At 39.0% G+C, this 144,179-nt stretch overlaps 5 protein-coding genes across 7 annotated transcripts; 3 read left to right on the forward strand and 2 right to left on the reverse strand.

Annotated features, from left to right (window-relative positions):
* The first annotated feature begins 27,179 nt into the window (after positions 1 to 27,179).
* tor1 (torsin family 1) lies at positions 27,180 to 33,381 on the forward strand. Of its 2 annotated transcripts, none has more exons than XM_074691205.1 (5): positions 27,180 to 27,493; positions 30,537 to 30,802; positions 30,890 to 31,065; positions 31,543 to 31,670; positions 31,745 to 33,381. In XM_074691205.1, exons 1-5 carry the CDS (start codon positions 27,295 to 27,297, stop codon positions 31,987 to 31,989), a joined length of 1,014 nt encoding a protein of 337 aa, XP_074547306.1. In that variant the 5' UTR covers positions 27,180 to 27,294; the 3' UTR covers positions 31,990 to 33,381. The 2 variants fall into 2 exon arrangements, with proteins under 2 accessions (XP_074547306.1, XP_074547307.1); XM_074691206.1 differs by lacking the exon at positions 27,180 to 27,493 and adding an exon at positions 29,545 to 29,860.
* A 1,892-nt stretch (positions 33,382 to 35,273) lies between these two features.
* Positions 35,274 to 37,940, reverse strand: nsa2 (NSA2 ribosome biogenesis homolog (S. cerevisiae)). Its single transcript, XM_074690413.1, has 6 exons — positions 37,781 to 37,940; positions 36,555 to 36,742; positions 36,299 to 36,449; positions 36,035 to 36,214; positions 35,736 to 35,928; positions 35,274 to 35,570 (listed from the first exon to the last, which is right to left on the reverse strand). The coding sequence occupies exons 1-6, from the start codon at positions 37,781 to 37,783 to the stop codon at positions 35,503 to 35,505; spliced, it is 783 nt and encodes a 260-aa protein (XP_074546514.1). The 5' UTR covers positions 37,784 to 37,940; the 3' UTR covers positions 35,274 to 35,502.
* Positions 37,941 to 38,131: 191 nt separating this feature from the next.
* Positions 38,132 to 44,891, forward strand: gfm2 (GTP dependent ribosome recycling factor mitochondrial 2). Its single transcript, XM_074690104.1, has 20 exons — positions 38,132 to 38,440; positions 38,515 to 38,599; positions 38,704 to 38,749; positions 38,845 to 38,942; positions 39,027 to 39,152; positions 39,243 to 39,331; positions 39,450 to 39,538; positions 39,627 to 39,687; positions 40,870 to 41,055; positions 41,138 to 41,218; positions 41,284 to 41,432; positions 42,423 to 42,567; positions 42,657 to 42,752; positions 42,832 to 43,018; positions 43,097 to 43,173; positions 43,271 to 43,409; positions 43,490 to 43,669; positions 44,141 to 44,256; positions 44,343 to 44,525; positions 44,611 to 44,891. Exons 1-20 carry the CDS (start codon positions 38,399 to 38,401, stop codon positions 44,737 to 44,739), a joined length of 2,304 nt encoding a protein of 767 aa, XP_074546205.1. The 5' UTR covers positions 38,132 to 38,398; the 3' UTR covers positions 44,740 to 44,891.
* Positions 44,892 to 45,083: 192 nt separating this feature from the next.
* On the reverse strand, positions 45,084 to 53,685 carry hexb (hexosaminidase B (beta polypeptide)). Of its 2 annotated transcripts, none has more exons than XM_074690102.1 (14): positions 53,360 to 53,685; positions 53,078 to 53,229; positions 50,438 to 50,503; positions 50,252 to 50,298; positions 49,985 to 50,095; positions 49,792 to 49,893; positions 49,575 to 49,707; positions 49,297 to 49,477; positions 49,124 to 49,210; positions 48,953 to 49,025; positions 45,968 to 46,148; positions 45,521 to 45,611; positions 45,303 to 45,407; positions 45,084 to 45,224 (listed from the first exon to the last, which is right to left on the reverse strand). In XM_074690102.1, exons 1-14 carry the CDS (start codon positions 53,620 to 53,622, stop codon positions 45,161 to 45,163), a joined length of 1,656 nt encoding a protein of 551 aa, XP_074546203.1. In that variant the 5' UTR covers positions 53,623 to 53,685; the 3' UTR covers positions 45,084 to 45,160. The 2 variants fall into 2 exon arrangements, with proteins under 2 accessions (XP_074546203.1, XP_074546204.1); XM_074690103.1 differs by lacking the exon at positions 45,968 to 46,148 and adding an exon at positions 47,695 to 47,869.
* A 7,039-nt stretch (positions 53,686 to 60,724) lies between these two features.
* On the forward strand, positions 60,725 to 85,602 carry enc1 (ectodermal-neural cortex 1). The gene is made up of 3 exons (XM_074690403.1): positions 60,725 to 60,858; positions 74,255 to 76,067; positions 81,983 to 85,602. Exon 2 carries the CDS (start codon positions 74,261 to 74,263, stop codon positions 76,034 to 76,036), a length of 1,776 nt encoding a protein of 591 aa, XP_074546504.1. The 5' UTR covers positions 60,725 to 60,858; positions 74,255 to 74,260; the 3' UTR covers positions 76,037 to 76,067; positions 81,983 to 85,602.
* The last annotated feature ends 58,577 nt before the right edge of the window (positions 85,603 to 144,179 follow it).

Consider the following 144,179-nt stretch of genomic DNA (forward strand, 5'->3'; position numbering starts at 1 on the left):
GTCAGTTGCAAAATTTTGTCCATTTGCATTTGCTCAAAGTTTCTTGAATTTGTTAAATTGGTGCATGTGTGAATAGAGCTTCTCTCTTGTGTCTGAATCATCTAGATAAAAATAGATGATCAGTTAACTGTTACATTTCTATTGAAGCACTTAATTACTTCTTGATTGTTGCACATATCAGATAACTAGACAAGGGTTTGCACCAAAAATTTAACTGCAAAATGAAAGTTTTGAACGTTGCAGTGGGATTTTAAGTTGCACATAATCTTTCTTTTTTGGCTAAATGGGCTGTGTGGGCTATCCGGAAAAGCTAGGGCTGGGTATTACAAAGAACCTCTCGATTCGATTTTGATTCTTTAGGTCGTGGTTCAATATCGATTTGATTAGTTATTGATTTAAATGCTTGGATTATCGATTTTCATGCCCCATAGGAACACATGCTGTGTGTCACCTCACCTTTTGAAGCAATAAACCAGCCCCAAACGTCAGACTTTAAAGCTAAAGGATCTGGCTTTATGCTTCTGCTGCTTCTTTGGCTGCCATTTTTTTGTTGTTGGTCTCTCGTGGCCCTAACGGGAATAACATGCACACTCCCCCCTTTTGCCAGGAGATGAATCGATTCAGGGGATTTGCTGAATTGATATTGAACTGGGCAAGGCAATATTGCGATTTGTGATGCATCGATTCATCGATATTCGTACCCACCCCTAGGAATAGCTAATGTTTTTTTGGGGGACAAAGACTCCTTTTCCCTTGAGCACTAGCACCCACACTCTCGCCAAGGTGTGCATTTGTGTAGAGGCAGATGAATGGAGAGCAAATCTTTTTCACACCACTTTTTACTTTGCTCCAGACAACATTTTAGAGTGTTCAAAGTAACCAAACAACATATAATGTAATAGCTGTGTAGCAATATTGTTTCAATCATGACAAAAAGCAAGTTTTAGCCTTTATATCGTGCTGTATCGCTCTCCTGTATATCTTTCTTCGGCTCTTCTGTCCTTTTTCGGTCTGACAGTTAGGCTCCAGTGTCCACCATCACTACAAAATTAATCACAGAAATTGTTTTCAAAAAAGAAAAAGAGAGACCTCTCCTCTTCAACAGGCAACATCTGGTTTGGAAAAATGAAGCCTGTGTGGAAGTGCTGAAAGTTGCTGTTCATCAAGGATCTGCTTGACCAGAAGTCACATAGACATCAAAACCAAAATATAGACTTTCACGGCATTAAAAAGAAATGTATAACCTGGTTTAAAAAAAGGCTTGTGTCTGAAACAATAATTTCGCTATCGGCAGCGGTTTAGAAGATATTAGGATCGTTTGATTGTCCAATCAGAGACACAGCTCAGGTCACGTGGCTGACAGGGGGGCTGTAGCTGTTAGAAAGGAAGCTGAAAGCTGGTGTCAAATCAAATGTGGCTGTGTCACAGATGAGTGACATTGTGGAGAGTACATCCATGTTTTTTACAGTCTATGTAGAGAGAGGTGAGACTTTTTCCTCACAGGGACTTAAAGTAACCTACATTTTGCTTTGGCTTCAAGAATAAAAAAAAGAAAGGAAAAAACCTAAAAAATCTGAAATAATTCCATCGAGTAATCCCCCCTCCTGCTTGGCGATTTCATCTTCTTCTCAGATGTTCATGTGCTTGAATAAAAAAGGAGAAAATATTGACTGTAACTTGCAGAATTGAGTCAACAGTGAACTTCCATCAGAGGATCAGCGTGACTGCTCATGATGGTGAGAGTTTTACAAAAATCAATGTCTGTGTTTGAATAAACGACTCACCTCTCGTTCTGTCGGGTTATAACTCGACTCTTATTGATGTTTTTCTCCTCAGCGTCTTTGAAGTCTTACATTTCATCTCAGTATGAAGCTCTCTGCTCCTTGAGTTGTGTTTTCCTGAGAGGGAATACCAGCCTGATGCCTCCTCTTTCCCCTCCAGCCTTAATGACGGCTTCATTAAAGACGTATCCACAGTAGCTCCTAACTACGCACAGATGGCGGAGAAGCCGTTTGCTGTATCAGACAGCGACTCCAGTGGGGACTTGAGCCAAACCACAGCTGAACCCCAGGATCCTTGTGCAACAGTCTCAGCATTTCAGCTATATCTGATCCTCTCTGTCTCTGGTTTTTCTGGGGTTTCAAAGCTTCACTGTCCTTGACGTCCATTTCCTATAAATGTGATTATTTGGTGCAGAGTAAATCGAGGCAAATGAAAAGTGACAGTTTGTGCAGATTTTCTTTAAATATGCTCGTCTGATACTTTTCCTCCAAAGACTGGAAACACTCAGAGTTTATACCTGTGGTTTTTGCTTTTCTCCCAACAGTGTCAGTCATTCTGATGAGGGAGTATGAAAACAGAAATCCTGACCTCTTGACCTGCATCAGACGCCCCACCAAACATGTCAGTCAAGCCGGCCTCTCTCTGACCGAGGCGAACAGCTTCAGCACACAGGCTTTATGAGGCGCTCTCAGAGCTACAGCAGCGTTGCACCATCAGCTGAGTGTCCACACATCAACAGAGATGGAGGAAACGTTAGAGAACAGCACGACGTGTACAAATAAACAGAGGTAGAGGAGGGTGATAAAACAAAGGGAGGCAGGCCGGGCTTGATTGTGAGATAAACAAACCATCAGCGAAACAATTGTTAGTTTGAATGTGTTTATTTCAAAGCGTACTTCTTTGTTATGAAATTATTTTCAGTTCAAGCCCGTCATCGATCTTATGGTGTCATCTCAAAGTAGGTGAGTGAGTTGTTTCCATGCCTGTTTGTATGGCGTCATTTCAGCGTAGATTGATTGATGCTTCTTTCAGAGCTGTAGGTTGAAAATGAAACTTAAGGCTGGCCACACACTGTGTGACGGATAATAAAACCACAGACCACACACATGAAGACGGTTCAGACTGGTTTTTAGATTCATAATCCTCTGAATCCACACGAGACGATTCCTCAAGACTGCAACACCAGACTCTCGAAGTTTGTTGCAGAAAGTGAACAAAAAAATCCAGATATACACTTACTGGCCACTTTATTAGGCACACCTGTTCAACTGCTCGTTAACACAAATCTCTGATCAGCCAATCACATGGCAGCAACTCAACACATTTAGGTATGTAGACATGGTCAAGACGATCTACTGCAGTTCAAAGCGAGCATCAGAATGGGGAAGAAAGGTGATTTAAGGGACTTTGACAGGCTGGTCTGAGTATTTCAGAAACTGCTGATCTACTGGGATTTTAACCCACAACCATCTCTAGGGTTTACAGAGAATGGTCCCAAAAAGAGAAAATATCCAGTGAGCATTTTAAAAGACTTCAAAATGGAGGATCTTAAAGTAAAACAAAAACATATCAACAATAAGTGGTAGAAAAAAATTAAGAAATTTAATAACTTTTTTTTTTCCAGCCTACTCTTTGTTCTGCTTCTATAGTTCCAGCACTGGGTAGTATTACAATTTCAGGTTTTTAAAAATATGAAAGACAAATTGTTCACATCCAAGAATCTTCACTGGGAAAATCCCCTCATTGAGCTCAAACTGAATCGCTTAGATTTCATACATTCATCCCTGAGAGGACGTCAGACTGGTTTCCAAAAACTTTTTTGCCTCCTTTCAATTCAAATCCCTCTGCTGCTGCTGCTGACTGCTTTTTCCTAGAGAGTCATTAGTGCGACTGAAGTCTCTGTTGGAAAAAAGTGCTGGATTTCCGGATGTCTGCGAGTGAAGAAGTGGGCATTATGGAGACGTCCCGGGAGAGATGTACCAGCTTACTAATAAAAGCCCGTAGACGCAGCGTGGGGAAACGCGGCGTGGCTGACATCCTGTCCTCACAGAGGCAGCACAATGGACGCGCCAGGTGTTTGGAGCTGTGGAAACATTTGTTACCGCTGGAAGAGGTTTAGTAAACAAATTGATTGCTTGTGATGTGACGGGGGAAAGGACAATAGTGCATGTTCATTTAGTTAACACACAAGTGAAACCAGCAACAATGTTAAAATCTGGGACATTATGGAAAATGAAAGAATCGTCAAGAACTTACTGTTAAAATCTGTGATTAGATCTGTTCAAATATTAACTTTTTAACTGACTGCTCCACCGTTTGGTAGAGTATTTTGTGAGTCACTTTATCTCAATTTAAATGTGTTCAACTGAGTAAAACCTGACTCTATCGTCTCTTCAGTTTGAAATAATTTTTCTAATTTTTGTGGTTTCTGAGCTTAGTGCTTCAACAACATGAAAAAATACAAAATATAATTTTTGCTTTTCATTTTTTAAAATTTTCTTGGATGGAACATTAAAGAGTTAAAAATGTAATCCTTAGATACACATCATATACACACCTGTTGCTTCTGTAATTCTGTAAATTTTCCTTTTGGTGGACTTAGTTGCGATCAACTGGTATTTTTCTGTCATTTTCTCCAGTTTTTTATGTTTTGTAATTTATCAATGTTAAGTAGTTACGCTGTTGAGAAACTTGCAAACATTTGATAATGTCAAAAAGTGCTAAGGTAGCATTTAAAGCAAAGTAAAACACATGACATGACAACATTTCACCTAAAACATAAAAAACCGCAGAGAAAAAAATCTGTGTTTACAACACTGAGGGACTGAAAACACTGTAGTTATTATGCCGGGCCTGTAGTTGGCGCTATAACTGTCTTTTCCAGAAGCAGCTTTTGGTAGAAGAGTTGGGACGATTGTCTGGTGTGTTGGTGAATACTAAGTGGCTTGCTGTGGTACAGAAAAAATCTGCTTTGGAGCCTGTTTTTAAAAGTTTCCATTGTAGGTCGGCTAACATGCTGTTCACACTATTTCGAAGAAGTGATGCACTGTATGTTGAAAACTGTTTTTATTTTAAAAAATCTGTCTTGAACAGTTTCTAGGTCCAAAAACGGTTGCGAAATCTCACATATCAGTAGATGAGGCCTGTGGTGGGCTTACCGTTTTTTCCGTACTACAAGGCGCTTCCTAGTATAAGGCGCACCTTCAATGAATGGCCTATTTGAAAACTGTTTTCATATATAGGACGCACCGCATTATAAGGTGCATAGAGTAGAAGCTACAGTAGTGGCTGGGGTTGCGTTATGCATCCACTAGATGGAGCTGCGCTAAAGGGAATGTCAGCAAAACAGTCAGATAAGTTAGTCAAACTCAGGCTACATCCACACAGAGCCGCACATTTTCCTATCCAACTATTTTCTGTGCCGTTTTCAAAAAAAGTGCGCTGTAAAGACGCTGTTTCTGCTGTCCACAAAAGCCGTTTCCAGAGATCAGTTCAAATACCAGACCTTTGGGGGGCGCTGTATTACTCTAACAATAAACAAGAGAAGAAGCCCGGGCCAGCCTGTGAGCTAATGTTAGCACTTAGCAAAATTCCTCTTTACAGGTTCTTACCACTCACTTACTTAGACGAAGCCCCCTGACTACGGTAGCCATGATTAATCGATATTGGAAAATACGGTAGTGTGTTTTCAGCACGTCACACCATAAAACAGAAAAGTACGAAACCTTTGGGAAGTGCTAAAAAATTGAAGTTCCCTAAGAATCTCCAGTGGCTAGCTGCAGAAATACCAGAAACCAAAGACACACCAAGGAAAAAAGCTCATTGCACTGAAAGAAAGGTTTAAGACCTGCCTCTTGCCTTTATCTTAACATGAATAAAGCTGGGTTGAGTTTGGCGTTATGTCCCTGTTGGTGATTAGCTTTAGAGCTTCCTGTAAGAAACAAATGAAACAACATTGTATTTTTTCTTTCTTTAATGGCCAGTTACCAACATTTTTGATCCAGTGTGTAACTCTCAGTCAAGAGCTACTGAACTTTCTATGACTAAGCATCAAACTGACATGATGCTGTTCACTTAGTGGCGCGCCATCAATATTAAGGGCCAATCCCAATTATCATTCTTACCCCTTCCTCTTGGCCCTCTGTTTAACAGCCAAGGGGTAAGAAAAACGTCTCTAAGAAACGATCCCTTCTCACTCGATCCCCACTATGTCGTCACTTCTAGATGCTCGCTGGCTGTCGTATGCAGCGCAGCTGTTAATTCACTTCCAAACAAAAGACATTTTTACAAACTAACTAAACTAACGTCACGTTAGTCAGACTCAGAACAAACATGCACCACCAAGATACACCAAGTCACATGACAAACGAGACAGTTAAGCCATGAAAAGCAAATGTTATGGATGCCGCTTCTGTAACCGTAAACGTATAGCTGCTAGATTGGTGCTGTATTGCGACAGAAGAGCCAATATCTCAAAAATGCACTTGGCTTTAGGTTGGCCTGTATTTGCTTTGTTTTTGTAGGAATATGTCAATGTCCAAAATGCCAAATATTTTGTTTAATCAATTGTTTCTTTAGCAGAAGCATTAATGTTTTTAAAACTCTGCTCTTAGACCTTCCACCATTAACTCGAGACAACTTAGTATTTCGTATCGAGGAATGAGGATGTGAATGGATCTCCCACTAGACATTACATTCTTTTTTGGACTGTTCTTTATTAAACTGACATTTATATGAGTGGACCCCAGAAAGAGTAGAAGCAACTCAAGTCGTGACTAATGGGTCCCCAAATAAACAATAAACAATATTAAACACTAAGCCTTTGCCTTTCATAGCTTATGTCACTGATGCAGCTCCTGAATGCAGCTTATCTGTCCAATCACTCATTAAACACAGCCCACCACAGTGAAGTCTGTCTGCTGTGAACCCATCACCCCAGTCTGCCCATCGTTGTAGCTATTGTTAGCTATAGCTGTGTTTGGTAGATTGTTATAACAATCGACTTCAAAATAAAACCAACAGTTCAAAACATGGATAATATTAGCGTGAAGTAGCAAAGGATTGGATATCTAAAAAATATTGATATCATAGGAAATTTGTGACAACCCTTGGTTTCACGTGAGGTCTGGGTTTGTAGTTCTTCCCCTTGATCTACCAAGAAATGGGACAGCCCTTCATTACACGTGCATGCACAAAACCAAGGGCTAAGGAGAAGAATTGGGATTGGCCCTCAAGTTCTGAAAGTCTTAACCAGCGGGATATGTCAGAGCTGGTGGTGGAGGTATTCTGTTTGGAGGACGTAGAGACCTGTCATCCATCTTTAAAGTCGATGATTTGTCGCTATGATTGGAAAAGGATGCACACTCCTTATCTTCTCTTTTTGTAAACATGTGTGAAGCATGTAGAGAAGTTTATGGACTTTATTTGTCTTTGAAGAAACATCTTCCTTTACTGATTTCGCTTCTCTGTTTTCCTCTGAGCAGTTTGCAGCGCTACAAATACGCACATCAACACACAATCACACACGGACTTCCTCTTCTGGCTCAGTGTTTATGTCAGTGCGCTGGGACTGCAGGGCTTTGGTATGCCTCTGGACCCCGGTCTGAGACACACAAGGACAGGCCTGCCACAGGATGTGAGGAGGGTGTGGTGCTCGAGTTTTCTCATTCTCCCACAGACGTAGAGACTCACACACACAGGACGCACAACAAACACTCGCTGAGAAGCTCTTTGTTGGTTTCTCTGCTCTTAAAAAAGATAAAGAAGTCAAGAAGATAGTTGAATCACTTTTTAATGATTACTTTTAACACACACACATGCACACACACCCTTTCCCACCTCTGTGCTCCCCTACGCAGAGGTTAATGAACTTGTTTTGAATTCCTTCACCTCCTGACAGGATCTGCATTCCGAGCCTTGAAAATAGCGGCCGAAACAAAGACAGGAAGTGATGTGAGAGCACTTCCTCTCGACTCCCCTCTGAATTTATCTCAGTCCTGCAGACCTGCTTGCCTCCCGCCCAGCCCCACCCTGACCATCGCTTCGAACAGCGCTCAGATTTGCTGCCGCGGCCTTTAATCCACGCGCTTCAGCTCAGTTAACCAACTGTTGCCTGGTTGTGATTATCCTCTTCCCTTGACGTAAATGTGGACGTATCGGTGCTGAGAAGTGGAGGATACATCTGTAACATGTGTCAGGGTGTGTTTGCGGCTTGATTCAATGCAAACCTGCTGTGACCTCCGACCCCTGAGTCATACAGTATGGCCGTCTGCTGCAGGGACAGCGGTGGGCAACGGCAGTGAGAGAAAATGTCTTTGGCAGAGCTGAACGGGGTTTGCTGTTCTTGAAGACTGTACTTTCCCCTCAGCTGTTTACTTTGTCACGATTCATTTGAATGTGCAAACTTCGGCCGGTCCCAAAGTGGAAAATATCAACATTTCTACCACCAGAGCCATTCTACATGTACAGTTAGTCCCCTACATGATGTGTTTGCTCAAAAAAAAAATGACATTTCTGCAAATTCAGTGTTTATTTGGTACAGTACTGAAGCCAGACTGACGAAGTAACTGTGACGGCATACGCAGGTTTCCCCTCTCTAAGGAGTCAGTTACTTTGGTTTTTAAAAAATCATCAAACTTGTGATAAAAAAACCCTTTCCCTTGTTTTCAAGTTTCCCTGTGCTCCAGAGTTTGAAAGTTTTATTTAGCAGACGCTTTTGTCCAAAGCGACATAGAACACAAGCAAGAATTTAGACAAAAGGAAAAACCTAAGTGGGTTTTTTTTTAAATAATGTAGAATAATGTAGCCAACTAACCACAATTAACTGCTGCAACAATATACTTCAACCTTCAACAACATTCAGTAATAAATGCTGGAAATTCACTAAGAGCTGGGTCTGAGACCTTCTGACTCATTCTACCCTTGAGGACAAAGAGGAGATGGCTCAGATTAAGGGCCTGAGTGTTCCCTGAACAGATGAGTCTTCAGTCATCTCTTAAAGTAGAAAGAGACTCTGTGGATCGTATAGAGTTAGGTAATTCATTCCACCATTTGGGAACAACAGAGGAGAAGAGTCTGGCTAGTGATTTGGAGCCGTGCTGGGCTGGGAGCACCAGGCGTCTTTCACAAGCAGATAGTAGTGGGCCAGAAGGAGTGTAGACCTGGATGAGGGACCCCAGGTAGGCAGGAGCTGTTCTTGTCAATGTTTTGTGAGTGGTAAAGTCTAACCTGAAAAAACAGACCCTTTTAGAATCTTATAGGTCGTCAATAGTCGAAAATATTTACCCCAATCAAACACGATATTATCTTGCTAGCAAGTTATACCGTTGACGTGTTTTTTTGTTTGGTTTTTTAAAAATTATCCGGTAATGGTCTTTGTTTTTAACATGCTGCTGCTCATCTCGGCCAGGACACAGATTTCATCTCAGTGAAATTTTCTTGATTGAATAAAACTTACAGAATATGACAAATATGAGAATAACTAATATTTTTATTTAATTTCTGTTTTTAGGAAAAAAAAGAACTGAAACAACATTGTCAAAGACTTAACAAAACAAATTAGAAAAAAAAAAAAAAAAAATCTGTGCCTTTTTTACATCACTTGAAAAGCAACCTTGATTAAGACATTTCTCCCAATACTCCATATGGAGAATATCATGGAGAATGTAGGGTGGTGGCTTAGTGGTGGGGGTACAGCGCGATAGAGCTCAAGTCCGATAATCTCAGGCCTTGTACACACGTAGGCTGGAAATTTTAAAAATAAATTCCTGCTAATAAGTGCGGCTCGAAGCATTTCAAACCCATATTTGTCAGTGTTTTTCAGACTTAAAATCCATGCCAGCCAATCAGAATGAGCCCCAGTCATTCAGCTGTGACGTTTGAGAACCAAAAACTCAATTTCTTGGCATCTACACAAAAAATCAAACTAGAGTTTTCCAAAATCTTCTCTTTGGCCATAGTTTTTAGAAAAAAGGAAAATCATTTTTAGTGATGTTAAACAGCTATTTTGTGTTGACGACAGGCCTCAACTTAAAAAAAATATATGTGGTTTCCCAGTTACCCGGTTTTGTGTGGACATGGTCTTAAAGATGGTTAAACCACAAGGTCAGATTGACCCCATCCAGCACTTGATAATCCAGTTTATCTGCTGGTTCCTTAAATGGGCCAAGATGATCCCCTGTCAGTAACGAACTTGCCATTCAGAAGAACTCATATTGAGAAAACAACAACAACAAAAACCTTCATTAAGTATGATAAAATGTGCAAAATTCTCATGTAACGCAGTTTTACACTAAATTAGCATGTAGTAACTTCATCATAAACTTGTGACTAAACAATGTGACTGATAACAATAACTGTGGGGCAGGAGAATAAAGGATAGGGCTCCTAAAAGGATTCAAGCAGAAACTTCTTGTGTGGAAGAATGAAACAATTACACAACTGCACAAAACCGTAATTCCCTGAGTGTCCACTCGAGGCTGGCGCTAAAAGCCAAGGAAGTCTTGTAAACACCCAGGTTGGAATCAATATTGTTTAAATATTTTGCAGCCTAGATCCAAAAATTGTTTGCAGCTGTATGGCTAACTTTTTCACATTTAAAAGTTTTGTATAATCATGCTAGTTAGGTTAGGTTGAGTCAGCGCCTCCAACATGGCCGCCACCATGGCTGGACTTAAGAGGTGCTTTAGAAACAGCCTGTGGTTCAATCACATTTGGAAGCATTGACGAAAAAAAATAGGTAAGCGCTGGTTGGATGATTGCATGTGAAAATTGAAAAAGCAGTATTTAAATACACAATATTTTCTGTTAAAAAAGTAAAATTTGTGAGTTAGAAATGTATTTTAATGGTTACAATCATGCACAATCTGAAGCATGACTGAAAAATAATAAAACACAAAATCTTCTTAGTTTTCAAGAAATGTAGTTTTGTCAACATACAGTTCACTTTCTCTAAAACAAAATTAAAGTGAGCACAGATCCCTAATCTGATGTTTTAATGAGCATAAATTGTTAAAAGAGCTGTAGATGAACGCGTCTGTGGATGAACGTGTCTGTGGGCCACGTTAGAGAGGGGGAATCAGGGGTGGGAGACAGGAAGCGTCTTTTAGCTTCTGGCTCAATCTCCAGGAGCAGATCTTCCGGGTCGACGGGTGCTTCCCTACGTTAACACTACAATAATATATGAGTCACCGCGCAGGCTGATAGATGAGGTGGTAAACAGGAGGGAAGGGCGAGCTGAGACGAGGATAACAGTCGTACAAAAGCTGGACAGCGGCAGCGGTGGAGGGAGAAATCTGTGATTTAGCGGCACAGATATCGGCAGAGAGGGTGGTCTGTTTTGGCAGCAGTGAGCTGCACTGAGAGTAAAATAGACTCTTTCTGTTCTGCAGAGGAAACTGTTGCATCAAGGGTTGTGTAGCACAAAAGCCGTACAGAGAGTGAAAAAGAGATTTAATGTTAACAAACACTCTGGATATGTCACCACAGGAGGTACGCGGACATGCTGTTGGGTTATTTTCAAAAACAACTCAAAAATAGATCCAACTCTCCCCAGACCACACTGCGCCTGGATTAGGTTGCATTCAAGGACACAAAACAGGCCTGATGACTTGGTTTCCTGCTTCATGGATGCAGTTATTCGTGTTTCTGTCCTTCCACCTCTTAATCATCCTCTCGGGTCCTTGTCATTGGCACCATCTGCACCGTTTCCCAGCATGTAATGTATACACTGAAAAACACGTCTCCCGAGCAGCAAAAGCAGAAAATGAAAAGCGTAATGAAGTGCTGACATCCCACACAGGGAAAACTTCCTCACATGTGAACACACATGAATTTGAGTTCAGGTTTCCCTCAGAGAAACTCGATGAATGCATGTTGCGTTGTGGATTAAAAAGTGGGACGCTGACCTCCAGCGTGACCCCACCACCCCTCCTGCTCCCGGCCGAAGGAGCGCGCTGAGGGTCCCCCTCTTAACAAGTCTCTGCAGGCCCATCCGTCTTCCCAGGGAGCCTGTCAGTCTGCGCTCAGGGATTTATCGGGTTGAGAAATGAACTGGTCTCCAAATGAAAAGGCGCCATGAGGGACTACTGGTCACAAAGGGCTACTGGTCACAAAGAGGCCTAACATGGTTTTGGGATGTGCCGTCACAGAGTTGCCTCTTGGCGATGTATCAATTAACTTTTTCCAGTAAGCTCCAGTATAACCTGGTGATATAGAATTAGCTGCACTTTGACACCCAGCTAAAGCTGAAATAAACTGGCCCTGCAGCAGTAACCTGCTTAGTCTGGTTGTAACGTCTGCATTGAAACAGCACTAAGGAAGGATTTTTTCTTCTTCTCACATTTAAATGCTTTGTTTAAGTCTTTGTTTAACTACTGTCAGGTGATGAAAAATTGATCCAATTAATCACAGACATTATCAAACAATTAATCTAATTAATCATTTTTTTTTGTAATTTTCTGTTTTTTTGTAATTTTCTGTTGTAGACATTTTTTGTTTACGAATTTTTAAATCTAAACTTTTTTTAAATTTTTTTTTTCTTCTTTTTTTTCACATTTAAATGCTTTATTTTAGTCTTTGTTTAACTGCTGTCAGGTGATGAAAAATTGATCCAATAAAATACAGGATTTTTTATCAATCAAGTAATCTAATTAACCATTTTTTTTTTGTAATTTTCTGGGGTTTTTTTTCTTTTTTGTAATTTTCCGTTTTTTTTTTTTGTTTGTTTTTTTTTTTTTTTTGTAATTTATGTGTTTTAGAAATTATTTGTTTAACAATTTTTAATTTAAAAAAAAAATCACAATTTTTTCTTCTGTTTTTTGCACTTTTAAGTGCTTTATTTTGGTCTTTGTTTAACTGCTGTAAGGCGATTAAAAAATTGATCTAATTAATTACAGGATTTTTAATTAATTAATCTACTTAATCACACTTTAATCCCATATCTCCTTTAGGTGCGGAAATAAATGATTTGAATTCTAGGACAGTACAAAATTGTAGTGCATTACTAATCAAATGAATACACAAAGAAGAGAAGATTTGTAAATCCATATTTTTTTCAACTGGCCAATATTAAAATGTCCGTATTTCCTGCCACTGAAGTTCATAGAGGCGCGGTCTGGTGGAGCTTGTCACTCAAAATCATGCTCATGAACTACTGTGGGTGAGAGCAGTGTGCTCTTTGAACGAGAGCTCAGCATAGATATGAGGAGAAGATGTGAAATGACAGAGGCATAGCGAGACGACATAACAAGAAGTCCGAAAAGTTCAGGCAGCTCACGCTCCAACTGAGGATGTGTCGTGGTAGTTCAGAGAGAAAGAGCGGCACCATCGTGAGAGAAGACGACGGAGATCATGGAGAGGATCAAAGGATGGAGTGGGTGAGATGAACGCGATCAAAAAAAGAACTTTTAGTCTGTTTTTTTGGTTTAAAAACAGGAAGAGCGACATAAAAGAAGAAAGTCCACTCTTCTTGGGTTTTATTGGTCTTTACTTAGTCATGGAAAACAATATTATTATCTATAACAGCTGAAATACACCAGATATGATATATATAATGAGCGAAGCCAGAGCAGGAGTCACAGGTTTGAGGTTTTACAGCCCAACACAAATGAAGAGAGACTTATCAATGGAGTGGGAAGCACAGGAACTCCTCGATCTGTGACTGTCGGCTTGCCGTATGACTGACGGAGAGCTGAGTTGACTGATACTTCTTAGTGAGACGGCTAAAGGCACGCCTCTTTACCTCATGCTGGATTTACGGAAAGTTAGGCTGAGTCAGCTTTTCCAATATAGCAACAATCGACTACAGGCTCGAAAACTCCACTTCAGAAACAAAAGAGTGATGTCACAGAGACTACGTCCATGTTTTATACAGTCTGTGAATACAGTGCTGTCTAAGACTGATAACAGCAGAAATATTTGATGAAGTGGTGAAATAGTCTGCTTTAATGACACACTGACTACACATACGACCTGAAGTCCCTCCCTTTGCCGTACGTGGGTGGTGGTGACTAGTTGACGCTGAGTTTGAACAGAGGCACAAACATCCAGACACACTTGTGCACACTCCGTTCCTCCATTGATCACCAGCCTCTTATCAGCGTTTCGCTCTATTGGCTGTCTGCGCTGGGTCACTTTCACAGTTCAATCACCACTCAGAGACCGTACCCCCCCTCTCGCCTCTATCCCAGCTCTTACTATCACTGTCTGTGTTTGTATGCGTGCTTGAAAGGCTGGGGGGGGTCAAAGAGCGGAGAAGGGAGAGTAAATGAAAAGGATTCCCAGAGTTGCAAGGTATAAAGTTTACAGATGGCCTCAGAGACCTCTCGCTCTCTGTCTTCGACTGAAAACTCAGAGCAATTAACTCTTATCTCTCAGTTGAGCCTTTGGTAGCCTCCATTGATTCCCTCAGTGTTCCTTCACTGATTTTAAAGGGGGACTTGAGCATTGGGTGTGCGCTGAGAGGATTTATCTGTTGAGACAGTTCTTTAACCTGAGCAGACGGCCTGAAAGTCCTGTTTGGTTCAGGGGAGGGATAAACACCATCATTAGCATCTTTGCTTAAACATGAAAAACCAATAGATTGAAGCTTTTTTCTTGACAAAGTTCTCATGTTAAAACTATTTTGATTTTATCTGACTCAGTTTGAGCTCATTCAACTGTTATAAAATCCCCATATTGTTGAAATAAGGCCAAAGTATCTGTTTAATTAAGTTATGCAACCAGAATCTTCAAAGCTGCACATTCATCATAAATGTTAGTATTCAGACAGGGGGCTGGAGAAATGAAAACATTGCAACTAAAGCCCCGTCCACACATACTGTACATGTGAACAGAGTTTTAGGTCACAGGAAATGGAGGTTTTCAATTAAGCCTTCCAGTATGGCGATTTTTTGTAACTTTGGTTGTTCAAAGAAAATGCTGGTGTATTTGTTCATGCCAGTTGTTGTTTAAATGTATTGCACATGCACCGAGATCACTTGCTGCTAGTTTGTCTAAATCTGCTTGATACGGTTAGGTTTAGGCCAGGGGCCTGCAACCTTTACTTACATAGGAGCTGTTTTGCCTCAGCTCAATTGGGATTAAGTAATTCTGGAGCCCCAAAATCTACTTTATCTTCACAGTAAAGACTATAAAGTGAAAAAAATTCTATAAATAGTCAAAATCTAGTTAATAATTATTTAAACAAGAATTTTTTGGAATTTATGAAATTGTAAATGTGACATCTTAGATTTTTTATTTGTAATAAATTTGCAAAAATCTAAAAAAAAATTACAATATTAAAGATTTTTTTTAATTAAAAAAATAAATTTCAAAAATTTGCAATTTTCCCCCCCAAAAATTAAACTAAGTTTGCAAAAATCTCAAAACAAATTTGGAATTTCAAAAATGTGCAAAATTTCAGAAACTGAAATTGAACAAATCTAAACAAAAGAATCTTTAAAAAATTCAAATTTAAATGCAAAAAAAAAATCTCTACGTTTGAAATCCAAAAATTTGCAAGTTTTCAAAAAGTTTTGAAACCTAAACAATGCAAAAATTTCAGAAAATTTTAAAGTGCAAAAAATTGTAAAATTCAAAAATTTACAGAAGTTTGCAAAAAAATTTTGAGATTTACAAAAATGCAAAATTTAAAAATGAGGGAAATCTAATAAATTGCAAAATATATATATATATTTTTAAAGAATACTTGAATTTGAAAATATATATTCATAATATCTCTTAACTCATCGTTTTTTAGTTGTTTGCTAATGTCTTGTCCCATGTCAAACCCATACAGTAGGCTGGCATTTTGGCATTTAAATGACTCCATCCACTCAGAATTAAATTTTGTATTTTCCTCCAGATTAGTCTTTTTGTAGATGTAGTTATCTTCCCAGGGCTGTAAAATTTGAGGTTAGCCACAGGTGCATGGAAAGTTGGTGGGCTGTTGATGTTGTAGGAGGTGAAGTAGAGCGGTGGCAGGCTTTATTGACAGATGGGATGAAGATTTAGTTCAACAAAATGTTAACACGTGCTTTGATTTAGTCAATGTCTTGAATCATCAATACCCTATGTAAGAAATATTAAAATTCTTTATTTCAATATTTTTCAAAGCTACAAGGATGCAGGTTGTAGGCCTTTGGTTCAGGTCATGTCTACATGTAGCTGAGCATCTGGGAAACCACATGTTTTGTTGTAAATAGCATTTTATCTTTTTCTTCTCTGCTCTTGGGATCAGTTTCTGTTTTAACACTTCCTTTTCAGTGGTAAATTGGTGGTCTGCCCTGTCAGTAGCTGATAAAGGACAGCCAGCGGAGCAGGTGGGTGTAAAACAAGCCCTGCGTTTGTTTGTTTCTCGACCCCACCTGCTGCTGCTGCTTCCTCCTTTCATTTATTTTGGGCTCACTCATTTCATCCGTCACTTTTTAGTCTGTGTCAGGTTCTTCCCAAGACCTTCTCACAGCAGGGGGTCACATATGGTCAATAGATAGTTCACTCATCCAGTTGGTGCTTCAGTGGGGCTCTGGTTTGAGTATAAAACATTCACATCGCTTCAAAACGACAACTTAGAGTGTATCTCTGTTTGTTCTGTGGCTCCAGTCCAGTGTGTGTTTGGGACACACTCACTCATACACACATCTGAGCAAACAAGACTAACTTTATCTTGAGGTCAGAACAGGTGTGTTTGGCTCCGTTTTTCTCTTTACTGCACCTGAAAACAGCCTTTTTTTGTCTACACTGTCACCTTGAAACACTCCGCAGTCTTTGTTTGGTCATGTGACCTTCTGCCCCCTTCACTGACTCACAGGTCGGAGTCATTAAAAGAAATAAACCATCTTTGTTTTTGTCTGTGCAAACTTGTTGTAAATCATGTTTCTAATGAAGAAACTGAGAAAAGCGTGTGCTTGATTGAAAAGTTGAAGTAACTTATTATGTTACTTAAATCCGTCTATCATCTTTCTTTCCCTCCTTCTTTCTCAACCCACCGTCTGCCTCGTTGATTTTTGGGAAAGAATGTTGAAATACATTTCGCTGAAGGAATTCTGGCCAGAGTTCAGCTTTAACCTTAAAGTACCCTCATAAGGTTTTATGACTCCCAGCCAAGCGTGTCAGTCCTTTTCGTTAGCTTGTCAGCTCCCCGCGGTTCCTCGGCTCGACTTCATACTTGTTCTGTTGTAATCAGTGAAGCTGAATGTGTTTGCCAAAGGGACAGGTCCACAGTGGGTTTTATATATGATCTGGATGTGAGGCCAAGAGAAATCATTTATATTGAAAAGAACTGAGACGACAGGAAATGAGACTTTAAGAAAGAGTTTGAATCCTGGCTCAGTTGTGGAAAACGCAAACAAATATTTTCTTGAAGGTTTTAAAAGGGTAAGAAATATTTATCTGTCAGCCATCCCCCTTTTTTTTCTTCCTGTTTGTTCTTCCAATGAGGCTGTTGGGTTTGCAAGTTTTTCTTTGTTCTTTGTAATTTAACTTCTTCCTGTTAGTATTTAAAAAAAAAAGTTATTGAAATCATGAAAGGAAATCTATCTATAAGCTGCCATAGGCTGGATTCATACAAAAGCTTCACACTTCATAGCTAAGTTCATGGGGCATGCAATAGGGATGGGAGAAAAAATTGCTCTACGATATATACAATTTTTTTGTTTGAAAATATGAAAAATGAGATTCTTGTGTTTTTAATTTTTCAAAATTAAATTCTCCTTTTCATGCTCTGCTGGAAAAAGTTACCACATTTTTCCAGCAGAGTGTGAAATGTTTTCTCTCTGACTCACGTGATGTGTAAAAATCGCAAAAATCTTAAATATCAAAGAATCACAATTGAAATTGGATCTGCACCCCAAAAACCGTTATAGAATTGAATCGTGAGAATAGCATATCAGCTAGCCTTAGCGTGCAACCTGGTTGACTACCACCACCACCACCATCATCGCTACCACCAGTCTATAGTTCCAGTTGCTAAGTCAGGAAAACTCGCCATAACAGCAAAATTTATTCATAAAAACATCAAATAATACTATGTTTATGGCTAATTTATTGCAAAAAACGCTTGTCAGAAATTCTAAAACAAACAGAATATAACAGGAGCTTAATTACTGTATACACCAGGGGCAGCCATCTTTGATCGTTAACTCAGGGGTGGTATAGATCCCTTGACTTACCAGTAGGAAATTCTGACCTCAGGGGGCGTACCAGTTGAAATTTCCTTCTTTTAATTCATAAATTTCGACTTCTAACTACAAATGGATCGCACCAATATTTTAAGATATAACAGCAGATTTGCTAGCTTAAGATTTTAGCTCATGTTGGCATCACACCCCATTTAATTCAGCCATATGTTGTAAGGACAGGCTTGTACACTCGAACCAGATGGGGACGATAACTAGCTAACTGTAATGTAAGCTTGGAGTATGATTATGAATGCTTTATATTGTAAAGATTTTTTTTAGCTACCAGTAGCTAAAAGGTAAGGTAGTCTTCAAAGAACCAAATCCAGTTGAAGATAAAGTTTCTGCTATTGGTTGTTTTAATGAAAAAACTCTATCAAAGGATGCATGAATTACATCCTAAGCAAACATGCCACTGACTGTCCAAAATTAGCATCCAAAAAATTGCAGCTACCTTAGATTTTCATATTTTCCAGGCAAAGCTATACGGTGGTCAGAAAGTGTCAACTGATTTGCAAAAGTAATAACTTGAATGCAAAAGCCACAACTCAATGGAAATGCAGTCACAAGTTAAAAGGTCAGTTATCCTAACAGAAGCAGAAAAATTGTGAAAGTAAATAAATGATTGTTTTATGTTTACCTTCAGCTATGATAAATATAGCTTTAATGCTAATATCATTGATTCATAAAGCTAAATATAAGAGGATGTATTTTTCCAGTACATTAAAATATATAATTGCTATGGACGAAATTACAAGGTGAGACCCCTACAAAGCTTTATTTATCATAGATCAAGTCAAAAAAATTCTCATTTGCTTACTTTTGCAACTTTTCTGTGTTCGTTTGGATAACTAACCTTTTTAACTTCGATTGTGGCTGTACTTCCATTGTGTTGTGGCTTTTGCAACTCGTCTGACACCCACCAGCCACTGTGAAGCTAGCCTTAGTATTAGCTGGGGACTCGGCACTAGCTAGCCTCTCTGACTTCCCTCCAAGCAGCAACTTCTGGTCTAAAAATATGAAGCAATGTGGAAGTGCTCAAATCTGCAGTTCACTGAGTTTTCCGCTTGAGGCTGGCTCAGGAAGTACTGGAAATCAAATACACACTTAGCCAAAAAAAACCCAAAACATTTCCTCAGCAGGAATAAACATATTTACAGCCTGGTATAAAAAAAAAAAAATCCCGTCTGAATCGCCAATTTCCTAATAACTTGGCAGTTTAGGGGATAGTGAGAATGCGAGTTTGCCCAATCAGAGGCAGAGCCCAGCTTCTTGTACAGTTGTCAGAATAAGGGGAATTGATAAGAAAGGGGTAAAAATGGGAAACAGAAAAACAACACCGCCCCTCATTAGCTGAAAGACTTCAGCACAAAGGTCCAGGCCCATCCCTTTTCCATCACCCCCACACTCAGAGTGGGAAGGGCGGCTGCCGAGAATGTTGACCACCTGAGAGAGGAAGTCTGAGGAGGATGTTGGATATGAAATCACTTCCTGCTCAGGGTCTGAATATAGTCATTATGGGATACAGAGGGGATGTTTATGTACTACAGGGGCTCCTGACACAATAGGGCCAGCGCTGAGCGTGTTTGTAAGATGACGTCAAGCATTGTTTTTAAGAAATGTATTCTCTCCTCCCTCTGTGTCTTAAGGTAGAGCCCTGGTTAGCCCTTTGATGTTTACGTTGCCTTATTGCATGCTGGGATATCTATTCCCCTCCCTTGCAGAGAGACATTCAGCTTTCTGCAGGAGACTACATAAAAACAAACGTAGTCTTCTTGACATGTATTTGGCAGCCAGGTGAAAACACGACTCACTCCCGCAGAGGAGAGACGGTGATGTGGATTCTCATGCCATTGAGCGAATTATGGTTAATGACTTTCCAGGATGGTACAGTGGAACAGACATGAGAGCAGGTGTTTCAGGTTATCTGTGACGAACAGACTCTTCCTTCCTTTCAGTCAGTGTCTTGGCGTGTTTGATGGACTCATTTGCTCTCCTTCGCCCTTTCCTTTGTCCATTTTGTGATGTAAATCTGAGGGTAAAGCACGTGTAGTGGTTTGGCTTCTCTGGGTGAAGACTGGTCCAGTGTTTTAGTGACCCCCATCTGTTTAAGATGACAGACATGATGTGTAAAAACACTTTTATGACAAGAAGTAATACAACTGAAACTATGCAGTACGTCCCCTTTCTGTCAACATCTGTTGTTATGGTATTAGAGTTGTAGTCAGTTCATTTTCATTCCCAAGTCTATGAAAAAAAAACATCAGTATTTTATGACCTTGAAGTTAAAAAAAAAAAAAGGTGGTTGGACCGCCATTTTTCCTGTTGCCTTTTTGATTGAAGCTGTTTTTTTCTGTTTAATTGCCAGAAATAGCCGTCGTTTATAAAGAGAGCAGAAACACTTAGGTATCCCGGTTACACTTAACAATAAGGGTCCAAAAAGCATTCAAAATACTTGTGAATAGCATGATGCTACTCTGCCTTCTGGTATTCCCTCTGTTGCTGGGTTAGCACGGCTAGCTCGTCCATCTTATTGGAGATAGATCTTACGTTCACAATAACGATGGACAGACGAACAGGTCGATGTCACCACTTCTTAGCTCACACCTGAGAACCAGCACGTCATCCTCACCTCCTTCTCCTTACCTTGTGGGGAAACATCAGGCCTAGCACCAGTTAGCATTGACATTCTACAGGCTGCAAACAGCTGATTTTGCATGTAAACAATGCAGCCATAGTTACATGTAGGATCTCCAGACAAACACAGGAGCAAAAATAGTAAAAATTTCACTGAAGACAAAACCAGTTTGGTGTTTACGACCAACAAATGAGCCATACGAAGTAATGATCCACTTTATTTGACTTGGGTAAAAATCAAAGGAGATAGAGGGTCATTTTTGCAACCATCTAACTGCCTTTTGCCAGAAATAAACACAGGAAAGCTACAAGCATGAGCCCCAGCTGGATTCATGTAAAATGCAGGATGGACCCTGCACAGGTTTCCAGTCAATCACAGGAAGTCGCACAACCAATAAATCATTCATCTCTTTCTCCTTTTTGGGGTTGCGGGAGCTGCACAGGTCCCTAGTCTATCACAGGGCTGAATAAATCATTAAAATAATAAAATTAGAACATATGGAGCAAAACAAATAAGTCATTTATTTAATGAGCAGCAGTGTCATAGGCGGTATATAGACTGAGTTACTTTCTCATTATAGTTATTATTCCATTTTTCTTTAAATATTCCCATTGTTTAATTTTTTTATTTAATTATTTTATTTAATTATTATTATTATTATTATTATTATTATTATTATTATTATTATTATTATTATTATTATTATTATTATTGTTATTACACTTTTATATTTTTGTATATTTGTTTATTTTAAATATTAAATTTTTCCATATTTTGTCTGCATTTTCATTGTTTTCTTGTTAATTGTTTGCACCAACACAACAAGAAAAATTTCTTGTATGTGCAAATGTACTTGGCAATAAATTTAGATTCTGATTCTATCACAAAGAGGCAAAACTAATCTGACAAAAGGAGCACTGACAGAAAAACATTTTTTTAACACAACTCACTAGGTGATACTGTTTTTTCAGTGACCTTCTCACCATGATTTGGCATCGTTTGTCATTTTTCATCATTTAGTTACTTGTGTTCTCTGTCCTCCCCCCCCCCCCCCAAAAAAAAAAGAAAAAAAAAACCAAAACAAAAACAAAAAGCAGCTTTTAGGAGAAGGAGTGAGCCCCTCCTGGTGGTTATGGTGGGCATAACTTTAGAAAGAAAAAAAAAACATTTCATTCTGTGATTTACAGAAATGTCTTTATGTATAGCTTAGAAAAATATCTTCTCCATGCAGCTTTTTGTTGACTTCAGGAATGTGCTTTGGTCCCTTGGTTTGGTTCTTTAAGAGGCCACCCACTCAAGATAACAGAGTGGGGGGTCAAGACAAGAGTTAAGAGAGGGGAAAGGGGGTGGGGGGTCTAAGTTTGGGGTATTCCCCTCTGTTTATACTGAGATTAGAGGCTGACCTGTTTCCTTTGTTCCCCTGCAGAGGTCCAACTCCTCCACAAGTGCCCTCATCGTTTCTGCAGTCACTGAATGAAGCAGCACCGGAAAAACCAGTGGGGTTAAACAGGAATCAACCACGTTAGGCCCTGGTTGATGGTTTTTCTTACTAATAACTGTATACTACAGTAAACCCTACGTCAATTGTTTCCCAACACCACAGTGAATTGACTTTTTTAATCTCTAAAGAAAAGTTATTCTTTCCTCCTTGATGACCGTTGAGAGCTTGCCCAGACTCAGGGTTAGTGGTGAGGAAAATCCTGTTGCATAACGCTACAATTACAACACAGAAAGCTGAAACTACTCTGGCAACTCTGAGATGGCGAGAAGAAATCTCTGACTTTCTCGATCAAGCATTTTCACATTTAACTCCCAGGAGTTTCATACAGCTCTCGAATGAGCCTCGGTCATTTTTATCTTAATTGGAATGAGTTGAATGTTTGTTTTATTGTATCTTTGCAACACTTCAATAGATACTTACAAGTTTGGGTACACATGGTTCCCAGAAGCAACGAATGGGATGGGAACATTGATGGGGGACCATGTTTTCTCATTTAGCCTATTATTAAGTATGCTGTCAGACAGTTTTGAATTCTTGGCCCGCAGAGGATCAACCCCACAGCCTTTGGAGATCTTCAGGCATCTGTTCTATTCTATTCTATTCTATTCTATTCTATTCTATTCTATAAAGATCATACTTATATGTGGTAATTTTTGGTTTGTCAATGGTCTTCAGACATAGACACCACTACTGTCTTTAAAGTATTTCTGATTTCTTGACTTCTGTCAAATGTAAGTGAACATTCTCATAGTTTAAACTTCTGGTTCCCTGAAGATAACTCTTGATTAGGGATGGGTACCTTTCACAATTGAAACGATACGGTTCTGATGCCCAGTAACTGTCAATCGGTATAGGTGCTCATCGGTACCAATTTTCTGTACTTTTTTGTACGTTAATGTGGTAATAATTATTGATTTATAAGTTTCCAATTTAACATATTTATACCTATTTATATAAATTTGCAATGCAGTGTTCATGTCCAGTACGGAAAATCGCCTACTCTGTTTAGGTACCTAATCATTGTACCGTTTCATTTTACGCAAATCGGTACTGGGTACTACACATGGAATTCAGTCAGTACCCATAAAAGCACCTAAAACAGTACCCATCCCTACTCTTGATGTCTTTCATAATTCTGTGATTTTTTTTCTCCTTGTTCCAACATCAGATAGACTTTTTAGGTTTCAGCAAGTTCTATCGTGTTTGATTGGGTAAATATTTTCGACAACCTATCAGAGTCTTTAAGGGTCAGTTTTTTTGGGGTTAGACTTTACCACCCCAAGCTCTTCTCCTGGTTAACAAAACATTGACAAGAACAGCTCCTGCCTACCTGGGATCCCTCCTCCAGGTCTACACCCCTTCTGGTCCACTACGCTCTGCTTGTGAAAGACGCCTGGTGCTCCCAGCTCCAAATCTCTAGCCAGACTCTTCTCCTCTGTTGTTCCCAAATGGTGGAATGAATTACCTAACTCTATACGATCCACAGAGTCCCTTTCTATTTTAAGAGATGTCTGAAGACTCATCTGTTCAGGGAACACTTAGACCCTTAATCTGAGCCTTCTCCTCTTTGTCCTCAGAGGTAGAAGCACTAATTACTGAATGTTGTTGAAGGTTAAAGCATATTGTTGCAGCAATTGATCCTGCACTTGATGGCAACACTTGCAGCCAAATAACTTGTTGAACTGTTGTCGCACCAACTAGGTTTTCCTTCTGTCTAAATTCTTGCTGGTGTTGTACATCCCTTTGGACAAAAGCGTCTGCTGTATGAAACTGAAGATCAGTAGACTGTACTCATCATATGAAATTGTCCAGTAACTGGATGCATTAGTTTGGCCACAAAATTCATGATTCTCAGAGGATGGACCTTAAAGGTTTTGTCGTTCGTTGACGTTTGTCTGCATTGATGTAAGTTACTTACCTTTCTTTCCTTGTGGTGAAATATTAACTATTTGATGGTTTAAAACTCATGCTCCTCTGAGAAGAAACTCCACTGTCTTTGGTGATCTCTGACTCTTTGACATGCATTTGAAGGTTTTTTGAGCAGCTTTCACAGCACTGTCACAGCAAGCTCAAATCCATCCTATTCTCTCGCTGTTATCTGTGTTCACAAGGGAGTCTGGGCTTCATCAGGAGTCACGGCCCCCTTTGCTGTACTTTCCTTTCCTCCTCCTCTCCCTGAAGAGCAAACACAGGGAAGGAGCTGATCCTGGAACATAGAAACACCATCTGACTGACCCCGTCTACCACAGGAAGGACATGTCGCGACAGTGACAGGCCGGAAGAGAGGAAGGAGAATCACAAGCTACGGCTTTTGTTTGTTTTGAGCCTCTTGAGACGGTCTGTATTGGCTGATTTATGGCTTACCATCCTGAGCAGGGGTCAGTGTCGTGACTGGTTGGTTTGTGTTGATCACTTAATAAACTTAACTTTAACAACTTGCTCTGCGTCCAGGATGATTAGCAAATGTCTAGTGAGCTGTAAAAACCCAAAGATGGTGGCCAATCTACTACAGTCAGACAACAGTTAATACTAGCAATCCAGTCACTTTGTGGCTAGTGCTATTGTTAGCTGGGGACAACGTAAGTGGGAACTTTCAAAAGAAAAAAAGAAACTTGTTTATATCCTGGTAGAAAAAATGACAAAAGTCTAAATAGCTTAATTCTCAAACAACACACTTTTCAGAATGGATCTTATTATTATTATTATTATTATTATTATTATTATTATTATTATTATTATTTGAGATACACAGCAGTTTTGAAGATATTAAGATTATTAGTTTGCCCAATTTGAGGCACAGCTCACCTGACTGACAGGTGGGCTCCCTACAGCTGTTAATGCGGAGGCCTTTTCACCAAACGCTACCTGGACCTAAAGTATTTCGTCACAAAGTCTATGTCAGTGAATAACTAAGTCTTTGCTATAACCTAATGCTACTGTTAGCGCAACTAAATAAAAGAAAATTACATTTTTAAACAACAAAATTTGCAATAAACGTAACTTTAGCAAGGAACAAGTAACTAGCTTAATTTTTTAACAACAGAAAGTTAGCAAAAAACAAAACAACAACAAAAACAAACCACAAAGTTAGCTAAGAACAAACAAATAGCTAACCTCCTAGCTACCATAAAGTTAGCTAACATTTTGTAAGCTAGGAAATGGTTAGCATTAGTTGTTGAAAACTTAGGGAACGTGAAAGATCAAAACCAGTTGAAACCAAATTCCCAGAGGCCTTAAAAAAACATGAATGATCAATTTAAAGTGGTGCCTGCTATAACTTTTGAAACTTTTCTTATTATTCTGCCATATTTAACCATTACATCACTTTTAATAAATCTATCTTTATCATTAGCTCTAACCTGGCCAAACTTACACTGTGTCACATGTAGGGTGAGGTAAGACAGGAAACATTTGGTATCCATAAACCATGCTAATGCTGAGAGGGAATATGTAAATACTCAAAGAGGTAAAGAGAGTTCACTCAGGGTACGACCTTAAGACACAAAGGAAAGCGTGCCTCGTCTTGTGTTGTCATAATATTTCCAGAACACGTTAAATCTGCCATTTCAAATGCATCAAGTTAAGTCGTGTCAGGTTTGCAGTATTTATAGCCCAGTATGTTATACATCATCTTAAAGGGCTTTAACAGCCAAAGCAGGAAGGCAGGGGTTCCAGCCTCTGCCAAAGCTTTCTTAGAAGAAAAATCTGGAAAATGTGACTTTTCTTCTTCTTCTTTTTTATTTTTTAGAGCCATTTAAAGCATTTAAAGTAGTAATTAATGTTGACCACTCACTCACGTTAAGCGTTATTACTTCTTTGCATATTATTTGCTTGAAAATCCACGACACCTGTGAATCTTAACAATCCGAGAAGTAGTGCAAAGATTCCACATTTTTTCTCCATATCTGTTTTTTTTCTTTGTTTCTTTCTTTTTTTTGTCATTTCATATTTTGTTGAGTTTTTCAGAAATTTAAAGGAAAAGTTTGTGCATAAGAAAAGTGCAAACATAATTAATATCAACAAACATTTCAAGAGCTTAGCCAACGCAATGTTTATGGGAACATTACAGAATACATATTCATGCTGTGCAACATTTAACAAGTCTGTGATCCTGATTATCATGTTTATTGAGCTGGTAAAAAAAAACTTAGTTCAAGAATTCTTCCTGTGAAAACAACTTTATAAATTTATTGGCGAATAAACACAAAATCAATTATTTTTATTTTCCTTTTTGATGATTACTGTTCTTTTAATAGTTGTATGAATACTTTAAAAAAAAAAAAAAAAAAAAAAACATGACCTGATGAATAAGCATCAATTCCAATGTGTCATATCTGTTGAAATATGTCTGTGACACTGCAACAAACAAAAAAAACTTTTATCGTTTTTCTCTGGGACATTTCTTTTCTTGTTCTATGATTATATCCTGATGTATTTGAAAGTTCACAACTTGTATTAAGTTTACTTTGTTTTCTTTAAATGAATAGATTTGAATTATAGTGTCCTTGTGAAAAGAGAAAGCCTACACGCACTCAAAAGCCAATCTGCGTTGCAGTGCTGCCCTCTAGTGGCAGGTTTGATATATTGCTACTTTTAACAAAAACTATCTGAAAAATTAACAAAAACTTCTAACAACGCTTTTTATCTACCTGCTGGAGATATTTTCGACAGTATTTCAATAACAAATTCCTTTTGAATGTCACTATTTTTTGGTAGTCATATCAGAAAAAAATGAGTAACGGTTTGTTCAAACCACACGTGAATCGCAGGTTGGCGACGTGTCATCTCAGGTCTTCAGAGCCTTCTGTTTCCTGTTTTACAAATTGCTGTATCAGGTTGCATTAAGTTTTATGATAGGAAATAAATATTTTTAGTATCACACTGAGAATGTAGAGGCCTTCAAAAATACTTGTAATTATACGTTAAATCACCTCTTTAATAATATACCATACATTTAATTTATTTTAATTAATTAATTAATTAATTAATTTGTTAAAGGAAAAAGAAAAAAAAAACAATGCTTATGTCTCGGGTTAAAACCCTGCGCAGTTTAAAGTTTTGATTACTTTTCTTAATTTCACCTTTGGACTCTGACGTCATCACGGCTCCATAAGGGGTTGGCATCCACGCAGTACTCCCCTCCAGCTGGTTAACTCCACTTTCGCTAATAGTTCAGCGTTGCCAGTGGCACCAAGTTTTGGTAATTCACATTGAGGGAGATGAAACTAAGGAAGAAACACGTCCTGCTCCTCTGGATGCTCATCTGCTCCGGGATGACGGAAGCCATCGAGCCCATCAGCACCAGCATAGCGGTGGGCATGGCAGCGGCTCTGACTGGGTTTCTAGCCAGCTACCAGAACATTTTCTACTACTTCCATGAGTGCTGCCGACCCGAGTGGATCACACTCAACAAAACAGGTAACTCAGGGCAAACCCAGTCAGCTTCAGATGTGTTCAGTGATTTCCTCATCCTCTCACCTGTTACTTTAAGGTGCTTGTAACGGTTATTAACTAAATGTCTGTCGCGTCGATGCCTCGGTTACATTGTATGTTAGTTACGAGGGTTCTCAGGTTATGTTTTATTGTGTTTTTGTAACTGTAGCCCCTCACAAAGTTGTTTGGATAACGTTTTCTATTTCAATGAAGTTGGCATATTATTCGTCGGCACCCCTGATTCGGTTAGGAACCAGTTCCTGATCCAAAACCTCTTACTTAGAGACCACGTGACTGGGTTAGAATATCTCTACAGACATGTTGGAAAATTGTGTCAAATTCATAAGCACTTCATTTCATTTTTGACAATGCAAGAAGAGTCTTCAGCGCCTTAGTCCTTAAAATGTTATATGATGCAATGTCAACAGACTTTTATTTTACCATGGGGACCAAAGGTGTAAAAAAAGTCTGAAAATATGTTTTGATAAATCTGCAGCGTCACTGAAGATAGTCCTTATCTGACAAGTCTAGGGCTGCGTGCTATACTTACACACCCTAATGCTTTGTCAGTGTGTAATTTAGGGCAATTAAGTTTGCAATAAACCAGTCGACCTTACACACTGTTCCCCACAATGCAAAACACTAATGTTTGTGGGCTTTTTTTTGTCTATCTATTGCTTGTGACACCCTTTTGTCGGCTGATTGTTGCGACATTGGCATGATTAATCTTTACAGCTACAGTACAACACTAATTTGACGGTCTGTTGAATAGGAGTGAGTGTTGTGAAAAACATACTGGTAAATATTGCCACTTCAAATTGTAGAAGAAGTGATACATATCTTACGTGTAACTGTTAGCCTCTAAACCACTTCCTTTTTTTTCAAACTATAGATGGACTTAAAGAGGATATATCATGCTGATCCCTGATTTAATACTTACATATAATATAATAAATTTGAAAACAAGACTTTTCGCCCCCTGAATTTTCAAAAAATGGGATATTGTATTTTTTCTGATATCCTAGAACGAGATTTGATGCCTCTAAAAAAAATAGGTCATTGCCAGATGGCCGCGAGATTTCGACCATCATGACAACACGAGGATCCTTCCTTTTTTTTTTGAGTAATCTGATAAAGCAGCTCCTCCTCTGTGATGTCAGTTAGTCACACAACCACCACCGAGGTATACACCCACCAAGAGCCGAGTTTAAATGTATAAACTATACATGTTACAGTACCGGTTTGACTCACCACACTGAAGCGTCTTGAGATGATCTGTGTCCAGGTGGATTTTCTTCCTCCTGAGCTGCTAAACCGTGCGGGTCTGACTCAGGGTCCAATACAAAAGGACGTATCCTACACTCTGCCATTTTATTAGTGCTATCAATGCCTTACGGGGAAGTTTTGGCAAACAGCAAACTCGCTCGGTCTGCTCCACTCAATGTGGCGATTTTGTAAATACTGCCATGCTGCAAAAACCGCCCCCTGGCTCTACCCCCTCCGCCCCTGTGATAGAACTGACCAATCAGAGCACAAAGGGCTGTGACATTACGAGGTTACTGGAGGTCATTCTGGAAACTGAGCGTTTCAACGAGATCTTCAGAATGGCCTAAAATGAGGATATTGAGAATGCTATTGTGGGGCAATGAAGGAACTAAATGACTTGTACTGAGGGCAGAAATGCTTTACAGGCATCCTAGTCTGGCATAGTGAAAAGGAGAAACAAGCATGATATGTCCCTTAGGTGGTTTCTCCATCAGCTGTACTTTTGTTTTTCAAGACTGAAACAACAATCAAAAGCAGTATGCAGTATGCAGTACCTACTGCATACTAGATAATACATACTCATGTGTATTAAGTGTAGGTTGTTTGGGGAAACCTGGTCTAATGTAGTTTAACCAGAAAAAAAGTGCACAATCTGTCTTTTCGTGTATTTTCTTGTAAATCTGTAGATACTCTTGAGCTGAATGAGGAGCTACGAATAAGATACTAACTTCAGCGTGTAACTGGAGCATAGAAGCTCGATGAACGTTGTCGCGTTTTTATTACGTATGAGGAAGTTCCTCGTTGTACGGATGCTAGCAAGTTAGCTCCTGGTGCAGCTCGGTGTTTTCCGTTTCATTTTAACGGTTTTTAAAACGACTAATGTCGTCAATGAAGTGTTTTCGACAATGAAAGCAAAACATTTGTCTTTGTTGCTGCACGTCTTTCTGATATCCGGTGTACTGGTTAACGCGTTTGATCCGATCACAACAACGGTCGTGATAGGTTGTGGTGCCACTTTGGGTCGGTTTCTCTACACTTATTTACACGAAAGTTGTGATCCAAAATGGATAGCCTTCAATGCAACAGGTGAGTATGTGCAAAATGGATAAATGTGAGTTCGGGTGTGGTGTGAAAATGTAATCTTATAGTGACTAGGTGGGCCAACGGAAAAATGAAAGTGGCCCGGCGTCCCCCGCAAAACAATAAGTCCTGTCTGTTATATGAAAATGTGCACATTTATTCCTAAAATCATAATATTTAGATGTATAATGCAGTCTATGCTGTCGATGTAGATGTAGGAAATAAACTGTTAACATTACGCTGTTGTGGAGTTGCCCCCTTCTCTGTCGGAGTCCAATTTTATTATTATCATTATTACCCATTTATTTTGCTTAGTGTCCTGCTCGGTGTTTGTAATAAGTTATTCACATGAATTGTGGCTTAAAAACCAAAACCAAAACAGAACAAAAAAAAAAGACACTAAAAGGTTTAAAGTTAAAATATTATTACATAATGCCATGCTAAGACACAGGAAAACAAACAGAAAAAAATAGTTTTTTTTAGCGTATTCATTGTCCAAGTCATCTACCAAAATCTATTTGAATTGAAAAATGTTGCCTCTCTTGTCAAATATTTACATGTGATTATTTAATTACAAAACTTAAAATGTAGGATTATTTTTTTAATCAAGTCCCTTATTTGTTTACTCACTTAACCCATAACTATAACCACTCATGTTTTAATGTTGTCGTCCCCTCTATAGGACTCAAAACCGATCTGGAGAGTAAACTCATCGGCCAGCACGTGGCGTCCCGCATCATCCTTAAAGCTGTGACTGGATTCATGAGCAACAGCAACCCGAAGAAGCCCCTTGTGCTCTCTCTGCACGGCTGGACCGGCACAGGGAAGAACTTTGTCAGTCAGCTGATTGCTGAAAACATCTACAAAGAGGGGATGGACAGTAGCTTTGTTCATGTTTTCACATCCGAGCTTCACTTTCCACATGCAAGTCAACTGGAAACCTATAAGGTATGAACTCAAAATCAGATCGTTTTAGATCTGTGAATAGTGATTCCTCCTCAGCTTGGATATGAATGTGTTGTTACTTCTCTCCAGTCTCAGCTCCAGCAGTGGATCAAAGGAAATGTCACCAACTGTGCACAATCCATGTTCATCTTTGATGAGATGGATCAGATGCACCCTGGGCTGATCGACAGCATCAAGCCATACCTGGACTACTACGACAAGTTGGATGGGGTGTCCTACCGGAGGGCTATTTTTATCTTCCTTAGGTAAGAAAGGCTGACCTGCGACGTGTCCCTGCCCCAACTCCTTTCTCTTCAGTTTCCTCCTCTGTCACTGTCTCATTCTCTGGATAAATGTCAGAATAACTTCTTTACTTATCTTTATCTTACTGAATATAATTGATTGATATTAAACATTACTCTCACAATAAATCTGTAAGATGTAAATTTGTTTTAATGTAAAGAGAGTTGACATGTGTGAATATTGATATCAGCACCAGGCCCATATCATACCACATGGGAACACCATACAGTCAGAGTTAAATAGAATAGAATAGAAAATACTTTATTTATCTAAAATAAAATTCAGTAAAAATAATTAGTAAAATTAAAAAAGTTAAGAAAAAGTGAAATAATAATAAATAAATAAATAAATTAATTAATCAATTAATTATTATTTATTAATTAATTAAAAAAAATTAAATTCAGTAAACCTTCATACTTTCACTGTTTTTATCTTCTTAGCAACGCCGGAGGTGACAGTATTGTACAAAAGGCTTTGGATTTCTGGAGAGGAGGACAAAACCGAGAGGAGATCGAGCTCAGAGATCTGGAAACAGATCTTTCTCTCTCGGTGTTCAACAACAAGAAAAGTGAGTATAGATGAAGAGAAAGTTTGTTATCATTCGTTAGACCAGCTCTGACTCTTTTGTTTCTCCTCATGAAGGTGGCTTGTGGCATACAAGTCTGATCGACAAGAACCTGGTGGACTTCTTCGTCCCGTTCCTCCCTCTGGAGTACAGACACGTCGTGCAGTGCGCCATGGCCGAGATGCAAGCCGCTGGAATGCAGCCGGACAAGAGAACAGCTGAACAGTTGGCCGGAGATTTAGTCTACTTCCCCAAAGCAGATCGGGTGTTCTCCGTGAAAGGCTGCAAGACAATAGCAAGCAAGCTGGACTACTACACATAATACCGGCATCTGATGGACGCTACATTTGAACACTATGTGCACTTTTTTTATACGAGGACTTGTGATGAAGTCCAGCCTGTGTGCCCCTGAGGTCAGGTGGAGGATTTCAGGCCGTCTGCGACACTGCTTCTCGCTTACACTGAATGAAGAGGCTGATGAAGAGCGCCGTGCCAGTCCGATGAAAAATTAACAAGACTGGAAAGGCTACCCTGTCCTGATTAAGGAGCTTTTATGTTCCAGGACAAAGAGCCTGAGATGGTTTTGTGCTCCTGAGGTGTCTTTCCATCAGAAAAACTGTGAATTTCGCTGTCCATGTGCATTTGTTTTTAAATGTTTACTCCACGGATGTGGATTACTGGAAACACCCTGCCTTAACTTTTATCAAACTTTCTTTTTTTCTTCATTTTTATAGCTCTGAGGTCTTAAAATCTGTCCTTTGTACATACACAGTCACAGTTACACAATGCTAAGGTGCAGAATTGCTGGTAACAGAAAAAAAGAGCAGTGCACAAATTGAATCTTATGCCAACACATTTTTAAAAGAGTTGATGTTTCGACGAAAAAAGAAATGATTTAAAAATATGTAGTGATTAAAAAAACTCCCTGTATTGTACTTTTAATTTCTTATTTGGATAATATGTCACATTAAAGCTCCTCAGAGGAACATGAGTGTGGTGCCGACTTTGGCGCCTCCTCTGGACAAAGTAGGAACATGATGCTAATTGCTGTCCTTGACCAGTACATGTGTGCATAATGTTTTCTGGGCAGTATTTCTTAATGTTTCTGATTTAAAGAAGGATTTTCTGCAGCATATTGGTAATTTAGGTGTCTGACATACCCCTGGTAGACTTTCAGGCACTTAAACTTCATAGAAATCATCAGTCTTCTCTCTGGTCGCATGCTCGCTTTTAGGTCATAAAGAGACAGACGTATTACTTTTGCTTTTTTGCATTATTTGCTAAAAAAAAAACTCACAGGAGCTTTAAAAATAGATTTGTAAACACTGTTATTTCCATGAATTTCAGTGTACCTACCTATGTTGTAAATTTGCCTTACGGTTGTTCACACCGTCATAATAACTTGACTGTAGCTACATTGAGACACTGTGTATATACTCAGGATGGTAAACTCTCAACACTCTGAAACAAATTTTCAGCCTTTTTTTTTTTAAATTCCAACACGACATTTTCAGAATACACTAAAAACAAACAGTAAAGAAATGTTTTGCTTGATGGTCAGTATGTGGTTATTTGTGCCATGGTCATGAACCTTGTACCTTAAGAGTGTGAGAGAAAGCTGCTGACCAGGATGGAAAACAGAAACTGTGGCGAGCGTCTTTTCAGCTGTACAAACACCAGAACAAAAATCACAAAATAAAATTTTTAAATTTTCTTTTCTTGTCACTGATGCTTGTGCAATCTCCCATATGTTTCTTGCTTCTTTAGATGGAGCATCTGCCCAACCAAATGTTAGCCCTCGAAGCATCATTCTGACATTTAATTACAGAAGTTATTTATATTTTACACATGGATACAAAAGACTGGATGTTCATGCTGAGCATTAGCAAATTTTCAAACTGCTACATATTCATACATGGTAGACATCCCAGAATCTGTGGGCCTCAAACACCAATGTCTACCTGTAGCTCTGCCCTTCACAGGCCTAGCCAATCAGAGGGAGGAGAGTTTCAGAAAATGGTGTTTTTTTCTGTAAATCATTTAAAGCTACTACAGTAAAACAACAAAAGAGACAGGGTATGTTAATTTTCAGGTGTCATGTTGTCCTCCTGATGGCTTTGCATCATTTTAAGCTGAAAAGTTCTTTATTTATATCAGACCAGTGTCTCGGAAAAACTCTTATGTCAGCCTCTGTCTAAAATATTTAATTTAAGCCATTTCTTTAGAGTCTGTTAGAGCCCAAAACGTTACAATGACCTGAAATGAAATAAAATAAAATAATTTTATAAAACCTGAAATTTCATAACTGACCAAAATTTAACAAAAGCGCTGAGCCGGAAATATAATAAAATGTTAGAAAACCACAAATTTATTTATTTTTTTTGCCTAAAATGTTACAATTTGTAACATTTTTGGTCATTTGTTACACTTTGGGTTTTATAACTTTCTTTAAAATTACATTTCGGGCTCAGTGCTTTTGTTACAGTATCAACCAGATGTTACATTTCAGGTTTTTTCACATTCTACAACCCAGCACTCTGGAAGCCTCACCCACTGTTGCCAAACTACACCGTTGTCTTACACCATCTAAAACAAAAAGTTAGGAAATACAGCCCCCTTTTGTGAAATATATGAAGAAAAAAAGAAACAAAATGCTATTAAAAGTGGGTGTTAATAGGCTCTTGATTTTTCAAATAGAGTTTTAACCACCCACTGTCAATTAAATTTATCTGCACCCAAGGATAAACCAAAACACAAACTGCATACTGGATCACTAGTAGTCAAAACCTTATTGAACAGACTGTTAGAACAATCTCTGCAAACCTTTTTAATGTGTGATTTTGAGGATGTAGTCAGACCTAGAAGCTGCATTTGCAATATTTAAAGTGGCTTTTGAAATTTGATGAAATAGAAGTTACACAACAATCAAATAGCTTACAACACACTACTGTGCAAAGGGCAGTTTGACGTTCAAGGCTAAACTAAGAAAGGGAAGAGCGGTGAAGTCTGGTGTGTTGAGATTTTCCTGCAAGGTTTTATTTTTCTGCCATAGAAGTGAAACATTAAACATTAAGCTGGAGTGAGGTTCAGACATGTGAAACGTATGAACAACTACAGGATAAAAAAAAAGGGTCGAGGCTCATGAGCAAAAATCTGCAGACTGTCAGTTTTAGAAGTCAGTGAATTATGAAAACACACTGTTCTGATTAAACACAACATAAAATCAATTTAGCTAATTATGAAGGAGCCAGTTCTCTACTGAGTAAAACCAGACCACCACCTGAAGGAACTTTAAGAAATACCCCCCACAACTCAAGGGATTTGTGAGAAAGATATCTATGGTAACTTGTAACAGCCTGTTTATTTCTTAAAAACATATTCAAAGGCAGACTGGATTTATTTATTCAAATATGGAAAAGGCTGGAGTAACATTTATCTTGCAGGGTCATTGAGTTTAAATACTAATTCATTATGTAATTTTTGACCAAAATAGAACAGCATAGTTTCTACGTGTCTAAAACATGAGGAAGCAACAAGGATCTGTGTTGCTGTCCTATTGTTAGAATAGTTTTATAAAAACATGAGAAGAAAATGACAAACATCTGGTGTAGTATCAAGTTTATTTATATCACATTTTACAGTCATTACCATGTTTTCTTTCCTTAGATCCTCCCGTTACAAAAAGATTTTTCCAGGTGCAACATTGGTGATCTTTTTGTTGTTCCGTTGTTGTAAAGGCCGTTGCAAGCTGCGTCTTTGTGGTGTTTGTTGTTCTCAAGACGCCTCGTGTACAAATAAGAGTCACCAGGCACAGTCTATAGAAAGGTCAAGAGTCTTATACGAGCAGAACTGCGTTTATACAGCCGTCGTTTTCTGGGTTATTTGTCACCTGGGCATATTTACCTACGGAGAGAAAGAAATGGTTTGATTGATTCATTTCCTTGTCCACAAACTTTCTGTTTAATGTTGTGTAGTAACATTTCAGTTTGATATGTTGTTGATGAAAATGTTTGTGAATTAGCTACAGAAATGTGGATGACACTGAATGATAAACAGAAGAGGACTCACCCCAGATAACTTTTCCTCCTTGTGTTACTAAGCCCAGCTCACTGACGTTGACCTCTACAACTGTTCCTTTTGTGATCACTCCCAGAGACGTGTAGAGTGGTGAGGATGGATTCTTCTTCACACCGAGGATGGGAAGGCAGAACGTGGCTTTAAGCTCTGGATGTGTGACGTGAGCCTTCTTAAAACGCAAACCCTGAGGTGAAAAAAAAAGAAAAACGTCACATATTTAATAGAACTGCACAATTCTTGGACAGAAATCTTAGGTGCATGTAAGGATGTTGCTGACATAGTTATCCTACCATGGGTCTGATGAAACGCTCGTATTTGGGAGGTTTACGGGTGAAGCCGTCGCCAACAAAGCAAACTTTGGTGACCATTCTCTTCCAGGCCTTCTTCTGCCTCTTTCCGGTCTTGATGACTTTAAGCACTTCAGTTTCTCCCTGTGCCCGCACCTTTGGCAGCGGTACCTCCCATTTGCCCTACACAAACATTTTCCAAAAACATTATTTCTAATAGTTTAGGTCCAAAAGGTGCTGAAAGACTGCAGATTTCGAGGTACTTACAGCTTTTTCTTTCCTCTTCTGTTTGATCATGTTGGACAGAACCTTAGCACGGGACTGTCCTTCTCTGTCCAACAGGTAGGCTGGCACTGCTCCCTCAGGGGTCTTATCATCGTTCTTCTGTTTGGTCTTCCTCTGTTCGTGCATTTTGATCCTAAGAAGGAACATGTCAGAATTTTTTTTAACAGTTCTTTAGTTTTTGATTTGCTTTCACCCATGAAGATAAGCTACGTTTTTTTGCTGCTGTATCATCACTCACGTCTTCTTCATCTGGATCTTCTCAGCATGTCTCTGTTTGTGGTACAGTTTGGCCTTCAAACCGATCAGCTTCCTGGCTTTCTGGGAGCGCTCGTGGGCCTCACGGCTTTCCTTCTTCCTTTTCTTTTCATGGTGGTCCAGGCGGTAGCCATGCCGCTTGCGATGTAACTCAATGTGCTCGTTCTGAGGCTACAAAGGAAAAAGAGAAAAAATGTTTCAACTCAGAAAATCAGATTTAAGCTGATAGAAATTTTATTTCTTTCTTCAGATTTTAATGTAAAAATTTTCAGTTAACTAACTCGAGAGAAAAATATGGACACAGTGCATTTCTCTCAGTAAAAAATGGCTACATCAGTAGACAATTGTGGCTTTTATATAGCAAATACTTTATTTTCCCATCAACTACTACCAGCAACTACTGTTCTACTATTTCTAATTAAAACTTAAACAGTTACATCATTGACAACCCGAGGCATAATTAAAGAAAAAAAACTCATATTCCAAATTACACAACAAAGAAAATATTAAACCAAGAACAAAATTAACCTGTTAAAAATATGGTGATCTTTCTTTCTTTACTGAAATACATTTCTACAATCAATAAAATATGTAATATGACAAAGCCTCTACCTACAATGAAATGAAAATAAAAATGACAAAAATTCAAAACGTGAAAGTTTGGTGCTTCCTCAGTTTGAAATAATAGATAATAAATACACCTTGGTTACAAACAGGGGTGTTAACTGGCAGATGCTGATATGATGAACAATAAATGATTTAATTTCCTAAGTTTTAAATCTTTATAGTTTATAAGTAATCAAAAGTCAGTGAAAGTAGGTTTTAAACTGTGTAGATGGCTTCCCATTCCAGGTGAAAAAGGCATATTTAAGCGACCTACGGTTCTCACAATAATCTAATGCCACACACTGGACATGTTACAACATGTTACTGCAACACAGATGTGCGAATACGCTACACTTGACGGCCTTCAAACCATCTAAATCGAATTCAAGGACTGTTAATACGAGCATTAACATAATAAAACGAAATCAAATTTCCACTGAGCTCTATTCTGACTGTATCAATGCCATTTAAAAACAGTAAACAAAACTACGACGGAGCAGCACGGCCACATGTCAGCCAAAGCTAATGCTAACACAGTATGCTACGCTGCTAAACTGTCTTTAAAAGCTCATAGAATAAAATCAAACTCGATTTTTCTCTTACCATTTTGTGTTGTGATGGTTGTGTATCTCACTCAATACGTCGAAGGTGGTTTCAGTTGGTAAAACTGGAAGTATTTTGGTGTTATACTTAAGGCTGGGGTAGCTTTTGATGTTATTTTCCCCGTAGCCGTTACTCAAAGGAAGTACGTCAGTGTGACGTACTCGGTTGTACGTTAGCTTAACAAGAACGGCTTCAGGTTACAAAAACAAAACCGTGATATGTACATTAAATAATGAAATAAACGTAATTTTATGTACTTATATATTATTATTTAATAGTATTGAAATTAAATTGTGACATTTAAGTTTTTTCTATTTTTTTTGTTCATGCCAAGAACGTTAGCTTCACGCACTCGTTTCTGGGGACTTATTTTGGAGCCGTGCCTTATGAAAGTGTGACATTTGAAGGATTTGGTTGTTTTGAGGGATATTTCAACCCTGTAATATTAAATGAAACAAGCACTTATTCATAATTTCGAGCTACCCGTCTCCCTGAATGTATTATTTTATGTAAAGAGGTGACGATACAAAAACTGGAGCGACTGACTGTTTAGTAGTTCCACTATGTTTCGTAAAGGAAAATACTTGTGAAGGAGAGGAGAGAAAGATTTATTAAAACATGTCTGCTGGTGCTTCTTGGACATTGAACAGAATGATTTGGGTAAGACATAATTTTACAAAGTATCACTGTCATCATTCTGCACTACCTTCATAACGTGTTATTGTCATTAACAGGGAAGGCACCTGTTAACTGCTGGACTCCAGTGCTACAGATGCAGAGTGAGCTGGCATGTTAAAAGACATTACAGCTTCCTTCCAGGTAAGCTGTTTTACAACCAAATCCTAATAATTACACACACTTTAATGCAATTCAATTTGATTCCCTGAGATTATCCTGATCACACTTCATGTTCTCTGTCCTAGATGATGTAAAATCTTTGAGATCTGTGGTCAATCCTGATATATCAAAGTAAGTAATGAAAATATGCATGCATTCACTACTTGTAAATGTTATTAAGTTGCAGCAATACTTTGTGTCAACATGAGTTGTATATTTTCCTCCAGGATCAGAAATATCGGCATCATGGCACACATTGATGCAGGAAAGACAACAACCACAGAGAGAATGCTTTACTACTCTGGTTATACCAGAGCACTAGGAGGTGAGTAATGTGCTAAAAACATCATTACTGACACACTACCAGTAATTTTCTGGTCTTTTTGATTTATTTCTCTGTTTCTTTCAGATGTGGATGATGGGGATACGGTCACAGATTTCATGGCTCAAGAAAGGGAGCGTGGCATCACCATACAGTCGGCAGCTGTCACATTTGACTGGAAGAAACACAGAATAAATCTTATAGACACCCCAGGTAGGAACAGGGTTTTTGTGAGGACGAAAAATTACCAGGGAATTAAGTAATGAGTTAGATTTTACAGCCTGCGTATGTGTGTGATTACAGGACACGTCGACTTCACACTTGAGGTTGAGCGAGCCCTTCGTGTTCTCGATGGGGCTGTTGCAGTGTTTGATGCTTCAGCTGGTGTCGAGGTGAATGCAGAGCCTTTAAACTGCAACCTCCTGTTTGCATAAAAGCCGTGCAGGTGATCGTATTTTCTCATCAAAAATCTGGATCAGTGTCATCCTGAAAAATCCTGCTTTCCAACAGGCTCAGACTCTGACTGTGTGGAGACAAGCAGAGAAGCACCATGTCCCGTGTGTGTGTTTCCTGAACAAGATGGATAAGCCCACAGCAAAGTGAGTGAAGGAAAGTCTGCCAATATAACATAATCTTTCTAAAAAAAAAAAAAAAAAAACATTTTTTTTTTCTCCCTCTTCTCTCCAGCCTCAGTTTCTCTATAGAGAGCATAAAGCAGAAGTTGAAAGCCAATCCGATCCTGCTGCAGGTGAGCCTTTTAATGCTAAAAAGTAGACAAAAATGATGATTATTAAAAATGTATGACTGTGACTGGTTTAGCAGGAGCATTTTATAAGCGGTTTAAAAATGTAAGTTAATGAAGTTGTTCCTGTTAATTAACTGAGTGGTTTTCAGGATAATGGCTCATTTAATTCAATTTAATTTGATAATTTAATTTAACTTTATTAATTGAATTGAATTGAATTGAATTGAATTGAATTATTTAATTTGATAGATTAATCTTATAATTTGCTTTAATTTTACTTTATTTTATTAATTTAATTTAATCAAAATAATTGTTTTAATTTCATAATTTTATTTAAGTGTTTTTAAATATTTAAGTTTATTTAATTATTTAATTGTATTTAAATATGTTCAATTTGATTTGATTTAATTAATTGAATTGAATTGCATTTATTTATTTTTTGAATTTGATTTAATTTTATTTTATTTGATAATTTTATTTTATTTCATTTTATTATTTAATTTACAGGGACAATGCATATTTATCGACATTTTAGAAAATATGTCAGAGTTAGCCAAAAGGCCAGTTTTTTTTATCTCTAGTCCTCTGCCAGATGTTAAAGTAGGCAACCTAAAAAGCACAATATAAAATAAAACAGAGCAGAATTAAATTAATGCAGAGTCAGTTACTAGAAAAAAATCACATCCTAATGTTAAACATTACTAGGATCTGAGAGAGAAAAAAAAGGAAGAAAAAAAATACAGAAGGGTAAATAACCATAGATATGAGACACATGCAAGACAAAAAAGAAACTGCATTATGTTTTCAAATCATGCATATAAAGAAACAACAGAAAAACACAAAGGACAAAGCCATGCAAATTAGACACAAGGCACACCAAGGTTTTGTTTATTGAGGACACTAAACAGATCTATACCAAAGCATGTGATTAATAAAGTAAAGCAGGCATAAGCAGGTTGAGCGGCATTAGATAGGACATAATACAATCATGTAGTGCACATGCAACTTATATAGTAAAGGAAACAAAAAAAAGGGAATGTAACACAGCACAGGAGCAGAATATACAGTCAGCTCTAGCATGCACCAGTTGTTTATGCAACACAAGGTAAATTCACAGAAAGGAATATGATACAGGACTGTAATATACACACATACAAACCCTGAAGTGTGTCTCTCATTTTCTAGATTCCTGTTGGCAGTGGTAAAACCTTCTCCGGTGTGGTTGACCTGTTAACCAGCCAGAAGTTAATCTGGAAGCAAAGATCCATGGACGAGGATGGACGGCTATTTGAAAGCAAACCTTTTAACCCCTCAGTGGAGCCTGAGCTCTTGCAGGAAGTCACCGAGGCCAGGACGGCTTTAATTGAGCAGGTACCCTTCATCACATTAACAGATCATTTAAATGTAGAAATAAAAGAAATTCCTGGTTTTACCTTCAGCTTTTCATTCCTAGGTTGCCGATTTGGACGATGAGTTTGCCGAGCTGCTCCTAACTGACTTTGGAGACAATTTTGATGCCGTTCCTGCTGTCAGAGTAAGCCGTTATTTTCCTAGAAGAATAGCTTTGAAGCAAAATAAACTGTGCTGATGTTTCTCCAGCTGCAGGAGGCTGTGCGGCGGGTGACTCTGGCGCGTAAAGGTGTGCCAGTCCTCTGTGGGAGCTCTTTGAAAAACAAAGGTGTTCAGCCTCTTCTGGACGCCATCAACTCGTACCTGCCTGCACCAGATGAACGACACCATGACCTGGTGTGAGTGACAAACAATCATATCTAACTTCAGCTTTTATAGCACTCAGTTACAGCTGAATCTTAAGTATGACAGGGTTGAGGTTCTGGTTGGGGGGGACTTTAGGATCTTTCTTATTTCTCTGCTTAAGGCCAATAAAATCCATCAAGGCTTGTTGAGTAGCCCTCTTAGAGACAGGAACAAAATATACACTTACATAAACACTAATCAGTTCACTGGCCATTTCATTAGACACACCTGTCCAACTGCTCATTAAAAAAAAAGAAAAAAAGAAAATAGAAAGAAAAAAAAGGAAAAAAAGGAGATAAAAAAGAAAAACAAGGGGGGACAAAATAAAAAAAGAAAGAAAAAAGAAAAAGAAAGAAAAAAAGGGAAAAAAGAAGAAAAAGAAAAAAAGAGAAAAAGGAAAAAGAAAAAAAGAAAGGAAAAAAGAAAAACAAGGGGGGACAAAAGAAAAAAAAGGAAAAGAAATAAGAGAAAAAAGGGGAAAAAAAAACAGAAAAAAGGGAAAAAGGGAAAAAAAGAAAAAGAAGAAAAAAGAAAAAAAAACACAGCCTACCTGAGTATTGTTGCTGACCATGTCCATCCCTTTATGAGCACAGTGTACCCATCTTCTGATGGCTACTTCCAGCAGGATAACGCTCCATGTCATAAAGCTGGAATCATCTCAGACTGCTTTCTTCAACATGACAATGAGTTCCCTGTACTCAAATGTCCTCCACAGTCCCCAGATCTCAATCCAATAGAGCACCTTTGGGATGTGGTGGAACGGGAGATTCTCATCATGGATGTTCAGCCCACAAATCTGTAGCAACTGTGTGATGCTATCATGTCAATATGGAGGAAACTCTGAGGAATATTTCTAGTATCTTGTCGAATCTATGCCACCAAGGATTAAGGCAGTTCTAAAGGCTAGTCCTTCATAGCCTCTGTTTCATGTTCATTGCTTTTCAGGCCGTAATCTGTGTCTTTGCTTCATCATTCACTTCCAGACGCTGGTATAAGGATGACTTGTGTGCTCTGGCCTTTAAAGTCCTCCATGACAAGCAGCGTGGCCCCTTGGTGTTTCTGAGGATTTACTCTGGCACCTTGAAGCCTCAGAGTGCAGTCCACAACATAAACAGGAATAGCGTGCAAGTATTAACAGGACGGACCTTTCACACCAAGAAGTATCCTCCAGAATTATGAGTATGAGGTTTGTTTTCCTCATGTTTTTCTGTAGTGAGCGAATAAGCAGGCTGCTGGTGCCATTTGCAGATCAACATGTAGAAATCCCTTCAATGACGGCCGGAAACATTGCTCTGACTGTCGGACTGAAGCAGGTAAAACATCATTTCCCCAGGTTGTCGTTTTAAGATTTTCCCCTTGGAGAGTTTTGATTTCCTCCCATTTTGACTCCAGACTGTCACAGGAGACACCATAGTTTCATCAAAATCATCTGCAGCAGCTGCAGCACGTCGAGCCCAGAATGACGGAAAGGCAGGGAAGAAACACAAAGACCAAGTCAGTGTGATCCTCTCAGGGGTGGAGGTCCCTGATCCTGTCTTCTTCTGCACCATAGAGCCTCCAACCATGGCCAAACAGGCTGGTCAGTCACAGTGATTACTTTATTTCACATGCATCTGCAACTTTTTTAACACTCCTGCTGTTTTTCTCTTCCTAAAAGATCTCGACAATGCCCTCAACTGCCTCCAGAGAGAAGACCCCAGCCTCAAAGTGAGAGTCGACCCTGATTCTGGTCAGGTAATCCCATCATTGGATTAGTCGGGACTTTCTTCAGTCAGGTCACCTTCCTCAGTGACTCAGCTTTATTTGTGTCGCTCTGTCCTTTCCTGTCTAGACTGTTTTATGTGGGATGGGGGAGCTGCACATCGAGATCATTCACGATCGGATCAGAAGAGAATACGGCATCGAGACTTACCTTGGACCGCTGCAGGTGGCCTACAGGGAAACCATCCTCCAGGAAGTCTCAACAACAGGTTCGTTGGCGTCAGCTACACATGAAGGCAGATTAATTTCTAATCACCCACTCTCTCGAATTGTTTCCCTTTTGATACAGATACGCTGGATCGTACTGTCGGGGACAGAAGACACGTCGTTACCGTGGGGCTGACTGTCCAACCTGTGGACACTTTTTCTGGGTCGCGTAAGATCGCTTTCACGGAGGAACTGGGGGAACAGCTGTCTCCAGAAGTTAAAGAGGCGGCAGAGAATGGAGTAAACAGCTCATATCTACAAGGTAACATCATGCAAGACACATCAATATGACATAATTAAGGGTTACAAACACTTAGCTCCAAGCTAACACTAGTGTCAGCTGAGCTAGCATGGTGCATTAGCAATTCACTGTCACAGTTATTAGAACTAAAAAGTATTGGGATGATTTGGCTGCTAATTCCATGTTTCCTGCTATATCCTCTGCCCTGTCTTCTCTGAAAGTAGCATAAAAAAAGTCCCATAAATTAAGCTTAAAATGTGTGGATGCTAATTTTGGCTAGCAAAAAAAAGGGCATATCATGGGCATTTTTCAGGATACTTTGTTGGCAAGGATACCCTACTTTATGATCTTTTTTTACAACAGGCTCTCTTGCTATAGCTACGACTTATAACAAGCTTTCACGGTTAAGAAGACGAAATGTTTACTTTGCGTCAAGAAGGACCTGAACCCAATGAAGTGCTAACTGTTCTTCATACATCCTTCTCCCTTCAGGTCCATTGTTGGGTTATCCTCTGTTGGGTGTATCTACACTCATCCAGAGCGTCACCATGGAGCCAGGAACGTCTCACGCCATGGTGTCTGCTTGTGTCTCGCGCTGCATGCTCAAGGTAGCAGCTTCCTGTGTCTCGACACCAAACTGCAGGTTTGTAAGTTATCAACAAATCAACCAACACTTCTGTTTCTGTGGACACAGGCCCTGAAACTCGCAGGAGGTCAGGTCCTGGAGCCTGTGATGTCCCTGGAGGTGACTGTCGGAGAAGAGCAGTTAAGCTCCGTGCTGGGGGACTTGGCCCAAAGGCGAGGAACCGTCAGAGACATCCAGAGTCGCCATGACAACAAGGTGCTGCTGGCGACTGTGCCACTGGCGGAAATGATGGTGAGACGGCGTTCACTCTAAAAATGTGTGCAGCTTTGTTTAGCACTTACTACTCCTTGGTGTTAATGTCTGTTTCTCTTTAAAGGGTTATTCCACTGATTTACGAACACTGACATCTGGTAATGCTACTTTCTCTTTGGAGCTGGACACGTATGAGGCCATGAACCCCCAGGACCAGAGAACCCTCATTAAACGGATGTCTGGTCTGCTTTGATCTTCCAGTCCAACACTGGGAAAACTGGGCCAATGGACTTCTAAAACTGCTCTTTATAGTATGGACACAAAAGGAAGTAATGTATCGAATTCAGAGCAAGCTACAAAATAAATTTCTGGAGGATTATTTCTCTGCTTTGTTTTAAAAGGAAGGAACAACAGATATTTAAAATTGTACAATTTTATTCACAATCATACCAACATTGATAAAAAACAAAGAGTGCATGTAAAACGACAACTTCAGATGTGATCAGGAGTTATGGAGATCTGCAGGTTTGATACGGTTTATGGGACTCAGATTACCAGCACAGCACAGTGACACAGTGAAGGCAGCTTAGCGTTGGATTTCCTTGTATTCTAAGAGTTGATTGCGTCTGGATTCGCTCCCATTTCCCTTTTTGTGTGCTCGTAGTGAGCTGTTTTCAGATGCCTTTGTACTCGTGGGGGCAGTAGCTGGAAAACAGCGGCTCAGCTGGGATCCCACGCCTAGGATTGAGTTTAGAAAGTGAATATCTATGCCTGTTTGATGATAAAAAGGTGGGATAAGAGAGGTGGGATACTCACTCCACCATGCGACAGCGGTGCAGAGACAGTCTGTTGAAAGCGTCATTGATGTCCGTCACCTCCTTGGCGCTCCACAGCCGCTCTGCCACAGCGCTCGCACGAGGCCTGAGAGCAATGAAACAAGCAAATCATGCATTTCAGCAGCAGTCACATGGGTGTCAAGGTTCAAAACATCATTTTTATATGAGTTTATTGATGGGGAATAACACGAGTCGTACCAGAGTCTGGGCGTCAGGTTGGTGCCGTCTACATACTCTCCCCACAAACAGGCTTCTCCACCAACCACAAGCTTCTTTTGTGCTTCAGTTCCTGTTTCAAGATGTGATATTAAATGAAATCCAGAGAGTATTGAGAAACTTAAACTCAAGATAGATGGAGAAATAAATGAAAAACAATTATATCATTATTTTTTTCCCTCTTAAAGCCACAAATTAAGATAAATTCCTTCATTTATTCAACAGGCTTAAACAAATTTGCACAGCAGTGACATCTTGGCATTCAAGTCTGCGTCCAAAGTTGAAAAACAAACAATAAAATCTGCTAGACAAGCAACCGAAATGAAATCATGTGATGAAGGCAAAGCAAATGTTAGACTAAAGAAGAAAAAAATTGCGCAAACTGAAAATGGCTGGCAGAAAAAAGGGCAGACACATGCAGACACAAACCATCGAAATCCTGTGGGTCGGCCTTGTAATGGCCCTGCCAGTCCTGGCCGTAGGAGATACGGTTCAGGTACCAGGGAGTGGACAGCAGGGTCTGGTACCCTACTGCTGTAACATTTGCCATCTCACTCTTGTATTGCTGCTGGTTTCCTTTCCAAACGTGGATTATTGTGTCTGGCTTGAGCTACACAGCACACACACATAAACATATTAATTTCAGCAGAGCGAACATGGAAGTCCAGAAGATTCACAGTGATGTTTTCTACGACCCCTGGTTGTTTTTCTTCTTACAACCAGCGACAGGACAGAGATTCTGCAGCACAATGTGTCAAGGAGATATTCAGAAATGAAAGAAAAGTCACACAAACTTTTCTCCAAACAGGTCTAGGAAGTTCAACTGCTGATCTAAGATAGCAGCTAGGAAATACTGAGCAAGGACGAGCAAGAAAAACTATTGTTAGTAAAACTGCAAATAATTGGCCAGGTGCAGATTACGTCATAATTCAGGGGAACCTCCTGGAAAACCCCATCAAACAAAGTCAAACTGTGCATGTCTACCCCTCATAAACAGCTATAAACCTGGCGAGTGGTAACAGTGTGACTGAGTGAAGATCAAGAAAACATTTTTTAGCAGAAGAAATGGAGATTTTGTTACAAGAATAAACAAACAGCTGTTATCAGTGAGTCCATCAGGCGGACAAAGAGAAAGAGAAAGTTTGGTGATCTTAAACAGCATAAATGGTAGGTGCCACCCTGTTGGCTATGGCTGCCTTTTGCAGCAGCTCTCTCTTCTTTGTCCGTTTCTTGTAATTTTTTTCGTCATCTTTGTATTTGGAGTGGATCATTACTTAGTAAGGTTCATTTGTTGGTCATGGACACCAAACTGGTTTTGTCTTCAGTGATATTTTTACTCCTTTTGCTCCTGTGTTTGTCTGGAGATCCTACATGTAACCATAGCTGCATTGTTTACATGTGAACTCAGCTGTTAGCAGCCTGTAGCATGTCAATGCTAACTGGTGCAAGGCCGGATGTTTCCCCACAAGGTGAGGAGAAGGAGGGGAGGGCGACGTGCTGGTTCTCAGGTGTGAGCTAAGAAGTGATGACATGGACCTGTCCTTCTAACCATCGTATTTGGGAACATTAGCTCTATCTCCAATAAGGTGGACAAGCTAGCCGTGCTAACCCAGCAACAGAGGGAATACCAGAAGGCAGAGTAGCATCATGCTATTCACAGACATGGCTAACAGAGCAAACACCAGACACCAACGCCACATTGGAAGAGCTTCATCTGCTGTGAGCAGACAGGATCCAGGAGACAGAGACTGAACAGACTGCTGAAGAAGCTCAGTCCTGGACCCTGTGGAGGTGGAGGCTGGCTGACTGGACAATGATGAACAAGCTGTCAGCATTTATTTTCTTATGGACCTTTTTGGACTTTCTCTCTCTTTCAGCATTTGGGCCTAGGTCTGTAAAAATGACCATCAACATAGTTTAAACCCTGTTCAGAAAAAAACAGACCCTCACTCATGGAACATCATGTAAAATCCATCAACAGCACTGCCCACATTTTCTACCTCTAACTCGCTTCTCGTCGCAACTGTGCAGTTTTCTAAGCCTGTTGAACAAAATCTAGAATTTTCTTTATCAGCCAGATCAACAAATCCCAAATCAAAGTTTCCCTCCACAAAACTAAATGATTGATTCAGACTCCATTTTTTGTGACAACTGACCGTTGAAGCTGAGAGGCTCAACCTTGTAGTACTTCTGCCAGTCCTGTGCGTAGCTAATGTAATCTAGGTACCATGGGGCGTTGAGGATGGTGGTGTACCCTTGTGCCGTCACCCTGCTCAGCTCTTCATTAACTCCGTTTTCCATCCACACATGCACTACTGTGTCTGGATTTAGCTGGAATAGTTACAGACCATGCTAGTGGGCTAAAGTTTCATACTTCACAAGTTGTTTGTTTTGGTTAAGATAGTTTGACATTTTGGAAAGAATGTTGATCAAGTTTGGAGCTTACACTTTGATAAGTAAGTAAAACAATTGTGTTTTTATGCTTGCATCATGCTACAACAGCAGCTGCTAGCTTTGCATGGCTTAGTCTACGGACTAGAAACAGCTAGTGCTAGCTATAGCACGACCCTACATAAATCCATTCTGCATTGTATATCTTTTCTTGTTTTTTTTTTTAATTTATATAAAAATCTTTATTCAAATTCATCATTTCAAAAAACTTTAAGCTGAGTTTTGCCAGTATTGAAAATACACAGCTAGGCCCCAGTTACACGACAATGTTTCAACTGAGAATGCTAAAACGCAGTGAAAAAAATCTGCGTTTACACAGAAACACTGAGTGACTGAAAACGCTGTAGTAAGCATGCCAGGCCTGTAGGAGGTGCTATAACTGTCTTATCCAGAAGCCGCTTTTGGGCTGAAATGCAACAAAGCTTTTGCGTTTCACCCTAAAACTGTTGTCGTGTAAACAGCCCCCTAGTTAGCCAAAATAGCTAACTGAGCCGGTTAGCTAACTTGCAGCTGTGACTACCCTATATTGCTTGGATAAAAACAAGACTATTCTTTTTCCTTCAAGACTGTTTGGAGGTTGGTAGGCACATTTTTGTCACTTTTAAAAGGAGCTAGGCTATCCATTTTCCTGATTACAAAACTTAGGCAGGCTAAGCTAACTGGCTGCATGTGTTCTAACTTAATTTCTAGCACTCAAACATGGTACCTATGTCAATTTTTTCCTTAAAGATCAAGAGGAACAGAAATATGTATGCTTTCCAAAATGTCAAAGCTATTCTTTTAAAAACACAAAATTAAGAAAAACACAAGCAATCAAAACAATGATAGAATTTAGGTTAAGCTAACGCTGGCTTTACACATTAGCGTCTGGGTAGTAGTTAACAAACAAAAGCTCTACAGTCTTTGCTTTAAAATGTAAATTACTTCAGTATTAGAAAGAAAAACATGCTTTCTCTTATTTACCTTAACGCCGTTGTCAAAGACCTCCTGCCAGATCATGTAGCCTTTCTTTGTCGAGGTGACAATATTTAAGAGTCTGTAAAAAGGAAAAATCATGCATGTCTCAAAAAGAACTTTTAATTGTTAAATTTATTACTGATAAGGGCCTGTCGTTGTGAAACAGAAGTATCATACCTCTGGATGTAGAAAGACTCCAGTTTTCTGTAGTCTTGTCCAAATCCTTGCTGAGCCATGAACTTCTGAATGTCCGGGTTGGACTTCCTGTAGAGCAGAAACCACAGCTAACGTCAACTTCTGTCTGATTTTTAATGCCTAAAATACATTCGATATGGTGGACTCAGTCTCACCAACAACTGAAGTCCACCTCGTCTCCTCCCAGGTGAACGTAGGCATCAGGGAAGACTGTACTGATCTCCTTGAAGAACTGGCTCATGAACTCATAGGTGGTGTTCAGGATGGGGTTGACTGGTCCAAAGCTGCCAGAGGGTGTGGAGCCGGAGTAACAGGGCGTGAGCAAATCCTTCTGTCCTGAGAAAGGGGATCAGGGGAGAAGTCTCAGACCTTGTTTTTCATGTTTTATCACCTTTAGTTGAGACAGAAACGGTGGCTACTCGAAAAGTTTCACCTTTTCCCCAAGACTGAGTATGTCCCGGAGTGTCGAACTCTGGAATAACACGAATGCCTCTCAGACGGGCAAACTCGATCACCATCTTCACGTCAGCAGGTGTATAAACATGAGTGTATGGGTGATACGCTCCCTGTTGACAGAAAGGAAAAACATGCACGCTCTGTTGTTAGCTTTTGACAAATACAAAATGTTAAACTTTAAACTGTTAACCGACCTGCTGGCTGAGCTGTGGAAACGTCCGGCTCAGGTACGGGAAGGACTGGTCGTCCACGATGTGCCAGTGGAAAACATTTATTTTGTTCATCGCCATTGTTTCCTGAAAGAATCAACAACAAAACTGTAACAGATGAACGTAAATGGAATAATAAGGAAACAAATAAAGTTGTAAGAAGGAGTAATAAACGCACCAGGTTGGCCAGGATGACTTTGATGGGGAGGTAGTGCCGAGAGGTGTCCAGTAAGATGCCTCTGTGGGCGAACCTGGGAAAGTCACTGATCTGAGTTGCGTTGATGCTTTTCTGTAAAGATGGAAAAAATCAAAATGAATGAGAACATGTAATTACAAATGAAATGAAGAAATCAAATTATTATTTCTAACAAAACAAGAAAAGTCTTTTAAATATTCATTTTTTAAACTCATTGTACATTAAATCACTTAATTGCTCTTCACTTACAGCTCCATATTCATCTTCGTACACCAACTGACTGAACGTTTCCAGACCTGAAATAAATTTAGATTATCAGCAAAACTTGGCAACTTGCACTCAAAGAGACATCCCCCCCTGGCTCAGAGGGTTGATATCTTCTGACTCATTGCTTGACTCATTGTTCATTTGCTTTTGGAGCCAAAAATATCTTACCATGCAGGGCCCCCCACACTTTAGGCGCCTTCAGGACGGCGATGGGCTGATCCACGGACAGTTCATCTGTGGACACAGACGGTTGTTTATCACATGTGAACTGTTACGTACTGTTAGGCGTTAAAGCTCAGCAGGCGGTGATTACGGTGTTAAAGTAAAAGTCTTAAGCACTCAGGGGGGCTCTTTGGACTCTTAGTCCGGCCGTGACCGTGTTAATCCTGGTAGCTACAGTATCATCCTGTTAAACTCTTATTCCAGTGGAAAATCATTTCGTGGAAAGTCTGCTTCTAGCTTTTTGTAGAGTTTAAATGGGTTGATGCTCCATATTATTCAGCTATTTAAAGTCTTAAATTAAAGTAAAAGTTTAAAAAAAAAAAAAAAACTTGCTGGTATAACCAAAGACAAATTAAACCAATGGAGGCCTGAATACAAGAGGTCTCAAGTTCTACGTATAGTTAAGTCATTAGAAAGACTATTCAGATCATTATTTTGAAAATTATAGAAAATGTAAATAATGTTATGCAAGAATTATGAGCATGATGTAGCTTTCTTTTTAAATATGTCTTTTTGGGTGGATTTTGTCTAACTGATAAGATGTAACGTGCTGCAGACAGTGCTGTGAGTGAGAGCAAAGGCAGCAGACATCTACAAGAATAAACATCTAGCTGAGACAGGAATGTTAATATTTTGGGAATAAGGCAAGTAAAAAAAAAACAAAAATTGAGTTTTGACTTTCCTTCTTTCAGTATTCTGACTTTGACCTGGAAATTCTGAGATTTCAGACACTTAAAAAAAAAAAAAAAAATTTAAGAACTTTCATTTTTGAATCAGACGTCAAAAAAAAAAAGGGAAACATTTCTCCTGACTTTACTCTCAGACTTTAAAGAAACACAATAAGAAGTCTGACCTAATGTTCAGAGTTAGAACTTTTTTCTTTTGAATTTTGACTTAAATCTGAGAATTGTGTGGAAAAAGTCGTAATCCTCACTTTAAAGTCAGAATTCAGACTTTGTTTCTCAGAAATTATCACCAGTAAACTCAGCGTTATGAGCAAAAAAAGGACAGGTTTCTGACTTAACGTGAGAGTTAGCAAAAAAAAAAAAAAAAAAAGTCATTCAGAATTGTTAAAAAACTCAGTAACCCAAATCTTCTTCAGTAGTCTGTTTCCTTAAGTAAGCAACAACGTGATTCACTTGTGCATATAAACTTTCATAAACCTGTGTTGGCCTGAATATCTTCACTGAGTGTTATGTCTGGTGTGGCCTAATACTTAATAACAGTCATAACAAAAAGTCATTAACCACGAGGCTGAGTGCTTAATCACGTTCCCGGAACAGACTCAAAGTGGTTAAATGTCAAACAGAATGAGCACTTCTGCAAATAAAAGGTAGTTGTTAAAAATAATTAGCAACCAGTGCATTATCCTGGTTTTGATCTTATTCAGGATATTTATTTAATTTTTTATTGAACCAGATTACAAAAAAAACATTGAGATCAAAACCTCTTTTAAAAGGGTGATCTCACTAAGAGGTCAGCCCACATCATGAAAAGACAAAAAACATATGAGGTGGAGGAAGTATATGATAAAGATATGATGTTATAGAATGGAAGGACCTCGTAAATTAAATTTATGAAATAGAAAACATTACAATGAAAATCAGAAACCAGCTCTATGTTTTTGAGAAAAGATGGCAGAAATAGGAGCGATACACAATTAGCAAAGCTCCAAAAAATTCACTGGTTCAAAGTAACACATATGGTCTAATTATTTAATTTCTTCTATTTTAAGAAATGTTCAATTTGCCTAGGATCTTTGGTTATTTTCACAATTTTTAAGAACGTTTCTCCTCAAAAACATGAATTAAGGCCCTTGGACTCTGTTAGCAATAGTCATTATTAATTGACATAAGAAGTATATGCAGCACACCAAAGAATATATTTACGAATTTAATTAAATACATTGTCATATATTATTAATATTATCTTAGTCAATTTTATTATTATAATTTTCATGCTTTATTATTTTGTTTTTATTTTCTATTAGGTTTTGATATATTATGTTTTTCTTTTATTTTTCTCTATTACTTATCAGTTTATTTATTTTCTCTGCTTTGACTTACCTTATCTTTAAATCTTGAAAAATGCAAAAAAAAAAAAAAAATGCAAAAAAAAAAAAAAAAAAAAAATTAAGATATGAAAAAAAAAAAAAATTCAACTCATTTGACTGTAAATGTGATTATAATAATACTTTGATTTCCAGACACCTTCATAAGGTCTAATGCACCAGTATCCTGGTTTGTTTTGGAGTGATTCAGGTCGCTAATCCAAGTTGCTGAAAACCAGGTTAGGGCTTATCTTGGCATATCTTTACACAACCAAAACAACCCCATCATAAACAGAATTATACCCAGGAAATCAGCGTGCAAACTCAGGGTAATTGACACAGTTATGATGTGCTGTTAAGAAATAACAGACTGTTGCTATGGAGTATGCCTATTTAATGCATACTACTTAACTTTTAAGCACAACTACTTCACAGAAAGTAATTTCCAGTAATGTCAATTACATAAGAGTGTGTAGCTTTCTTCTATCAAATAAAAAAATCTCCCTAAAATATGACAGGAAGAGAAGAGGACTCACATGACTCGTCAGAAGTCACACTGGGGTATTCATCACATTCAGAATCAGGTGATGTGATCCACACCTGCAGCTCTGACACCTCAGATGAGCCTGTTCTCCTGCTTTTGCGAAGCATTTGTCTTTTCGCTCCTCCAAACATGTACTCATAATACCTGTAAAACAACATACAGAGGAGGGCAATAGTTACCATGCAATGCCAGGTCCCTGAATGCAGCACGGGGCACATTTCCCCCATCATGCCTAACTCAGGAGAAACTCAGAATAATGAGTAAAGCTGGTTACCTTCTGTACGCATCCTTCAAGAGGCTGCAGCTCGGACCGGCTGATGACTCTTTGGCGTCCACTATTTTGAAGGTGGCGCTCGTTAACTTGAATGAAACCTCTGATGTCTGCACTTTTTGCGGCAGAGGCCACAGAGAGCCGTATCTTGAGACCTGGGAAACGGTCTCGGACTCCTCCTCATAATCATCGATGAAGTTAAACTGCAGCCCCCGACAAGAAACGAGGGTCAGCAGGAGGACGGTGAACTTCAGAGAGCTGGTCATGCTGATTGAAGTCAGAACAGTCACAAGACCTGAAGCGAGCACAGTGTTATGTTCAGGGGAAGTGGGCGGGGCTTCGAATGCGGAAGTCAGCTTCGTGAAAAGATTTAAAGGGAAAGTAACAAGCCACTGTACTGTCTATGCGGAAAAAAAACATTTTAAAATATAAAGTTTTAAAAATATAAATGATTAACATATAATTTAACATAAATAATCAAATATGAAATCAATCATACAGTCTATGATGCGGAAGCGCTAAAAACTGCAGTTCTTTGAGGGTCTGCTTGAAGGTAACAACAGAAACAGCTGAAACTACATAAAAATATTAAACGAAAAAATGTAAAAAAAATAAATAAATAAATAAAAATAAAATAAAATAAATAATAATAATAATAAAAATAATGATAATAATGATGATGATGATAATAATAATAATAATAATAATAATAATAATAATAATAATAATAATAAACAATAATAAATAAATAAATAAAAAAACAGTAAAAATAAACATGTAACTGACTGGTTAAAAAAGTATAGTCTGACTTGTCTAAGATGTGCAGTAAGGGGAAGCATCATGAAAAGTGAGGAAAAAGGGTAAATATGAAGTAACAATAAATATTTGTCTACAGGGTGTGCAACAAAATTAAATATATAATTCCAATAATTTCTATCAGTTTTAATATCCTGACTTGTTATGTATTTTCCTACAAGGTAGAAAGGCAAGATATGGCAGGTATATAAGTTGGGCCGTGGCCAGTACAATAAATGGACATAGTCTCTGTGACATCATCCATCTGTTTCTGATTCAGAGTTTTGAAGCAAACTGTAGGCCAAAGCCATATTAGAAATGGGGGTCAGTAGTTGAGAGGATATTAAGATAACAAGTTTTGCATAATTAGACATCTGACTGAAAGATGGTTGGGGTTTGTATCAGACATATCTTAAAACAGAAGCAGATTTTTTTTACATTTAAAAAGTCAAAGATTCTTAACAAGGGACACAGTTGCTAAAATACAGAAGACAGATTCTTTTTTCTACATACTTCACATGTACAAACAAAAAGGTAAAGCGTCAGAGGTACTGCTTCGTCCACAGGGGGGAACCAAATCCCCACAAACAAAAAGTTCCTCAACTTCTGCAGTACCACCTTCTTTTCACAATATGCATCAACACATAAACCAATATACTACCAAGAAAATCATGCAATCAGACACACTCTTTGAGAATAAACTCTTAGGAATAGGGAATTGCATTTTCGGCCCATGACAGTGAAATGAACATGCAACTTCCACTTTTTGACTGTGTGGGCGGCTCACCACTTGTAGAGGTCAGGCTGGGTCAGTGTATGACCCGGTATAATTTCTTGTCTGTTTTCATAGTTTTAGCATTTTGTATAGATTTACCCAGTATACCTTTAACAAAGTTCACCATTCTTTTCTAGCAGTGCAGATATGAGTAAATTGTTTATTTAAGCCTCACTGGGATCAACAGTCTTAAGTTGACCTTTTTTATATTTACATATATTTTTTTGCCTTCTTACTTTTAGTGTATTTTAGTTTGTTGTATTCTGTTTTTCTTTTTAGCTGACTTTTGATTGTTTTCTTTCAATATGTTTTGCTGATTTGTATCTCTGTAGAGCACTTTGATTTGCCTTGCTGCAGAAATGTGCTTCATAAATTTACTTGCCTCATTTGAGAACTAGAGGTTGTTTTGCATCACATGATCATAACCACTCTCTTTAAAATGAGGAAGAATGCAATAGTCAAACAAACAGGATCATAAAAAAAAATGAACACAATGTGGAACTGTCTAAGATGACCAAATGCCTTTAAGATATGTGTCTCAGTTCACACACCATGATGAATTCAGTTGTGCCCCTTTCACACTCTTTTACACAGTCCATTGTGCGATTAAATTTCATTTTATTTGATTATATTTCGATCTATTAATTGATACTGACTTACTTATACTTATCGAGCTTGAAGTATGTTTAAGGAACACAAAAAGGAAGGAACATGCAGAACAGTTGCAGCAATATCAAAATAAAACCAGATGGTCAGTTAAAGATCCATATATCTTGTTATATCTTGTATATCTTGCCCTTTATTTTGTTTTAGTTAGCTGCATGTCCAGTGTTTAAGGGTCTTTATTTAATTTATTCCAACTATTTTACCATAAACTTTGTGGACTGTATCTCTCTAGAATAGAGACAAAACTTTGATTCAAGAATTGACAACTAAAAAACACTCTGATGTATAATAATTTGCCCCATAATAATTGCAATGAGGATAAAATCTAAAGTATGATACTTGATGAGCTGGATGAAGAGTCTTATTTTTATTTTATTTTATTTTATTTTTATTTTTTTTACATTTCAGTTAACTTTTAATATTTTAAGATGAGAAAAATCTGAATTATAGACTTTAAAATTCTCTCCAAACTGAAAAATATAAATATTATGGCTCATATGTTTTTGATTTCAGGTTGTTGTTACTTAAAAAGCTGTCGCATTAACAGCCAGTGTAGTTGTTTTAAGAAGTACCTTCAGGGCCACAATAATAATAATAATAATAATAATAATAATAATAATAATAATAATAATTATTATTATTATTATTATTATTATTATTATTATTATTATTTTTTTTTCTATAATCAAATAATAATAATAATTATTATTATTTTCTTGTTATTTATTTTGTTTTATTTTATCATTTTTACAAATACACTTACTGAATTTACTATAGGATCAGTGCAACTTTTTATGTTGATACCAAAGAAGAGCTTTTGTCCACTAGATGTCTCTCTTATCATATCTATGAAACCACACGCTACCTTAATGAACTGCTTTTCTTTTTTGTTTCATTTTTTTATTTATTTTTTTTAAGTAAACACTCTCTCAGGAACAGTGTGCTCTGTTGTTTTTAATATGCTGTAATCATAGTTATAGTGCAATTTCCTCCTCAGTACAAACAGTTGATGGGAAAAGAAACTGGATGTTGATGTGTCACCGCTCAAACCACCACAACACGAGTACAGTGCACATAAAAACAAACAAAATAATGAAATGATGTCCTCCAGGGTCCATTAAAGACTTTAGTCACAGCCTGAAAACCAGAAAACAAGCTGCTCTGATGTGACTCACTCACAGTGACCCTGGTTAAAATTGGACTTCCCGTTCCAGCTACCCCGACCAAAAACCACAGTGTCTGTATAACCCTATAGGGCTGACATTGTGTCCGTGTTTACTATGACTCAGGCAGACGGTATGGCCGATCATATATGGAGTTGTTTTGTGTATGTTTTTTATAAGTATGACTCATTAGAGCTGGGTACAAAGGATACATTTTCTTTTCTTCAGGCTCTGGAGGTTTACATGAAACAATGGCAGTGACGGAGCAGCTCCTGTGGTACATTATGTCTTAATCTAAAAACCATACCAGACATACCAGACATGTTAACTGGATACAATAAGTAAGGCCTAATAGCCTGCTTACTTTAATATTTGGACATGCTGTAATAGCTTTAACCGCTGACATAGGTAGGAACACTGACTCATTGTTCCTGTCCTTCTTTCACTGATTATTTTAATTGCATGAGATAATAAGCAGACGTTTTACCAAGCTAAGCCTGAAGTGTTTTTTTTTCTTCTTTATTTTTCAGTAGTGGGTGATGTCTTACATTTAACCACAGAACAAGACGATCATTGCAGTCATGATGATCTGTGATTACTCACCAAACTGAGATCAGCCATAAACATTGATTTAGTCCTTGTGGCCTCATCCTTTGGTCTCTAGAGGGACACTTTGAAGCCAGATGATGGCGGATAACATCTTGGAAATGCTGACTCAGCCTAACTTTTGATCAACCAAGACACAGGCGAAGAGGTGGAGCCGAGGCGGGCTTTTAACTTCTGATTCCCTTGCAGAGACGGAAAGTGCTGGATAAACATGGAAGCACACTCAGAGCAGGATTAATCTCCAAGATGCTCCAGACAACGACACAGGAAGATATTCCTGCCTGGGGCACAATTTATATACTCATTATTTGTTGTTATGTTTATTTATTTAGTCTTATTTCTTTTTAAATCAATATCCCAACATTCCTAGGTTATTATACAGAAGAGTAGATGTAGTGACTGGATTTCCCCCTTGGATAATTAAAGCATTTCTGATTCAGATTCAGATTTTAGGCCCCAGGCAAACATCTGCAATACACCCACCTATAAGCTGTTTCTCTGAATATGCAAATCAATGTACAACTCTTACCTTCATAATATCTCAATGGATGCATTTGGTACAAATAAAAGCACAAATGTCTGGAAAGGTCTGTTCTGATTTTTGTCTCAAGTAAAATTGCATCACCACAATTTTGTACCACTCAACGTCGCCCCCTGTGGACAAAATGAGGCTGTGCTTTTATCTCTCTACAGACCCTGTTCTGTGAAATAGTCACAGTGGGAAATATAATAAGAGCCTGTTCTTCCACTGTGCTTGTCTGACTAGCTCGCGGCTATGGTTACAGGCAATAAAAAAAACAATATGATAGAAATAGTGAGGCTCATTGTTTCTCATAAGGAGGCATCAATATTGAATTCATTCTGTTTCATAAATTCATAACATTTCCTGTCACATAGGAGCTGAAAGTGTCAGTACAATCAAAGATTATTGTACTCATAACACTCATAATACCAGTATACAATGACAAGCCACTTTCAGTGAGAATTTGACCCCCCCATCCCTATTTCTTAAAAAACACATTTATTTATTGTGCAACAATACAAGACAGTGACATAGATAGATGAAAGGGTTGTGAAGTGATGGTGGCAGTGATAGTTGTGGCAATAATGTAAACAATATGGTAGAGATAACAAGAGAAAGCAAATAGACAAGTAAATAACAAGAAAAATAACAATACCAGTGAAAACAGAATTTTTGTAATGCTTTTGATAATAATAATATTGATAGTGGTACTGATATAAGTGATATTATTGTTAATAGCAATAGAAATAACAGCAATAACAATAATGATGGCTAGTAAACAAATGATATAGAATATTACTCCTACCACTACAACTCATATCAACAAACAGCAACAGTTACAATAACAATAACAATCATCATCATTATCATCATTTTGTCAGTACAAAAAAGTACATTACTAATAGAACTTATATCACTTAAAAAGCAAATAATTTATTTGATAAATAATAATAATAATGATAATAATAATAACAAAAATAAAATAAATAATAATAATGATAACGATAGTAATAATAATAACAATAACAATAATAAAAATATTTTTATTATGTCATACTATATTATATTATAAAATATTATATTATATTATATTATATTATACTATATTATATTATATTATATTATATTATATTATATTATATTATATTATATTATAAAATATTATATTATATTATATTATATTATATTATATTATATTATATTATATTATAAAATATTATATTATATTATAAAATATTATATTATATTATGGACCCATGTTTTGCCTTCAGAGCTGCTTTAATTCTTTGTGGCGAAAAATCAACAAGGCACCAACAACCACCATGGCAGGTTTAAAGTCACAGAGACCCTTTGTTTTGAACTTCTTGACCATGTCTTCATACCTCAAGTCATTGAGTTGCTGCCATGTGATTGGCTGATTAGATATTTTTGTGAATGAGCAGTTAAACATGTGTTCCTTATAGAGTGGCCAGTTATGGATATGTCTAAAAACTAATATAAACTTGTGTGGCAGAGCTTGAAAGGTGTTTATACGTCATTTATCATTCCACAGTGCTTGTATTGTACACAGTGTTCCTTGGTGAGTATTGGCAAGAATCTCACGATACAGTACTTGTTACAATACTTAGATCAGGATACAACAATATCACAATACTTGTGATAGTCTACACAGTTAACAATTTGATTAAAAACAACTCTTTATTTTATTGTGTTTGAAATAATGAATAAATAAAACATAAAGCGTGTCAAGTTTGTCACTAAGACTACTGTGACATTAAACTAATGTTGCAAAAAATATTGGGTGAAAGACATGGTGAGTTGGTGAAACTGATGAATGTCACTTGGTGTTGCCAATGTTACTCATAAAAAATCTAATATTGCGCAAAACATGACGATGATTATTATTTTATCGGTCTAATACACTGTAAAAAATTAAACTTAAAATGATTGTAAACTAATCGACCCAAGAACAGAGACACAACTGGTGTTTAGTTTAGGAATAAAATATTTTGAGTATGCTTTTAAAGTATTACTTATATATTATTAAACAGTTTAGGGAGAAACATACAGCGGAGTAGCTCTTTGGGCGCCATCTACTGCAGTGGAGGTGCAGAAGAAGAAATGTACTTCCAAATCACCTAACATTTGAATTTTTTTATTTTAACAAAAATATTGATACAAAGAGCTAAAATATCGATATTTTATCACAGGTAAAAGTGTCAAGATATATTGCTTTATTAGTATTTTGGGGCCCTCAGAAAAGCATCTGATAACACTGAATCTCAGATAGTTTTATAAAACTATCACCATTTATAATCTATTCATTTTTTTTGTGCTTGAACTTTTACTGGAGTTTGAGATATGAAATCTTCTTGCTTTAATTCTCCAGTGAAATAAAGCTTCAGTTTAGCCTGTTATTCCTTATTTGTCTTCGCCCTGATCGATGACCCTAAAGGTCAAAAATTGCATAATTTGACCGGATGTTTGCACTCAGAGTGGAATTTTAAATTTAACCATTAAAAAAAAAAAAAAATCTAAACCAGCGAGGTTGTGTGGGAAGATTCTCTCTCTATTTCCTGCACGGTGACGGTCCGCCCCCTCCCTGTAAACACACCCACGGCCTCCACTGAGAGGAGTACTGGAGGCGCAGGAGGAGGGCTGTCACTGAGGAGCAGAGCCGCGGCGCACGAGCAACATCACAGCGCACATCCTTCTCTTTTTACGCCCCGTCTATCCTCTCAGATATCCACCAACTTCCGGAGATTTCTGCAGAGAAACTGAGTGTAGCTTCGTTACCGGGGTGCGTGCAACACGTCCCCTGCTTTTCCCTACCCGAGTCTCAACCGGCTTTTTCAGGAATACGCGCGGAGTTGTTCGCACTCCCCGGGCACAGGCTTGCATCGTGGCTCTTCCAGAAGTGGCATGTTCGAGGGATACTGCGGGCGCTATTGAATTCCTGCTTTCACCCAAAGAGGTGAGTTCAGCTCTGAAATACACGTGGAAAACCTCTCACTGAAACATGTTTGCTGGAGACAACTGCTGATAGCTTTTCTCAACACCTGATGATGGGAAACTCAACCATTGAAAGCACATTTGGATGATTCCCTACAGCTATAAGCTCAATTCTTTAAAATCTCCATTCAGTTTGTCTTGTTTCCTCCTTCCTTTCACCACTACCAGATCTCCTCTGTCCTTTGTGCGCTGTTTCCTGTATCCTCCTGCATACTGGAGATGTTGAACATATTTGAATGGCTACATCAGGTGTGCCATGCTCCTCTAGGTGATGTTAATTGGCTGGCAGTAGCTTTTTAGTGTCTTGTAACACAGATGTGTGTGTGGAAAGCTGAGTTGAGAGCATAAATTAGAGATTCAAACACATTCACACACACACACAGATCAATACCCTCCTCTTTCTGGCTCCTCTCCTCGTTTGCATCTTGCTGAATATTTCTCTCTCCGAGCAGCAGATGTACAGAAGAGGCTCACAGAAATGTTGGTGGTGTTTACTTTTGAAGTCGCTCCCTCCCATCCCTCTTCCTGCATGAGTCTCCGAACACCTGGCAATGATTTTAAACAGACTGAGAGGCAGCCCAGGCCCTCAGATAAAGAGCAGAGTGAGTGAGTGTGTGTGCTTTCTAGTCTGTTTTCAGTAAAGGGACAAAGTTGACAACTCTTTTTTTGGAGTACAGCTCTTGTTTTCACCCTTGGGATTGATTGAAAAACGATTTAATCTGTAAAATCTTTAACAGACATTTCTCATCGCATGTTCCTGGGGACAGATGTGTCAGATGTTTTTGCTTCATAAAATAAAAAGGAAGTTCTGTCAGATGCAGACTCCCCGTTCCCGCGTTTCCCCTCCCTCATTCCTGATATGTAAATAATATACAAATCACTGTGACAGAGTTTATTTACTCAAATACATCTGGCAAAATCATTTCTGTTGTTGTCTTTGAGAGCAGTAATGAGACAGTGAGTCAGCACCAACTGGTTGAGTGTTTGTGGCTGAAGTTCTCAAACTTGTCTCAACTTTTTAATCAGGCTGGGAGATATGGCTCAGGAAAAAAAAAAAAAAGTTTTTATGATGATAATGATAAATGATAAAGAAAAGACTCAAAACAAGTTTAGTTTCTGGATGAGGAGCTAACCTTTGTAGTCATCAGGGGAGGAAGCAGTTTGGAGGCAGACACGTAGCAGAGTCTAATCGTTGATCAAACGTGGATGTAAAGCTTCATGGTCTGACTGCGCCATGTGTGAGTTGTTGTGCAGTGGTTCCCAAAGCGGGGGTTGGGACCCCCTGGGGGGGTCATGAAACACTAGTACATGTGTCCTGAAATGCCTTCCAAGCTCAAAAACTATTTATAATCACATATTTTACCCATTATTGTAAAAAACACAAACAAAATAAGTGGAGATGCAATGATCCAACTTTTTTGGCTCTGATACCTGTGTTAAATAATAACCTGTATGTTTTACTATGGGATCAGACTGGTGATGTTTTGGGTAAAAGGCAAAAAGTGAATATATAGAATTACTGAAGCTAATATTTTTTTAAACTATGAAATATCTGAATGTTTAACAGCAAAACTGAGCTTTAGAATGTACAGATATTAATATTTAATTGTAAACTTTTATACCCTATAGACTGGAAATGCAGCAACAAACAGAGAAAGTGCATCACATTATGCCAAGAGCACCAGTAAAAACGAATGTCATAGAGCTGGTTGCCTGGATCGGAAGCTTTGAGGGGTACCGACACCAGAATCGGTATTGGTGTATCCTTAAAAAAGTGGATAATTCAATTTCTGACCATGCTTACCAAAATACTGTGTTGCTGTGAGCCCCTTGAAAGTGACTAAGGCCCTGTTTACATGACAATGTTTCATCCGAAAAGTCTGCGTTTACACCACTGAAGTAGAGTTGAGCCAATCATCTGGTGTATTGGGGAATGTTAAGTGTAGGAGTGGAGCAACAGATGCACATTTTGTTGAAAAACAGTCAACAGATTCAGCAGATTGAGCAGCACAAGCACAACACGGTAGTTCCTGACGATCGTAACAACGGTACTGTTGTCCTGTTGTATGCAAGAAGCGCTAAGCGGAGTGTGACGTCAGTGTTTCCACTGAAAACGCCGGTTCACTGTTTACACGGCAACGGTGTCGGCAGCGTTTCAGAAAAATCCCACTCTGGAGGCCGTTTTCAAAAGTTTGCATTGTAGGTTGGCTGAAAACCGTTGTTGTGTAAACGGCCTCTAAACCAGGAAAACAACAGTATCAGTGGCATGATTAATTCAGAAATACAGCAATTTGTGCTTTTAGGGAGTCTGATTGTCTACTGATGAGCTAACTTGAATTTCTTGAGCCTTTTTTTCATTTTTTTTTGTTTGTTTTTGTCTGTCTTTTGGGGGTCAAAAGGCTGAGAAAAACAGGAACCCCTGTTGTAGTGAAATAAATCCGACAACATTTGTAGGGACGGGAGAAAAAATCGATATATTGGGATTTGTTGTGTGACAATATCAAAATTGGAAGCTCTTGTCTAAAGGTCTTTTTTATTTTTTCAAATTCAAATTCTTCATTTCAGGCTTTTTTGTAAACTGGATTGGGAAAAATACCACTTTTCTCCAACAGAGGGCGAAATGTTTCTCTCGTACTCACGTGATGTGCATTTTATGGAAAATATGGCTCCTGATATAGTCTGTAGACATTATCATCATTATCATTTAACTTTTTCACATTGTCTGGTGTTAAAAAAGCAAACTAAAAATCGTTAATATTGAAGAATCGCAATTTGAATCCAATCAGCACCCAAAAAATTGTTACAGAATCAAATCGCAAGAATAGCATATCGTCCCAGCCCCAACTGATACAATGGATTCATCTTTCAGGTTTTTTTCCCTTTTTATTGCTTTACAAATGAATTCCCTGTCTTCATCAGTTTTACTTAGTTTGGATTAATTGGCTCATCCTGGATCAATTGTGTTGGTATTTCGTTCATATAGTACCAGTACATGTCAGGTTAGCATCTTAAAACCGCTTGTTCTGTCTCTTCAACAGTCCAGAATCCAAAGAAACCAAACTTCCAGGAACAGGCTGATAAAATCGTCGTAGCCGTACGTCAGATAAGCCTAACATCCGTACATATCACACATCAACAAATTGATTGTTCCAGCTCTAAGCAGTTCTCTCTCGAGTAAGGAAAGTTTTGAAATACGAGACGTTATGTCTGCCAGACAGTTGTCAGGAATTTCACGGCAACTTGTTCCCCTCAGGATGTTTACTGCGAACAACCAGGCTGGAGTAATAATGTGATTTGGAGTGGTCCTACAGGTTGTTTTAATCAGATTTCTTCACTTAAAGATGTTTACATGTGGTTAGAGATACATGTTTCTAACACTGTCTGAAGTACTTCTCAAACTAGAAGAAAGGAAAACATTTACTGAAACCAATGTCTGAACAAACATCCTCCTACCTCCACCGCTCAGATGCTGGGTTCAGGCTCATTAGTAACAATAAACGTGCTCTCATTTAAATTACAAATATATGAAGGCAGGGATTTCAGGACCTGCAGGCCAGGTGGGTAATCCAGTCTAAATCCTTTAGAATGCAAATTATGTAAGTATCCAGTTCACTTCTCTTCTCTGCTGAGCTCTGCTGCATTCACTGCGAGTGTGTGTGTGTTTTTGTCTGAGTACAACCATCTAAGGAAGTAGTTGTTTCATTAAATAAATAAATAATCTTGATTCAGACTGTTAGAATGAGCTAATTAAATCTTTACTTATTCCCGTACAGATGATTTGATGGTAAATTTGCCATCCACATACCAACTCAAATGTCCATACTTGAGTGTTAGCTTTTAAAAAACGTCTCCTCTTTTCCAGAGCAATAAAAATGATTAATATTAATGAGACTCTAATTATGAAATGCATTGAACCAACAGCTGCCTGCATTACAAATTACTGCAAAGAATTCCCAATCACCAACACACTTAATTATACATGAACAGGCATATTAAATGTTCAGCTCAGCTCACAGCCTCTCGTGATGCTCTGCTCCTGACAAATAGCATCAAAGAAAAAGAGGATAAAATAACTAGAGCTGCAACTATCGAGTATTTTTGGAATCGAGTACTCTGTAGATTATTTCTTCGAGTACTCGAGTACTCTAACGAGTTATACTATTTTGTTTTTTAAACAAATTAATCAATTATATAGAATAAAACATGTTAAGGCTTTTAAAATGAGCAACCAAATACTGTTTTTTCCTCAGAAAAGTTTTTTTTAATGAACAACTTTAAAAGTTTTAACCAGTTCTGGCCTAAAATCAAAGCCAATTCAATACTGCTTTACAAAACAGTAATATAATTCTGCAATCCAAAGCAGCCTAAAACACAAGGCATAAGAATGTAGTGTATTAGTATGAATTTTTCCAACATGTTTAAGGAAGGCTAGGAAGAGAGAGAGATTAACTCTCAAGTCCCTGTAGAAAAAGAAAAAATCACAACACTACATCAAAACATAGTTAAGATATGTGATATGAGAGAGGGGGGCTGCAAAGTGCTGCTCCTCCCCTACAAAAGCGCACCCTGTAAGGCAGGGGTGTCAAACTCAATTGCACATGGGTCCAAAACTCAAAACACACACTTTAGGTCAAGGGCAGAAAAAGAAAAGTAGATTGAACACATTAAATCTAAAATGTTTTGTTAATAAATATGAATAAATGGACACAAATACTATCATTATAGAAAAAAAGAAAAATATGAATAACTATGGATAACTTAAAAAGCTTTTGCTCTCCCTAAAAATGTCTCCTGTCAAAATAAAAAGTTGAAAATATGAACATGAAAAAAAAAACAAAAAAAAACTGAAAATATTATATAAAATTGTGCTTTTGTTTTCCATTTGTCTCTTGTTCAGAAAGGCAGCTGTTCCACTGCATTGTGGGATCTGTATTTTGTGTGTTATCAGCACTTCATAGGGCTAGACCATTAGTAAAAACAAACAACAAAACCAAAACAAAAAAACAATATAAAACTATCGCGTGGGCCAGATATAATTGTCCCTCGTGCCCCCTGGTCTTGAGTTTAACACATAAACTGTGAGAAGTGGTTACAGCTGTATTTACGTGAGTGAGTAAAACTTGTCATGCTTCGTACTATACAACAGACTCCTGCGCGGGTCCAATTTTCAAGATCCGACCCGCCCGCCCCGACCCGGGGACGTACAAACCCGCACCGCAAACTCGCGCATCAGCCTGATTAGTACCGCAACCCGACCGATCCGTGGAAACACGACCCGCAGCCCGACCCTTAACATTATTTTAAGTATTCATTTTGGGTCATATTGTCTGAAAATTGAACGGTATATCGCCATAGTTTAGATGCCAGTGAGTAAACAACGCACCTGAATGAAGCAACTCTTCCAATAAAAGCCTGACTTCAGCTCCATCATCAACCGTCTGTGATCTTCTCACATATAACTGTAAAATCACTCGTTTTTTAACGTTTAATGCTTTTAAACTTTTAATCTCTTAAAAGGACCTTTACATGTGTAATAGTAGACTTACTTTCTGTCCAGACTTAAGCGACGCTCAGCAGGTACGAGCCGTGATCATGTCTCAACCATGGATGTATTATAAGAACTGGATCGCGTGGCTATATGGTCACAGCCCTACAACCAGCTTACACCTTACGTTTTTATTTTATTGTATTTATTATTATTTTATATTAATTTTGATGTGTCAACGAAAATAAAACCCGCGACCCGACCCGCATGTTATTTTTTCCACCCAGATCCGAACCCCGAAAAATAAAAGTTTTTAAAAAACCACCCGCAAATCAGCTGTTTCAGCGGGTACCCGACCCAGCGCAGGACTCTGCTATATAATGTGCAGGCGCTAGGGTTAGCAATTTTAGGTAAGTTACCCGGTAGAACCTCCTCCACTTGGAGTGGTGTAGTGAGGGTGTTTGCGTTTAAGGTGCTGCAGTATCGCCGACGTGGTGTGATGGTATGCAAGTTCGGCTTTGCAGTATACACACTGAACGATATTTTCGGCACTTCGAAGTGTGAAGTGGTCCCACACACCAGACGTTTTCGGTCTTTTTCGTCCACCTTCCGCCATTGTTTAAGTCCGGCATCGCTGTGATATGTCCGTCAATTAAGACAGTCCGGGTGACACACGTACACATACACACACACACCTCCTCTCTCTCTTTCCCTCTCTGTCCGTCAATCACAACAGTCCGGTGACACACACACACCTCATCTCTCTTTCTCTCTCTCCTTTTCTCACACCATCTCTCTCTCACGCACACATACATACACAAACGCGCGCGCACCTGATAGCTCTCATCGCCATGTGATGTTAATTAAACGAAGCCTCGAGGTAAAGAATTTGCCTCGATCATTTTTTGTACTCGAGGTACTCGAGTTACTCGAGTAATAGTTGCAGCCCTAAAAATAACTTTATATATTTTTAACATTTTTGCCTGAAATACTCAAAGGAATCACTGCTAACTGTAAGTTTGACTTTTTTTTTCTACAGTTAGCATTGCACTTTTATTGTTCGCTATTAGGGCTGAACCATTAATCGAATTGAAACTGACATCACAATATGATATAACGCAATGTTCAAATCACAAAGGCTGCAATTAAAAAAAACAGTTTTATATACACAAACCTGGAGGAAATACAGTCACTTGTATTTGTTCTTCCTCAAAACATGCAAAAATAAATCTACTGTTTTTTTTTTTCTAGCAAAAACCTGTGAGCTACAGAGATCCGCAAAAGAATGACTGTGGCTTGCTGAGCTATACCCTACAGAAGAGGGTTAGGGCCACTGAAAAAAGATGAAATAAAAAATTAAAAAAAGTTTTTCTTTTTTTTTTTTTACTATTTTTTAAGAGAAAAAAGTAAGAAATTTAAGACTTAAGTCAGAATTCTGAAATTTGGACCTTGTTTTCTGTTTTTTTCTAGTGGCCCTAATCTTTTTCCATGATACCCTATGTTCACTTTTTTCTGTATATTTTGTAACTCTTACTGGCAACTGGTGGTCAGTAAAATTTCCCAGTGTTCCTTTTTCTTTTCAACTAAAAATTGCTGAAAAAAAAGCTTTATATGTTGACAGTATCCTTTGTCATGTTGGTCATACTGTAGAATGACTTAGTGCTTCTGTTTAGTGAATAATGTAGACGATAAATGTCCCTCCCAAACAAAGCCACATGCTAAATCTCGATCACAAAAAATCGCATTTAGATTGTTTTCCAAAATCGTCCGGCCCTATTCGCAAACATCACTTAACGTTAAACTATGTTGTACTTGTTGCTAATGTACCGTAAAGGAAGTCATTTTGCTTCTAGCTCTGTATAAGTTATATGTTCCTGCTTCTTTACTGAAGAATTCATCCCTTAGCACAAAAAGCTAAACTAGCATTAGCTTGGCTGAGAGTAGTTCCTGGTATCTGGTGTTTGCCAGACAGTGAAGAAATCCTGTCTTCAGCAGTTTTTTCCTGTATTTAACTATCACTTGTGTAAAGAAAAATAAATAGAGACTTAAATTGGGGAATACTAATCAGTGTTACTTTACATTATGCTAACCCTGGATAGCCATTCTCACTTTATTAGCATCACACTGTTCTTGTTTGCTAACATCACATGTTAATTCACCTCAGCTTCTCTTCTTTATTCCTAAATAGGAATGGGAATTGATACGATTTTGTCAATACCGATGCCCTTGTCGATTCTGCTTATCCATCTGATACTTTATCGATTCCCTTATCAATTCCTGTTGTGAATTTTCTTGGTACAAAAAGTAGCTGTACAGGTTTTCTGTGTCAACAAAATTTAATTTAGTTTATACTGTAAGTGAATAAAACGTAATTGGTCCCTGAGTCTGGATATTTCTGGGCATAATTATACAGAAACAGGTGAAAATTGCACACAATGTGATGTTGATGTGCTGTGTTGTAATATATTAATAATTCAAGTAGGCCATCTAGTGTCTCAAAGTGGTTATAGCAATGGTTTAAGTTGTTTGGAACCTTTCCGGAGTTATGAAGTCAGGCATGAGCCTTTCATTAGCCTGTTAGCTTCTGACATTTGAATTTCTTAGTATTTTTTACAAAGAGTTGATGTGATTTGTTTCTTCTGTCTATCCTGAAGCTGAAGTTATACTGATGTATGCTAACTGCTAGCATATCAATGCAGTTTCCCATATACGTTAGCATCTAGCTTGCGCTATTTTGTTATTTTGGTTATAAGGTGATTTATACCATTTCGAATGTGCTGAATATGAATGTCCTGAGAGAGAGTAATGTACATTTCTTTATGAAGTCAGTTCTTCAGTGAAACTTCAAGCTGAAAATCCTGATTGGATAAGGGAATTGATAAAGGAATCAAGCACAAAGGTTAACGGTATCAATGGATTGAAACATTTCTTATCGATTCTCAACAGGAACCAGTTTCCGATTCCCTTCCCTTTTCCTGGAAGCAGCCAAAACCTGCTCTCCTTCTTCTAGGCGACTGCTAACATAACTTTTTGACGGCTGATTGCCACTGGACTTAAGCTGAAACAGCTGAGCTATCAGAATGAGATAAGCTAATGTCAGCATTAGCATGGCTCAAAGCCTTTCCTTAATATCCTTTTTATGCAAAAGAACAGATGAACTACAGCTTTGCCTTTATTATATTTTGTCTAAGAGCCTTGAACTATGTGAATTTTAGACTTTATGCCAGTTTGGAATATGATTCATTAAGATGATTTAAACAGTAAGTTCTGTACAGGCCAACACTAAATAATGCATCCCTGATACTGGCATTAAAACAGCCCAAATCAATCATTATACATCCTCTTCTGAAGTAATCACATCTGTTTTAAATTATTTAACCTGTTTCCTGCTGGACTAATCAGAGTGTTAATCTGCCTCTCAGCATTTGCTTCAGATTAGGACTACACGGGGTTATTTCCATCAACATGCTAATTATCAGTGCATGCAAAACCTTTCCAATTAATTAGGTTTAATTTATTAGGACCTCTTCTTCAAATTAAGGGTTTTACAAATTTCAATTAGAGCAGCTGCAGCACTAGTTGTGTGTGTATGTGTGTGTGTGTAGGAGGTGACACGTGCAGGTAAAGGATGTTTGTTGTAACTCAGCCAGAGGCCAGGAGGTGACAGCTTTGCCAGTTTTTGTCAGCACTGGAATGCAACAACTCCTGCTGAACCAACATTGATGTTGGTTTTGTAATTCAATGAGTTATGCATCTGTAGACGCAGCACTTTGTTATAAAACAACATTTACGACAATAACTAGTCAACATTTTCCTTCCTGTAAACTTTTTCACACGCCGTTTATTCTTTTAAGAAATGATTTAGTGGCACAAATCTGGTTCCAATGCAGATCCAGTTGTTGCGAAAAAGACGGCGCAGATGTTGTAAACCATATTTACACCAAAACAGACGATCTTCGGGTTTGGTAGTCACAGAGGAGCTGGGATTTCATCATCCCCTGAAAGTTTGAATGAGGAACAATGCATTTCTTCTGAAGCCACAGAAACGCTGGAGGGGAGCAGTCTACCACAAAGCCCTATTGGCCTTTCATTTCGCAGCGCAGAGTTCATACCTGATTATCTTTTCATGAGACAGCATTTGGAGGATTTTGGAGCAGATGATGTAATTTAAAGGAAATGGAAACCATCCTCTGCAGCTGAAATTATTTATGACCCCTGGGAGCATTTGAACTCTATTTGTGTTGAAGTAATGGATTACAAAAAATCTTTTTCAATACTTTCAGCTTTGTACAGCTATTAAAGTAAAACGTGGGATCCGAACATTCAGTTACTCAAAACACAAATATGCTCTGTTACTGGTTTTTGAGCTCTGAGGCTTCACAGGAGGAAGATATTAGCTAGAGTTTGACGTACTCTGAATGCAAATATGTTCTCTTGTTGAAAACACTTCCAGGTTTTTCTTTTTCAAATGCCACCACAATTTGTACACCATCTTCAGTAACAAAAAAACATAAAATAAAAATAAATCTTGTTCAAACTAATTTTTAGCTATCCTTTACGAAATCAAATGTTGTAAGTAGTCAGAAGTGTAGCTCAAAGCCTTAAAAGCACTCAGCACCTTTAAGCGACACACAGAAAGTTTAATTTTCACTAAATCCTCCTTTAAACCAAACATTTTCCCCAAGTGAAAAACAATCAAGAATGTCCTCCGTTACTTACGTCTTTCCTCTTTTTAATTGTACCTGTGGCTTTAAAGTTCCTCCCCATGACCGGGCTCCATTGTCCTCAAGTCCTGCGTCCAGAAAGGACAAAAAACACAAAAGTAATCCACAAAAAAGGTGCTGATCTCCCTTGTTTTAGCTAAATGGAAAACCAGTACTTTACCAAACAGTACTTTAAGCTGCCTCATCCTGCCTCTTATCCACCCATTCTTACAATGGCACAGACACTTCTTTCTTTTAGATTTATCATATCTGCCATATTTCCTTCTATATACCCCTATAATTTAAATATAGCACCCCTATATTTAATATTTAACTTTTAACTCTAACTCACTGCTGCTACTTTGTTCGGCTGCTGCTATTTTTGCTATATTCCATGGAAGTACTTATGTCAATAGTATTTGTGTTTTTCATTTCATTTACTGTCAATTTTTATTTTCATATGTTTTATATTTTATCAGGAAGCAACAACATTTTATTCCTAATGCACTGCTGTGTAATTTGTGCAATGACAATACAGGAAGTCAAAGTCTAAGTTTAGTCTTTCCTGAACATTAAATCTCATTTAGAAAGAACACATTTTATTTTTACTTTAATGTCTGTGACAATATCTCAGCAGAATATTTCTGACACGACAGACTTTCTTGTGGGGCATCTCCTGAACCTCCTCTTCTCAGCTACTTAGACCTTTCACATTTGAAACGATACGGTACTTAACGGTACCAATTTTCAGTACTTTTTTGTGTTTTTGTGGTAAAAAATATTTATTTTTTTAACAATGAAATTTCAAATTTTTTCAACTTAACATATTTATTCTTTAATATATAAGCTTGCGATGCTATGTTCATGTCCAGCATGGAAAATCCCCTACTCTTCCAGTCCCTTACAGTCAAAAGGATGCATTTAGGTATAGGAATGGGTGCCAAATTAGGTACTTTTATAGTTACCAACCGAATTCTGTTAGAAGTACCGAGTCTTGATTTATGTAAAACCAAAAGGTACCATGTTTAGGTACCTTAATGCATCCTTGTGACTGTGTGGGACTTACTGAATAGGAAATTTTCCATGCTGGACATGAACACGGCATTACAAGGTTATATATTGAAGAATGAATTTGTTAAATTGAAAATAAGTATAATTTTTATATTTAACAAATTGATATTTTTGATCACATAAATTCAAAAAAGTACCAAAAATTGGTCCTGTTGAGTACCGGTACCAATTCCCAGGTACCAGGCATTGGTACCATATCGTTTCAAATGTGAAAGGTACCAAAATATGGTACCTTTAGATTTTAAGTGAATTGGTACCCGGTACTTTTGACAGAATTCGATTGGTACCTATAAAAGTATTAATTCGTCACCCATCCCTACTGCTACCCCAAATTCTTAATTAACTTTTCCTAGGTTGAAACTGTATACTTTTTCCCATCTTAACCTTAATTAAAGTTGAAACATTTTACCATTTAACCACAAAATGTCAGAAAACAAATGCCTCATTTAGATGTCGCCTTAATTTTTTACACACACACATATATACCTATCGAATGTGGCACTGTCACAGTGTTTTTATGCCTATTTGAACTGAATAGGACATCAGCACTGGATTAAATTGACAGAATAATGAGTTCAGCTTTCAAAATGAATGAGAAAATCACAACAATACTGAAACCAACTCAGTGAAATAGCAGATTTCATGTGGATATGGTGATTATTGCTCGAATAATTTGGAGATTCTTAAAACAGGGCTTTAAATGTCTGTACATCCACCCAAAGAAACTGACGGGTGAGTATTTACGAGGTTAGATGAGGACTCAAACCCCTGGAAACGGAGCACATGAGGCACTTGACATATCTGGAAATTGGCTGGAATGAAAGCTAGCTCAGAGCGAGGACAAGACAAGGACAGCGAAGATGGGAGCTGTGACTTTCTGAAGGGGGAGTGGAGTAAATTCTGTGCATTTCTCAGAGGCTTAAAAGACTCCTGCTGTCTCTTTCTTCCCTCTCTTCTTAAAGAGCCTTGCGAAGAGGCTCTTACATGTAAATTGTGGTATCTCTAAAAAGAAGAGGATTAGCGGTGCTCGGGATTGAAATGGAAAAGCCTCCAAGTCTCAGCGTGGAAGACAAGTGTTATCTACTTGACCTTCCTAACTCTCAGAAGTATGCTGTTTTGCAAGTTGTAATCACTGCATCTCTTGCTAAATGTCTCTGTATCTCTCAGGGAGGATTGCAGTACTCTCAGAGAAATGCACGTCGTTCATCACATTATGGATGGGGCGCAGAATAGAAGATTTCAGCATCAGTATCACAGCGTGAGCACACGGTGGTTACTGCTGTGGGTACAGTTTAATGAGGATAATGAGGCCTTCTTCTTTTTTTCAAGTATTTTCTGGATTCAAAGAGAAAGATAGCTTTTCATCTCTGATTAATACACTGTAGCTACTCTTTTGTATGTCTCTAATGTATATTTAAAAAAATACACCCTGCTACTTTTGTTTATCAAGAGGGACATGCACATACTTTGCATAAACTAAACCTTGAAGGGAAAACATCAATTTTCTACTTAAGATATGGATAGATTGATGGCAGAGGAGGAGGCTAGAGATCTTCAAATAGAATATAAACGCTCAGCTATCCAGTTTCTCTTCCTGACTTCAAACAAACTCGCACGTCGTTACTGAGAGCTTGCTCCTTCTTTACAGGAAACTCATTATTTTGTTGCTAAACCCTCAACTACCACCAAGAGAGTCTTAAAATGTTCCTCAACTAGCAGATGTAATTGCTCTGAGTCATTCTTTCGACAGAGGACCTTCCCCTTGGGTGTCATCCTGGCTCAGCAAAGGCATTCTTTGATTGAATTTCAAAACTATCAGAGATTCTTTCATGGGTCTTGAAAGAGACTGGGGCTGTTGGAGAGACCGTGTTTGCTCTGGGCCAGAGTATCAAGGTCTGTCCTTCAGTGGTTGAATCAGTTTTATAATGAAAGCAAACTCTGGTGAATTTTTTTGAAATGATTGAGTTTAATGACAGAGATTCAACAAGAATTCTGTTTCTGTTATGAACAACCCACACAGTGACTCACAGCGGCCGTTTACTAAACACAGACTTTAAATATGAAATCCATTGAATGAAGATTTTCTCTTTCTTTTTCAGGATTCAATGAAAATGTCCGTGTGTGTCCATGAGAACCGAAAATCACGAGCCAGCACTGGCTCGATGAACATCTACCTGTTCCACAAGTCCTCTTACGCAGACAGCGTCCTCATGCACCTCAACTCGCTGCGGCAGCAACGGCTTTTCACAGACGTCCTGCTCCACGCCGGCAGCCGCTCCTTCCCCTGCCACCGTGCGGTCCTGGCCGCCTGCAGCCGATACTTCGAGGCCATGTTCAGCGGCGGGCTCAGGGAGAGCCAGGCCAGTGAGGTGGACTTCCGAGACTCCATTCACCCAGAGGTTTTAGAGCTCCTGCTGGATTATGCGTACTCGTCACGTGTTGTCATCAATGAGGAAAATGCTGAGTCACTATTAGAGGCTGGGGATATGCTCGAGTTTCAGGACATCCGAGACGCCTGTGCTGAATTCCTGGAGAAGAACCTCCACCCGTCAAACTGCCTTGGCATGCTGCTGCTGTCCGATGCCCACCAGTGCACCAAGCTGTCAGAGCTGTCCTGGGGCATGTGTCTCAGCAACTTCCCCGCTATCTGCAAGACTGAGGACTTCCTCCAACTGCCCAAAGATATGGTGGTACAGCTTTTGTCGCATGAGGAGCTAGAGACAGAAGATGAGAGACTGGTTTATGAAGCTGCTCTGAACTGGATCAACTATGATTTGGAAAAGAGGCACAGCCACCTCCCAGAGCTCCTGAGGACTGTTCGTCTCGCTCTGCTTCCGGCCATCTTTCTGATGGAAAACGTATCCACAGAAGAGCTGATCAACGCCCAGGCCAAGAGCAAGGAGCTGGTGGATGAAGCTATCAGGTGTAAACTGAAGATCTTGCAAAATGATGGCGTTGTGAACAGCCCATGTGCCAGACCAAGAAAAACCAGCCATGCCCTCTTTCTTCTGGGTGGGCAGACCTTCATGTGCGACAAACTGTACTTGGTGGACCAGAAAGCCAAAGAGATTATCCCCAAAGCTGACATCCCCAGCCCCAGGAAGGAGTTCAGCGCCTGTGCAATCGGCTGTAAAGTGTACATCACTGGTGGTAGAGGCTCTGAGAACGGCGTGTCAAAAGACGTCTGGGTCTACGACACAGTCCACGAGGAGTGGTCCAAGGCAGCACCCATGCTGATCGCAAGGTTCGGTCATGGTTCTGCTGAGCTGAAACACTGCCTCTACGTGGTTGGGGGTCATACTGCAGCAACTGGCTGCCTCCCAGCGTCCCCATCAGTGTCGCTCAAACAGGTGGAGCAGTTCGACCCAGTGGCCAACAAGTGGACCATGGTTGCTCCTTTGAGAGAGGGTGTGAGTAACGCAGCGGTCGTCAGCGTCAAACTCAAGCTCTTCGCCTTTGGTGGAACAAGCGTAACTCACGACAAGCTGCCTAAGGTGCAGTGCTACGATCCACAAGAGAACCGATGGAGTGTACCCGCTTCTTGTCCGCAACCTTGGCGCTACACCGCCGCTGCTGTTCTGGGAAACCAAATCTTTGTCATAGGTGGAGATACTGAGTTCTCTGCGTGCTCGGCCTACAAGTTCAGCAGTGAGACCTACCAGTGGACTAAAGTTGGAGATGTGACAGCCAAGCGTATGAGCTGCCAGGCTGTTGCGTCGGGGAATAAACTGTACGTAGTGGGTGGGTACTTTGGCACGCAGCGGTGTAAAACTCTGGACTGCTATGACCCCACACTGGATGCTTGGAACAGCATCACTACCGTGCCGTACTCGCTCATTCCCACCGCGTTTGTCAGCACCTGGAAACACCTGCCTGCTTGAGCCCCGAAAAGCTCTACACCCTTTTCATGAGGTAAGTTTGAAATCTGATGCTTGTTTTTCTGTCTGACAGAGAAACTGTGGTAAAAAAAAAAATCTGTCTGTGCTGGATTGTTATTGATTTTTTCAGACCTGCACATACAGTGTTGGTATAGCTCTTCAGACGGTGTGGTGGGAGGGAAACGGTCGATCGATGGAGTTTGCTTTAAAGTGTCAGACAGCCACCTGTAAATGTTTTTCAGTTGCATTCTGTTGTGTTTCTCTGTATTTGTTTGTTACTCAGATCAGTGCAGATTTCTTGAAACAAGATCTCTTGGTTTGGGTACTTGTTTATGAAAAAAAAAATCACTTCTGTGAAATTTCTATGGCCAGGATCCATCAAACCTGGCAAAGAAGCACTTTTCTTTAAACTAAATGAAGCTACAGTTGAAACCAGAAGTTTACATACCCTATATAAAAAGGCACATTTTTTTTTCTCACCACCTAATATTAAATCAGATAAAACACTTCCTGTTTTTGGTCAATTAAAAATATCAAAATTATTTATATTTGCTAAATACTAGAAAAATGAGAAAGATAATTTTTTAGACATTTTTTTACGACTTTCTTGAGAGCCAGAAGTTTACATACACTAAGATTACTATACCTTTAAACAATTTGGGAGAGCCCAGATGATGATTTCATGTCTTAGAGGCACACCTATGGATTAATTTTCTGTACATTTGTATATCATAGATATTACCTTTAGATTAATTCACAATTTTAACAAAGAGAATCTAAATGTAAATATTTCACAAAACTTATAAAACGTCCAGTTAATGCACTGCAAATATTTTTATAGCTTTTTAAATTTTTTTTTAAAATATTTTATATTAGTAAAAATCCAGTAACACATTTCAAGAAAGTTGAAGGAGGGCATGCTTACCTTTGGAGTGAATCACCTCATCTCAGCTTTCTTTAACAACACAGTGTAAACATTTGTGAACCCAGGAGACCAATTCCTGGGAACCTGAAAGTGAAATGTTGTCCTTTTCTTACCTGATATCAGATTCCTGCTTCTCAACAGGTGTCACAAGTTGTGTTTGTTTTTTTTATCAAATGATAAGCCAAGACTGGAGGTTTGTCAGTTTAGCATCCAGACTCTTCTGCTATTCACAGATGTTATCATTTCCTTGTTAGCACAGAGGACTCAGCGTCTGTGGTTTCCAACTAGCTTGACCGTGTTTACATTTGATGTCTTCTTCGTAGGTTTATCTTTTATTTGTGGTAGCAGAGGCAAACTGTTTTTTGGAGATGGTTCTGAGCCAATGCGTTGAGTTCCACTACAGAACACTGCAAAAAACTGAAATCTAATCAAGTGTTTTTGATTTATTTTAAGTATTTGAGCCACATTCACCTGATTAGTCCAGAAAAATGTCTTATTTTAAGTTATGAAGTTAAGATGAGAGAAAAATCTCCTTAAAAATGTGTTTGAAACTAGAGTAATGTCTCAATACACGTAACTTTTCTCTTGTTCCATTGGCAGATAATTTTTTTTTTACTTGTTACAAGCAATTCAGACCTCGTTTTTGTCTTTAAATAACTTAAAATAAGACATTTTTCTGGACTGGTCAGGTGAATGTGGCTCATATCATATGTCTAAAAAGACATTTTCCACTGAAAATAAGACAAAAACACTTGATAATATTTCTTTTTTTTTTGCAGTGAACCATGTTTATTTAAGGCAGTGATGGTATCTGTTGGTTTAAGATGACCCCACTTGTACAAAGATTTCTCCAGGTTCTCTGAATCTTAAATGAAAATTTGAACTATAATTGGATAAATCTCCAGATTCTTTGCAATTTCACTGTGGGGAACATAATTTTGAGGTAACATAATAGCGTTAAACCCTTTTCTATCCTTACTTTTGAGAGACTCAGCCTCTCTGGTGTGCCTCTTTTATACCTAGTCATGTTACTTCTCTCCTTTGGGGGCATAACAACTTTTTGAGTATTAGTGAGAGTTTGTCTGTTTGTCTGAGAACAACATAACTCAAAACGTTACCAACAGATCTTGATGAAATTTTCAGGAAATGTTCAAAACAGGATAAGGGAAAAGTGATTAAATCTCGGAGGTGATCCAGATCACTGTCTAGGTCCAGGACTTTTTTAAAGGATTCTTCATCATTGTGAAATAGGGCTGTTTTCACCATACGTGTATATAACTCCACAATAAATGGTCAGATGGCTTTGCAAATCAAAAAGTACCAAGTACGATCCAGATCCTGGTAATATTCTGGATACTAAGATCTGGAATATGAAATATGTACTGGGTCATCATAATTTTCAACACTGTCAGGAAAAGAATTATTGTACAAACCTGCAACTAACACCAAATTGCTGAAAGGGAGTATAACATTAAAGTAGGACTAAAATGTTGGTGGTGGAGGTCTGCGCTCTCTGAGTGCTTTTCTAGTTCTGTCTTTGTCTAAACTCTTAAAATGTGGAGCTGGCATCAAATTTCAGTGAGCATATATTCTGATCACAACAAAGATATTTTTAAGTCCTATAATGGGAGTCTTTTTGGTTTAAGGATAATAGAAAAAGTGACTAAATGGACATAGTCCCCTGGCTGGAAAAGGGAAGTCTCTGTGGAGGAAGGAGAGGACCTGATAGAGGTTTGCGTTAGTTAAGTGAGTTATGTGACTGTGGGGATGGGCCGAAGGACACAGAGGGTAATTGAAAGAGAATAGGATACTTTTATTGCTCCTGTGGGGGAAATCCCTCTAAGCAGGCAAAAGGAGGTCCACCTATTAGACAAGCCACACACCAGCAGGCTACAACACCCCGGCGAGGCTAATCCACTCTCAGTCGCCTTGCTTTGATGAGGTTATGGTCTTTACACTGGGTGAGAGGGAGGCAGCCGAGCGACTCACGCCGTGTCGGAAACCATTCATCATCAGTTACAAGCAGAGGTGGCTGAGAGAAGTGGCAGCAGGAGGAAGCAGGGAGGGCGAGGCGTAGGGCTAGAGAGTGTCTGCGCTCCCTCCTCTGCTCAGTCAGACACACATCATCCATCAGAGCGGTGGTCCTGCTCTGGAAATTTACTGCTGAACTGGACCGTCTCTTCTGCCTCCATCATTTCGTCCTGGCCTCATTCAAACCCTGCTCTCCTGCTCTGACGATGAACTGCCCAGACGTATGTGGAGCATGGTTAGTCAGTTGGCAAACCTGAGCTTTCCTCATGCTGCCGGCTCACGATCACATCACATCGAACAATCTCTGCGTCCCACGCTGATGCCCTTTCACATACCCATGAAGGCAGTCCTTTCCATCTCGGTGTATTTCATGAAATGGCTCGAGGCCCCTTGGCTCCTGAGAAAGAAAAGGAGGGAATTAGAGTGACTCCCCAGCTGTCCAGAACTACACAAGCTCCCATTTGATTATGCCAGGAAGCAGCTCAGAGCAGCTTCACTGTGATGTCCCCCTTCTCCACAGGATGAAAAATGTTTCAAGACTCATTATTCCTTTCTTTTCAGTGACTCATCTCTGAAAGGAAGAGACCAGACAGAAGGTTTTAACTCTCTCTAAGCCAGTGCAGCACAGTGCTCAGCGAGGGAAATAATCCTGCCACTGATTTAATACAGAATTCATCTTCTGAATGCCTGCCTGTCATTGAAAGTGACAGTTTTCTCAAGGAAAATGGTGAAAAATGTGGAGGAATGGAGAAGAAAGCAGACTGTTTAGGAATGAAAAGGGAAAGAAGCGTTAAAGACCTCGCAGAAGGAGTTTGCAGCTATGTGAAAAAATAAGTTTTCACAGTTTCCTCATGGGGCATCTTCTCAGAGATTCTTCTTTTAGATTTTTCCTCCTTGTAAAAGCTTAAAGGGTTGAAATAAACTGACAGAATTCATGGCTTACTCCTCTCTTTCCAGAGGTGTTTTAAACACAGACACTATTATGTTTTATTATTAGCATTAGCAACGCAGCTGACTAAGCAAAATTCATTGTTTGTTTTGATTTGCAGAGATGAGGGAAATCTGTTCACGAAGGAAGAGAGTAGGAGTCTGTACATGTAAGCTACACCCAGCTACCAGCTAACTTAGCCTAAACTCAAGGGTATTGCTAATAATGTCCAGAAAAACTTGATAAACCCCCCAGTTAAATAAGAATAAGAAATCTTTAAACTTTAAGTTATTATTTTGCCGACATGTTAGTGTGTTAGGACATATCTGTTAGCTAAACTTGGCGTTACCACCAGCTAACGGTTAGTTTAGCTTAAACTTTGGGATTAAAGAATTTGCTTAGCTCCCTTTAAAAATCAAACACAACATTTTAGCTTTATGTCTCTTTAATATGGCATAAATTTAACCTATATTTTGATAAATATCAAAATTAAGATGTGCTTTTTAGTAGGCTACATCTAAAATGACATAGCTACTGCTAGCAAACAGTTATGCCCAAACTGTAAGAAACATCTATCGATGTCAACGAGAAATCTTTGACAAAGCTTCTCAAAAAATCCAACTGTGACATCTCCACACTTTTTTTTATAGCTTTAAGGTGAAAATATTGTGTTAAGAGATAAAGACATTCGTGTAGATTAGCTTACCTCTTGATGAAGCTAGCTGCTTTTATGCCGAGTAGGCAGCTGCTAGCTTTAGCTTCTTTTAAGCCCCAAGCGGTTCAGTTTGATTTGTCTCAGCACCGCACGTATTTTGTGGCATTTCCATATTTGCTCTTTGTTTACTTGGTCACATTTTTCTTCTTCATTAGATTTAATAGAGGGGTACACTGTGTTGCGCTGCTATGGCATCACGCTAATACATAACTGACGCAGCTACATCCAGCTTACAAGCCACTTACCATGAGGGGGCACGGTTGGCTGTAGAAAAACAAACAAGATAGGGCTTAACCCAGCCAACCTGTACCAAACCATACTGATCTAAACCGGACTACTTGGTGGAGGCAGGGCTTTAAGCTACAACTAGCTACTGGCTAACTTAACCTAAACTCAAGAATAATGCTAATTTTGTCCAGAAAAAACAAGATATAGCCCTCAGTTAATAAAAATAAGCTATTCTTACACTTTAAGTTATTGTTTTGCTGACGTGCTAGTGAGTAAGGACGTATCTGTTAGCTAAACTTGGAGTTACCACAAGCTAATGGTTAGTTAAGCTTAAACTAAGCTACAGGAAAAGAATCTATTCAAATATGACTTTTCAACTCTTTGGTTGTTCAGTAGGACATACAATTGACCTATAATTTGATAAATAATAAAATAAGGACGTTGTTTTTGCTGCACCTTAATATGAAGCTACTACTAGCAAACAGTTTAGTCTGAGAAAAATCTTCACACAGCTTCTCAAAAAATCCAAGTTTTTATAGCTTTTACATGAAAATATTGTGTTCAGAGATGAAGACATTTAGGTTGATTAGCTTACCTTTAGCCAGAGCCAAGCTAGCTGCCTCCCTGCTAGCTTTAGCTTCTGCTAGAGACATAGAGGGAGCAAAAGCAATGGAGCAAGCCTATAGTTATATTTCCAAGAATGAAATAAGTGAAGCTTTTTAAATCGAAAGGTCAAAGTGAAATTCGTGTGTGAAAATGTCGTAGGCTGAGGTTGAGAAAAGAAGCTTGACTGAGGAAACAGAGTAGGTGGATTCACTGAATCAATGAGCCCAGTAGGAGATACAGAGTAGTTACAACAACAGTTTCACAATGTGGAATAAGACATTTGGACTTTGATTTGAGTCTTAAATGCTTGTTTAGTTTGTCAGAGATGTGTCAGCTAACTTCAATGAAGGCTGCTGTTTTTTGAGATTGAAATCGTTGCAGGATATCAAATTACAAGAAAGTCCTGTTTTCCTTTGTGCTTTAAATCACCTTTCAACAGTTAAATGTTTTTTCTTTCAGGGTTTTAAAATGCATCTAATGAGCTCATCTAATGACTCGTTCCTTTCTCTTCCTCAGATTTCCCTGTTTTGCATCATCTACTGGACTCCGACTGTGAAGAAGCATACATCATCCTTCTCTAAAAGAGACGCTGGGGCAGTGATGTACAGACACCCGCATTCATCTCGATGTTGCAAAGAGGAAGATGCAGAAGCACGTACAGCTGGACACTTTTACAGGAATGATGTCACGTCTCGTCTCGGAGAAGGGGGCGTACAGTTCTGCCGCTCGTGTAAACAAACAAACCAAACAAACGGCTGCTTGTTGTAAGAGGCTCGGTCTCCCAACTGTGCATACGTGTGGCACATCAAGCTTTCATGCTGCAATATGAAGACTGCGAACGCATCACGCAATTTTCCCATTTAGTCATGATAGGCTTGGGTGTGTATTGATGTACTCCTGGAATAGGAAGAAAAAATACTCTTTTCATGGAGACTGCAATGTATAGCATGATGGATGTTCTATTTAGATAGAAGGAGGGAGAATGCAATGATAGATGTGCTTGTGAAAAGACAGCGACTCTCGAGTTTCGCTGATTTATGAAAGGCACAATGAAGGAGCTAAACTCCCCCTTCTTTCCTCTAATAAGCTCTTTTAATTCACCCTTTTGTATCTTTTTTCCTTCCTTCAAAGACGTGCTTCGAGAACAAACCTTTGAGTGTTCCTCTCTTGCTGTCACTGCGAGCCTCGAGGTGTTGATGACCAACACCAGCTGAGTGCCTCGGGGTCACGACCTTACATGTTTGCTGTTTTGCGGCTACGCATTAACGCCCGCTGAGTGCCGGTTAACCGACCCACTTGCACACATTGGCGGTATTCAGTGTCAGGATTCAGCGCCGTCACAGTCAGCTGTATGCTTAACGCTGTAATGGACTGGCTGTGCTTCTGTTATTCTGATAAAAGCCTAGGCTCGCTTGCTGAGTCATAGCTGAATCGTTTTTAGAGCATGTCCACTCATAGTGATTCAGTGAAACTGGCATGAACTTTTCTCTGTGCTCACAGAAATATTGTCACCTTAATCCTAAACTGAGAATTAATCAGTTTCTTTTTTAAAAACTTGCTGCAGTGTAGTCTTAATTTATATGACAGTGATAACTCTGTTATGTTAATATGTTTAATCCTATTTATTTCTTCTCTGCCTGCATTCTGATGTGAATGTATGTCTGGGTTATGTCATGCATGGTCAGGTGTTGCGTTTTTTTTTGTTTTGAACTCAGTTGGGCTGCATTTTGCACAGTTCAGTCTTTTCCAGGTGGAGTTTGTTCTTTTTCAAAATCCTCTCCAAGGATTTTCATTTATGTCAGAGTGTGGAGGAGAGGGGAAGGCTGGCTCGGGTTACTGATGTTAAGAAGCCACGAATGAGAAGACTGATCGGGGTTAAAGTCTAAACCTGTGTTAACACTCAAACTATCGAAAGTCTGTAGTTTTTAGAAAGCCATGGTGGTCATTTGACTTTTTTGAAACAGTATTTAAATACAAATGTCTGTTGTATACATCAAATCTGACATAAAATGTATCTTGAATATTTAGACAGATAATCATCAGTCTCAGAAAGTATTTAAAAAAACTGTATTATGAACACTCAGTCACTAAACTGCACAAGTATAAGATTTGTGGACATTTTAGACTATCAAGCATATTTTTTGAGCCATGTGAGAAGTATTTAAAGAAGCACCACTCAGTGTTGAAGTGCCAAAAAACTGCAGTTCCGAAAGTGTCCACTAGAGGCTAACTCCAAAATCCAAGGAATTCCCATTAACACCCATGTTAAACTGCCCATCTGACAAGCTGAATTAAAAATGTTGACAGTGTTGAGCTAAAAAAAAATTAGCTTATTTCTTCATTTTTACACAATATTAGCTTAGGGCTCAGAATTATGAATAGATTTGTAAAATAAGTGATGTGGTTGAGTTGACTGAGCAGTTAAAGCTGTTTTCCAGACAAATTGAAGCCATAGAGTGTATAAAACATGGACATATTTTGATATGACAAAGACTTTGATTTTCCTTTCTAACAGCTACAGGGTGCCTGTCAGTCACATGAGCTGAGCTGTGTGTCTGATTGGACAATCCAACATCCCTAATATCTTTTAAACTGCCGCGTTAGAAAAAAATCCCTTGTACAGTGTGTGCCGATGAGGAAATTAGGGTATCAGACCCAAGAAGTTTTGTGAACCAGGCTGTAAATATATCCTTGGCTTCACTTCTTTCTGACTTTGCAAAAAGTTAGGTTGAGTTGTGTTTTGAATACTACCACTGTGGTTTCAAAACCCTTTTTAGACATTAACAGCCTGCATTGCGGGGACAAAACCATAGACTGTATTGTTAATGTACGTAGTCTCCTTGACGTCACCCATCTGTTTCTGTAACAAATTTTTGAAGCAGATCAGCTATCGCAGCCATATTGGAAATGGCAAGAGGTTTCAGTACAGCTATAGGGCGCCTGTCAATCATGTGACTCTGATTGGGGGAGCTCGCTAGCTCAATATCCTCTGAACAGCAAGTTTGAAAAAATTCACTCCTATACAGTGTGTGCGGATGGGGAAATTAGGGTTTCAGGCCTAAGAAGTTTTGTGAACTAGACTGTAAATTGGCTCCACTTCTTTCTCACTTTACTAAAAGTTAGGTTGAGTTTGTGTTTTGAATACTACCACTGTGGTTGCAAAACCGTTTTTTAGACATTAACAGCCTACATTACTAGGACATAATGTACAAAGTCTCTCCGACGTCACCCATCTGTTTCTGTAACAGATTTTTGAAGCAGATCAGCTACCGAGGCCATATTGGTGGTGGCAAGGGCTTTGAGTACAGCTACAGGGCACCAGTCACATGAACTGAGCGGTGCCTCTGATTGGGCGAGCTCGCGATCTTAATATCCCCTGACTGCTGGGTTACAGTGTGTGCTAATAGTAAAATTAGCAACACAAGCAGGAGACGTTTTTTGAACAAGGCTGTAAAAAGGTTAATTTCTGCTGTGAAAACAGCTTTTTGGGTTGGTGTGTATGTGATTTCTTCTACTTCTGGAGCCAGCCTCAAGTAGACACTCGAGAAACGGCAGATTTTAGCACTTCAGCATTGTCTCATATTCTTAGACTGGAGGTTGCTGCTTGAGTGAAACAAACTCTGCAATGAAATTCAACAAAAAAATCACAGATAATTTAAAAAAGCAACATGACAATATTAACCCATGGTGAAAAATCAAATACTTAAATACTTTTAGGACAGATTTTAAACAATTAAAGGGCAGTTTTCAAAGTTGTCACAGCAAAATAAAAGATAATGAAATGACTGCTTTGGTAGTTCTAGGTTAAATTTTCTTGTTTGGATCAACACAACTTGAAGATATGAGCTATAAAACAGAAAAGGCTGCTGGAATGATGCAGGTGGTGACCCAGTGTTTATCAGAGGTGTTACACAGCGACCCTGACACATTGAAGAATGCGACAGTCTGTGCAGCTGTCCTTGAGACAGCTGCACAGACTGTCACATGCGCTAACTTGGCTTCTTAAAGAGTTAACCCCCTCCTTGTCTTCTTCGCCATCGTAATGAGGAAGAGCTGAATCCAGTTAGCTGTGCATCGATAAGGGCAGACACCGCAGTGCTTTTCACATTTGTCTCAATAATGCACATAGAAGAAAACAGAAAAAACATTGCAAGTTCCTAAAGACCAAAAAGAGAGAATGTCTTAAAACATGTGTATATTTGTTCACTCTGATCAGTGTTTCTGTCTGTCTGTCTATGTGACCTAAACATTGATGTTTTGCATTTGAATATTAATGGAATCATTGAATTTCAATGTAAAAGGTAATGTTTTGGTGGGATTTGTATATATTTTTCAAATGTCCTCCCTTGTGGCGTCAAAAATCCAATCAAATCTGTGGGGATCAGTTTGTAGAAAGAGAAAAAAAAAGGTCACACAGTAAATTCCTGCTCAGCCCCTTAAGCCACCCAGGAGTTCATCCTTTTATTGGCCATTTCCAAAGCTTCCATAAAGACCCTTGTGGCTCCATAATGTTGACCTCCTCAGACCGCTGAACACAGAGCTATAGGCGCAACCAATCAGATCCGAGCGTCTCCCATAGGTTCCAAGTTTCCCCAGCAACAGCGAGTAATGAATGCCCCCTTCAAGTTGCACCTAATTGCTGAGTGGCATTTCCCCACTCCTGCTCCTGCCCTCCTCCTTTTATCCTGTGTTTTATCTGGAAAATCCAGCTCTCGTCGAAGCGCTGTACTTTGCCTCATGTTGTAAATTAGACAGGAAAAAACTGTCAGTGTGCATCAGTTTCATTTTACTGTCATGTAAGAGTTTAATTTCTATTTTTATGGCATTCTTTTGTACATGTGATTTTTTTCACAATGTGAAATTCATGGCTAATAAACATAAGAGTTTTTCCCTCTTGACTGGAACAGGTCCCTGTGATTTCTTTTTCTCTTTCTCATTATTGCATGTTTCACATATTTAGGCTGCTCTGGAGGGAGAACAACAGCCCAAGTGTCCTGAGGTATTTAAGGCAGGATATCATGCGTACAGCTTTTGTTCTGTGGAGGAGGGACTGAAATCATCTCATCTATGCCTCTGGCTCTTTAAGCTCCCTGCACAAGAACAGGCAGAAACACAGTCAGATACTTCCCTTTTCTCTGTCAAGTCACCTTGGCAACAGCAACCTTTATCTGCAAACTGTAGGGGCTGGAGGAGAACATGAAATCTTAAAAAGCACCTCTCCCTCCTCTCCCTTCAAGACCTTCCTCCCCCTTTTACTTCCTACACCCCCCTCTCACACTTTTCATCACTGCAATGCATTGTGAAGCTGCCGGCTGGTCAGTTGAGTTTGATGTTCCCTGGTTTGTAACAAGTCAAACATCTCATTAGTGAGTGACTGCAGAGCTCGCTGCCACTCGCCGCATTCCTCCAGCTCCAAGGAGTCCAGCTCTGTTTACATTCTTCACCCTGACGTGACTCCTGAGGTTGAGAAACACCAGTTTTACTGGATCCTGACCCTTATGCATGCACAAACAAAATACACCCATGGACCAGGGTTGATAGTTTAAGTGAGAAGGTTGAGAAAAAGATTTTACTGTCACAATCTGTGCTGGGACATTTTAATGAGCTCTTTAAAGCTTATCTTCATTTTCCAGAATTGCAAACTGGTCTTTTGTGAGCACTTTCTTGAAAACAGGGTTGACATTAGAGGTGAAACATGGGTGCCCAGAGGCCCCCATCAGTGCCTCTGTGTGTTCCAACAGTCCTGCTAATCACGACAGGAAGTTGAATTTCCTGTCCGCCAGGAAGTAGGTCTTATCCCCTGCCACCCCCGCCCCTCCCCCTCACAAGAACATACCGCTGATGGCTCAACCCTTCAACACTGTGAATCCTTTGGGTCCTGTTAGCTTATGCAGAGCTTGGCTGAAGAGACTGAAGTCTAGGATTTTGTGTGGGCAGTCTGCATGTGTGGTCGTTGCTAGGCAACTCAGGCATGAGCCCTGTTTCACTCATGCGCAAACACACACACATGTACACACAAATACATATTCAGACAGATATTTTCAGATGAGAAATCGTGTATCAGATTAACCAGATAGTGTCCTACAATTATGTTAAAACTAGACAGAGTGTGTAAGGATGAGTCCTTACATTTTAGGTCCCCACAATAAAGAGACCAGAGGCCTTTCTCAGTCCCCACAACAGTATTAAAACAAGTTCTTATGTGTCAGCTAACAGTCACTCAACTCATTAAAAAAAACATTAAGTATCATTAGAGGTTTGTAAAAGCTACAACACAACAGAAGCTAAAGTTGCAAAAGGAAGTAAATGATTATTGTTTTTAACTTCATCTATAGTTCGTGTATGTTTTGGTAATTGAATTTTGTGTTTAGAAAATTATATCAAAACACACAAAAATGAGTGGTTAGTTGATTTTAGTTTTCAAATTTAGAAATGAAAATTGAAAAACCGGTTGATTTTCATTTTCTATTTCTGAAAACAGAAAATAAAATCTCAGTAGACATTAGAAACAAAACAGTAAAAACAAACAAAAAACAAACAAACAAACAAAAAGAAGCCTTGTTATGTCTTCTGGTATCTTCGAAACAGAAGTTGAAAAATTAAACTGTTTTTCAATTTTTATCTATGAATTTTTTTTAAAAAAAATCAAATAACTACTGGTTTTGTGTTTTTTTTTCATATTGTTTTTTGAATGGAAAATCCAATTACCAAAACATACACAGACCATGTATGATAAATAAAAGCTTTGTAGGGGACCCACTTTATATTATCCCTCATAGTACTTGTATTTTTTCATTTAATAGAAAAATACATCACCTTATATTTAGCTTAATGTATCAAGCATTAAAGCTATATTTATCATAGCTGAAGGTGAAAAAGAAAACAATTATTTACTTTCTTCACAACTTCACAACTTTTCCGTGTCAGTTAGAAAAACTGTCCCCTTAACTTCCGTTGTGTTGTGGTTGCTGCTTTTGCAAATCGTCTGACACCTACTGGCCACCGTAGTATATAAAATTTGACAAACAATATATTTCGGGACGCACTCAGAGTGGGCAATGTTTTTAAGGAAGAAAGTCATCTCAACAAAAAGCAAACTAGAGCATTTCACTTGGAGTCCAAAACTCATAAACTATACACTATGTAAGTTAAAGTTCCTTAATTAATATAAAAACCAGGAAGTTTCATTATATGTTCTAAAATAAAGAAAAAAAAACTCAAAAAGTTCTTAAACCAGAAAAAAATGAGTGAGAGTCCCCTTAATCATGAAAACCAGAGAGCATGAGTCATAGTCCCCATAATAATATTAAAACAAGAACATGTGTATCAGTGAAATTCCTCACACTGATATGAAAACAAGAACAATTTCAATGCGACTCCACAGATTAAATAATTTATAACTGTTGTATTCTTCTTCATTTTCTTACTGCTAAAAAAATCTCATGAATATAAACAAAAAGTGTTGTGTTTCATGATTTCTGCTTCTTTGCCTCTGGCACCAATGAGCTCCAAGCTACCAGCTTCTACTGTAGACGTCAATCTATGAAAAGATAAAGAATAAAACAATTTTATCTTTAGAAAAGTAGACCTTGAAGGTTTTTACAAACATATTACAGTAACAATGCCTCAAAATGAGATTATCAATTCATTATCTATTCAGAATAATGAGAACTACTTTACTTGAAAAAGGACAGAGCTAGTACTTGCCCTCTGAGACTTATCTTAACCTTGATCTTTTCATTAGATTTGTTGACACACATTGAAAAAGTTTTAATTATATACTCTGGGGCAACAGCAATATATTACACATTCTTTAGATATTTTTAACATTGTTGCGTAAAAATTAGATCCAAACAGATTATTTCCCTGTGGATTTCTGAGGATTTCACCAGCAAGCCAGAGGTACCCACTCACAAAAACAATACTGATACCGCAGGGTGCAGCTGGTTCAAACTACTCCAAACACACACACACACTCTCTCACACATACAAACGTACGCTCAGATACTCTGATCATGTCAGGGCTATTTTTTCTAAACGAGAGAGCTGTCGACCGAGCTGTGCACACTCTGACCTCTGAGTTACATCAGCATTCAAGCAGCCAGCTGAGGACCAAATGTGCCGCAGGCAAGGGGACTGTGTCAGGGGCCGGTGTGTCGCTGTCAGATGTACACAGAAATTTAAAGCAAAGGTCTAAAGAAAAGTTAAGCCCACAGAGCAGAAATCTTACGCCTTTCTCTCAAAACTGAACTATTCTTAGCTGTTAAACTTTTTGAATGTTGGATGTTCTGCATTTAGCTTGGGTAAATTTCAACATGCTGTGCTTTGAAATGCCTGATTTAGCAAAGCGAACCTGTGCTTGTTAAAGCCCTACAGCTGACTCTGCTTATCTGTTCCACATGGCAGGCTCAGGAGATAACATATGCAGAAAACAAAAGCATCTGCTGGTGTTATTTATTTATCTTTGGACCCTTTTAGCAACTTCCCAAAGAAGCAGCTAGCCTTCCATGGGCACACATACAGAATGATAACACCAAATTAATCAATAATTATATCATTAATGCTGCAATTGGGTCCTAAATACATAATGTAAATAAAAATCTCATAAGAAAAGAGGCAAAACAATATTGTTCATTAATTAAATCAATTAAACTTTAACCAACATTTCATACATTTAGTGAATACATTTAAAAATTACATTAGAACTGAACCCACTCATTTTTTTATTGGAGCATTCTTTGGACTAAAAGTACAGTAAAGAGATGAGTTGGGCTAAAAAAAAACATTTCCTGGCTTTTTAAAGGTCAAATTTAATGCCCTGTGTTTCTGATACACTTTTTATGTAAGCCCTTATGGATTTTGAGATTTTATTTGTTGTGTATGACCTCATTAGTCCCGTTTCTCCTTCAAACACACACCCCTCCCCCACGTTATCATGAGAATGCTTGTTGAAAATGGATGGGAGGTAATTAACTCTGAAGAGGTTGGCTGGGCACAATGGCTCCTCTCTTCTTCTTCTTCTTCTATTCATTATTTTTGCCCCTGCTTTTGTCTCTCCCTTGTGTCATTACTTTGGCCTCTTCCCTGGATAATCCCACTGACCCCTGTCCTTAAAGTTTGTAACCATCCCGGGAAAGATACTGAGCTGATTGGGTTTCTTTCGGAGCCAAAAGCTAATTTACTGCCCGAACATTACCTGAAGTGATTTCCCATCCGATCAGGGCATTAGGAAAGCGGTGTAATTAATGGAGCGCTAGGGAGCAACAAATACGTGACTGACCTTGGCTGGGTTCCTTTTGATTGGTTTAGGATGCTAACTTTTAGGGCAACAAACTCAAAGTGAGAGGGAAAGTTCGTAATAATAAGCACATCTGTAATAGGAAGGCTGATACTTCTTTAATTTACAATATGTGCTAAAAATATGATGCTAACAAGGATTCAAAGTTAGAAACAAAATGCTAACTGTTGTCTGAGCAGTGAATCCATTGACATCCTTAGCCTATATGCTCAACAATTCCCTTATGGATTCTTTACATTATCCTAGAGCTGCCCAACCTTATATTGACACAACAGCTTTAGCTTAGCGGTTAGATAACAGTTTCCCATGAAAATTCTGATTTAAGATTTTCAGCTTGAACTTTTACCAAAGAACTGAACACACAAAGAAATGTACATTGCACAAGATTCCTATTCAAACCATTCATCATAGTATACATCTCCCTATTTACAAAAAAAAAAAAAAAAAGAAGAAGAAGAAAAAAGAAAGAAAGAAAAAACAGCACTAGCTTGAAGCTAATATAAATAGGAAATTGCATTAATATGCTAGTGGTTAGAATAGATCAATATGATAACTTAAGTTTTACAATAGAATTTTGACTATGTGTAAGCCCTTTATGGATTTAACAAAAACAAAGCATGTAGACAAAATAGCACTAGCTTGATGCTAACGTATACGGTAAATTGCACTAACATGCTAGGGTTAGCATACATCAATACTTCTTCAGTTCTGTATCAGAATTTCACATTTACTCTGTGTAAACAATACTTAAAATTCAAAATTTCAAAAATACTCAGAGGTAAATGAAAGAAAAGTTAATAGCTGGCTTCAAAACTATGGCAATTTTTTAAACTACTCAATCAGCATGGTAAACAAAAAAAAAAGAGAAGAAAAAGAAAAAAAAATAGCGCTAGCTTGATGCTCATGTATATGGGAAATTACATTAATATGGTAGTGGTTAGCAAACATCAATGTAACTTCAGTTTTATGACAGAATCTCAACTTGTGTAAGCCCTTTATGGATTTAAAAAATAAATTAAAAAACAAAGCATGTAGGCAAAATGGCACTGGCTTGATGCTAATGTATCTGGGAAATTGCATTGATATGCTAGTGGTAAGCATACATAGATATAACTACAGTTTTACAATAGAATTTCAGCTTTCATCACAGAAACACATCACATTAAATCTCACAGGCAAATGAAAGAAAAGTTGCATGAAAGCTAATGGCTGGCTTCATAACTATGGTAAGGTTCCAAACTACTCAAACAATTGCTATAACCACTTCCAGACACTAGAAGACCTACTCCAGTCAATAAGAATAGAATAGAAAATACTTTATTCCCAAGGGGAAACTCAGGAGGAGTCACAGCAGCAATCAAGAAAACAAAAGACAGAAAGTGCAAAAAGGTCCATAAGAAAAAAGATGATGACAGCTTGTCCATCATTGTCCAGTCAGCCAGCCTCCACCACCACAGGGTCCAGGACTGAGCTTTTTCAGCAGTCTGTTCAGTCGCTGTCTCCTGGATCCTGTCTGCTCACAGTAGGTGAAGTTTGTCTGGTGTTAGCTCTGTTAGCTATGTCTGTGAATAGCATGATGCTACTCTGCCCTATGGTATTCCCTCTGTTGCTGGGTTAGCACGGCTAGCTCGTCTATCTTATTGGAGATAGATCTTATGTTCCCAATAACAATGAATGGAAGGACAAGTCCATGTCGTCACTACTTAGCTTACATCTGAGAACCAGCACGTCGTCTTTACCTCCTTCTCCTCACCTTCTGGGGAAACATCTGGCCTTGCACCAGTTAGCATTGACATGCTATAGGCTGCTTACAGCTGATTTCACATGTAAACAATGCGGCCATGGTTACATGTAGGATCTCCAGACAAACACAGGAGCAAAAATAGTCAAAATATCACTGAAGACAAAACCAGTTTGGTGTCTATGACCAACAATTGAACTAAACAAAGTAATGATCTAAATGCAGAGATAACGAGACAGGGACGAAAAAAGTGTCACGTGACGTGATTTTTCTTATTTTATTCTCTTATGTCCAGAAATACCCCGATTCAGTGGCTAATGTCATGTTTATTTACTTGTAAACTCAATAATTGTTGACACAGAAACCTGTGAAGCTACTTTTTGTACAGAGAAAATTCCCAGGAGGAATTGATAAGGGAATTGATAAAGAACTGTATCGATTAGCAGAATAGATAAGGACACTGGTGTCAATAAAATCTTATCAATACCAATCCCTAGTGTCTGAAAATCCTCACCTAGTGTAATATTTACATTTTAGTTTAGTTAGTTTAGGGAAGTGAGGGGTTAGCAAACACATCTAAATGGCTAATGCTAGTTGTATCTGCCGATTAGCCCCAAGGTTTGTGCATTAAACATTTTTTTTCTGCATGTTCTCTATGTCCTCAAAACCTCCTCCTTTTTTTTTCTGACAGCTGCAGATTTATGAGTCCGTAGATCAAAACAACATCTCACCCTTTGGATATCCCACAGCTTTATCAGGCCGTTTCATGTTGATAAGATGTCTTTGGGGGTCATTAGTACATACTTTTTAACTGCTTAGTGGCGCTTTTAAAGGCACTTAGCGATCTCAGGCTTATCACATTGCTTCAAACCACAGAGAGATGAAACGCTGCACGGCTTCATAAGGTAGATGTAATAACAGTTTGGGGTGAGTCACAGCAGGCCTCGTGCTCGTAACATTATTTATGTTCTCTTTGAAATTGGGCTGTTGGGTCTTTTAATCAGCGCAGCTCAAAGGCATTTGCCCTGCAATTTCTGCTGTTATAAGGATTTTCACTTGGGTGCGGTTTGAGGTTGGGTGAGGAAAGAAGGAGGATTAAGAGGGCTCGACAGTAAAGGTGGGATGATGGGGGTGAGCTCATTTCACTTTAAAGCAGCATACCTCGAGTGGTCTGTTAAACAGTAGACATTATTCTCTCCTGACGTGGACGGGAAGCCAAAACAATCAATTAGCTTCAAGCTTCTAATTATGACGAAATTCACGGGAGAGGTGGCGCAATGCAACCGCTCTCATTCCTGTCAGCTGCCCTTTTCAAACAGTGGGAGAGAGCTGGTATGATGGTATACGTCAGGGTTGACCTATATCATCCTGACAATATGTATGCTTTCAGAATATTTATTGTAAGAATCAGCAATCTGGACATTTATGAAAGAAAAAAAAGTATTTGAATTGAGCTACTTGGCTTCTCCCTTTGTTTAGGTTGTTCTTCACCCATTTATCACTTGTAAACATTGTTAGCATCATATGGACTAGCTGTAAAATTTGGTGCGCCAATACCGTTATTTGTCACCAAAGGAGTTGTCTGCTTCCTTCAAACTCAAAGGAGGAAAATGCCCTAATAAAATGTAAAAGAAATTCTATGTTTTGATTTTTCATTATCTAAAAAATGACACTTATTAAACCATGCTGGACACACAGCGAGGCGAACCACTCCAGTGCTGCCACTTTCTGATGCTTGTCTCCCTCATTAGGCCATAATCATGTACTCAAAGAAAACAGAGCAATGAAAAAAGAAAATCAACCATGTGAAACCCTGGTTTGATTGAAAAAGACTCTTCAATCTAAGACAATAAATAACCAGTCTAAAGGACAGAGTAAATCACTGTGATTTAGTCACAGGCAGTGGGTTTGTCTAATCAGAAGCAGGATCTGAAATACTTTATTGATCCCTCAGGGGGAAATTGCTTCTATACTTCACAACATACTGGAAAAACTCAAATCTCATCGTGTTTTTGTCTTTTTTTTTCAGTAGAAAATGTCTTTTTAGACATGATATGAGTCACATTCACCTGACCAGTCCAGAAAAATGTCTTATTTTAAGTTATTTAAATACAAAAGGTCTGAATTGCTTGTAAAAAGTAGAAAAAGTCTGCCAATGGACTTATAATAAGACAATTTTTACTCAAATAAGACAAAAACCCTTGATAAAATTTAGTTTTTTGCAGTTGTCTCTGCAGAGTGAACTCAGCCATCATACAGGTAGCTGGCAGGGTGGTTACAGATGATACTAGACAGAGCTACACATCTGCATAGAAACTGAACATTGCTGAACACAGTAACCCTCCATCCAAGGAAACAAAATGAAGATTTTTTTCTTATTTTAAAGTTTTTTGCACTCCAAAAAACTGAAATCTACTTGATATGGGCCACATTCAAGTGGTCAGTCCAGAAAAATGTCTTGTTCAAGTTATCTAAAGACAAAAATGAGGTCCATTCGCGTCCATTCCCAAACTGCAGGGGGCAGTGTATCACAAATGTATGTCTACCAGAGTACTTAACGAGAGTAGAAGAAGTTTGCCTTTGTTTACATTATATTTACATATCTAACCCAGGGACCCTGGGAGGGGGTGTAGGTAAAGTCTGATTCATACTGGAGTAGTGTGACCGCTTGCCGTGCCAAATAAATGTTCAAATGTTAATAAATGTTCAGATTCTTTCCCCAGCAGGGGGCAATTCTTTTTTTCTTTCGGTAATGTGGTAGTTTAATTTTTTTTTCTTCTAATACATTTTTTTTTCTATCCAGGTTGTTTTTTTTTTAAAGTTTTTTTTATTTGAGCCTCGTTCCTAAATTTGTTTTTAAGGTGTTGTGTTTTTAGGGTCTTCTTTCTAATTCAGTGTTCTCAGATATATGTTTAAAAGAAAATTATCCATACATTACCTTATCATAGGATCCAATCTATACACTATTTCTCCTCCCCCTTAACCATTTTGGAATCACAGTTTAAGAATCAGACTCATCAGATAAACTTAAATATTGTCTCACATGGGTGCAGATGGCCTAGCAGGATAGGTGGCGCCCAATGAGGTTTGTCCTCGAGCGGGTGGCCCAGGATTGAGTCCAGCCTGTGGCCTGTTTCCCGCATGTCGCTCCCCACTCTTGTCCCCTTTTCCTACTCTATCTTCTGTCCTGTCCTCTATCATTAAAGGCATGAAAAGCCCATAAAATAACTTAAAAAATACATACATACTTCTCACATAACGTCTGAAACTAAGCATGGAGCATAAGTTGGAAGAAAAGGTAAAAAGCTCGACAATTTGTAGCTCGGTTTAAATACTTAACCCAGAGTTTGGTAGTTTAGTCCATTGAGTCCTGACCTCAGGGTCAAGCCGCTCTGAAAGGTCACCGGTATAATCCTGGGGTCGTGGGATGATTCATTGAGGAGGTAAAAAAAAAAAAAAAAAAGTAATGCTGGATGAGTCATTTTTCATTTTCCTTTTTTCCTCCAAAATTTGTTTTTCTTCATTGGAAACTTCTTCATGTTTTGGCCTTGAATTAAAACCACCAAAGGTCTGATCTTTGAAAGTTAAGTGTTTTTTTAAAGGGTAAGCAAAAGCAAATAAGGTTGAGAGATAATTTTGTTAGTTTAATGAGATTAGAAAGTGCTCCTTCTTTTTTTTTTTTTTTGGCTTCTTTGATCATTTTTGCTGCGCAGAAAGAAAACAGAGATTTTCCAAAGGCAACAGATGATCCCATCTCTTTATTACCAATCATACTCCGTGAGGTGACCCTCCCAGATCCCCTGAAACTACCTGTCAGCTAAAGGTCAGCTCGGCTCTCATTGTGACAGGCATGTCTGCACAAACAACTCCAGGCTATGACCTTAATCTGCAAACCAAAACACTGGGCTTACTGGGCAGGGGAAAAAAAAATGGAGAAAACAATAAAAAAGTCGCTGAAGTGATGTAAATCCCGTTTCCTGGGGGCCTGTGAGGAAGCCTCGCTCCGGCTAATGAATGAGCACGAGGGCTTGTGCGGAGCTCCAATTTCTCAGGCATTTTTATAAGCTCTTGAAGACAGAGCGTGGTTTGAAGTTCCCTTTTATGCATTAAGACAGCCTCCTTCGCTAAACGCCGGGTGTGAAAACAGAGCAAAGGTGAGGCCGGGACAGGCGTCAGTGGGAGAGGTGAGGGGGGTTGTAATTAGCCGGACGTCAGACAGCTGGTTAGGATTTCCACTGTTTTTATCCTCGGCTTGCCTTACCCCCGCGGACGGTTGTTAAGAGATTTCAGCGGCCTCTACAGACCCCCTGATGGGGACTGTGGAGCTGGATCTCAGGCGTCATAGCTCTGACAGCGGGGCACCCTGAAACTTTTAGCATTAATCACACAAAAGGATTCCTCACTTGACTCCAGATGTGGTCCCCATTAGACCCTCAGCAAGCCTGAGTGAGGATGAAAGCCGGCCTCTCCTTCCTGCTCCACACGCCAACTCCACTGATGAGTGTCTGCTTTTGTTCTGGACCACACACGCACACACACACACACACGCATACAAACACAGAAAACCGCACATGAGCTTAAACACACTTCCAAACTCCCACCGACACACTCAGTTAGCCGCAGTCGCTCTGACACGCGGCCCCCCTGTAGTGCTGTGAAAACTTTTCAGAACGCCCAAAGATCTGCGTCACAAGTGGCGAGAAAAGAGCAGCTTCATCTCGCCGATTTACTGATGGCTTCAGTGACCACATCAAACGCTGGCTGTGTTTACAAGCGTTTTTCTCTCATTTTCTCCATCAAGACTGAGGAAAGCAGACAGAGCGAGAGCTTATGCAAAAACAGGAAAGCAGCAACATGAACGTTATGTTGGACACACAGTGTATTCAAGCATTCGAAACCATCTGAACGATCCTCAGATGATTGAATTTTCCTTTAACACAATCCTGAAAACATCCAAAGAATGCAGTCCTGACTTATTCTTTAAATACACTGTGAAAAAGAGCAGATGTGTATCCCATCAAAGTGGATCCACACATGGAAAAGTTTAGAATATAATGCTCCTTAAGCTCTGTTAGCTTCTCTTTAAGAGCAACCTGTGTGTTTTCTGAAAACAACAATAAAGCAAGCAGAGAGCAAACAGAGTAATTATGTTACGCGAGCAGTTTTGTTGGATACACAAACTTAATTCTTGACAGAAACTTTGATCCAGTCTCCTTCTGTAGTTATAAATCACTGTAAATAAGGAAAGAACAACACATACAGAGGAAAATGAGTATTTGATACACCACATGAAGAAGTCTGTAATTTCTATCATAGGTACACTTCAACTATGAGAGAAAAATCTAAAAAAGAATCCAGGCAAGCACATTATTTCTTTTTTTTTTTTTAGTTAACTTGCATTACTTATGGCAAGCAGCAAGAATGCAAGCTCCCACAAATCTTATAGGTTGTCATTACGACCATGCCCATACAGTCAGGTATTTGGTAAACCATATATTTTTATACATTTATACCTATAGTGATGGGTACTGAATTAGATACTTCTAAAGGTATTGACCGAATTATACAAACATTTCATGTAAAATCAAAAGGTACCATGTTTTGGTACCTAAATGCATTCTTGTGACTGTGAGGGAGTGGAAGAGTGGGCGATTTTCCATGCTGGACATGAACACATTACAAGGCTATATACTGAAAAATAAATATGTTAAATTGAAAAAAATACATTTATCATGGAACATATCAATATTTTTTACCCATTAACACACAAAAGTACCAAAGAATGGTACCATTGAATACCGATACCGATTGCAAGGTACTGGGCATCCGTACCGTATCATTTCAAATGTGAAAGGTACCCATCCTGACTGTCCTCCTCAGGAAACTGCAGTTTTACGTCACTCAAAACAGGTTTTTGAAAACTACACCCAAAGTAAAGTTTTTGGAAAGCTCTAGTTTTATGGTTTCGTGCTGACGTCATGGTTCTCGAACATGAGCGATGAATGACAGAGGCTCATTCTGATTGGCTGGCATGATTCATGCCACACTCACCAGCAGCTATGAGTGCCTAAAGGCAAGGGATGGGTACCTTTCACATTTGAAACTATAAAGTACTGATACCCAGTACCTGGCAATTGGTACAGGTACTCAACGGGACCAATTTTCCATACTTTTTTTGTAAAAATACAATTTTGTCTAATAATAAAATCTCCATTTTTTTTTGTTTAACATATGTATACTTCAATATAAAACCTTGCAATGCTGTGTTCATGTCCAGCGTGGAAAATCTCCTACTCTTCCACTCCCTCACAGTCACATGGATGCATTTAGGTACAAAATTGTGAAAAATTTGGAGGCATCATTTTCAATCTCTACAGCTATTCTCCTTCAAGCATTGTCTTTATTACCATCGTCTTTGTAGTTTTTATGTCTTTTGTTTTACAGAACCGGATGCTGGGACACGAACACAACGGTCCACTATGTTGAATGATCTGGTATGTGATTTGTCAACAACAAGTGTTTTGCTCCATCAGATTGTACTTGTTGCAAGCAAAACTTTTGAAGAATTGACCTTGGCCCGAAAAAATAAAAGCCACAATTTCACTCAGCAAAATAATGTTGCTGGTGTGAAAGCTTGCATTGAAAAACAGTAGGTTCAGAAAAATTAAATTACTCATAAAATATTTGCATGAATAATATGCGTCTGGTGTGCAAAGGGGTTTAAAGTGATACTCCAGGATGGAACGCGCTAAAAATTCTCTAAATAAAGCGTGAATGCAGACAGATATCAGATTTTTTCAGTGGGAGTCCGTTTATTTGTGTTTTTGGTCAAGTAAAATATGGCCCCGTCTGAGTGCAGAGGAAACCGGCAGAGGAGCAGGGAGGGGGTGTTTGGTGCGAGTGCCATGGGTTTCTGCTGCACAAAAACACTGCTGTAGGGGTAATTTCTGCCCTAAACCTTGTGATAGGACCCAACTTGTTCCATCCCAGAGTATCACTTTAAGGCCTTGTACACATGTTGCCAGGTATTTTCAAAAACAAATATCTTCCCCGCATTCATTTTTGGAAATACTTAAGTTCACACACACCGGGTAAATCCCCTAATAAGTGCAGCAAGAAGCATGCCAAACCCATATTTGTCTGTGTTTTTCAGACTTAAACCCAATGCCAGCCAATCAGAATGACCCCCGTCATTCAGCTGTGATGTTTAAGAACCAAAAACTACCTTTCCCAGCATCTATATGAAACCAGAGTTTTCCAAGTTTTCAGGAAACATCATTTCAGTGACGTAAAACTGCAGTTTTGTGTAGATGAGGGGCCTTAACATATGAAAACTCAAGCACGGTTTGCCCCCTCACAACGCCATTCCCCTGCTTGGGAGTACGCCCAGCGGTCACACTCACGTGACTGGCGGGTTTATTCAGCACATTTTACGACACTTTGTAGAAAAAGTGACAAATTTACGTCACATTTTCACATAGAGCGTCTTGATCCCACAACAGAGCATAGAAATCAAAGCAACCCCATAAATCCCTTTTCCATTTTGTACCATTTAATTCATGACATTCACTGTGGTGGTGTTTTTTCTCTGTTTGCTTCAAAACAAAGCTAATGGAAACTCTGCAAAGACTGTTTCATGTGTACACTCTGAGCAGCAGCCAGTGGCAAAGGTCTCGGCAGAGCAGATCCAACACAATCCCTCCAGTGACTGGTTCACTTATTACCAGGACAGTAATTATAATTGGCCTATGCCTGCTACTTCTCAATCTTCAGACCTTGTCATCTTAATCTCTGTTAATCCTCCTTTGTGTTTGCAGAAATTAGTTTGTGAAGTGGGCTCAATCTAGGTCAATCCTTTGGGGTACTTAGGAAGAGTCTGATGTGTGTGTGTGGGTGTGTGTGTGTGTGTGACTTTGAGCCCCCTTGACAGATTTGATTGGAGTTTGCAGGGAGGGAGGACAGAGCAGGGGTGCAGCGGTGGGCACTGAGTTGAGCAAACACCTATTATCACCATTTTAATTGGAGATTAGCGGGAGTATTTAGCCGCAGAATCTGCAGGGAGGCAGACAGCAGTGGGTGCTGGCACCGCTCTCTGTAGGCAGGGCTCTGTGTGTTCCCTATATAAGCCTGCAAATCTGTTTATGCTTCATGTAGAGGGAAAAGGAGGAGACAGCCTATTTTGGGGGATACACAGAATAGAATAAAACCCCGGACATTGTCAATTATAAAGTCGCTGGCACTGTTCCTACGATGGATTTGTGAGCTGGTCGGTCAGATCATGAGGAAAAATGACAGATTACACAAACGGCTGCCAGAGAGAAGGAGGAAGCATCGGGAACAATATTGAGAGGAAGGGAAGCTAACTCCAAGCGTGTTCTTTTAGCATAACTGAGGTATCTGTCTGCAAAGATGATTTTCTCCTCTGAAGAAATTAAATAAATAAAAATCAGATTATAAGATTGAAAGAAAAAAAAACAGATGGTAATTTTCTTTCTTTTTTTTCCTCCTTTTTTTTCTTTTTTTCTTTTTTTTCCTTTTTTTCCTTTTTTCTTTTTTCTTGCTTTTCTTTCTTTTCTCTTTTTTTCCCTTTTTTTCCTTTTTTACCCTTTTTTTCCCCCTTTATTTTTCCTTTTTTCCCTTTTTTCCGCCATTTCTTTCTGTTTTTTTTTTCCTTTTTTAAAAACAGATGGAAATTTTCTAAAACTCCTCCAGGCAAAGGATGCCAGAGGTGGCTGCTAGCGTAGATGCTAGCTTATGTTCATACGACCGCATCACTTTTTGATCGCTGGAACTCTTTTGACGTCTAGAGACTCTAAGATTAATATTAGGTGCCAAAATAGCCAGATAGGTTTTCTAAAAACATCAGTTTTTTTTAACACAAAACTGCTAACAAAAAACCCCAGAAGTTTCATGTGCAAATCACAAACTCCTAATAACAATTTTGGGTCTGTTAGCTGAGCTGCTGCAGCATTAGCTCACTAGTGCCAAAAATCCTTCACTATTTAAAAAAAAGTAAATATTAAAATTATGGTTTACTGATGAAAAACACGAAGTTATCAGCCTTCAATTGATATTTCTTACTGTCATTTGTGAAACATGAGGATTGTGGGCTTAAAAGTTCTTACAGACATGTTTGAAGCATGGTAGCTACAAATACCTTTTGCTTCAGAAGTCAAAATGAATCAAAATCTGAAGAATTCAGTCAGGTTGAACCTCAAAACCCACAACTTCGGGTTCTCTTGTTTTTGTTTTTTTTTTTTTTTTTTTTCAAGCCAATGGACAGTTACATGAGAGTTTGACGTAGCAGAGGTGGTGTGCTAGTTTTGTTAGCCTTTTACAAAGCCAGGCTAGCTAAGTCTCGCTGTTTATACAATCTGTTCCGAGCTAGTTCACTGCTGCAGTAAGTTCATGCAAGTTTGTGGCTGACTGCAGCATAGTTAATCAAACCTGCCTCCCCCATGTTGACTGATGGGACTAAAACTGTAAAACCAAAATGTTCAAGGATTTTGTTAGACATGTTTTCTTCTTTATCTTCAGTTGCTATCGTGCTAATTTAAGCGCAAGTGTTCATTTTTCTGACAAGTTAAAACAAAAGCAGCTACATACATGTTTTTCCACTATGAGATAGATGTTCAACAATGCATCCGCGTTCTTTCTAAGAACCGGTTTGGTTTTCCATCGGCAAAGAGCCAAGTCAGGACTATGTCATTGCGTCACTGTGAAACGTCAGCACATCACCGCATACGTAACCGCTCATGAGGCTGTTTAGTCTATTAAATTAAATAATAAGTTACAGACCTGATCTATGAGAGACAATGCATTGCTGCTTCAATTTCTCCTCCAGTTCAAGTTATGAATGCCAACAAACAACAGACGACTCAGTCAGCAGCTTTTCCTTTGAAGAATGACAAAAACATATGGCAATTTAGTCTGTTAAATAAAATAATAAGATATACCTGATGTATAAGAGAGGAAAGACATTAATGCTTTAATTTTGCCTCCATTTCAAATAATGAATGAGAAAACTAACAAAATATCAGACGAATCACCCTTTTTAAAAACTTTCCTTTTTAACAATGACTGTTTTTCCAAGCTAATTCTTAGGCCCTCCTCATAGTCAATGCTTAGCTACGGCCCAGCAGAGGGTTGGTACTTGCTAAGCACCAATTTTTAACACCTGGAGCCAGTTCTTTGCCTGTGAAAAGACAAAGAACCAGTACTAAGTCAGGCTCTGTTTACATGACATTTCATCCAAAAACGCTAAAACGCAGCGAAAACGCTGTGAAAAAATCGGCGTTTACACAGAAACGCTGAGGGACTGAAAACGCTGTAGTAAGCATGCCAGGCCTGCATATGGTGCCATAACTGTCTTGTCCAGAAGTGGCTTTTGGTAGATCTCCACCGAAGTAGAGTTGGGCCGATCATCTGGTGTATTGGTGAATGCAAAGTGCAGAAGTGGAGAAACAGATGCTCATTTTGTATGAAAACAGTCAGCAGATTGAGCAGCACAAGCACAACACGGTAGTTCGCAACAACGGTACCGTTGTCCTGTGGTATGCGCTCGTGCAAAGCGAAGAGTGACAAGCTTACTGTTTACACGGCAACGGTGTCGGCAGTGTTTCAGAAAAATCTCACTCTGGAGGCCGTTTTCAAAAGTTTGCGTTTTCAGTTTGCTGAAACGCAACAAAACTTTTCCGTTTTGCCCTAAAACTGTTGTCATGTAAACGGCTCCTCAGTTAGGAATATATATATATATATATATATATATATATATATATATATATATATATATATATATATATATATATATATATATATATATATATATATATATATATATATATATATATACATATATATATATATACATATATATATATACATATATATATATATGCTAATATAATTGATGGCAGCCAACTATGGTAAAATATAGGTTGATAGTGGTGGTTTGTGAGTCTCTTAATACACCAACACATACTGTAACAGTGTTTATGTAATTTTAATGAAGCAAACTGGGTCATTCAGTTTCACCGTGTTCCAAAGTACTCCTCTTAGTCGTGTTCATCTGATGTGGCCTGAACTACTCGACACAAAAGAACAGAGGTCTCTGTACCTGCATGTGTAATGAGAGGCAGAGCATAAATAAACCCTGGACAGAAGGAGCTGGTGGTCAATGTCATGGCTCTGAGCCAAACCTCACTGTCCGGGCTCCGACTCCAAACGTTCAAGATGTAAGGTGTATATCTGCATCACTGTAAAGCAGGAGGAGGTGGAGACGTGTAGTCAATATTTATGTCTTTAGCACTGAGTGTAGTGAGGATTAATCTAACTTTAAGATATAAGCAATCACTCAAAGAGCCTCTCATAAATTCTGTTGCACAGTCAGAGATTTTTAAATGATTGACAAAAATTAGAATAAAAACACACCGGACCATCCATAGAGCTGCATATCTGAGCACGCTCAGGCTGAATCAGCAGCCATTGCAGCTCAAATTGATAAGAGTGTTTTACGCCTGTTATCTCACACATGCAGCACCTTCGGGTGTTACCTTCTGACTACTGTCATATGGCCCCCAAGGTGAAAAGTGGACTCTGTTTAATCTTGCATGTTCAAATTGCTGTAAAGCAGAGTGCCATAAACATGTAGAGATATAACCTTGGTCAGAGTGTGTTGGAGTGTGATAACGCACAAGGAGCTCAATGCTAATGGCTAATAGGCAAAAGAGCTGAGGGGGGATTTAGCATGATATACTGTAGCTTAACAGGGTTAATGTGCTTGAAAGAGAGTCTTTGTATCGCGCTTTTTTCCCCACAACTGAGCTCATCTTTCCACCTCTCTGCATCATTTCTCTCTGTCCTCCCTGAGTTCTGCTGTTGATATGTGTAAGCCTGTTTGAGGAATGATAGGGAGGTCAGTGGAGTGAGAGCGTCTTCTGTTCAACAGATCATCAAGTTACTCCTGGCATGTTATTTCAGGTCAGTATAACACCAAAATGTATGGTGCATGATATCATGTCAGTGTCACAGAGAGAAAGAGCATGTCTGGAGATGATGGACGGTGTAAAGATAAGCTAGCTCAGAGGTAGAGACGGCAGGATTTTTCGTTTTTTGGTAGTAAACACAAATGTAAACTGGGCTCCTCCTCCTTGGCTCAGTGCCAGCAGCAGCCCACACCCACAGCCTCTGACCGAAGCTACGTGAACACATTTGCCAGCCCAGCAACTGCTTGTAACATAACATTTCTAGCAAGCTAATCATGGGCATCTGACACATACCTGGTTGGTAAAAAGCCGACTCCCATCACTCGTCTTCTCATGCTTCTCTCCAAGTGCCTGAAAGCGTCAGCTATCGTAGCCGCTCAGGATAGCTTCTTCCACTTGCTAATCAACACGCAAAGTCACTGGGTGCGCTCTGATTGGCTGAGGTAACCACGCTTACTATCCACCCAGAAATGTCCCAACACAACTAAAACATTATCATACAGGCTGAGGAGGGGGTTCGAGTCAGACAGAGACACTGACACACGTGTCTTGAGGGATGTTTGAGATGATTGAGCAGGATTACTCCTGTAAAAGTTGACTTTTTATTTTGTTTGTTAAATCCTGCAGACCCTACCTTTGAAGTTAAATGTCAGAAAAACTAATATAACCTCCAAAACTAAAGAAATGACAGTGTTCCAATTCGAAGTCATTGAAAGATATCAGGTTTAGAAACAAGGACATTTCCAATTGGATATAAAATCTTAGGAACACACATATTGTTCTACAATCTGTTATCTGAATATTTGGCTAAAGGTTCAGATTTTATTGCCAACACACAGGACAAAATCCCCTAAAATAGACTGGCTATGGGTAAAGAAACACTTGACAAACAAATTCAAAAATAGGCTTATTCTCTCTTTTCTTATTGCAGTTCTCTCAAACCAGACCAGATTTTAATTTAATTGGAATCTCTCTTAATTTTTAATTGGTAAGATTTTATTGATACCAACACCAGTTATAGTTTCTGCTTATCATTTCAATTCTTTTTCAGTTCCTCATGTGAACTTTCTGTGTACAACAAGTAGTGTTACAGGTTTTCTGTGTCAACATATGAAATAACTCTCTTGGTATTAAATGCCAATGCATCGACACGTGTTATTACAAGTTGGTGGTGTTGCACCTAGTTGCTAGTGTTGCTAGTGTCCTTTTTGGTATCGTGGAGCCAAGCTTTTGATCACTTTCATCTTTTCCCCATTGTCTTGGAATTTCTGCTGCTGTTTGAAGAGCGTGATTGATGTGTTGACCATCACGTGACGTCGATGTTGGGTCTATATAAAGAATTAAGAGGAGAATCATTAAGCATAAAGGCTAATAATTGTGATGGATTGAACCATTTCTAATCCAGGAACCTGTTATCAAATCCATCCCTAATGTTTACCACTAACTACTACAACTCTCATATCCTCCCGGAATGATACAGTTTGTTTACTGGGTCATACTGCAAAAAAACTGAAGTCTTATCAAATGTTTTTGTCCTAGATTCAGCAAAAATGTCTTTCTAGACTTATTATAAGCCACATTCACCTGACCAGTCCAGAAAAATGTCTCATTTCAAGTTATTTAAAGACAGAAATTAGGTCTGAATCGCTTGTAACAAGTAAAAAACAATCTTCAAATGGAACAGAAAAAAAGTTACTTGATAAGATTTCCGTTTTTTGCAGGGCAAGAGCTAGCAATACTGAGGTTTTTGATTTCGAGTTGCAAATTTAGCAGTTAAGTTTTCCCTTTGCCTAAAAAAATTGACATGTACAATGAAGATCTTTAATTTAGTGATTGATTTATATAGTAAAAACTTTGCATATAAGAGCAATTTTACAGTTAAAAAGAATGATTTAAGGGGGGAGTCTATTTTTTTTTGTTTTTTTCACATGGACTAAAAAACCATGGTTCCTTCAACCTTTGTTCTCAGCCAGCTTGAGCTATTGTGTTGCAAAACTCTTCGTGACTTCCTGCTATCACAGTTTCACTGATTTAGTTTTTCAGTTTCACATACAGAGCTGGACTTAAGCCGACCAGCTTTTTATTTCACTCCCAATTTTTGAACCAAAACCCTTTAACCCCCCGTGCTTCTCTCTGCCTCCATCCACATTTACATCCCAACAGACGCTGACCCTCCCTTCAACTTTCAACTCTTCCTGACTCTTGGGTGAGATCAGCGGCAGCAGAAATCCACCATCTATCAGATCACACGCAGGGAGCTCCAACACGAGCCCACTCCTCCCTCATGACTAATCGGCTGGAACAGTTTTTCCTCCCAAAACACGGCGCACCACCCACTCCCACAGACTGGGAGCTATGGACTTTATCTGACTACATGCCCGCCATCTGGATACGACCTTTACTGGGAAGTCTCAGCCATGCTGGACAAAACAGAAAACTTCTCAACTTTAACATTGAACTTTACAAATGTACTTCAGAATTTTTACATGCATGGGAACATCCTCCCACGTGTTGACCAGCTGGACTGGATTCTTATCCTTCCTGACACAGAGGCATTCATTGCCCCACAATAGCGTTCTCAATATCCTCATTTTAGACCATTCTGAAGATCTCGTTGAAACGCTCCGTTTCAAGAATGACCTCCAGTAACCTTGCAACGTCACAGCCCTTTGTGCTCTGATTGGTCAGTTCTATCAAAGGGGTGGAGGGGGTAGAGCCAGGGGGCGGTTTTTGCAGCATGGCAGTATTTACAAAATCGCCACATTGAATGGAGCAGACCGAGCGAGTTTGCTGTTTGCCAAAACTTCACCGTAAGGCATTGATAGCACTAATAAGATGGCAGAGTGTAGGATACGTCCTTTTGTATTGGACCCCGAGTCAGACCCGGACGGTTCTGCAGCTCAGGAGGAAGAAAATCCACCTCGACACCGATCATCTCAGGACGCTTCAGTGTGGTGAGTCGAACCGGTACTGTAACATGTATAGTTTATACGTGGAAATATAGGCAGACTTCATCAATAAACTATTTCTATAACAGGGCTCCATCCTGCTCCTTCACTTTTCTCTGTCTGTTTTATCCATCATGCTGAAAGTGTAGTCTAAAGATCGCCTCTACCGTCAGTTCGTCACTATGTTATTACCGCAGCATTATTGTGGTCCAGATTCACAGTGCATGTCAGAACAAGCATGCAAATATCACAGTCTCACAAGTATTACCACGTCTGCTAAAACTACAGTGTTTTAACTGCTAATTCACCATGTAAAGCCAAGCTGCTCAGCAGAGCAGAGTCCCTGCATCCAGCACTCAGTCAGTCGGCTCTTGGTGGGTGTATCCCTCGGTGGCGGTTGTGTGACTAACTGACATCACAGAGGAGGAGCTGCTTTATCAGATTACTCCAATAAAAAGAAAGGATCCTCGTGTCGTCATGACGGTTGAAATCTCACGGCAAACTCGCAATGACCTATTTTCAGAGGCATCAAATCTTGTTCTAGGATATCAGAAAAAATATGATATCTCATTTTTTGAAAATCAGGGGGTGAAAGGTCTTGTTTTCAAATTTATTATATTATATGTAAGTATTAAATCAGGAGTCAGCATGATATGTCCCCTTTAACTTCTACATGAGCTGAGTTGTAGATGAAATAAATCACAGGGCTGATTTTTTTTTTCCTTTCCTCTCACTTGAATGTTTCAACAATCACCAAAGATTCCTTTCCCACCTACGTTTGAGACATTATATCCCCCCCTCCTCTCCTCTCATGTCCATTACCCTGCTCTAATTGATGCTGACCTCCTGACAGAGTCTACACTTTGGCTCTGGTTCAAGCGCGGATGGCTCTGTCCCAGCACGGCTCCATTTGTGATGGAGCAGGTTCACAACCTCTGCCATCATTCAAGGTTGCCGTTCAATACTCACTTTTCCATCCCTGAGGCCGGGCGTGTAATGAGCTTTTTTTTTTCTTCCCTCTCTCTCTTTCCAAAGAGAATTGAACCATTTTCCAGTGTCATTAAACAACCTGGAGTCAAAGCCTGCAGGCTGACATTCCTGTGGGTTTTATCGGCAGGTTGTGTTTGCGGTGTGATACAGTAGAGCGCCGTGTTGTGACACTGGAATGTTAATTGTACTGGAAATCACTAGGTGTGTTTCTGTGTGGCTCAGAATGGCTTCAGATAAGAGACTTATTATCATCTTGGCTACTTTGTAACTTTATTCACGCATACATTAAAAACTGCGCAGCATCCAGTAGAGACTCAATAAATTACACAAAGCTCTTGATTTGATGCAACATTCAGACCCCATATGGTACAAAGAATAAAAAAGAAATGCAAAAACCTCATTTTACTCACTCCATGCTCCATGCTCTGCATCTTTATCATAAAAACATCCCACAAAAGTATCAAATCCACTGGAGCATTCGCCTGCCTCTTCATTATTTCCTTCTCCCTCAGCTTATCTTTGGCTCTCACTCACTTTTATTCCTGAAGAAAGAAGTTCAGCTTTGAAATCAGGATACAAAAAGGCTCTGCATTTCTCTGCAGAACTGTCTCTTAAAAGTAGAGTCTGCAGGATTTTACCTCAAAATGTGTGTCAGTGTCTGTGTCTGCCTCAAACCCTCTCCTCAGCCTGGATGTTGATGTTTTGGTTGTATAGGGGTGTTTCTAGACAGACAGTTAGGGTTGTTACATCAGCTAATCACAGTGAACCCAGTGTGCAGGTGTCTTTGCGTGTTGATTAGCGTGTGGAAGAAGCTATCCTGGCTAGCTACAACAGTGTACGCAGCATGAAAAAAAACAAACAAACAACCAAAGTGAAATAAAACATGAAACAAATGCAGCTTTTTCCTCAACGAGTGTGAAGCTTGGCTCGACTTTCACTCGCTTTCGGACACTTGGAGAGCAGCACGGGATGAGGAGTTAGCTTTCTGCTAACCAGGTAGGCGTCAAATATCTGTGATTAGCTTGTGCTAACATGCTAAGTCAGGTGCACAGTGCTTGAATTGCTCCCACATAGAAACGCGATGCAACAAGTGGTTCCTGGGCTCATGAGTATGTTCATGTCATGGTCAGAGGCTGTGGGTGTGGGCTGCTGCTGGCACTGAGCCAAGGAGGAGGGGCCCAGTTTGAATGGTTTGTTTTCTAACATTAATAAAAATTGCAAACCCTTCCTTTAAGTCAAAATCTTTGTTTTTGAGAGAAATCACAAACACAGACAGCTAACTCAAGTTTAAAAACTTTCTCTACTTTTTTTTTTATTCAATAGAGATTATAATCTGCAGAATTAGCTTCAACTTTAGGCTTTTTCTCAACTTTCTGCTTGTAATCTGGCTGGGAAACTCTCTGCTAAGCTTTGGTTATTTAACATTTGACATTTATCATCAGAGTTTGTTGCTGTCTGTCACTTTGATGGGCAGGGCTGTAAAACTAATAATCATTCTTCTAATGATAATAGGAACGTCTATCACTTCATCAGCCTCTCAATAAATGATGTTGAGCTAATGTTTAGACCTTTGTCTGTGGTTTTAATCAGAATAAAACCCACAGAATTTGCTATTGTGAGATAAACATTCACAAACTAATGGTAATCAAACCACTCAGACCAATTAGCCTTTGTAAAAAAATGACTTAAATGTCCATATGAAAAGCAGAACTCCACAAAATTTTGTTTTTTTTATCTGCATCACTCCAATATCCTATTTTCTTAACCCTGAGGAAAGTGCAATTTTTACACAAAGCACGTACCTAAAGTGCCCTTTTGTGGGCTGAAATGTGTGCTTCAGTGCCCTCCAGGTTGGCAAAACACGCTTAATTCCTCCTTTGGATTTTTAAACTATGATAAACTGTCTACCTGGGAGGCAGAAACATGTGCCAAAGTGCCCTAAACCTGTCTACAATTTCCTCTATAACATGCAGAACTCAGCCCTTTTCTCTTCTGCTCTTCACTAAGTCTGTGCACACCACTGATCCATTCATGCTATCATGGCTGTTTGCGATTGTGTTTCTTGAAAGACGTACTTACCTGTTACGAATAGCTGCTTCACTTGTGGTTAGGAAAGAGCAGAGGAGCACAATAACTTGCTGACTCCAGCAGAGATTCGCTCCCCCAGCTTTAAGATACAGGCTGCTCCTGCTCACCAGAGACGCTAGAGATTGCATTCCTTGTAAGACCACTTACAGACTTCACATCAACAAAGAAAGCTCAGCTTCAGTCTTTTTTGGGTGTATTGGAAATGACTGCAAATAATACTGCATACTCTATACCCAAAAGCAAACTGAGTCATCCTTTCTCCATAGTTTTATGTGGCATTTGCTAATCGCCAGTGTCAAGCAAACACTCAAAAGCGGATGAGATGTATTGTATCGGATAACACCCTGTTGAAAAGATACTACTTAGAAAACAGGGGGCGCCAAAATCAACTCAAACCAATGACTAAAGCCCCGTTTACACCAAGCAGTCCTGTTTAGATCAGTACAGTTTGGTACGAGTTGTATCGGTAAAGTCTGATCCTGTTTGCGTTCCCACAGCCAATTGTGCCCTCCTGTGGCAGGCGGTGTGTAAGCCGGATGCCAATAGCTGCGTCAGTGTCATGAGAAGTCTGGAGGGAAAAAAACAAAAAGGTGGAGGACCCAAATGCAGATTAAAATTAAACTTTATTTTAACTGAACTCAAAAACTCAAACCAAACACAAAAACTCCAACAAAAGAAACAAAACCAAAAACACTAGGAAACTCACAAGAGGCACGGGAGACACAGGAGGCATGAAGACACAGCGAACAGGCGACAGCAAACAGCAACAATGAACCCACACGAAACACACTGAACACAGAGACTATATAGACAGGGAGTGATTGGCACAGGTGTGAAACAAGACACAGGTGAAACACATGAGGAGCAATCAACAAGGAGGGAAACACAAGGAGAACCAAACCAAACAGAGAAACTCAAGAAAGCTACTAAATACATAAAAGACACCAAAACACTAGAAATGATCACAAAAAGATAAACACATGACAAGAACCACGAACTAAAGACAACAAGAGACACAGACATTCCACAAGACTAACACAGGTGACACAGAACAAGAGCAGAATACAAAGAAACACAAGGGCAAAAACACAAGAAAACCCAGAAACCCAGAAACCAAAAACCAAAAACCCAAACCATGACAGTCAGTTACTCAATAGCGCTAATAAATCCACGGTAAACAAAGAGCAACAATGGAAGACATCAAGTAATTTGTCTTCTTTGCAATTTCCACACAGCTCTTCGTTAAAAAGCACAATCCAGCTTTGTTTCACACACCGCAAAAAAGGATTTCTAAAAAAGAAAGTAAAATATATGTAAAAAAAAATCTTCATAAGAAAGTTCAGCTAAAATTAAGCAAGTATTGCTGGTAACAAGCCACAACAGAGGTTTGAATGAAGTCCCAACAGAAAAACAAGATTATTTTACTTATTTTAGGATTAAGATCAGTTACACAATTTCTCAGTTTAAGAAATCACTCAAATATAAGTTGAATCCATCTGAACGTCAACAGTTATCTAATATAACTGTACCCAGAGGCCGGCTGGAGTGTACCCGTACACTCCAGCTAAGCTAAGCTAGTGGCTTTGGTTGGAAGTCTCTCAAAATAATTGGTACTGGACGTGCAGTCAAGAAAATGGTCTCTTCCTGGGTGTTATGGACTGGGGACTGAGGTAAGACACAGAAAAATTTTTAAGAAATTACGTCTTATTCTAAATTAGTTTTGCTTATTGTATTTCTTGGAGTTGGAGGATAATTTCTTTCAACCAGCTAGATCAGAGAGACAATGTCTTATTCTAAGAAAATCTATCTTATTCCATGACTTTTTTACTAAATAAAAAACATGTTAAATCTCAAATTAAGTAAAAACATTTTTGAAACAAGCTAAATCAAAAAGCACAACACGAAATTTAAGTGAACTTTCTAAAAAATAACTTTTTTATGCTTGTAATAAGCAAGCTTTTCACAAATTCAAGGACATTTTATCTAGTTTCAAGACAGGTTCCATCTAGATCTATAAGCTAGTTTTAAGAATTCTAGCCAAGCAAAATTTTCTTACCCTATTGGCAGATTTTTTGCTCAAAACAAGGAAATTGTGGAAAATTTGAGGATATTGTGCTTATTTTAAGTAGGGCTGTTTTTGCAGTGCAGAAGGAAGAAGACACGTAAAAAAAAAAAATCGTATCAAGAGTTTTTGTCTTATATTGAGTACAGATGGTCTTGTTATACCTGAAATGAGCCAAGTTCCACTAGTCAGTTTAGAAAAATGTCTTGCTTAAAGTTGTTAAAGACAAAACGAGGCCTGAGTTTCTTGTAACAAGGTAAAAAAAAAAATCTGCCAATGAAACAGAAAAATTAGCTTGAAAATTTGGTTAAAAATATAACTATGTCTTGAAACAAGTAACTTTTCTCTAGTTCCATTGGCAGATTTGTTTTACTTGCTACAAGAAATTCAGACCTCATTTTTGTCTTTAAATAACTTGAAACAAGACATTTTTCTGAGTCTGAGACTTTTTCTGCTGGAAATAAGACAAAAACACTTGATAAGAGCCAATGTTGCACAGGAAGTGACAATTATTTCCACCAATCAATGGTCTGCAGTGTTGTAACCCCACCTTCTGGGATTGGATTGGTGCAGTCTGGCACCTCAGCGGAAGGGTCCCAAAAAGTAGGAAGGTCCATCTTGGTTATTTGGGGATCTGTCCCGGGATTAGTCAGTGGAAACGCCCAAAAATGTGTGCCATACTGAGAGGAACCAAACTGAACCGCTTGGTGGAAACGGGCTAAACCGCAGATAGACCACTTACCAACCATTCAAAAACAACTTTGCTGTCCATTTACTTTGTTTTTGTGACAAAACTCTCACCGCAGCGTTTGTTTTTCCTGAATATTCTTGTGAATCTTTTTAGAGAGTGTACCAAGGTCAGATTATTTCATCCTTGATCCTTTTATACTTGTTGTTTTGATGTATCCTGGAATGACTGTTATTTTCTGAGCTCTCAGACTGTCCTCCAAAAAAACTGCACTCCACTTCTTCTTCACAGACCTTGTTAGCACCCCAGAGCATCCTGAAACATCTGGTGAATCATTTGAAAATCCATCCCATTCACATTATTTGGCAGAACATGGTAGGCGTATCACAGGAATGTTATACCCGACGCTGGAATGTGAATTGACCCAAATATCAATGTTTATGTGCTGAGCAGTACTTAGACATGCACACACACCTGCCAGCATGCTCGGGGCTACCGCGCCGTTTAAAGGTGGAAATTCCAGCAGTCACATCCCATGCAAATCAAGCGCCGCTGAGAGGTCACAGAAGACCACAGGGTGCAGTTTAACCCGGCTTGTTAGAGCTGTCAGGTAGCTGCAGAGCGGTTACCTGGCAGATTCAATCCACCATTCTCCCCCACCGCCCCCTCCTGTGCTACATTTCCATGCTAAACTCCTAACAAGCCTATTGCGATTCAGGAGAAGGGCTTTAATTTGCCCCGGAGCCAACATTTTTTTTCCCAGCATGTGTAGTCTGTAATGAGATTTCCACTGCATTTCCCTGAGCTGTGAAACCATTCTCACCACATTTGAATACAGAAAAAAAATGCTCCAATTCCCCAGAAATAAAACTTTATGGTGAATAACAATAAGCACCGCTGGTTTGTCTGTTGGTTTTGCATCACTCTGCTGTGAAACCTTTGAAGACAAAGACTCGGTAACAAACGCCTTGTTTACTCATTACCGGTAAGTCTACTGAGGAGAAAGAAATGAGTCACACTGCAGCACTGTGGGCAGGGCAGCTTATTGTCATTTATTGTTTATTGGCCTTGTTTGGTCTAGAAACTATGACTAATTTCTGCTGCAGTTACATGGGGATGTAAAATAAATGAAACAAATCAATCATCAGTCACGAAAGACGGAGTAGACAGCGTGGAAAGCTCCAGAAGCAGACGCATGGAGGCAAAATAACATATTAAAGAAAGTACCAAATTGTATCTTGAGATGAAATTGCAGCGCGGTAACCTCCAATACATCAAAGTGACAGCAAAAGGGAAGATGCTGCTGGTGGTGTAATGCTCCATCTGATAAGAGAAACACATAATCAATAGCACAGCAGAATAAGATCAATGTGTTCATTAACACTATTGAGTTGGTATAGTACAAATAAGGTGAAGGCATAACTATATTTTCATCTTATGGAAACCAGACCAGAGTCATGTGATTTGCTCAGTTTTAACATCTGGTTTGTGATGGGGGAAAAAATCAAAATGAAACATATTGAAGCATGTGTCACTGAAGAAAATGAAGCTAATGTTGAAGTGTTACAAATTCAGTTCCTGTGTCCATTAAAGACTGGCTTTAAAAACCCTGGAAGTCTCACCAACTTTAAAATAACTCATCTTAAAACAAGAACAAAACATGTTCACAGCCTTGCATAAGAAATAATTTGCTCACAACATCTCTTTACCAAGATATCAAGGATATAGAATTTGCATGATGAAGGACATGACTGGCTTGACTGATGAGCCTGAACGCTGTAGCTGTTAGCAAGGAGGCTCATAGCCTCAACTCTACTTCTGTGTCATAACTGGCGAACCAAAAGTTAAGATGGGTCACGACCAAAAAAAGGCTGGGTGAATCTCCAGTCTGTCTCTGCTCCGTTACACACCAGATAGGTTTCTACCAGTGGCGGCTGCTGGTCAGTCAAGGAGAGGAAGCTCATTTTTTTCCAGCCTACATCATAAATATGTTTATCTATTTAAACGTAAATTCTACTCTTCGTTCCTTTTCAAGAAAATGATCCGTGACCCTGTCGTACCAACCAGGTGTTTTTTCCAGGGATTTTACCAGTGTTCTCTCAACACTCATCATTTTTAAAAAAAGATAAACTTGCTGGGGATCAATAAAACCTCCGGATCAGGCCGGAACAACTGAGAAGATGCTCTGGCGGAGGATTATACTTCCAGATCGCTGACTGGCTCATTTCACTGTCAATCAAAAAGGGATTCAGCCTCAGACAGATCATCCAATCATCATGCAGAAGCCCAGCGTCCAGGCCAGCCCACTGCCTCATAGACCCCCAGAGACGCTGAGCGTCCGATGGGCGGGACAAAGCCCAGTGTTTATCCAATGACCGTCCAGTTTCCACAGTGGAACAACCCACTCTACGCTTCCCCGCTGAAGTCAAAAGACGCTCAGCGTCCGACTGTGTTAAAGCGCTGAGACGCTGCGGGGATGAATGAGAAGGAGGTGGAGCCAGTTACCTGTGATAGGAGCTGATTCTGAACTAAAGAGGAAGCAATTCTAGCTCAGATTTTGTCAGTGAAATGTACACACAGAAGTACATATCACCACTTTTTTGGGGACATTTTAGGGGAAGCTGAGCTTCCCTTGCAGTCTTGGAGCAATTGCCACTGGTTTCTACCCAAGTCACTGGGTCCGGCTCACCACGTTGACTTTCAAAACCACATCATATTTACATTAATGACAACAGCAAGCCAACATAATGAGTGCAACTAAGCCAGCAGTCAACAGGTTTGAGGTTTTACGGACCAACATGAACCAGGAGAAGCTCATCATTGACGTGGGTGTGACTAAAAATCTGTGAGGTATTTCTGAGATTGTGACAGTCTTACTGTATATCGCTGCTTTTTAATTTATTTACTTCATGCCTGAACTAAATTAAAGGTTTGAAGAATTTTTTTTAGTGTCAGACATTCAAGTTTTAGTACATTATGCATTTCATTTTAAGCTTTATTTTCCTTTGGAATGGAGACAAAGTGATTCATCAAGCAGTAGTAGTATGTAAAATAGTTTATTGTGCAAAACATGCAACAAAAGTAAAACACTAACTTAAGAAAGAATGCCAAAAGTTTACTTCAGCCCCTTTTATGACTTTAATTTGACCTGAAATACGCAGACTACTATATTAAAGGTAAGATCTGCAGGAATATTTGTAACTTGTCAGTAAACACAACAATCAAACTGGGCTCCTCCTCCTTGGCTCAGTGCCAGCTGCAGCACACACCCACAGCTTCTGACCATGACTACATGAACACACTTACTAGCCAAGCAACCACCTGTAGCATCATGATTCTACTTGGGAGGGACTCAAGAGCTGCGCACCTGTATTAGCATGTTAGCATTAGCTAACCACTGGGTTATTTGCCACATACCTGCTCAGCAGAAAGCTAACTCGTGACACACTTTGTCCCATGCTGCTCTCCAAGTTTGTGAAAGCGAGTGAAAGCTGAGCCAAGCTTCACCCTCATATCTGAAAAAGCTTCATCTGTTTGCCTTTTTTTTTTTTTTTTTTTAGGTTGGTTGTGTTTTTCTTTCTCTGTGCTATGTCCACTATTGGATCACTTCTTCCACTTGCAAATTAACACGCGCTGATTGGCTTTATGTAACCACACTTACTCTCCACCCAAAAACGTCCAGAAACAACCAAAACATCAACAAACAGGCAGAGGAGAGGGTTCCAGGCAGACACAGACACTGACACACATGTATTGAGGCTTGTGGGAGATGATTGAGCAGGATTATTCCTGTAAAAGCTGACATTTTATTTTTATACCAACATGAAACGGGGGTTGACATTCAGCTTAATTTACCAAAAGCCTTTCAGGTTCATAAACTTTTCACTTTGTAATAATTCAACTAAGTTTTTTAAAAATTTGTTGTACATAATCAGGGACATAAGCTTAGAGTTTCAGTATATTATGACACTGAAATTCTAAAATAAATATAAACTTATGTGCTCATGTCTTTGGGTCCAAAGCTTGTTTCCTGTAAGTACACCTTATAAGCTTCTTACTACTTAAGAACTAAACCTTTAATACTTTGTTGTTTTGTTGTCCCTGTCTGTGTTGTTTACTTCAGCATTGAACACAATTGTCTGTTTAATATTTTAAAAGACAGAAAGTGGATTTAGAGATTCATTACTGAAATATTTGAAATGTAGACCTCAATTTACTTAGTAAATACACTGTTTTTATATTGTGGGATGTTATCAGTGTAACATCAGCATTATAAAAATGGCAGCTGTTCAAGGGGATTCAGTTATTTCAGGTACGAGGAATAAAAACAACAAAAAACCTCATGTCCCTGAGTTTATATGAGGCTTGAAGGCTTGTAGCTGTTAACTGTAGGCTTCGTCTCAGCTCTTGTATTAATCACACATTTGCAATGTCTATTTAAACACTGGGAATTAAACATGCAATGAATAAGGAAGCTTTTGGTGCATCTATTACTGATTTAAAACGATGGTGATTTCAGTCCAGATAACAACCAGATGGTTGATGGTTTAAAAAAAAAAAGTCTGTATTAAGTGGGATTATGGCTGCATGCAATGATATCATTGGAAAAACATAGCCCCCAGTCGCTTACATGCCCAGATGTATAAGACCATAAAGCACTGAGTCAGAAAAGACGGGGGCGGCTGGAGAGAAATAGGCTGTAAGAGCTGATGTATTGTCAGAAAAACAGCCTCCCAGAGCAGAATTAGTCACACCAATACATCAGTTAAAAAACATTAAGAGACACTTCTGAAGCAGCCGCTATACAACCTGACATTACAGCCCTACAGCACCCTCCCCCAGCCCCTGGCCAGGGCCCCATCTGTCATAATCACTCACATATGTTTTGGGAACGGGCCTGCGGGGGCTGTCCTCCAAAGGCACCCAAACATGCCCTACCTCCCCTGATTAATCACACGCAGAACAGACACACCGCATGATGCCTAACACACACTCCGCCATGACACGTCTGATTAGCCTAGGTGAAAAAAAAACACACACACACACACACAATCACACACTCCCCCAGCCCTCAACCATATGGCTCATTCATAAAACTCACCAGGTGAGAAAACGTGACGTGAACTTGACACAGATGCTGATTTTTCACAAGGTGTTAGAGTGTTTTCACAAAAGTGAAGGCGTTTCAACAAAAGCGTATTTTTCCTAATTCACAAATCAGCTCCTGAGGAAATTCACTACAATGGAATTTGTCACGTATAAGATTAGACGTGAATTTTCCAGGTGTGAAGCTAAAAACAGCGCTAACAAGGCCAAGGTGAGACTGACTTCCTCTTAGGGGGGTTTAGTGCAGCTGTGAGCTACATTGTTCATCAAGAGGACAGGTTTAAAGATGAGGTAAACACATAACACAATAATTATTCAATAATTTCTGCCTTCTTCACAATCTTTGTCAGGATTAAGCTCTTTCACTGACAAAGAAACACATTCAACCTTTAAGTAAAATGGCTATAACCCCTCAGGTTGACTCTTGTGTTAAAGCTCGTTGACGTTGCTCTTTTCTACTTTGCTAATCTGATGCTGCATTTTTTAACACAGCCATCCATCATAGTGTCATGCACCATTAAACATCTAACTGCAAGTAAAGATAAACTTCACATAAAAATGAACACAAGGGCATAAAAGCAGCATTGGAACCATGCAGTACCTCAAGTACAATTGCCCCCATCCCCTGCTGGAGAGTACAGCCCATGGTCACACTACTCCAACATGAACCAGACTTATAGCAAATGCATGGCCCACCTACGTCATCATGACGCGTCTGTTTACACGAAGCACAATCTCATCAGAGTCAGCACAATGAGACACAGAGAGCACTGCTACTTAAGAGACATATGGTAAGTCGTTTTGGTCCGACACAGCCCTCTGACACCCCGCTATTGTTCAAAATGATAGTGGAGAGGAGCAGTCACAGCAATCAAATGTCATGGATCATACCCATAGACTGTATAAAACATGGACGTACTCTCCCAAAGTCACCCATCTGTTTCTGAAACGGTAAATGAAGCACATCGGCTATAGCGGCCATATTGGTAGTGGCAAGGGCTTTGTGTACAGCTGTCGGTCACATGACCCTGAGCTTTGACTCTGATTGGGGAACTTATGATCTTAATATCCAAGTTAAAAAAAATTCACCACCTGTACAGTGTGTGCTGATAATGAAATTAACAACTCAGACAGGAGGCGTATTTTGAAACTGGCTTAATTTCTGCTTTTAAAAAAAAACTTTTTATGTCTTGGTGTGTTTGTGACTCCCGGTACTTCCAGAGCCAGCCTCAAGTGGACACTGGAAAAAAGCATATTTTAGCACTTCTGCATTGTCTCATATTCTTAGACTGGAGGTTGTGGCTGGATCATACCTCATGTCCGTGTGCTTGTGCTCGTACATAAAATGAACCGTGCCAAATGAACTGGAGTTCAGAGTTGAAGCGTGTTTAAGCATGGTACGGATTGCCAGTGTAACCACACCCTCAAAATAAATGAACTGACCTGTGTCTACTTCCTAAAAGTTGACCTTTGCCCCATCTGTTAATATGGAAAATGCAGCCACCCACCAGGGGGAGCTCCAAATGTTTTGGCCTCTCTTTAATGTTGTTTTATACAAAATTCAATCACATTTATTGAATGACACAAACTGCAAAATGCAAGTAGAACAAGTTGGTATTACATGTTGAGTCTGACTGATGAGTGAAGCTTTGCAATCATTTCAATGACGTAACATGTAAAGAGAGTGAACTGGTGCTGATTCATCTTAAAAACAAATAAAAAATATTGTAGTGTCTGTTTGCGTCTACCCAACAACTGTAAGACTATAAGACAGGGATTCCCAAAGTGTGGTAGGCACACTTCTATGAGCACCAGTATTTATTCATATTGTATCAATCAATAAATTAATACATAAATAACTCAATAGATAAATAATATAGACACTTTTAATGGGGGTTAACAGTTTAAATATATAAATTCATTCACAGAAAATTGTATTTTTGTAATTAAAAAACATATTGTAAACATTTTAATTTAAAAAATCATACCCAAATTGAACTTAGCTTTCTCCTAGCTACATGCCAACTTGTTGTGATAGCAATGACAATAATATGCCAAGCTGCATAACTGGTTGAAAATGGGGAGTCTGTTGGTTGTAAAAACCTGTCAGAAATGAAAGAGGACAGGATACATTGGCCACGGAAGAAACCGAAACTGAGAGATGTGCAATCTAGCAGGCTGAAGAAATCAAGCAGGAGGAAGAGAGTGATGATGATGAGACAGAGCAAACTGAAAATGTTTAACACAGAACACAGAAAACTCACTCATACACTGTCAAATATTATTATTGTTGTTGTTATATCATTACTTGCTGTTGTTGATGTTGAGGGATCATTAGACCCATTACTGTACATTCTGCTCTGTGTTAACAGCAGCGTATTCTATTAAACTTGATACTGCATATGTGACTATATCGGCTACGCTTTCCTTTTTTTATGTTTCGAGCTTTGGGGATGCATCAGCTAAGTCTGGAGGTAAAAGGGGGTGCGCAGCCTGAAAAGTTTGGGATCTGCTGCTTTGTTTTGCAAAACAACCCCATAAAGAATCAGATAAATCCCAGAGGACTGTCTGCCACTTCAAGAGTGACTGAACCTCTGAGTTCATGCTGTTATTAGAGAAGTGACCTCATCTGTGGCGGCCCTTGGCACCTGCTGCCTCTTAATTGGTAGAGGTTGGTTGTTTTGAGTTCTCTCACCTCCTCTCTCAATGATACACCCCCTCCTCGTAACCTCTTCACCCGCTTGGCTTTGTTGCTGCCGGCGTCCCCTGCTGGGACAGACTGTCATCCACTTGTTAACTCCCTGCCGGGCGCCCATTTGGTGAAATGGAGGGAGAAGGGGGAAAACACAGTGGTGTGGTAAGCTGGAGGAGATTTTGCAGTTTAGAGAAAAAGCCTGGAGAGGAGGCAGATGAGAAGCATTCAAGGTGTGAAAAATACAATCTTCTGGGTGTTGTTGAGAATGCCTCGCTCCTGTTTCTCTTTTCATTTCCTGCTTCTGTGTCTGTGAATGGGTGGAACTTGGTGAGAGCTTATTGAGGCCCATTGTTTTTCATTATCTTTGTTAATCATCTTCATACTTGTGAAAAGAAGAGGCCTGAGGTGAAATCTGACACTGTGTAAAACCCTATCCATAGGTATGGACCCTGATTTTGAAGTTGGTTTTCCATGCAGCCCAGTTCTTCTCACAAGGTTCCAATAAAATGATTCGATTAATTGAGTTTGGTCGGTAAAGTGAGCTTTCATTAAAGTAAAGTGGTTTGACTGGAAACAAAAATATGATATCAACAACTGACTATTGGTCTCAATATTAGGGTTAGTTACTACCAGTGTTGAAAAAATGAAGCCACTGTTTCAAACTGCAGTTCCTCATGTCTCCACTTGGGGCTGGTTTGAAAAGCAAAGAGAGCCCCATTAGAGCTGATGATAAATTTTCTATTTCCATAGCAGCAATTAACTTGTTGACACCCTCAGAGCCAGAGTCACTGGTTTCACTAGTCATTATTATTTCAACAATACTGGCTTAGAACTCAGGGTGAATGTAATGCTAGTGCTGTAGTAGCCAGCCAACCCCAGCAGGAAGAGTAGCTTATGATGACTACAACCTTTTGCAAACAATTACAGATGAAAGGAGGAATCTCTTAGTGCGGTAAGGTTTGGCGTATTTTGGTTAAGAAAATGTAGAAAAAGTTTTAAACTCAATTGGAGCATTGCGTAACAAATACAGTCACAGTAAACTGGTACTGTTAGCTCTGCTAATGTTAGCCAAACACAACTGACATTGTTTATCTGGAAACTGATGGTTGCGTTACATTTACATCAGAACTGGGAAGAGGGAAGTGGGAATGGCGTAATCTCCTAGATAAAACCATGCAAAGTCAAAAATACAATGACATATCTGGTGTCAATCTACCAGGTCATTAGCCGTTGTTAGCCATTTTGGTATCGTTCCATATTAAGGTTCTGTAATAAGCATTAATAAGACCTTTGTAAATACTTATAAGATGCTTATTCACATTATTATTTGTTTATAGGACTATATAACTGCTTAATAAGTGATTAATAAGGTCATTGTAAGGGTTAGGCGTGAGGCCCCACAGGCTAGGTTTAGACATGGGGCCCTGAATGGTTAGGTGTAGGGGAAGGGCTGGGGCAGGGCTCATGAGAGACAAAAGCAGGAGACAAAAAACAAAGAGGGTTAGGTTTAGGTTCCATATACCTTATAGATTAAGTTGTCTTGTATTAACTATTACAATGACCTTATTAAACACTTATTAAGCAGTTATATGGTCTTATAAACAAATAATATTAATAAGCATCTTATAAGTACTTACAAAGGTCTTATTAATGCTTATTACAGGACCTTAATATAAAGCGTTACCGCCATTTTTAGCATGCCTTGTGTCGTAGTTTGTGAATACCACATGAAAACTGTAAATAACACTACAGCAATATTTGTATATATAAACATTGAACAATACAACATGTACGGTTGATTCAGTGTGACAAACACTACTCAGAAATATTGTTTACACCTGGGACAGCCATCTTTTATTTTAAAAATCGGGTGTAGTGTGGATCCACCAACTTCCTTGTAGGAAATTCCAACCTTAGGGGGCACTAGAGTTGAAATTTCCCACTCGGAACTCGTAAATCCCGACTTCTGAGTACAAATACGCACTTGTTTCTCATGGTATTCAAAAAATTAGGCTCAGTTTTGACTTTCTTCTTTTGTTTAGTTTGTTTTGTTTTCTACCGTAGATTAGTCAGAAAGTCGAGTTTTTCATTTCTGCTTAAGTTACTGTTATATTTGTCGCTTTGGAACATCTTTAGTTTTCAGATTAGGTCTAGCTTTCTGGCTCAACTTTGACCAACAATACCTGCAGTAGTTGTTTTTGCAATGTTAAATAAATGTAATGTAATGTCAATGTCACTGTTAAAGAAACATGTATACTCTAAAGGTGTTTTAGCATTGTTGCTTTGAGTCCACGTAAGAGCTAATTGCTGGAATACAACCAAGGAGAATGAGAATAAAAGTTACTTAAACCACAATTAAAAAGTTTTACTAACCTAAAATAATTAACGACACCATCTTTATTTTGCTTAGAAGAAACTTTTTTTCACATTACTTTGTGGTACGGCCAAAAAACAGAACAGGAGGAAGAAAAGTGTCTTTTTCTGAGATTAAACTCATAAAATGTGTGAAAATTAAAAAAAAAAAGAAGAAGAAGACAAAAGCCAAATTCGTTAAATTAATGTGGCTCATTTATCTGTTGGCTCTTTTTACAAGAGCCCTATCTCATAATCTCTTGTAGTTTCAAGACTGTTGCTCATCATCTGAACTTCTGCGTCTTTGACAGATTGTCTGTCACATGAACACTGTGTGAGACTGAAGCTCAGCTTACCTTACCTCCACATCCACAGGTGTGACTCTGTGTCAGTGGATCTGAACCTATAGGTGCTGCAGAGTTTCAATAATTCACCGCACCCTTTGTGTCAAAGTTCTGTTGTGTGCACCGAGGAGTCGTGGGTGTTAATATTTGATGTCCTCTTTTCTATCTGTGAGCTGCTGCAGAGCTGATGGATGACTCCCTGGTGTTTGTGTGTGTCAGTATTATTGATCAAACTAATGTGAGAGCAGTAAAAATAGAGACAGGGGCTCATCAAGGGTCAGATAAGGTTTTTTTGTTTTTTCTTATACTTCAGGAGCCTGTCAGAAGAGTTGAATCTTGGCAGATCACATCCTGAGAATTAATAATGTATTGTTTATTGAAAACCCTGCTTTCCACCTGCAAGTGTTGATGTGTCACTGGGCTGGGCTGTCAGCTTGCTAATGGAAACAATGAGGAAAAAACAACAAAATAGTCTATAAAATAAAACTTTTATGTTCCTGTGGTGGAACAGAGAACATACACATTGTTAAACAACCCTGAAGCGAAAAGAAAACCAAAAGGTCGGGACACAGACTGTAGAAAACCCTGAACAGCACAACAGCTGCAAAAATTGAAGCCAAATTTTTCAGGGGGGCTCCCCCTTGTGACCTGTGACAGTATAGGTCTTAAGCCTGCTCCTCCTCCTGCTCCTCCATGTTGCTGATGAAGAAGTTAGTTGTTATCATTCTATGTCATATGCAAGTGTTTATTTATCTCAAAACTTTAATGTCAAACAAAGGGATGACAGCTCTGTTGACGAATGAATCGTCGTAGTAAACTTTGGCTTACAAAACATTGAAAAGAACAGCTCCTGCCTACCTGGGGTCCCTCATCCAGGTCTACACTCCTTCTGGCCCACTACGCTCTGCTTGTGAAAGACCCCTGGTGCTCCCAGCCCAGCACGGCTCCAAATCTCTAGCCAGACTCTTCTCCTCTGTTGTTCCCAAATGGTGGAATGAATTACCTAACTATGCGATCCACAGAGTCCCTTTCTACTTTAAACGATGTCTGAAGACTCATCTGTTCGGGAACACTTAAACACTTAATCTGAGCCTCCTCCTCTTTGTCCTCAGGGGTAGAATGAGTCAGAAGGTTTAAGACCCAGCTCTTAGTGAAGATTTAGCACTGATTATTGAATGTTGTTGAATGTTGAACTATATTGTTGCAGTGATTAATTGTGGTTAGCTATAGCTACATTATTCAACATAAAAAAGGCACTTCTTAAGTACGTAAATATGGACAAAAGCGTATTGTAGAGTTTTCCAATAAGACTACATTTTTTTAGTGTGAAGGGAAGAACTTTTCAGATGCACGTTTAAGTAGTAATGGAAATAAAAACAAGAAAAAAACAATACCATTGTTTTTAGAGCTTTGGATGCAGTGACCTGTTTGTTATTCACCAAAAAAAAGGAAAAAACGAATCCACAATAAAACAAATAAGCAAAACGATCACTGCCGTTACAACAAACCATGGTTGAAAACTGTATCCCTCCCATTCCACACACCTGGCTCATTAACTCAGGATTCTTAAATCCATTAAAAACACCACCTACTGGCAGAACAAAAAACTGCATACAAAAAATTTTCTTGGACATACAAACAGAAGACACCAAGGAGAAAACAAAACTAAATTGTGGCTGTGTAGAAACTGTAGAATTGTAAACAGTCATATGTTAGCTGTTGTCTCCCAGTAGTTAATGGGTCAAAATGAATAGTTTTCACCTTGAAATGTGTCTTATACTCCTGGGTTTCATGGTTTCCATTTTCACTTCACAGTTGCTGGCTCGCCACAAAAAGACAAACTTATAAAGCAACTGAAATATTTGTGATAACCATTATCGGAACTGATACCTGTAGCATTAGCTAGCGCTATGAAAACACTCAGTCTTGAAGATGCTAAACACCTTTTGGTGAAGAGTGCAAAAAATAACAGTGCTAAATAACGGCAGCCAACATTTGAGGTCACAATGGATACAATTTAAAGGTAAATTAAACTGAATATCCAAAATGTCACTTCTACTGTGACTTAATCAATAAGTTAGCTTTGTATAAACAGCAAATTCAAACCCAATAATGGGAAATGTCTCACTATTAGTGGGCTAGGTTTATTTCAAGTTTCTTTGACGGACTGGTATGAGATCTATAAAAGCTCAAAACCTGAAATAATCACATTTTTATGACACAATTAAGATTGTATAAAACAATTTAATGCAATCATCACATATACCTGTTTATACATCTACTGGTGTTGTCACATGTCAATAAACCAGGGCTGAGGCTTCACTTTCTCTCAACCAAAGGACGAGAGGGTGAAAGTCAGAGATGAGATGTTTGTTGGTCAGGCTTGAGGGTGTTGATCCCTGACATGGGTGAAAACATGACTGAAAGCGTTGAAGCAAATGAAGTGAAGCTGCCTCAACTAATCATGGCAGCTCAGGAATGAGGTCACATACTTCTCCATGTGAGGGTGCCACAAGTCTCAAGTCATAGCCTCAGGAAGTGGACACACGATGCATTAGTGTGAGACGGAGAGGAGACATGACAAACTGCTTCTCCTCATACCTTAAAGTAGGCTGCAGCTATGACCTGATAATAATGAGTATTGGATTTTTTTTTATCTGGCGTCCTGCACTGAGCTGGCTGTGATGTTTCTTGCAGAGAAGAGAAAATCTTCCCAGTTGGAACTCAAATCGTCCATCCTGCTCATCCGCTCTCCAACTGCCTGCCTGCCTGCCTGACAAATACGTGACAGGAAAAACCTTATCAGGCAGATCCCTGTGATTCTGCCAGGCACTGTGTAGCTGGGGAGAGTATCTGTGAAAGCATTTAGTTCATGTTTTGTACTTTTTTTTTCTGAGGATTCAGGAAAATTTGCTAACTTTCAACCTTTAACCTTTGATCTCAAATCAGCTTAGTTTTCTATGTATATCCATCTGTGTTATTCAGCTCAAAATCAAGGTCACAGTCAATCACTGCTAATAAAACCATTGTGTTTCAAACAATACATTATTATGCCCAAACCGCTGCTTTTGCACTCCTCCAAACTTCATCAGCTCTCCTGTTTAATTATCAACAATGCATAATGAAGGAAAGCCAATATTGTCTCTCTGTAGTTAGCAAGTTCCTCTTTTTTTCCAGTGTTTATTAGGGCCACTCTCACACTCTGAAAATCTGCAACACATCACACAGCAGGAGCCTCCGTCTACTATAAACACATCAATGGGATTAGGGTTTTAGGAGGGAGTAAAATTACAGTTTTATTCTCCTTTGAGCCGCAAAATCTACTTTATCTTCACATTAAGACAAAAAAGTGTATAATCAGGTGAATAATTACCTAAACGAGAAGTTTATGTGTTTATGTATAAATTTGTACATGCAATTTCTTAGTTTTTCATTTTTAATAAATTTGCAAATTTAGGGTAAAAAAGAAATTTGTAATGTCAAATATTTTATAAATTCGCAAAATTTTATGACATTTCAATAAGTTGGAAATTTAAAAAAAAATCACAAATTTGCAAAATAAAAAAATTAAGTTAAAAAATGTGCAAAAAAAAAAAAAAGCTGAAATATCATAAATTTGGAAAAAAAAAAAACATGAATAATGTAATTTCAAAATTTTGCTTAATTTCCCAAAATTGTCAAAACTTCAAAAAATTGCAAAAAAAAAAAAAAAAATCAAAAATTTGCTAAATCTTCAAAAAATGTGGAATTCTTTTTCTTAAATTTGCAAAAATGTCAAAAAATTGAAATGAAAACAACAACAAGGATTGATAGTTGACGTTCTATTTTTTAAGGGAGATCCTTTAGACTCTACCTTTAAGGAATTAAAACCAGATAACTAAACTTTTTGTTCCTTCGTCAAGGAAAAAGCTGCATTCTAACAGTGAAAGCCCTTTTTCCCTGAGCCAACAGGACTTTAAAAGCATGAACAGAAGAACCGAGAAAAGTTAATTTCTAATTAAACAATTAATCTTCACATTTACAGAGTGCGTTTCTTATGAGCGAAAAAGAAAGAGAGTAAATAATTGTGTCTTGGCTCGTAATTAAGTTCCATTTTGTGCTCATTCTGTGGAGCCCATCTGAGATAACACAGTATAATTAAGCATTGGTAATTCATCATTTTGGCCAAAACTCCCCCACAATAAAGAGAGGGATTCATTCTTGACTTGGAAAATTTACTACTACAGAACATTTGAGCCAAGCTGTTGTTGTCAGACGTTCATTCTGTGTCTGGCTTCTCGCTGGTGGGAGAGGAAGAAACAGTTTAGGAAATAAAATCAGTAGTAAGTGGATATCTTTCTGCATTCAAGCAAGTATGAATAAAAATCATGATTTTTTTTTCATATCTGTCTATGATTTAAACCTTACTCGAAATTAAGACAGTAGCCTGGAGTTTTGTTGCTGAAAAATGAAAGTCAGAGAATGAGACCCTTGACAATGTACAAAGCAAAATCTGAATATAAGCAGACATTAAGGGTGGAGGAATCATGATTGAACTGTTATTTCTCTAATGCTAAGCTCACAAAATCATATTATGAGACAGTTTGCTGACAGTTTGTCTTAGAGGTACTTTTGTTGGTTTACTTATTTTCAAACTGTCAGGTAATCTTAAAATCAAGAGGGTAAATTGCTCTAAGGAACAGTTCTGCATTTTCACCAGAAGGACCTTGAACTTGAAGCCACAAAGATTGATGTTCAAGGAACTGAGGCCTGCCATGAAAGGGGAATAATGTGCTGATTGATTGATCAAATTACAGTGGTTGAAGCACCTCATTTTTAGTCAGAAATGTAAATTCACCAGAAATGTTGAGCCTTGTAAAATCCAGATTTTCCCCCACATAGTTCTTCATTGCAAGGAAATGAATACAGCCTATGAAACTCAATATTAAGGTAGAGTCTGGAGATTTTTCTAAAACGTAGAATGTCAATTCTTACGGGAATAATCCTGCTCAATCATCTCCCACAGGCCTCTGTACATGTGTGTCAGTGTCTGTGTCTGCCTGGAACCCTCTCCTCTGCCTGTATGTTGATGTTTTGGTTGTTCCTGGACGTTTCTGGGTGGAGAGTAGACGTGGTTACCTAAGCCAATCAGTCAATGCCCAGTGCGCAAGTGACTTTGCGTGTTGATGAAAGCGAGCTATGATAGCAGACGTAGCACAGAGAAAAAAACGCAACCAAAGTGAAACAAAACTCCAAACAGATAAAGCTTTTTCGTAAATGAGGGGGACGCTTGGCTCGATGTTCACTGGCTTTCAGGAACTCAGAGAGCGACACAAGTTAGCTTCCTGCTAGCCAGGCATGTGTGAAATAACCCATGATTAGCTTGTGCCAACACGCTTAGTGGCCGAAAAGCGCGAAAACATTGTTGCATTTTGGCCTCAGGCTTACACTGTTTATGTTTTAGATGACCTCTAAAGCAACATTTTGAAAACGTCCTCCAGAGTCGATTTTTGTTTTTGGAAAGCTGCAGCCACAGTTACCGTGGAAACAGCAAGACAGTGTTTTCATGTTCATCTGTTGCTCCACTTCTGCTCTTAGCATTCACCAATACACCAGATGATTGGCCCAACTATACTACCATGGAGATCTACTAAAATCTGCTTCTTGACAAGACAGTTATAGCGCCACCTACAGGCCTGGCATGCTTACTGCAGCGTTTCCATGTAAATGCAGTTTTTTTTCTCTCTTTGTTTTTGCATTTTGGGGTGAGACAGCTCTCAAGTCTTTCCCATGTACGGGATGCGACAGGTGGTTGCCAGGCTAGTGACTGTGGTCAGGCTTTGGGTGTGCTGCCACTGGCACTGAGCCCAGGAGGAGGAGCCCAGTTTCAATTTGTGTTTTTTGTGTTTACTAACAAGTGTCCAAAATTCCTGCAAGACCCTACCTTTAGAGTAACTTCCATGAGCATTTTAACCTCCATTGATAAGACAGCTGAAAACAGATTGCAGATTTGTGGGGTACAGAGTTGGGGAAGATTGGCAATGCTTCTGCTGCTGCTACAAATGCACATGCATAGATGTTTTTCTGGTGAACTCCACCTGGTTATTTCACTGCACATACAGTAGACACTGCAACTCAACCTCCTGCTTCTTCCTCTTTTGTCCGAGGACATGGAAGTCAGTTGATTTACCGTCTCTCTGCAGCGCTTGGGGCTTGATTGGAGGGCCTGAGGACTACTGGTGACACTTAATAAATCAACCAAATCTCCCTGACAGCAAATCACCGAGGTCTAACCTTGGAGGCTTAAACTCCACTCCAGACAAAGCTTAGAGGATGCTAAACATTTTATTGCCCTCTACGATTTTCTCAAGAGTGGAAGCCACAGTTTTATAATCAGATGTGAGGGTACATCCTGTTCAAAACCAGATCCCTGTCAATCGAGTGTCTTTACTAAATTCTAGATACCAATAAAAGGTGTAAATACAACACTGCAAATGTGCTATCTGTTGTGAGATAATCATTAAATCAGATATGAGTCTGTAAATCAGAGTGGGTCTCGATGGTACGGGTCTCATAAAGACTTCATCAGTCACAACCTGTTTATTGGCTACAAAAGGAGGCTCGGGGCTCGTATAGAAAAGCGTTATGTCACTTTATTAACACCTTCTCCAGATAGAGAATGAGAAGAGGAAACGAGGAGACCTTGTAATTTCCAAACCTCACAGGAATACATCCCTGCTTCTGTCACTATGCACATGAATAAATCAGTCAACGCGCTGGATTCGGCGATGAAAGAAGATATCTTGAGAGAGAAGAAAAAAAGAGAAGCGATGACAAAGGAAGGATAATGAATTAGCATGATAAATAAAATTCTTAATTTCATCCTCAAACATGAAGGAAGTCCCAGAGGAAATTAGAAATGAGGTCTTTGTTTAGAGTAATGAATCTACACATGCATTTAAATGAAAAAGATGAAAATTAAATACCAGTTAGCGTCTCAACCTTCATAACTGGTCATTTTAAATTCAGTGAGGGTTTAATTATAGCTCAGTAACTTCATGTTTAACAGCATCACTCTTCGTTTCTTCTCTTACAGTAAAGAAGCAAATGTTCGACAAAAAGAGGAGACATTCTTGGACTGAGTCACTGGCTATGTTTACATCCAGGGTTATTCCTGTTTACATGGTATCCCGATCAAAACAGGAAAGCAAAGGACAACATCTCGACACACCGAGAATATCACAATGCAGTAAACGTCATTTCCACTCCTTCTTCCTGTATCCATAGCAAGAGCAGCAACAACTACAACAACAGCAGCACAACGGACTTCCTGTACTCAAAAGAACAAGATTCCTTGCAAACAAAACATGCACAGAACGCATATTAATGTTCCTTTAGATGGGAATATACTGTTAGGCGTATACATGACCAAATATTCAGGTTAGACAAGGAGCAACTCAGGGGTGACTTTGGGTTCTTAAAATATGAGCATATATCAGTTTTTCAAAAGGGTTAATAACTGCATGTAAACTCCCAAAACCGATGCATAAGAGCCAAAAACGACAGTGTTATTAACAAAGTATACTCAGATGGTTTAATGCTCCATAATCTGTAAATATTTCTATTCAAATAAGCCGAATGAGCCAAATGGCAAATAACACCTAGTTTACCAACACTGGTGCTGTTGGACCTGCAAAGTTTGACTGAAATAAACATCCAGCTGAGAGCTGCAACCGCTGTTTATATCAAATAATTTTACTATAACTTTTATAATCAGGAGTTCTAAATCAGGAGTGGCCAACCAGTCAGAGACTAAGGGCCACAAAAATTACTATTGTACTACAAAGAGCCACTTTACACTGGTGGTCTTAAAACCACACTTCCTGATGATGATATAAAATGAAAATCAGTACATTTCCAATTTTCAAAGCGAGATTTATTGTGTTTGTAAGTGTGCTTAGATTTGTATTTGGAGCTGTGTCAAAGAAAATTTTCTGTTCGTACTGCAGAAGCCACAAAGTACCATTTATCTAAGTATCTATCTATCTATCTATCTATCTATCTATCTATCTATCTATCTATCTATCTATCTATCTATCTATCTAGCTAGCTAGATATCTAGGAAGCTATGAGGATATGAGCAATTGAGAAGAGCACATGTAGAGAACAGAAACTGAAACTTAAGTACCAATGTATTCACCCAAGTATTGATCAAGACTGATCCCTACATTGGCATCTATATATTAATTTTTGGATTGATTGGCACAACACTACTCATAACAGTGTATGTTTCTATCTATTATATATATATATATATATATATATATATATATATATATATATATATATATATATATATATAGAGAGAGAGAGAGAGAGAGAGAGAGAGAGAGAGAGAGAGAGAGAGAAAGAGATAGAAATATATATATATATATATATATATATATATATATATATATATATATATATATATATATATATATATATATATATATATATTATAGATAAATAGATATAGATGTATGAATGAATGGATCGAAGAGCTGCACACTGAAAGGCAAAGAGCTACATGTGGTTATCGAGCCACAGGTTGGCCACCCCTGTTCTAAACCATCATCATTTTTCTATACCCCTTGATGCCTGTTACAAATTTGCATCTAGTACTAATGCCTACTATTGATTCATATCCTACACATACTAAGGGTTATACCAAATGCACTTTGTTATAAAATGTAATATCATAACTATTATTACATCAGTCTGAGGCTCAAACCCTGCACTGTATGATATATGGACATAGTATCTGTGATGTCACCTATCTGTTTCTATTATAGTGTATTAAAGCACATCGTTGACAGCATATCAGAAATGTGGCGTGCTTTAAGACTCGACACTAGCAACAAGAGGGTGCCAGTCCATCAGAAACCTGAGCTTTGCCCCTAATGGGGCGTTGTAGTCTTATGTTATCTAACATTGTCTTAACTGCTGACGTAATGTAGTGTTATACTTGTTTTCTGTGTTTTTTTGTTTTTTTTCAATTGAGAAAGTTGCCTTTTGCTGGATATAAAAAGGGAAATTTGTGTTTCATCTTTTCTGAGTCTACTCCTAAATAAAAGGATAACTTACGAATTTGTAGGGATGGGCGCTTTTCACATTTGAAATGGTATGGGGCCAATACCCGGTACCTCGCAATAGGTATTAGTACTTAACAGTTCCCATTTTTGGTATTTATTTTTTTTGCATTTATGTTGTGAAAAATATTAATTTGCTTAATGATAAAATCTCTGTTTTTTTCAATTTATCACATTTACTCTTCAGTTTATAAACTTGCAATGCTGCGTTCATGTCCAGCATGGAAAATCACCAACTCTTCCACCCTCTCACAGTCACAACAACCTAAACATGGTGCCTTTTGTTTTACATGAATCAGCACTTGGTATTACAGATGGAATTTGATTAATATCTATAAAAGTACCTAATTCTGCACCTATCCCTATCAATATGTTGGGGAAAAAAATACCAATTTGTTGAATAAAAGTAGCAAATAGTTGCCTATTCTGTCACTGATCATGAGCAAGCGAGAGCAGCATGCTGTTGGCTTTAAGCTCCTGATCATGTGTGCAGCAAAAAGTGAAGCTGCCAGCTTCTTATCTTCCTCACTCACACTCTATTAGAGAGATTTTCACAGTTGACACACACAGCTTGAGGTGTTTAAAGGTGTAACTCAGACATCTGTGAATAGGTCCCACTAATTCCTAACACAAGCGGTGGTCAGTGAATTTATTTCATTTAAAACTGTAGCCTCCAACATGTGTAGCCAAGCCCCATTAGAGGATATGATTATTTTCACACACTGCTCTGTCATTAAGAAGAGGTCAGCTAGCCAAAAAAAGACGACGTGTCTTTGCTTTCCTAACACTCTTCCTTCCTCTGTTAAAGCCATGTGAGAAGAAATATATGAATGGATATCCTAAGCTGAATCAAAAATAGCAAAAGAGATGAGAAGTTGTGGAGAGGGGGAAGGTGTGAACAAAGAGGATGAGTGTGAGCAGAGATAAAAATCTAAGGTGAGAGACAGAAGACGATGCAGTGAACTTCTGTGATATCCCTGTATCACGCCAGCTGGAGTGTCGCTGAGGTGAATTCTCCTTTAGTGGAGCGGTTGGATGCAAGAGGAATCATGCCATAAAAATGATACAGAGAGGAGACTTTGGCAACAGCTGGGGGAATATACATTATACATGTCCCTTCTTTCATTACGCCTCAGCACAGTGTCCGCTTCTCATCTACTTCCTTTTTATTACCTCCATTTTTCACCCGGAGAATTCATTAGAAATTGACTGCGTGACAAGTGTGCAGAGCTTAAACCACTTAATGGATGCAGGAGATAATAGACATCTTTCTTTATGTGTGTGTGTGTGTGTGTATGTGTGTGTGACTGTTGGGAGTGTTTGCACAAGACCCTTCTTCTGACCATTTTCACTCCACGGTTATTCTCTATCATCCCGCCAGGAGTAGGAAGCTCAGAGTGCATCTGGAGTCTGATATTGCTGTTACAGTTTGAAGAAGTTCCTGAAAATACTTGTTAGTTTATTGCTACCTGGTACTTGGTTTGTTACTAAAATAAAAACTAACTTTATTTGTAGAAAAGACGCTCCATAGACACTAAGATTAATGACATTTTTTTCTTTTTAAAGGCGCTGTGAGGAGTTTTAAATTGATCTTGAAAAAGTCTCCCTTCTAGATATCTGCCTGATCATAATCCACATTTAAAATGAAATTATCAGCACCAATACAGTTACAGGTTATTTTAAACTGCTACTTCTTAGCTTCCAGTTTGAGTCCAGGAACAGACTGATCTACTAGGTCTCTATGACAACACCATACCAGCTGAAGTTTAGTAGTAAGAAGAGATGAAACACAGATATCTGTTGTTTTTTTGAAACTCTTGAGACTCTATCAATAAAATGAAGAATGAGTTTACGTTAGCTCTGATTGGTAGATGACTGGCAGGACATAACCAGGATTCACTAACGTCACACATCACAGACACGTCTTAGAGCACCAGGCTGCCAGCTGTGCTAAATATAAACAGCTACTAAGCTATTTACAAACTGACAGTGTTTACTTGTTGTCACATTAGCCTCCAGATACGTCAGAGCACCGGGCTAACATATAGCATCTTGCTTGATGTCACATTTTAAACCATAGCCCTATGTAAATGTATTGATAAATACCTTACCTCAGCACGTTGTATACGGTAAAAAGTTGTGTTGAACAAAGAAAATTTCTTGGATCTGATCCACATTTAATTTGAAACAAACACACGCCTCGCTAAAAGTAATTTACGACAGTGTGTGGAGACTCCGGGCCACAAGGTGGCGAGGGAACGCAATCAAAACAGAGCCTCCTCATAGCATCTTCAACAACAATTTTACATATGCAAAACTTAATTATATTATATGTCTAATGTCTCTGACTGTGCACAGGGCTTTGGTGTGATTTTTGTTTTCAATGTGAATGACATTTGAAGACATCTTAATCATGAGATTTGTATTTGTTTCAAGGATGGCATAACTGATAGAGGGCCTCACTGTAGCCCTTACCTCAGAGATTCAAAGCCCACCTCAACTCCATCACTTTTCCTCATTTTTCAGTCAAAGTTTGGTTAAAGATGCGACCACACTGGCCATTTGTACCTGTAAGGTCTTTCAAGTCAAGTCAAGTCTCAAGTTTTTTACCCTTAAGTTGAGTCAAGTTGAGAGTCGTCAAATTTGCGACTTGAGTCCGACTCGAGTCGAGTCTCTTTGACTCGAGTCCAATTGTGTGCCACTAGGTTCAATTTCTACAATTTAAAACAGAGCATTTTACTCAGAGGCCCACCATAGGGTCATCTCTAGCTCTCTCCAACCTGTATTCTGTAAAAATCGCTTCATGTAACTTTCGACTGTGAGAATTGAACACATGTTAAAACCTGACTAGTATATTTACCCCATGTGAAAGTCTGACTGAGTGTATGACCAAGGGATTTATATTGGGGGCAATAAGGCAGACGGGGGATAGCTTTAACCGTAGGGGGTCAGTTTGAGGAAGTGTAAACCCCCACTGAAGTTTGGACACGTGTTTTTTCTCAATATCAACAAATGTTGTGTATTGACAAGGGTGCAGGCAGCTGTCCTGTGGAATATTTATCACCTCAGCTCAAACTGTATATAAGCCAAGACAACCTCTCTGTTGGGAGAGAACACCTAGCAGAGGTCTTCTCTCCATGCTGCATGTGAATAAAAGGAAATGGTTCATCACACTGTTATTTTGTAATCTTTAAAATTATTTTGAGTGCAACAGGAAAATTTCCCTGACACGACCAAACTGGAATCAAGGAAGTTACCAGAAACAGAGAGGAGCTGCAAATAAAATATGGGGAAAAGCAGGAGACACACAAGTGGACACATCTTTTAACAGAGTTTGGTTAAAGATGCGACCACACTGGCCATTTGTACCTGGTGTAAACCATGGTGTTTGGTTTGTCTTTCAAGTTTCTTGTGCATCTTGAGTTTATTCGTTATGTTTCTTGTCTTGTGTTTCTCATTTAGTCTGTAGATGTTTCTTGTAGTTTTGGTTGGTTCATCTCATATGTAGGGTTTTTTTATGTTTATTCTGAGTGCTTCTGTGTTTTGGATATATTTTGTTTCTGTCTTGAGTTTCCTTGTGTTTGGTTTTGTTTTCCTTGTGTTATTATGTCATACTGTAGAAGTCTAAAAAGGATGGCTAATCACTTAGCTACTAAAATCTGTAGCTAACAGCGCTATCTTGGAGGTTTTTCAAGTTTAATTTTTGTCTTTGCGGTTGCTCATTAAAACAGTGAAATGATACAAAATATTTAAGGAACCTTATATTTCTGTTACAGTAAGAACATTGGATGTAGTCATCTGGTGTTTTTAATGCTTCAGTGATTGAGTTCCCAGGTGAACGCTGAGTAAAAATGCTACTGTGTAAGTTTTTTTGAAAGAAGCACTGATTTTGTTTGCTGACTCTTTCATTAACACGCAGTTTGTGTGGAAAAGCTCTGACACACCTGTGATTGAAATGTTCACAGATAATAAACTCCCTTATCACAAGCCTGCCAGGCAACTGTGCGTGTTTACCTGTCACACCAAACGCGTGACGCCTCCCTCCTCCTCGTAATGTTTACTCTTGTAGAAACACGGATTCCAGGCAGCAGATTGCAAGCTGTGTTTACTTTCTACCTCCAGCTTTGAATGGATGGATTGTTTCCCTCGCGCTGTGATCGGCATTGAAAGAGGCAGAGGCATGAAAACACGATAAAACCAGGAAACAAGGCCATGAGAAAAGTGTTCTGAGTGAATGCTTCTCTGGAGGTAAATAGCGATCATCTCTGAGGCTTTGTTGTGTTTCTTCTCATGAGGAGCTACAGGAGGTGAAGCAGAAGAGGGAAAAATCAGATATCTGATGTCTATGCTATAAAAAGATCAAACAACGTCAAGGTTCTTTGAAAATAAAAAGTGAGCCAGATGCTGTTTCAAAGAACAACAAAACTGGATAAAACTCACAGATTGAAGTGTCACTGAGGGCAAATCTGATATAACAGACCCAGAAAACGCTTTTTCTTTCCTTTCTTGACTCATGATGGCTAATATTGAATCATAGGAAGGTCACTTTTGAGCCAGACACTTTAAGAAGGACAACTCAGTCGAGCATCAAAGCTAAAAAAAAATACCACTAAGTTCAATTTCTACAACTTAAAAAGAGCATTTTATTCAGAGTCCCACCATAGAGTCAACTCCTGCTCACCAACCTGTATTCTGTTTAAATCTCTTCATGTAACTATTGCCCATACTGGAATCAAGAAAGTCACCAGGAACAGAGAGGAGCTGCAAATAAAATGTGGGGAAAAGCATCAGACACACAAGTAATGATGAGTATACTCATGTTGACACATCTTTAACAAAGAGCTGATGCTTAAGTCAACTTTTCAGCCACAAATATCACACAGCTACCTGTGTGTGTCTGTGTAACCTGCAGTCAGAGAGGATCTCATGCTGCGTCTTTGGATCAAACCAACTACATGGAGAGGGTGGATGCTTTTTAAGGCTTGAATGAGGCTTGAGTGAAAAAAAACAAAAACAGAAACGGACGTTATTTTGCTCGGCTTTATGTGAGGTTGCAACAACAACTGCTCCCCCTGGTGGCTGGCTGCTGTATAGGTAAAAAAAAATCCATCTCCCCAGTCATTCCAGATGGGCTGTGGTCTAACTTAAAAAAATTAATACACCTGGTAGAAATGTTTTTCACATCCGATTGTTGTGGTGATTTGAAGATATCGTTTTGCTGCCTTGTATTCAAGTCCTCTTTTTTTTCTGAAGTTTCATTCTCATTAGTTATAAGAGGTTAAAAAAGAGGCTGTCTGTCTTGTTTAACAATGATTGACAGCTGATGTACTGGTGTATTTTTTTCAGGGATTGTAAAATATGTCGGGAGGGAGAGCCAAGAAGAGATTAGACTCTCGAAATAAAAGCATAATTATTATTTTTGTCACCTGGCTCCACTTACCTGGAGCCACACTGTCCACTTTACAACTGGTGTTTACAGGATGGAAGTACACAGGCATTACTTCAACGTCATAGATGTTAGAGGTAAGAAGCTAATGTAAACATCCCTGTATCATTCACTCAGTTGATATTCGATTATGAATCAAAAAACAAAACATTTAAAGTGGTTTGTTTTTATTTTTTTTCACTGTTTGAAATGAAAAATCGATGACAATCTGTTAGTTTTTCTATATCCCATTCATTAATATAGATCAAATCAAGGAAAGCTGATTGACAGGCCACTGGCTGATTTTGAGTTTATTATTCTCTTTCTCCGATCATCTCAACCTAGAAGTTTATAGCTTCTATGTCAAGAGAGCCTAAATGAGGCCAGCTTGACAGTTGATGAATGATACATGGATTGAAAACCTGCTCAAAAACATTTTTTTTTTTTTTTAATTAAAGGTTTTTTTGAAAAAAGTAACTCAAGAATGAATTTCCCTGGTAACAAATTACATTTATGAAAGAGTATTTCAGTTAATTGTTCAATAATTTTGTTGGAAAAGTGAAGAGTAACTGTAACTAATTACTTTTATTGAAGTAATTTGCCCAATACACCACCAACAACATAAACATCTGAGCATCATTCATACATTGTAAATTTTAAGGAAGAGGATAAGAGCCACTGAAAATAAAGTCCAACTTTATTTTGTTTTGTTTTTTCTTCCGAGAAGCAAAATCAGAGATCCAAGTTAATTCTCATATTTCTGACTGAAGTCACTTTGAATAAAGTCAGCTTTTTGTTTTTTACAGAAAAAAAAAGTGAAGAATTATAGGACGTATTTATTTTAAATTCTGACTTCAATCTCAGAATTCGTATTTTTTTCAAGGGAAAATTAGATACATAAAAAATTGGACGTACTCTTTTTTTAAACTGACTTTTTTTCCTCAAAAAAAAAACAAACAAAAAAAACAATAAATAAAAAAAATTGACTTTTTTTTTTATTTTAGTGGCCCTAATCCTTTTCTGCAAAATTAGGGAATCTAGGGACTTATACAAACACAAAATTAGTCAGAGGCCTGTGAATTATAACTTTTTCGGGGTATGCATGTAAACACACTCCTTCTGGAAACTTCTGTCTCAGTCTTGACTTACGAGTCAGACTCTGTGAGAACAACGAGCCATCTGGAGGTGAGATCACTCCTTAAAGTCCGGATGGGGTGGAGCTGGAGATAGGGGATTGCAGATGGATTTAACCCAGACTGACATAGTTATGACAGAATCTGGTAAATCATGATTCACACATGGACACACACCCTCATGAACCCACACACTCAAAGTTACACACACACACATTATGAAAGTGGTTAGCAAATCCTACTTGAGTTGAGCGGGCCTCTTACTGAGATACTTATCTTTGAAAACTCCACACGCTAGTTAAACACACCCTCGTCTCCCCGCCGTGCTCATCCTCGGCGCAGTCACTGAGGGAGGAGGGAGACTGTTGTGTTTTCACAGGCCGGCCGCCAAAACCTGACCTCTGCTGGAGCGGGGCCAGGGTGGAGACACTTGACTTAATCCAACATGATGAAGTGCTGAGGCTGCCCGGTCACACTGGACTCCAGCGCAGGGTGAATTTCGACAGACACGGCGGAACTAAAACAATCATGAGCGCTGATGTCTGCCGCAAAGGATCAGCGGGGCCGCTGACTCTTATTGGACGAGACGGGGGCAGGAGGGCGCGAGCCGCAGAGCAACCGCCAGAGAAAACAGAGAAAAGATGGAGAAAGTAGATTGAGTCACTCCATTTCATCCGTCAAAACAATGTGGTCTAACTTATACAGCTCCTTATAGGAAACACATTCTTGAGCTGCTCCGGTGCAGGCGTGCAGAAATCAACAGTAGACTCAGGGTCATCGGGGTTAATTACAACTTTTGACAAAATTTCACAAAACATCTGAAGACAGCTGCATGCAAAAAGGAGCAAAGCACTTAGGAGGAAGTAAACGCAGAAAGACAATCATAATAATTACATTTTACACCTGCAATTATTAGACAGGATAAGCCATGATGAATGGCTGTAACACTGTGGAGACTGAACTACTGTTTACTGTAATTTCCTATTTTAAAGGAACGGCGAGCAGTTCTCCAGATGGCTTTTTGTTGTCATGGAAAAAATGAACATGCAGACTTAAACAGGAAAGGGAAGAAAAACAACATTAGTAAACACTACTGTGTCTGGATGCTCTTTGTGTCAAATGTAAAGAGGTTTAAATTGAAAACAGGTGTCCTCTTTTATATCAGCTGAAAGCACAAAGTTAAAGTAAAGGAGGGTGATTAAATGAAGCATTAATTCAAAGGGCGTAGGTGTAACACATTTAAAGCAGCCCAGAATGATTAATTTAGAGTCATTAGTGCAACATTTGTTAACATACTGTAATTGTAATTTCATTGTTTTTGTCTTCACTAGTTGAGACGCCCCATCTCCTGCTTCCTCAAGAAGAAACCAGGTCCTTTTGTGTTTGAAATTGTAATGTCTAGACCTCTTACACCTTCTGCCTAGCTTTTGCCTTCAGAACTGCCTTAATCCTTGGCGGCATAGATTCAACAAGGTCCTGGAAACATTCCTCAGAGAGTTTGCTCTATATTGACATGATAGCATCACACAGTTGCTGCAGATTTGTCGGCTGAACATCCATGATGAGAATCTCCTGTTCCACCACATCCCAAAGGTGCTCTATTGGATTGAGATCTGGGGACTGTGGAGGACATTTGAGTACAGAGAACTCATTGTCATGTTGAAGAAACCAGTCTGAGATGATTCCAGCTTTATGACATGGAGCGTTATCCTGCTGGAAGTAGCCATCAGAAGATGGGTACACTGTGCTCATAAAGGGATGGACATGGTCAGCAACAATACTCAGGTAGGCTGTGGACTTTTTTTTTCTTCTTTTTTTCTTCTTTTTTCTTTTTTCCTTTTTCTTTCTTTTTTTTTTTCATTTTTTTCCCTTTTTTCTTTTTTTTCCTTCTTTTTTTTCTTGTTTATTCTTTTTCCTTTTTCATTTTTCTTTCTTTTTTTCATTATTCCCTTTTTCTCTTTTTTCTTTTTTCTTTTTCCTTTTTTCTCTTTTTTCTCTCTTTTTACGCCTTTTTCTTTCTTTTTTCCTTTTTTCCCTTTTTCTCTTTTTCTCTTTTTTCTTTTTCTTCTTTCTCTCTTTTTTCCCTTTTCTTTCTTTTTCCTTTTTTCCCTTTTTTCTCCCCCTTCTTTTCCTTGTTTTCTTTCTTTTTTTTCTTTTGTCCCCCCTTGTTTTTCTTTTTTTCTCTTTTTTCCTTTTTTTTTTTTTCTGTGGACTTTAAACCATGCTCAGTTGGTACTAAGGGGCCCAAAGTGAGCCAAGAAAATATCCCCCACACCATTACACCAGCAGCAGCAGCCTGAACCGTTGATACAAGGCAGGATGGATCCATGCTTTCATGTTGTTGACACCAAATTCTGACCCTACCATCTGAATGTGGAGCAGAAATCCAGACTCATCAGACCAGGCAACGTTTTTCCAATCTTCTATTGTCCAGTTTTGGTGTTGCTGTGTGAATTGTAGCCTCAGTTTCCTGTTCTTAGCTGACAGGAGGGTCACCCGGTGTGGTCTTCTGCTGCTGTAGCCCATCTGCCTCAAGGTTGGACGTGTTGTGTGTTCAGAGATGCTCTTCTGCAGACCTCGGTTGTAACCAGTGGTTATTTGAGTTACTGTTGCCTTTCTATCAGCTCCAACCAGTCTGTCCATTCTCCTCTGACCTCTGGCATCAACAAGGCATTTTGTCCCACAGAACTGCTGCTCACTGGATATTTTCTCTTTTTGGGACCATTCTCTGTAAACCCTAGAGATGGTTGTGGGTTAAAATCCCAGTAGATCATCAGTTTCTGAAATACTCAGACAACACGTTCAAAGTCACTTAAATCACCTTTCTTCCTCATTCTGATGCTCGCTTTGAACTACAGCAGATCGTCCTTACCATGTCTACATGCCTGAATGCATTGGCTTGCTGCCATCAGAAATTTGCGGTTACAAGCTATTGGAAAGGTGTGCCTTTTGATTTTTTTCTTTGCTGTTGTTTTTTCCTTTGGTGGAAACTCAGTTTAATGTTTGTGGATCGTTTTGCTTGTCATCTTGCTCCAAGAAAGGCTTAGGTTTAAAGGCAGCTAGTCGATAGTATTATTGTTTTGTTGATCTTGTGTTTAGTTAATGTTTTGTGAGAGAAGGGCCAGATATAACAATACTTGTCTTCTTTCTGCTTCTTTTCATTCATTTCATTATAAACTATAAATTAAAAGATTTAAAGGGTCTGCAGAAATTTTCGTACTTTGTTAATGAACACAACATTCAAACTGGGCCTTTCCTCCTGGGCTCAGTGCCAGCTGCAGCACACACCGCTAGCCTCCAACCCTGACTATGTGAACACACTCACTAGCCCGGCAACCACCTGTAGCATTGCTTTTCTAGGTGGAAGAGATTTGAGAGCCGTGCACCTGGCTTGACATGTTAGCACAAGCTAATAACAGGTATTTGACAGATCTGGTTGGGGAAAGCTAGCTCATGTCGCTCTTTGTTCCGTGCTGCTCTCCAAGTTCCTAAAAGCAATTGAAAGTCGAGCCAAGCTTCACACTCTTTTAGGAAAAAGCTTTTTCTGTTTGGAGTTTCACTTTGACTGTGTTTTTCTTGCTCCCTGCTACGTCAACTGTTGTAGCAGATTTCATTAGCTTCTTCCACTTCTACGCTAATCAACACCCAAAGTCACATTGGGTGCGCTTGGATTGGCTGAGGTAACCATGCCAACTCCCCACCTAGAAACCTTTTGACACTAAACATCAACATAAAGGCTGAGGAGGGGGTTCAGGGCAGACACAGACACTGACACACATGTATAGTGTCAACTCACGGAACCAAAATTCTGACTTTGGACTTCTCAAAGACCCCTGCCTGGGACAAATGCGCTGCTCCTACCTTCTTCCTGAGTTCCTCTGAGATCTCTCATCCCCTCAGCATGATTGACCCATGCAGGCTCAGACCAAAGTGACCTGGTTTTATCTCTATTCCAATCAGTGAGCTGCAATTTCTTCCCTAAACATCTCTCATTTCATTGGTCGATTTCAGCGGTTAATCTAACCACCGATTTGTCCCGGCTGAAGAACTCTCAGCTCCAGAAACGACTCTCCAAGAATGAGGTGAAGCTCTTCATCCAGGCAGAAAACCATTTATTCAGTAACTGTGACTCCAGCTGTCTGGCCCTGCTGCTCTGAGCCGTGGCTGTTGATGGACGAGGGGGCTCGGAGCCAAAACTGCGACAGGGGCCAGATTTAGGGCCTAATTTGGCACCCCCCAGTGATTAGGGGGCATGACCTGATTCAAGACTTCACGACCAGTTCAAAGTAAATTTCCTCACAATTTGATTTTAACTGTGCGGTAAACAGCAGAGATATTGTGTTCACCGTTACTTCGCTTGCTACATTCTATCTGATAAGGAGCTCCGCTTCATTTCTTCACGTCCTGAAATGTCAGTCTGAATGTGGCTGAACTATAAATCGCCATCATGTTTACTGCACCCGAGTGACCTTTTCCCTGACAAATCTTTAGGAACAGACAGAGATGATGCTTGTCAGCTCCTCTGGCGTCAGTTATCTCATTTCCATTCAGGCCACACATTCAGCCCTGTCTGCAATGTTTCCCTCTGTCTCATATGGATTTCTGAGCCAGCTGACCCCTGAAATGTTTGCCTGTAGTTGAAATCTCTGATGATGGATGGTCCTTCTTTCATCGTGGTCGTTAATGTAAGAAGTTAGATTTCACGTCTTAAGAAAGCTGTCGGGGAAAAATCACTCCAACATCAACAAA

This window comes from Halichoeres trimaculatus, unplaced genomic scaffold (assembly GCF_033239565.1).
Source record: "Halichoeres trimaculatus isolate MK-OKI-2021-1 unplaced genomic scaffold, fHalTri1.1 fHalTri1_scaffold_16, whole genome shotgun sequence".
NCBI lineage: Eukaryota > Metazoa > Chordata > Actinopteri > Labriformes > Labridae > Halichoeres > Halichoeres trimaculatus.

Bases quoted from the DNA above. Each gene is read 5' to 3' on its own strand.
- tor1 (XM_074691205.1), top strand. From the start codon at position 27,295: ATGAAACTAAGGAAGAAACACGTCCTGCTCCTCTGGATGCTCATCTGC. The intron at 31,066-31,542 runs GTAAGAAAGGCT...TTATCTTCTTAG, and splicing joins GCTATTTTTATCTTCCTTAG to CAACGCCGGAGGTGACAGTA. The intron at 31,671-31,744 runs GTGAGTATAGAT...CTCCTCATGAAG, and splicing joins GGTGTTCAACAACAAGAAAA to GTGGCTTGTGGCATACAAGT.
- nsa2 (XM_074690413.1), bottom strand. The intron at 36,450-36,554 runs GTGAGTGATGAT...GTTCCTTCTTAG, and splicing joins AAGATCCAGATGAAGAAGAC to GATCAAAATGCACGAACAGA. The intron at 35,571-35,735 runs GTGAGTCCTCTT...TTCTCTCCGTAG, and splicing joins AGGAGGAAAAGTTATCTGGG to GTAAATATGCCCAGGTGACA.
- gfm2 (XM_074690104.1), top strand. From the start codon at position 38,399: ATGTCTGCTGGTGCTTCTTGGACATTGAACAGAATGATTTGG. The intron at 42,568-42,656 runs GTATTAACAGGA...TTCTGTAGTGAG, and splicing joins TAAACAGGAATAGCGTGCAA to CGAATAAGCAGGCTGCTGGT. The intron at 43,019-43,096 runs GTCAGTCACAGT...TCTTCCTAAAAG, and splicing joins AACCATGGCCAAACAGGCTG to ATCTCGACAATGCCCTCAAC.
- hexb (XM_074690102.1), bottom strand. From the start codon at position 53,622: ATGACCAGCTCTCTGAAGTTCACCGTCCTCCTGCTGACCCTCGTTTCT. The intron at 49,708-49,791 runs GTCGGTTAACAG...TTCTGTCAACAG, and splicing joins TTCCACAGCTCAGCCAGCAG to GGAGCGTATCACCCATACAC. The intron at 45,408-45,520 runs GTACGACTCGTG...CATTGCTCTCAG, and splicing joins AACCTGACGCCCAGACTCTG to GCCTCGTGCGAGCGCTGTGG.
- enc1 (XM_074690403.1), top strand. From the start codon at position 74,261: ATGAAAATGTCCGTGTGTGTCCATGAGAACCGAAAATCACGAGCCAGC.